The sequence below is a fragment of the Danio aesculapii genome, chromosome 10, assembly GCF_903798145.1.
Source record: "Danio aesculapii chromosome 10, fDanAes4.1, whole genome shotgun sequence".
NCBI classification, from domain to species: domain Eukaryota; kingdom Metazoa; phylum Chordata; class Actinopteri; order Cypriniformes; family Danionidae; genus Danio; species Danio aesculapii.
In genome coordinates, this window is record NC_079444.1 from 37,945,303 (window position 1) to 38,089,481 (window position 144,179).

General features: G+C 36.6%; 3 protein-coding genes across 4 annotated transcripts in view; all 3 read right to left on the bottom strand.

The window, feature by feature from the left end:
• The window catches only part of usp25 (ubiquitin specific peptidase 25), a 67,378-nt gene extending 40,306 nt beyond the window's left edge, over window positions 1–27,072 (bottom strand). For both annotated transcript variants that reach the window (XM_056466344.1, XM_056466343.1), the window contains exons 1-9: window positions 26,844–27,072; window positions 20,444–20,521; window positions 20,156–20,300; window positions 15,869–15,992; window positions 15,140–15,302; window positions 10,343–10,429; window positions 7,321–7,458; window positions 1,069–1,145; window positions 724–797 (exon numbers count right to left, since the gene is read on the bottom strand). In XM_056466344.1, coding sequence (XP_056322319.1) covers window positions 724–797; window positions 1,069–1,145; window positions 7,321–7,458; window positions 10,343–10,429; window positions 15,140–15,302; window positions 15,869–15,992; window positions 20,156–20,300; window positions 20,444–20,521; window positions 26,844–26,885 — 928 coding nt within the window. In that variant the 5' untranslated portion in view covers window positions 26,886–27,072. The remainder of the gene's footprint in view (window positions 1–723; window positions 798–1,068; window positions 1,146–7,320; window positions 7,459–10,342; window positions 10,430–15,139; window positions 15,303–15,868; window positions 15,993–20,155; window positions 20,301–20,443; window positions 20,522–26,843) is intronic.
• Window positions 27,073–47,554: 20,482 nt separating this feature from the next.
• nrip1b (nuclear receptor interacting protein 1b) lies at window positions 47,555–112,291 on the bottom strand. Its single transcript, XM_056466348.1, has 2 exons — window positions 112,101–112,291; window positions 47,555–52,631 (listed from the first exon to the last, which is right to left on the bottom strand). The coding sequence occupies exon 2, from the start codon at window positions 52,291–52,293 to the stop codon at window positions 49,132–49,134; it is 3,162 nt and encodes a 1,053-aa protein (XP_056322323.1). The 5' UTR covers window positions 52,294–52,631; window positions 112,101–112,291; the 3' UTR covers window positions 47,555–49,131.
• A 28,688-nt stretch (window positions 112,292–140,979) lies between these two features.
• Window positions 140,980–144,179, bottom strand: part of gdpd5a (glycerophosphodiester phosphodiesterase domain containing 5a) — a 77,714-nt gene continuing 74,514 nt past the window's right edge. Inside the window, exon 12 of the mRNA XM_056466469.1 lies at window positions 140,980–141,069. Within this exon, the coding sequence (XP_056322444.1) occupies window positions 140,980–141,069 (90 nt within the window). The remainder of the gene's footprint in view (window positions 141,070–144,179) is intronic.

Consider the following 144,179-nt stretch of genomic DNA (forward strand, 5'->3'; position numbering starts at 1 on the left):
CAAGTTGCAGTATACATGAACTAGATCTTGCAGCTAAACCTTTCTACATTATACTTGTGTATAGTATATGTGTATGTATGTATGTATGTATGTATGTATGTATGTATGTGTATATATATATATATATATATATATATATATATATATATATATATATATATATATATATATATATATATATATATATATATATATATATATAATTATTATTGATTGATGATGAACATTTTTTTTGTCAAATAATTTTGTGGCTAAAAAGTACTGGTTCAGGCAGAGTTTTGGCACGGTACTGTTATGGTAACGATTTAGCACCGGTATCGAAATAACCCCAAACAATAACCAACCCTAGTGAAGACAATGTTACGTTTCCATAAACGAGCAGCCCTATTTCTAACTACAGTCCACTTTTTCATGCAACTATGACTCCTTAATAAAATCAATGACTTTTTTTTGTAAGTTTTACTAAATATACAAGATTATTTCGATACATCTGGCACTCAAAAATAACCAAAACAAGTGTGCAAACATAAATCTTAACCTACCGACAAGGTAAAAAGGTCACCTGCCGAACATTCTGCATGTAACCAGCTGTGATCAGTGCTGTCATGTTTAATAAACTCACATTAATGACTGCTGGATTGATTTAATACTACAGTACTCCACATCACATTAACACAAGGTCGCTTCACCTTAACCAGATTCCCAGAGCTGATGGATACTCACCCTCCAGGACGCCCACAGCCAGGAAACGTCCATAAAACAGCTCAACCATCGGGTTCTTGGGTTTCTCTCCCTCCCTGTGTGGAACAAGAGCAAATATGGAGTCACGCGGGGATGGAAACGTTGTAAACTAGATTCGATGTCCTTTGGCTGTAGGAGTCACACTGGGACTGTCTTCTGCGGGTATTTAACGGCACTAATTGAAGTCGTACAGGTTAATGTACCACATTAATCATCATTAAAGTCTGTTCCAACTGTGATGCGATCATACATCATTCTGAACGATATGAGAGAGAGGAAAACGGATGAAAGCATGTCAGATTTTCAGGTAGATGTATAAAGTCTCACCTGTCCTCTTCTGCTTTAATCTGAAACGCGTCCTCCAGCCAGTCCAAGAGTTTATGGGTGAACTCGCTCACATCCTGCTGCGCAAACAAACACAGCAACTCAAAATTCAGAACAACTGCATTCCTGTTTTAAATCATCTCAAGTGGTCCTAAAAAGCTAAATCTTTGCCCTTGTTTGTGCTCTTAATGAATGGAAATGAGCCAAAAGCTGGTCTGAAATAGGAAAAGCTCACATGTATCATATTAATCAAAAGGTCAGGCTTGTTTATTATTATCTATAAAACACTGGCGCAAATATTGAAAGCTGCATAAAAGAAGCTGTTTTGCACCATTTATTCATGATGTTAATCTGGTTTCCTTGCACCAAAAACAATAGGTTTGTTTGTCATGAGCCTTATTTGCTCATCCTAACAATGAAACAGGCTATTTTGGCAACTGATTAGCTAAGACTTTGATGTACTGTATATATTGTTCCTTAAACAAATGATTCCAGATATGAATGCTATATGCATATACGCAGGCTTATGCAAATAATACATTTGAAATGTTTTAAAGTAAAAGCTATGACAACTTAAAGTCCACATAAACCAGAAGCTGTGACCGTTCCTAGACCGTACTCGTTTCTAGAGTATATTAAATGAGAAAACAATGGGCGTGGCTTGTTTTTTCTACTGCGAGCTGATTGGATGTAATAAAGTAGGCATTTAATTCAGATTGATTGGGAAATAGGTTTTGGGAGAGTTATTACAACTGACTCCTCCTGCTCACCATTTCTGTTTGTTGTTAAAACTGACAGTTGGAGGGGCGTGGTTATGTACGTTAGCCCCGCCAAGACCCAAAAAAGACGTAATCTGACAGTTTAACTGAAAACAAGCAGTTCAATTAAAGATTAGAGAGCAAACCATTTGTTTTTCTTAAAGACATGCACAGATGAATTATTCACCACAAAACAAGCAATGCGAGCTAACAAAACCATATGATTTGTTTTGATTTTATTTGTACTTTCAAATTTTTCCATCTTTCAAAATCTTCATTTACATTACTGCTTATATGAGGTTTTAAATAATTAGTTTTATTAGTGCTTAAATTAATCTGAAGTAACAGCAAAGACACTTATAATGTCGCACAAAGATTTCAAATAAGTGTTCTGAACTCCATATTATGGTAACCAATAACCTGAACTTTTCCGAATTTTATTGTAATGCAATAACGGTCACCTTCTGTAAAGCTGCTTTGAAACAATAATTATTGTGAAAAGCTTTATACAGATAAACCTCAATTGAATTGAATATTCAAAGAACAAGAAAAATATATATATGGTTACACCTATAGGACTGCACGATTAATTGATAAAAAGATCGCGATCTCGATTCGACCCCTAGATGATCTTAATCCAGCATTTCTACAATTCTGCCAATCATATTTTCAAGTTCAGGAGAGAAGGCGGCCGCATAAGTCCTAACATTGTTTAACATATATTGTTCAGCAACATGTACACCTCCAAATGGTGTCAAAAGTATCACATACTGTATTTATAAGGTATAGTTCACCCAAAAATGTCATTTCTGTCTTCATGTAATGATGTACTCGTGGCCGCGAAATCACATGTGACGTGAGCTGTTACCACAGAGAGGGCGGGCGTGCGCCTGTGAATGAAGTCTACTTTAGTGAACAGAACCTGCATAGGCTGTGAATAACAGGTAACAAAATTGTAAATAACGTTCAGTTTGTGGCACGGAGCGATCATTTGGGAGCTGCGAAAGAAAGTATGAACCGCACTTAACAGTGAAAATGAAGAAGAAAGCTAGCACATCATTTAAATAATCATATCGCATTTTAGAGTAATGATTGCGACAAGCATTTAATATCTTTTTCTTTCATAGCGAACAGAGTGTTGTGCATAAAAATAAATGTTTAACAGTGTCAGTATTAATACTCTAGCCCAGGGATGGGCAAACTCGATCCTGGAGGGCCAGTGTCCCTGCATAGTTTTGCTCCAACCCTAATCAAACACACCTGCTTGTAGCTTTCTAGTGATCTTAAAGACACTAATTAGGGTGTTCAGGTGTGTTTGATTAGTGTTGGAGCAAAACTCTGCAGGGAGAGCGGCCCTCAAGGATCAAGTTTGCCCATGCCTGCTCTAGCCTATATAATGTTGAATATAATGCAGGAGGGAATCTGATAAATGACATGTCTGATTTAGAAAAAAATGGTCTAATAATGTTGTCAATGACAGATTGTCTTGAACATAATAATTCTACTTTAGAATTATGAATAGTTATATTCTCATGTCATCACTTTAGGCAAGGCAAGGCAAGTTTATTTATAAAGCACATTTCATACACAGTGGCAATTCAAAGTGCTTTACATAAACAGGAATAAAAGAAACAAGTATAAGAGAAATAAAAACAAATAATAAAAATGGTAAGAATAAAAATAAAATAAAATAAATAAAAATAAAAGCTGATAAAATGTGTTATAAAAGAATTAAAAAGAAGAGAAAAACATAGTAGTTCGATCTGTCGGACGTAGCACAGTGCTCATTCAGTAAAGGCACAGCTAAACAGATGTGTTTTCAGTCTTGATTTGAATGTGCCTAATGTTGGAGCACATCTGATCATTTCTGGAAGCTGATTCCAGCAGGGAGGGGCGTAGTAGCTGAAAGCCGATTCACCCTGCTTTGACTGAACTCTTGGGATTTCTAATCTATTTGATCCTAAAGATCTGAGTGATCTGTTAGGTTTGTATTCAGTGAGCATATCTATAATGTATTGAGGTCCTAGGCTGTTTAGTGATTTATAGACCAGTAACAATACTTTAAAATCTATTCTGAATGTAACTGGGAGCCAGTGTAAAGACCTGAGGACAGGTGTGATGTGCTCTGATTTCCTGGTTCTGGTCAGAATTCTGGCCGCAGCGTTCTGGATGAGCTGCAACTGTCTGACTGTCTTTTGGGAAGGCCAGTGAGGAGGCCATTACAGTAATCCACCCTGCTGCTGATAAAAGCATGAACAAGTTTCTCTAAGTCTTCACTGGAAACAAAGCATCTAATTCTTGCAATGTTTTTGAGATGATAGTATGCTGATTTACTAACTGCTTTGACATGACTATTAAAACTCAGATCTGACTCCAGAGTCACACCAAGATTCTTGACCTTATTTTTTGTTGTTTGACCCTTAGAGCCAAGGTACACATTCACCTTGAGAACCACTTTACTGTGCATGGACAGGACAGGACAAATTTAAAGTCTTTTCAAGTGCACTATTCAAAGTCTATTCAAAATTTAGTATTTTAACCAACAGTAGACCTACACATAATATTATTATTGCTGTTTTACCATATGTTTAAGAAATAACAATAATAAAAGCCTACTCTATTAACCTTTATTTTACTTTTATAGAATCGTGAGATCGTAATCTTTATTTTAAGCAAAAAAAAATTATTAATAATAAAACATAAAATAAATAATAGTAAATAAATAAAAATAAATAAATAAAATAAATAAAAAATTAAATAAATCGAGATTCTCATTTTAGCCAGAATCGTGCAGCTCTAGCTAAACCCCCAAAAAATCAAGCATAATACTTATATAAAAATAATATGTAATGTAAATGTTTCTTGATGCTTATATTAGAAAGTTTCTGAAAAATCACTGAAGGACCGATTAAGAAAATTCAGCTTTTAATCACAGATATAAATAACATTTTAAAACATTACAATATAAAACCGTGTTTTAGATTATTATAGGGATAGTTCACTCAAAATGTAAAATTTACTCTCCCTTAAGTGGTTTCAAACCTTCGCGAGTTTCTTCACACAAAAATCTATATTTTAAAGAAAGCTGAAAACCTGCAACCATTGGCTTTCACTGTAGGTAAAACAAATACTATGGAAGCCAATTGTTACAGGTTTCCAGTTTTCTTCCAAATATCTTCTTTTGTGTTCAACAGAAGAACAAAAGCCAAACAGGTGGAGCGGGTAAATGATGGCACATTTTTTTGACAGAAGAAGCATATGTAATGCCTCTTGCCAGCAGAAAGGGTAATTTTTTAAAAACAGTTCGGTGAGTCAAGTCATTCAAGTCAAGTCCTTTTTGGGTGAACTATCCCTTTAAATGCCTGACCTGTCAATTGAAATCAGGGGCACAAAAAAAGAGAGGTTTTGAAAAATGTTTTTTTTATATGAAGAGATTAATAGGATACATTTTAAATAAGTAACCCACAAGTAATATAACTGTATTTGTAATTATTGTTAAAAATGCATATTGTATGTATACAGCGTATCCAGCTTGGACATGTGCATTGAATTATTTAGTACTACTTAGTATGTCCACAAGAGGCATTCTTTTTTTTGTTATGTTTAATGTTTTTTTTGTCTATTTTTTATCACCCTCCTCTCTGCTTGCTTATTCCTTAGGTTTCTTATTGGTTTACTATTCTGTCCATCCTCAGTATGACGGTGTCGGTTCCACCAATCCCAGGACAAGCCGCAAGGATTTAAAGCCTCGACAGACCAGTGTGTGGTGTGCGCTCTGCCTCGGCGTACCATTTGTGCTCCACGCAATTTGATTGTGCTATGCTTCGGCTGTTTAGTGATTGATTATCTTAGTTTACTGTGGTAATTCGAGTTTGCTTGTTGAACTTCATTGGCTTTAAGTAACATAATGTGATGGTTGTTGTGTGGTTCTAAACTAAGCTTTGACCGTTTTATCCGGTTTGTTTTAGTTTAGATTGATGTTTTGTTAGATTAGTTTGAGTGTTTTGCCAGTTGTGTATTTTGAGTTTTGTAGCTTTAATTAGTTTAGTTTTTCCTACCACTGCTATGCTGATGACACCCAGCTATACCTCTCTTTTCACCCTGATGATCCCTCGGTTCCAGCTCGCATTTCAGCCTGCCTGTCAGACATTTCACACTGGATGAAAGATCATCATCTCCAGCTTAACCTCACGAAAACGGAAATGCTTGAAGTTTCTGCCAACCCGACTCTTCACCATAACTTTTCAATCCAGATGGATGGAGCAACCATCACTGCATCCAAAATGGTAAAAAGCCTTGGAGTAACGTTTGATGACCAACTGAACTTCTCTGACCACATTTCTAGAACTGCTCGATCTTGCAGATTCGCACTCTATAACATCAGAAAGGTCCGACCCTTCCTATCTGAACATGCAGCTCAACTCATTGTTCAAGCTCTTGTTCTCTCCAAACTGGACTATTGCAACTCTCTGCTAGCCGGGCTACCAGCTAGTTCTATCAAACCTCTTCAGCTGCTTCAGAACGCAGCAGCACGAGTGGTCTTTGATGAACCCAAAAGAGCACATGTCACTCCGCTACTCACCCGTTTGCACTGGCTGCCAGTTGCTGCCCGCATCAAATTCAAAGCTCTAATGTTTGCTTAAAAAGTGACCTCTAGCTTTGCTCCTTCGTATCTGCTCTCACTTCTGCAGATATATGTGCCCTCCAAGAAACGACTAAAAACGCAACTGTTTAGTCTCCACTTTCCTTCCTAATCTGTAACTGCCTCTCTGGCTATACCACTAACTGTGCCCTCTCTCTCTCTCAAAAAAAAAAAAAAATTTTTACTAATGCTTTGCTTCTTAGACTTTACACACCTGAAACTTGTCTATAGCACCTGTTCACTGCTGCTCTTATAGTTGTGTAAATTGCTTCCTTGTCCTCATTTGTAAGTCGCTTTGGATAAAAGCGTCTGCTAAATGACTAAATGTAAATGTAATGTAAATGTAGTTCGGGTGTCCTATACACTGAAGATCTCGGTTTTTATTTGCATTTATTTTTGACGCCTAGTTTAGACTTTAGTTTTAAGGATTGTTTTGTTTTGTTAATTTCTTTGATTTGGCTTACACTCGTTGTTTTTGTTTAAAGATAATTGTAAATGTTTATTTCTTTTTTTTCCCCCCCATTTATTACTGTTACATAATTGTTTCAATTCTCTCTTTAAGCTTTTTACTCAGTAGTTGATTCTTGCCTCATCCTTGATCTGTCGCACACATTACACGTGGCTCACTTAAATGTTACAGCATTGTTGTAAAACCAAACTCACAATATAATGGATTTTGCAATGTTTATGATCAAATAAACAGTCTTTGTGATATTAAACAGGTTCATAAAAACAAACCATTTCCAATCCTAAACTCTGTACTTATTAGCATGTTTGTGTAAATGTTTTTTTTAATAGCAAGGCAAATCTGGTTTCCCTAAGATACTCTTTTAGTGTCCAACTCAAGAAACTTACCTGCTGAGACTCACTGGACTTGAAGGCATCTTTGAGGATCTCCACGGCCCTGGATGGGTCCACGTACTTCCGCTTGGAGCCCACCAACAAGGAGAAGAGATGCCTGAGCTCCTGCATGAAGGGCAGGTTCCTGTGCTCCTATGGGGACACATCAAGAGACCAAATTAAAATCCTAATGGCATACAGGAAAACAACATATCCTCCCAGAAACAGCTCAAACAGTAGGACACTAAGGTTTATTTCCAAGGAAAATACACAAGTTATAAGTGGCCAAGTTAAAGAGAAAGTCTGTGTCAGCGAAAAGAGTTCAAATAAATAAATAAAAATATATTTTGCAGGACTTACTAAAGACACACAGTAGATATAGTGTAAGAGAGATATTTTTCTGGTGACAGCAGAGAACAAAATGTAGCCCACTTTAAATTAAAGTGCACTTGTGAAAGTGTAACTATTTATTTAACTACTGTGTAGTATTAATTAATTACATATACTTACAATATGCTTAGGGTTAAAATGAGGGTTGCTTGCATTAAATTATGCATAATTCATTGTAATTACTACAGTAAGCACACGGAACAAAGACACCTTAAAATAAAGTGTTACCAAAAATATAAAAGACCACTTCAAAAATCTGTTTCTCTGTATATCCTGGATTTATTAGGTAAGTGTTTGAGAAAAAAATAAGGTTTTATTCTAAAGGTCTGATTACATTAACATATACACTCACCGGCCACTTTATTAGGTACACACTCCTTCTACCGGGTTGGACCCTCTTTTGCCTTCAGATCTGCCCTAATCCTTTATAGCATAGATTCAACAAGGTACTGGAAATATTTCTCAGAGATTTTGGTCCATATTGACATGATAGCATCACGCAACTGCAGATTTGTCAGCTGCACATCCATGATGCGAATCTCCCATTCCACCACATCCCAAAGGTGCTTTATTAGATTGAGATCTGGTGACTGTGGAGGCCATTTGAGTAAAGTGAACTCATTGTTATGTTCAAGAAACCAAGAGATGATTCGTGCTTTATAACATGGCGTGTTATCCTGCTGGAAGAAGCCATCAGAAGATGGGTACGCTGTGGTCATAAAGGAATTGACATGGTCAGCAACAATACTCAGGTAGACTGTGGCGCTTACACGACGCTCAATTGGTACTAATACTAGTGTGCCAAGAAAATATTCCCCACACCATAACACCACCGCCACCAGCCTGAACCGCTGATACAAGGCAGGATGGATCCATGCTTTAATGTTGTTGACGCCAAATTCTGATCCTACCATCCGAATGTCGCAGCAGAAATATAGACTCATCAGACCAGGTGACCTTTTCCCAATCTTCTAATTTTGGTGAGCCTGTGTGAATTGTAGCCTCAGTTTCCTGTTCTTAGTTGACAGGAGTGCCTCCCAGTGTGGTCTTCTGCTGCGGTAGACCATCCACCTTAAGGTTGGACGTGTTGTTCATTCAGAGATGCTCTTCTGCATACCTCAGTTGTAATGAGTGGTTATTTGAGTTACTGTTGCTTTTCTATCAGCTCGAACCAGTCTGGCCATTCTCCTCTGACCTCTGGCATCAACAAGGCATCTGCGCCCACAGAACTGCCGCTCACTGAATATTTTCTCTTTTTCTGACCATTTTCTGTAAATCCTAGAGATGGTTGTGCATGAAAATACAAGTAAATCAGCTGTTTCTGAAATACTCAGAATAGCCCGTCTGGCACCAACAACCATACCACGTTCAAAGTCACTTAAATCACCTTTCTTCCCCATTTCTGATACTCTGTTTGAACTGTAGCAGATTGTCTTGACCATGTCTATATGCATTGAGTTGCTGCCATTTGATTGGCTGATTAGAAATTTGCATTAATAAGCAGTAGGACAGGTGTACCTAATAAAGTGGCCGGTGAGTGTAAATGTAAACAGGTCAAATAAAAACTTTAGTGCTTTTTCTTTCCCATAAAATAACAAATGATCAGAATGACAAATGCTTTCATTTGTTGTGATCGAAAATCTTAGTGTTTTTTCCCTCTTAAAATGCTGATTTCTTAACTTCTTTTGGCAACGAAAGTGGTTCTCAAGCCAATACTGCACTGTTTCATTCCTGAATGAATTTGTTTTTGAATGCAATTAAGTAAGTAAATGATTCAAATATCCACTTATAAAAACAGTTGCTCGTTTCATTTCTTACCGAGTCAGCCACTTTGAACGAAACACTTGAATCTGGCGTAAACCAGTTAAGGTCTGCATGGACAAAGAACTCATAAAAAAACAGCACACTAGTCAAAATAATAACGATCATTATTAAAATCACCCAAAACAATTTGAGATATAAATATTTTATCAATTTTGCACACGACTAACCTGATGGCAAACATTTTTTAAATTCATTTTAAGAAGTTGATCCGTTGGGTCTATCTGATTTCAAGTAAGAGATTTACACACATCTCAATGCCACATAGGGGTCAAAACCAATCACATCATTTGGATTTTCTTCATCTGGAGGACTGTTTTTAATTGATAACAGATTAAAATCCAGCGTGAGCTTCTCTACTGACCCAGTAGATGAAAAGAACAAGCAATAAAGGCGGAGAAAAGGATGAATCCAGGACTCCGTGGTCTTCTATCAGCGGATGAGGTTAAGCTCAGATTAGCGGTCATATCTGCTGACCCCGTTCACAAGCTTAGGGCCCCCAGAGAAAGAAGCCGGAGAAAGAAATCAGCTGGCCTGCTGAGCCGGACATCGAACACTTCTTCCTCTCTTAAACATATAGTGTGGAAGAGCCGATGTGACAGCAACAATACAGGGACCTTGAAAAAGCCCCAGCTTTAGATGAGGGGGAAATCACTGCTTGCAAGAGCGCGATAATGTCACACCATGCAACTGAGGCTTTCAAACTAGGTCAGGCAAGGTCACACTCTGCTGAAAGTATGTCTCTGTGAGAAATGGAACCTCTTATAGCATGTGAGCTGTGTTTAACCATGGTGGACATGGGTATCGGGGGGGGGAGCAATCTCACCTTTTGATTGCGGGGCAGGTCCTGCATCCGTGCAGGAGGGGAATAATGCAACACCAGCCTCTGAAACTCCAGCAGGTTAAAAAGAGACTGAAATATAGTGATAAAAACAAAACAGATAAATATCAGTATTTGAGAACACTGCATAAGATTTCAATGTCAACACAACCTTTGCTAACAGCTGTTTTGAAAGAAAATTTAGGTTTATTTTTTAATCTTAAGCCTCGTTTCCACTGGGTGGCACACTCCTATTGGTCCTCAATCTGGCAACCTGCACGTGTGTGTTTTGATCCAGGAATGCAATACCTAGTTCCACCACTGGGTGTCATACTTACATTCTGCACCTTTAAAATCAGTTTTCCTTTAAAGGTGCCCTATTATGAAAATCTGGGTATACCCAGGTATAGTAGAATAATTAAAGATCAGTATATGGAAATGGGCATACTGTGAGCCTCAGATATCACAGTTTCCTCGTTCCCATGTAAAATCCATGAGTGTAAAACCCCGGTGGACAACGGGCCAATCAGAAGACAAAACAAACAGTGACGAGAATCATGGGTAGGCCCAAACGGAATCTGCGCACACAGAATTCTGCAGATTTTCCGCAGATTTTTAGCCCATCATTAATTCTGTTTATTTACTTAAGTAAATGTGTGCAAATCCATTTTCAGTTTTTAAATTACAGTAATATTAATGAATAATATGAAAATGTTCATCTGATTTATGTACAATGCAGTTTGTACAGTAATATTTTCTGTCTTTTAGTAGATATATTACTTGAGAGACTTGCCTTGTTTACCAAATAAAGTGAATCTAATTGGATTTGCATTTTAAACATTAAATAAAAGTTAAAAAGGTATTACTTTTTATTTCATATATTCAGGTTGGCTATAATACTCCCCAAAAAATTCCACAGAAATCCGCAGATTACCAAAATTCTCAGCAGAAATAGCAAAAAACTTCCACAGATTCCGTCTGGCCCTACTCATGGGCCATGCCCTCCGCATTTGCATGTTTGCCTAATTTGTGTCGTTCATCCGGTCCTGTCGAGCAGCCATGTCATCAAGCTCTGAGATCATAAAAAAGCTCTGAGATCATTAATATGCACGCCTCATGCTGCGTTTGATGAGCAACAACGTTTTTCTAGTGAGCCAATAACGATCATTTTCCTCCCTTAGTTATTTTTAATCTCACATTTCATTAACTATGTATGCGGGACTTTTATTTTTTAGATGGCCGGCCAGCTCTAGGAAGAGTCCAGGTGGTTCCAAACATCTTTCACTTATGGATGATGGAGGCCACTGTGCTCATTGGAACTTTCAGAGCAGCAGACATGTTTTTGTAGTCTTCCCCAGCCTTGTGCCTTGAGATAATCCTGTCTCCTTTGTCTTAATGCTTGGTTTGTGCTTTGACATGCACTATCAACCCTGGGACCTTATATAGACAGGTGTATGCCTTTTCAAATCATGTCCAATCAACTGAATTGACCACAGGTGAACTCTAATTAAGCTGCTGAAACATCTCCAGAATGATCAGTGGAAACAGAATGTACTTGAGCTCAATTTAGAGCTTCACGGCAAAGGCTGTCGATACTTCTGTACATGTGATTTTTCAGCTTTTTTATTTTTAATAAATTTGCAACAATTTCAAAAAAATCTGTTTTCACATTGTCATTATGGGCTATTGTGTGTAGAATTTTGAGGAAATAGATGAATTTAATCCATTTTGGAATAAGAAAAAAAATGGGGAAAAGTGAAGCGCTATGAATACTTTCCAGATGCACTGTGTTTACTGAACTGTCCCTGTAAATAAAATAAATAAGCATAAATTATAAAAAAGTGATCATTCAAAGCATAAACAAGATTATTTTGCTTGTTTTAAGGAAAAACTCACTTAAGACAATGTTTGTTTATTTGTCTAGAATATGCTTGTTGATTTAAGATTTGTTTAGATATTTGGACTAAAATCTAAACAAAAACTCTAGTAGTGCGAGTTTTAATTAGCAAGTAACCTAGCTACATTTAGCTCTCCTTTTTTAGTTATCATCTCGTTTACAACAGTGAACAAAATACCAATGACGAAAAATCTGATAGAAATTATTCACTAAGAAAACTAACACAGCATGTGTCGATATGTTAGACAAAACAAGAATGCTGCATAATTTTTTCACAATGGCATTTGGCATTTTTCTGCCGCTTAGTTGACGTGTCATGGCAGAATGGCTGTGTGCAACACTGACTGACGGCTTGTGTTCAGTGACAGATTCACACATGTGCCGTTTCCTTATTCAGATCTATAAACCGTGAACGCTGTGAGAGTCAGAGCGGCTGCAGCTTCTACAGGAGTCGGGTTACACACAGGAGGTAAACAGCATGTGACAGTACTCAGAGATCATTACTCAGCTTCATGTTCTGACATCGTGTAACAGATACAAACAATCAGCTGAAGTCACATTCAAAGCTGTTGCTAATTATACACACACATACATACATAAGTGCTAAGTTGCATGGTTATACTAAATAGTCTACATTTAGATTAATAAGCAACATTAAATGTAAAACTAAGTGAGTATTATGCAATAAATCAACTTTTTTTTCAACATTGTGTATTTTATTTTATTGCAACTCAAAGAGATAAAAATTCACTGTTTTGTCAATTTTTATACACGAATAAATCTAGCTGTATCAAGAATCTCAATCACACAGCACTTTATTTATTTGTTTTTCTTTTACAATTAATATCCCTATTTAAAAAGTTTGAGGAACTTAGGAGGACTTTTTTAATAAAAGAAAGATCTTATGAAAATGATTTAAAGGGCACTATGGTGAAAATCCTCTTTGGTATACGTATAGTGTGTCCACAGTCATATTATAGTGATATAAACCCAACAAGTCTCTTTTTTTTTTTTATTTCTTGAAGGTAAAATAGGACCCAAATCCCAGTAATTTTGAGGCCAACCGTGCGTGGTTTTCCCCGCCCACCGAATTGATTGACAGGCACCATGTTTCTATAATAACAACATGTAAACACGTCCACAGAACATTTTTTTGCAAATAAATTGGGATTAAAATATATGTTGTTGCAGCTCTCTCTGTGGTTTTTATAAGTTTAATAATAAAACAGAGCATGTTTGTAATAAAGACGGTGAAATCGCTATGTAATTCTTAAATGCTATAATCACCACGGCCGCATGATGTCAATAAACGCTAATATGTGTGTGTGTGTACTGCAAACAGCATTTGTGTGTGACTCATCATTTCAGAAAGGCTTGAATAAACTCCACCATAAATACAACAAATTAACTTATTTGGTATTTTTTACCAATGAGCTGTATTTCAGCTTTGTCCGAGTCTGTCTCTGTCACTGACTGCTGTTTATCTGACGTAACACATGATGAGAAGCAGACACGCACGTGGGAATGGTGGGCGGGGAGAAGTAGCTCATTTACATTTAAAGCCAGAAGCTACAAAAACAGCTACACTACTCAGACACCAAAATGGGCAAATTCTGGGGGCTATAATAATTGATCTGATGGGTATTTTGAGCTAAAACTTTACAGACACGTTCTGGAGAATACAGGTCATCTAGAGTTAAACTGTTAAGTTTTACCATGTTTGAATCTATTCAGTAGATCTCTGGGTCTGATGGGAGCACTTTTAGCGTAGCTTAGCATAAATCATTGAATCGGATTAGACCATTAGCATTTCGGCAATGATATACTTTGCTGTCGTACCAGGAGAAGCAATTATATTATGCAGTGCTGTTCCTTAGTGACACAGCTGGGGACTATTTTCCCCATGATAGCTGCTTCAGCTATGGCATGGCAGCAAAGCAGACCATTAGCAAGTAGACCAAGATGCTAATGGTCTAATCCGATTCAGTTATTTGTGCTAAGCTAAGCTAAGAGTGCTCCTGCCAGACCCTTAGATTGGCAGAATGGATTCAAAAGCGGTAAACTGTTTAATTCTAGGGCGTCATCGTGGCTCAGTGGGTAGCACAATAGCCTCACAGCAAGAAGGTCGCAGGTTCGAGCCCCAGCTGGGTGAGTTGGCATTTCTGTGTTGAGTTTACATGTTCTCCCCGTGTCCGCGAGGTTTTCTCCGGGTGTTCCGGTTTCCCCCACAGTCCAAAGATATGCGCTATAGTTGAATTGGGTGAGCTAAATTGACAGTAGCTTATGAGTGTGTGTGTGTGTGTGTGTGTGTGTATGATTGCAGGAGTGTATGGGTGTTTCCCAGTGAAACATATGCTAGATAAGTTGGTGGTTCATTCCGCTGTGGGACTAAGCTGAAGGGACTAAGCCAAAAAGAATATGAATATTTAACTTTAGCTGTAAAATGAGCCTATTTCCAAAAAAAGTGGAGTATTCCTTAAAAACATGTTTGTCGATTTTGAACAATTTAACTCATATTTGCAGAATAAATGTATTAAATCCTCAAACCTCAAACAATACAACTCATATTTATAGAATAAAAGCATTAATTTCCCCAAAGCGCAAATATTTCTTTGCTGTAGTGTTTACCATACATTTTTATTGTCCTCTATTTGATCATTTCTAGCTCTCTAAACATGAATGAACACCTTATAGATACAAGTATAATTGTATTTTTCTACAAAATAAATATAGAGAGTCAAACACAGATAAAGAAAAATATTCGCACTTTAATCTTGTAGCATGACCATAATCAGCCAGTCTAAAGAAATAATTACAAAAATCTAATAAAACACTATTAAAATGTATGAATGAAATTGTCATTTGTTCATCGGCTAAGCAAATGCATTCCTTCGGCTGACACTGACCTGTATAACAGCACTGAACCAGCAAGTGTTTCCCACATTCTTCAGGCCTACAGGACAGTTCTCCAGCCTCTTGCGCTCGTGAGGGTTTGGTGAATCGCTCCACACTTCTGTGTGTGTTCGCTTCAGGCTGGCCTTGTTCTCCGCGATACTCGCCTCCAGGACTCTAGGAAACAAAAACACAAAATTTCACCTCTTGATCTGATCGCTTATTACTAAATCAGTTACCATTACGCATGTCAAAATTACAGATGATACAGATGATTTGGTATCAGATTAGTAATAGATCATAACTGGTTAGTACGTCATTTATCATGTAGCGGTAGCTTACTAAGGTGAAGGAGGAGAGCGCGAGTAATTAAAACTACTAAAAAAAAAGCACAATTCACTGCTTTTGGGTTTGCTGGGCAGTCTTTCACTGACACTGAAGTTACAGCAGAACCCAGGAGCACCTATTTCACTGCTAGGGAGAAAATGAAAGCTGTAAACTCCATCTCTCCATCTCCCTCTCAGTTGTAGATCCAGACATGACCGTGTCTGCATCAGCTGCGATAGCCGCGGCTGTTTTTTTAGTGTCCGTGTCACTGCTCAGTGAAAAGTGCTGACCTTTAAGGCCAATCACAATCATTTTTGTTGAGGGTGTGAACACAATGGCCAATCATGGGCTTTCTAATATATTGAAATTTGCAACAATACCAATAACATTGACAAGGATAAAAGTGAAAAGTGCACCTGCTGATAGCCTGCTCTTCATCGGTGATGCCCGTCTCCCTGAAGGCTCTGTTTGACTCCTCCAGACTGAGAGCGATGGCCCGCTGGAGGTCATCTTTATCATCTCCAGTCAGATCAATTACATCTAAAATAATACAAATATTCAAAATTAACAGAGGAATAGCAGCAAACAATGAGGGTCTGTCATTTATATTCATTCATTCACACAGCGGATGCCCTTCCAGCCACAACCCAGTGCTGGGAAACATCCATACACACTCATTCACACACATACCGTCAATTAAGCTTACCCAATTCATCTATAGCGCATGTCTTTGGACTTGTGGGGGAAACCGGAGCACCCGGAGAAAACCCATGCCAACATGGGGAGAACATGCAAACTCCACACAGAAATGCCAACTGACTCAACCGAGGCTCAAACCAGTGATCTTCTTGCTGTGAGGCGACAGCACTACCAACTGCACCACCCTATTTATATTCTATTCTATTCAATTATATTACACTCAAAAAAGCATTTTGCTGCTTGTTCAAACTATTCATTTAAAATGAGTTGAAACCAGACTTTTTTTTGGGGGGGTGACTTAATTGTTTTATGTTCAAACCACATAAATTTGAACTTGATAAACATGAATGAATTGTGTGGAACCCTGTTTTTTTTTTTTTACAGTTTATATTATATTTACACACAGAGATCAAATGAAATTAAACTTACATAATTTGATATATAAAAAATACAAGTTTTATATTTTATTCTGTTTATATGATTTAATTGAATGTACATTTTATACATTATAATTTATAGCATATTTATATATACTTTATGTTAAAATAATAATACTAGTGTATTTTTTTGATCGTTCTAATAATGTCCTTGAATAATTAAATAGAACTACCATATATATTTATTTATGGAATTTTTTTGTATTTTATCATTTCATTTATTACTACAAGTTCTGGATCTGATGTTTTGTTATTTTGTGTACCAATTGTGGAAAACCCTATATACCATACATCTCTATGCAAATTTAGAAACTGCAATTAAAAAGTAAATGGAGAAGATTTTTTTAAATTAATAATAATATTTCTTATTACAATAATATATTAACAAATGCACAACTATTCTATTCACTAAAAATTTAACTTAAAAAATGTTGAAAATTTCAATTTTTGTTATAGTTTAAAATTATATATAAGCTGAATGCATTTAAATAAACAGTTTATGTTATTAAATTTCATTTGTATACACCCTAATACATGGCATATTCAAATAATACTATCTAATATTATTAATATACGCGTGACACGGTGGCTCAGTGGTTAGCACTGTCGTCTCACAGCAAAAAGGTCGCTGGTTCGAGTCCCAGCTGGTATTTCTGTGTGGAGTTTGCAGGTTTTCCCCGTGTTAGTGTAGGTTTCCTTTAGGTGCTCCGGTTTCCACCACAGTCCAAACACATGCGTTATAGGTGAACTGAATAAGCTAAAATGGCCGTAGTGTATGGATGTTTCCAAGTACTGGGTTGCAGCTGGAAGGGCATCTGCTGTGTAAAACAAATGCTGGATATTATTAATATATCATCAAATGCACAACTGTTATATTTACAAAATAAATTTAATTAATGGTTCTGTTTCAGTGTTTGCTTCTTGAATTTAATATAATTTTGAAAAAAATTTACATCTTTAAAAAAGTTAAAGAGAATATTTGATTTGTTTAATTATAGCTTTTATAGCTTAAAGTAGTGCCATGATTTAACTAACGGCTGACATATTAAAAACTTTAAATGTTTGCATATTAAACACATTAAATGCATCAAATTTAAAGAAAACTTTTGTTAGTATACAAATGCTAAAGTATATTGTATAAGTAACAAAATATTTCCTGAATTAGTACAAAATGAACAAGCTATCGTTAAGATTCTGAACAATCTTATTAAAAGGTTATGATCAATAACATCAAAATGTAAATAAGGCAGCTCAAGAGGTTATAACACACCATCACTGTGATACGAAAAATCCTGAATATCTCTTAAGGACATGTGGAGAGCTGAAATAAAAACATGAGGCAGCACGCCAAACTAACATTCCCTCTGTCAGCATTCCCTCAGCAGTTTCATCATCATTTAAAACAAGCTGGGAGGATGTTTCAAGCTCTGGCTCTCTGAGATGATGTGCATGTGTTTATAAAGGAGCTGCCAGAACTCCCACTGCTGTGAGTTACATGATGTCTCACTTCACCAGAAGAGGAATTTCAGCAGGACGTGTGGCATAAATATTCATTCTCTGCTTTGACGCAGCGGTGCTAATTTACTCCTGCAGTTTAGAAGTTGCAGGTGAATACCATTAAAGAACCAACTGATATTTATCATCATAGTTCCCCAGTAGACTGATTACATTAACAATTACTAACATTTTGATTGCTTTTTTTTAACATTATGCTTTAATATGATGACATGATTTCATTAAATATGCATACATTTGTAACAACAACAACAAAGAAAAGAATGAAGTCAGGTTAAACATTTTGCTTTGTTTTTCAAAAGTCAAAGTTTTTTTTACTGATGGGGTTTAGCGAAACTTTTTTCCACTCTAAAAAAATTGCAAATTTCATTTTTTTTACTAAATAAAGTTGCATATAATCAGACAAACACATCTCTCTCTCTGCAAACACCTTCAGAATAGAGATATGAATAAAACTGTGCAGTTTGGTGTGTGTAAGCACTGCTGAAGTGGAGATTTACAGATCAGTGCAAGAAAAAAAAACTCATTTTGAGAAAACAGCCTTTGGAAAACATGTATTGTAATTAAAATCTACAGACACAAACTGAAAAAAATGTAACAAAAGAAACAGTTAAAGTGTACTTACAAAAAGAAATACAACGGAATGTTGTTTTACATCAGACAAGTGTTGGTAATTTGCTAAAAATTATACATTTTATCTGAAAAGTTATTTAAATCGCTTAATAAATTAAATTTAATTACTACAAAATAGTCAATACTGATTACTGATCCCGAAGAGGGAAGAAATCACTTTCCCGAACTCTCACATTCAATCTGCCCAGTTGGTGGAATGAACTCCCTAACTACATCAGAACAGCAGAGTCACTTGCTGTCTTCAAGAAACGACTAAAAACTCAACTGTTTAGTCTCCACTTTCCTTCCTAATCTTAACTGCCTCTCTGGCTATACCACTAACTGTACACTCTCTCTCTCTCTCTCTCTCTCTCTCAAAAAAAAAAAAAAAAAAATTTTTTTACTAATGCTTTGCTTCTTAGACTTTACACATCTGAAACTTGTCTATAGCACTTGTTCACTGCTGCTCTTATAGTTGTGTAAATTGCTTCCTTGTCCTCATTTGTAAGTCGCTTTGGATAAAAGCGTCTGCTAAATGACTAAATGTAAATGATTAATAATAATAATCCTGATTAATTGAGAGAGAGAGAGAAAGAGAGAGAGAGAGAGAGAGAGGAAACATATTTAAAACAAAAATAACTACTCTGCTTCTTTGAATTTATTTGAACTTAATTTAATAAAACTTAATTTAACTATTTAACATATGTGCGCAGTGGGTAGCACAATTGCCTCACAGCAAGAAGGTCGCTGGTTTGAGCCTCGGCTGGGTCAGTTGGCGTTTCTGTGTGGAGTTTGCATGTTCTCCCCATGTTTGCATGGGTTTCCTCCGGGTGCTCCGGTTTCCCCCACAGTCCAAAGACTTCTGGTATAGGTGAATTGGGTAGGCTAAATTGTCAATATACAGTGTATGTCTGTGAATGATTTTGTATGAATGTTTCCCAGTACTGGGTTGCAGCTGGAAGGGCATCCGCTGCGTAAAAACATGTGCTGGATAAGTTGGCGGTTCATTCCACTGTGGCGACCGCAGATTAATAAAGGGACTAAGCTGAAAAGAAAATGAGTGAATGAATGAAAATATGCACAGTATTGAGGGTAAGTAAAAGTAACTGTAATTAGATTACCAAAAAATGCAAAGTAATCCGTTACTTATATTACCAACTATATTACACCCAACACTGCGTCAGACTAAAATAAAACACTTCATGAAAAATCAAAAGACTCAAAATAGAAAAGCTTCTTGCCTGTAATATCTCACATTTATAAATCAATCCTGAATTCCCACTTATCAAAATACAAACCAAACTCTTTTAGAGCAGCTTAGAAGTTGCTGGAAACTTTTCCAGCGGCTTCTTTGCGTCACAACATTTGATTGTCCTACATCGCAGTGTAACCTTCCCTCTGGATTCTGTTCAATCATTGTTCAGAGATTGAAATACGCACTTGTGTCAGCCTGGCTGCCCACGCTGATGTATCTGTCGTTGGTGATTTGGGCCGTCTGGTAATAGGTGGCTTCATCTTGCTGCGGGACCTTGGCGTTTTTCTCAGTGAGAAAGGCAACCGCCTCCACTAGGTCACCATTACTGACCTGCAGATAAACAGAGATGCGTAAACACCTTTCATTACATGCACTAACACACTAACTTATTAATCTATCTGTCAAATCAGCTGCAAACAAAGCACACAAGACAGATTGTATTAGTTATGGAGTTCCTGAAACTGATAGCTGACCTGCAGTGCCTGCTGTAACAGCTGAACATCTGTAGTTCCAGTAACTTCCCTCAGCTGGTTCAGTAATGTCTGCTGGTGCTGGGGAAAATAGAAAACAACAGAAATTAATCAGCACAGTTTCATAAAGACCCATACAATAAGATTTCAGTTAGGGATACACTAATATGGAACCGATAACCGATATATTAGACAACAGATATCATTTTTACACGGTTTTCTGCAGGATTGCAAAAGCAAAAGGCAAATACATAGTGAACAACTGATTTCTATAGGCAACTTGCCTTTACATAAATCAAAATTTATGCCAAACAAAAACACATATTATATATATAAAAAATCCATTGTCTGATAAAAAAGGAATAATTAAAGCAACCTAGTCACTGAAAAACCTAGTCACTGAAAAAAAGTCACTGAAAACTAACCAAAGTGAAAATACCAGCTAAATAATTTAAAAGTGGCGGGCTGCAAGCATGTAAAATCATTCAAAAAGCTGAAAAAAATACTTAAAATGCTTAAAAATATCAGCCAAATTTTCCCATCAGACCAATAATAAACATTTGGGGTCAGCATCATTTTTTTAACTTGTGTGTGATAATTTGTCTGCAGGAACGGATAAACTGTAGTCAAAGTTTGAAGTGGATCAAAGCCTTTTAAAAGTTATCCTAAAACTATTTAATAACACCTATTCTTGTTTTAGGATCATTTTTTTAAAACTTTTTTTGATCCACTTCAAATGTTGATTACTGTATGTCAAAAGCAGTTCTCAAACAATTAATCACTAAAAATGTTGACTGAAATATTTACAATAATAAACACACTTTGGGTGTGCTATCCCTTTATTGTTGACTTATTGTTTCTGAAATCAAAACAATATTTTTGGTTGTCTAGAAAATGCTTCTTGATTTAAAAATGTGTAGATATTTGGACTATAAACAAAGCAAAAACTTAAAATAAGAGAATCATTTTTGTTGCAGTATGTTGAAGTTTTACATTTTTGGGCGTTATATCCTTTTAACAGTGACTTATGGTTTCTGATACCAAAACAATAGTTTGTGCTTGTCCAGAAAATGCATCTTATTTAAAAATGTGTAGATATTTGAACCTGAAACAAAGTAAAAACTCAAAAAAAAGAAATTTGTTGCAATGTGTTGAGGATTTTTTGGGGGGGGTGCTATCCCTTTAATGTTGACTTACTGTTTCTGAAATCTAGACAAGCAAAAATATTGTTTTGAAAATGCTTATGTGTAAATCTTTGGACTAGAAACAAAATAAAAACTCAAATTAAGATAATTTTTGTTGCAGTGGGTTGAGGAATATTTTAATGTTTGGGTGTGCTATCCCTTTAATGTTCACTCATTGTTTCTGAAATCAAGAAAATATTTTTTCTTGATTAGAAAATGCTTCTTGTTTTAAAATGTGTAGATATTTGGACAAAAAAAAAACCCCTTAAAGTTAGAAAAGCATTTTTTGCAGCTTGGTGAGGAAATTAAAATTTTTGGGTAAACTATGCCTTTAAATGTCTGTCTCTACTAAACCAGGAACTGGTTTCTGTCCCCAGCAAAACTCAAGAACATCAAGACACACCACATATCACATATCAAAATCTCACACCTCTGGATAGGAAACACAGAGTACTGGCCCTTTATCTCAGTCCTGGGAGCAAACAGGAACGGCATGAGTCAAACACAACTTGTGCCAGGCTGAAGAGGGAGGAACCGCACTCCTCCCAAGCCCAAAATGCTGTACGACTGATCCGTTTCTACTCGTCTAACCAATTTAGTCTGAGCCCTAACAATTCTTATAAGTTTGAGTTAAGTGGCATAATCATTACATAAACTAACAGCCAGCAGCTATAATGATGTACTTGCTGAATTTCAAACGCATGTCTATCTGTTCAAGATATAACATGAAACATCATGGGGTATGTGCGGCGCGTGCACGTCCCAACACTGAAAGAGGCACACCCCTCCCAGCCTGTGGTATGGATGCGCTGGGCTGAGTAACACAGATTTCCCAACAGTAACATGATAAAGCAACACAAGCTCAGTGCAGGATCGAGACTGCTGAAATTCATACAGCCTGTCCACTTTTGGTTTATGCGAAATACTTTCGTTTTATATTCACCACCACCTGCTGCAAGTGCGGTTTGAAAGCCGATCTGGTGTAATTAAGATCACAGAATTGCTGCTGCATAATAACCTGATGAACAACCTGCCTATTTACGTAACTAATGTGATCATTATACTATTATTAAAGCCAAAACAACTCAAAGTACACTTAAGATGTTAAATGTTTTCATTTACTCACTCTTTACACTCTTTCAACCCTTTGTAAGTTATTTTTCTTCTGCTGAAGACAAAAGAAGATATTTTGAAGAATGCTGAAAACCTCTAATCATTGACTTCCATAGTAGGAAAAACAAATTCTGTGAAAGTTAATTGTTACTGCTGACATTTTTAAAAGATCTTATTATGTGTTTAACAGAGGAAAGAAACTCAAGAAGGTTTAAAATGAGTAAAGAGTGAGTAAATTATGATTTTTTTGGGTGATCTATCCCTTTGACAAAAACAAACAAGGAAATTTGTTTACAAGATGATAGTGCTGCACAGTATATTTTCAGCATTGATATTACAATAAGCACATCCGCAATACGCCACGTTGCAGGATCTGCAATGGTGAGTTAGGATTGTATAGTTTAGTATTATATATATTTTTACATATACAACCCAAAAAATTAAGGTAACTCAAACCATTTGAGAAAACCGATTGCAACAAATCATTTAAATTCTAAAACTAATCCTAATGAGTACTGTGAACTTAATCCATTTGAGTAAACAAAGAAATTAGAGCACAGTAAAACCCAATAAACGAAGAGAACTCAAACCAACTGAGTCCTGTAAAACCCAATAAGTTAAGGCAACTCAAACCATTTGAGGAAACCGATTGCTGGAAACCATTTGAGTTGAAAAACTAATCTATACGAGTACTGTGAACCTACTCCATTTAAGTTGAAGTAATGAGGTATTTCATTAACTCAATACCTTCAACACGGAGTTCAAAACTCTTTTCAAATGAGTAGAATGAACTTTCAGTCAATTTTGAGTTAACTACACTCATTTCATTTGATAAAGTTGACTGTTGGGTTTTACAGTGTAGTTACTTCAGAGTTTAACCTTATTGGATTAAAAGTTTGCACATGTTTAAGTGCTAAGAGCTAGGGCTGCACAATATATCGTTTCAGAATCGATATCGCAATGTGATCATTCGAAATAGTCACATCGCGAGTATACACAACGTTGAGTCTAGATTATAATTTATCACTTTGCAAGTGTTTTTTTTTTTTGAGGCATGCAACTGTGTGAGGGCTTTAAAAGCATTCAGGCATAAGAAAATGTACCAGTTGTAACAAATTTTATTGAATTTTTATAAAACGAAGACTATGCAATATTATTTGCATTTGATTATTCAATCACTGTATACCTAGATACATTTCAACTCTTCGGAAAACAATAAAACGCTTTTTATTTAATTAGCATATTTTTCTTTACTGAATTTATCTACGCTTGTAGATTGTTTATTATATTTGATGCACTCCCCTATAAAATTGACCCGATCAATCTAAAATTATAGACAAACATTTATTAAACTCATCTAGTAAAATTGTATTCAAATTGCAGAATAAAAAAATAAATAATAATTCGCAATGTGTAATTTTTCCAATATTGTGCAGCCCTACTAAGAGCACTCAGACACAATATTTAATAGAATATTATTTTATTGAACTGTTTAAACAGTAAAGTCTTTGCAGTGTTATTTTAAGTTTTTTATTTGTTTTGTTTTTCTGTACCCAAAATATGATTTCACTACACCCTGAAAACTATAGAGCACGGCTTATATCACTCTTATATTTGCATATTACATTTCATGCATGATTTGTTCCCCTATAAATTCATCCCAATCGATTGAAAATTAATATATTGTTTCCAAATAGGGCTATTCAATCCATCTTAAATTGTATTTATATTGCAGAAATACAAAATAGCGCAATGTGCAATTTTTCTAATATCATAGAGCTTTATTATAGAAGCACTAGGGCTGCATGATATTGGAAAAATCTAACACGGCGTCATTTAGTTTTTCTGCAATATTCAGTGCGATATGAATATAATTATGTCACCAGATGACTTGAATAGCGATGTTGAATTGTGATTGTTTCATAGGCTTTTTTGTGAGTATAACTATACGTTAATTAATCAAATGTAAGCAAATAAAACTGCATACTCTTCATTGTATGAAAGTTAAATTATTATTAACACAAATTATTTAAATGCACTTGAAATCTTACGGTCATGGGCCTTAAAAACAAATAAAACAAGCACTGTTTCACTCTATTAAGGTTAAACTTCACAATCACTCAACAATATGGTTCTTGGTCAGCTATAATTCCACTCAAATTTCCTGAGGGATGAATAAACTGAAGCTGAACTTGATATTGCAGATCCTACGATGTGACTATTGCGAATGATCACATTCTGATATCGATGCTGAAACGATATATTGTGCAGCCCTTTTAAACACATTAACAAACATATGCTGCGCCATCATTAACATAATTCCTCAAACACAAAAAACTAATAATGAATTTAAATCACTCATGAAAGAACTAATGTTTACAACTTAAATAATCATACAAGATGGGTGTTAATGAATAGATAAAAATAAAGATATGACATCCCTGTTTACAAAAAGATGAAACTGAAAGTGACAAACACAAAGCAACAAATTATGCTAAAATATTTACACTAAGACAAACTTACTGTATACATGGCGCAAAAACACAAATCCTCAATTTTATAAACAAAACAGTGTATATAGAGGGATCAGAGAGTGAAATTCAATACCTTTTAAGACTATTTCTATATATTTTAAGATCTTATAAACACTTTTCAACCAGAAACACTGGCGAGATTTCAACATACAGTACATTTACTAAATATTAATGTAAGAAATTAATCCAAAACTAAAACATTATTCATATACTGATTAAAAATCAATTAAATCTAGCTAATTCAGCAGGTTGGCACCTACAGAACTGCAGAAATAAGTGTTGCCTCGATTACTGTAGTAAACAAAACAGCAAGATGTCAAATCTAGTAGGATTTCATTGATTTCATAAACTACACAACATCCTAATATTCGCAGATTTAATTCAGGCAAGCTTTAGCATACAATCACTGCGTAATCAAAAATGATATAAAAATGTAATACCTTGCAAAATAGCATTTAAGACCTTTTAATACTTTTTAAAGGGCCTTAAATTTCTTTAATAGTTTAAGACCCCACGAACACCCTGCAAATCTATAAAAAGTGCTTATGTTAAAGTAGCAATGTGACTGTCAGAACATAAACAAATCAATTGTTGTGTTAGGCCAATCAAAAACTCAATCCGAGGTATGATAACTCTTTCGAACACAAATACATAACCATCGCTAATTTCAAAACACAATAAATTGTATTAATATCGCAGAAATACAAAATACCGCAATGTCCGATTTTTCTAATATCGTGCAGCCCTATTATATAAACACGTTAACAAACATATGCTGCAACATCATAAACATATAAAACAAAAGACTAATATTGAATTTAATTCCCTCATGAAAGAACTAATATTTACACTCTAAATAATCATACAAGACTGGTGTTAATAAACAGATCAAAATAAATATGACATCCCAATAAGAGTTTGTTTACAAAGAGATGAAACTGAAAGCGACATAAACAAACCACCAAAATATGCTAAAATACTTACACCAACACAATAAACTTATACATGACGCAAATTAACAATAAATCCTTAATTTTATAAACTAAATTATTAAAAAGTGCTTATATTAAAGCAGCAATGTGCCTGTCAGAAGATAAACAAACGTGTTAAGCCAATCCAAAACTCAATCTGAGCTATGATAACTCTATTAAACCCAAATATATAACTACTGCTAATATTAAAACACATTAAAAGTGAGTTTCACAGCTTGTTTTGGTGGGGAAGTCTAGCAGCTTTAGCTCTGCTAGCACAAACGCGGCTGTTTCTTTGCATTTATTTCACAATTATGACCATGTGGTGATTTATTCACAATAGTTTACGTAAAAAAACGTTTAAAATAGCTAAAATTCAGAATTACGTAAGCGCAACAGTCCAACAAATGAGAACAAACACAGGAACGTGAGGCGCGGCTAACGTGATGCTAGCACTAGGCCGCAGCAATCAAACCGAACCATAGGAACTTAGTCGCGCCCACAAACCTCCGTTATAACAATGAAGTGGCAAAACCGGGGAAAACCGAGTTGGACTTAACGTTAACCGGGTCCGTGTTTTCTCCCAGTATTAGCTCCTTACCTTCTGAGAGTGCTGCTGCAGGACATTCTGCTCCACGGTCATGGCCGCTTCCGATCCAGGCGAAAAGGACTCAAATTCGACGGTAAAAACGAAACATACAGGAGTTATGTGAGCTTAACGGGGGAGTTTAAAAGAGAAAAAGTCCGTACTCATCCGCGCTGCAACGGCGCCATGACGAACACGAGCAGTACAGTCACATCTGACATCTCTGACATCCATTAGCTGGGTCTGGATCACACACGCGTGCGCGCGCCCTTACGTCATAGTGGTGGAGTAAACACACACCCTACACGCACACGTTCATACATGGATAAACAAAACAATGCGCATCCAAGCAATGCAGTAAATCATATGAACAATAAATACTTGATAAAAGATCTACTGTTGTTTTATAACAATAAACTATAGCGGTCTCTGTATGTAGACTAACATATACTGTAAAATGTCACAATGTAAACCATGAAATTGCAGGAAAAAAATAGCAATACCAAAAGGATGGATGAAAACAATATACAATAAAATTATGAAATAAATAATATAATATATATTATAGTATATAATAAAAGAAAATTATATAAAAGGAATATACACTCACTGGCCACTTTATTAGGTACACCTTACTAGTACCGTGTTGGACCCTCTTTTGCCTTCAGAACTGCCTTAATCCTTTGTGGCATAGATTCAACAAGTTACTGGAAATATTCCTTAGAGATTTTGTTCCATATTGACATGATAGCATCATGCAGTTGCTGCAGATTTGTTGGCTGCACATCCATGATGCAAATCTCCCATTTTATCACAACCTAAAGATGCTCTATTGGATTGAGCTCTGGTGACTGTGGAGGCCATTTGAGTACAGTGAACATATTGTTATGTTCAAGAAACCAGTCTGAGATGATTCGCGCTTTATGACATGGTGCGTTATCCTGCTGGAAGTAGTCATCAGAAGATGGGTACACTGTGGTCATAAAGGGATGGACATGGTCAGTAATAATACTCAGGTGGGCGTTGGCATGATGTTCAATTGCTACTAATGAGCCCAAAGTGTGCCAAGAAAATATCCCCTCACCATTACACAACCAACAGCCTGAACTGTTGATACAAGGCAGGATGGATCCATGTCTTCATTTTGTTGATGCTGTAGCCCATCCACCTCAAGGTTGGATGTGTTGTGTGTTCAGAGATGCTCTTCTGCAGACCTCGGTTGTAACGAGTGGTTATTTGAGTTACTGTTGCCTTTCTATCAGCTGGAACCAGTCTGGCCATTCTCCTCTGACATCAACAATGCATTTGCGCCCACAGAACTGCTCACTGAATATTTTCTCTTTTTCAGACCATTCTCTGTAAACCCTAGAGATGGTTGTGCGTGAAAATCCCAGTAGATCAGCAGTTTCTGAAATACACAGACCAGCCCGTCTGGCACCAACAACCATGCCATGTTCAAAGTCACTTAAATCCCCTTTCTTCCCCATTCTGATGCTCGCTTTGAACTGCAGCAGATCGTCTTGACCATGTCTACATACCTAAATGCACTGAGTTGCTGCCATATTGGCTGATTAGGAATTTGCGCCAAAGAGCAGTTGGACAGGTGTACCTAATAAAATGGCCATTGAGTGTTTAATAAAAAATCATAAGAACATATAAATGTATAATTATCAGATTATATGTATTGTATAGAACCTACATATCGACAATACAAACATACAAAATGACAACAAAGCATAAATATTAATCCAAAAACATTTACATGCTAAATATAGGTATTTATTCTTTTATATGAAAAAGTGATCAACAGTATGAATACTGCAGTACTTTTTCAACAGGAGAAAACAGAGTGACTTTTTCTTTGGGCTTTAGCCAATTAGATATGCTTGATTTTGCTTTGCCAGTTACTATCTTTTGTCTGTTGGTGCCTTTATGTGCGTATATTCAAATGTACCTAATTCAATCCTTAAAATAAATGTAACGTGAAAAGCTGCAGCCCCTTTCCAGATCAAAACTGACCCAAATGAAAAAAGCTATAATAAGCTTTTATAAATTGTTTTATTAGTGTGCTTCGCTCGTTCTGAAAAGTGAAGCCAAAATATTACAATCGCCCCCTTGTGGTTGGCTGCAGTATAGTCACAAACTCTGCCATCTCCATGTAAAAGAAGGCACCTGAGCCAAACTAAAATATCAAAATATACTTCAAATTATAACTATTTTCATAAAATTTCTATTTATTTTCATCTATTTTAGCGTTTACACTGACAAAAACAAATATATATGTTCTAGAATATATTTTATATGTCTTAGAAAAGTAAACTAATAAATAAATATAACCTGAAGAAAATATGTCCACAGATCCTCATGCAATTTTTGGATTTCCTGTTTGTCCAACTGAACTATTCATTCATTCATTTTCTTTATGGCTTAGTCACTTTATTAATCCGGGGTCACCACAGCTGAATGAACCGCCAACTTATCCAGCACATGTTTTACGCAGCGGATACCTTTCCAGCTGCAACCCATCTCTGGGAAACATCCATACACACTCATTCACACTCATACACTACAGACAATTTAGCCTACCCAATTCACCTGTACCACATGTCTTTGGACTGTGGGAGAAACCGGAGCACCCGAAGGAAACCCACGCGAACGCTGGGAGAACACGCAAACTCCACACAGAAACGCACACTGACCCAGCCGAGGCTCGAACCAGCGACCTTCTTGGTGTGAGGCTTTGCACTACCTACTGCGCCACCGCATCGCAAGTTTGGATAAAAGCGTCTGCTAAATGACTAAATGTAAATGTCTGCTAAATGACTAAATGTTATATTAAGATATACATGTATTATATGTACAAAACTGACCCAATGTTACAGGATGGTTACCATTAAGAATATATGATGGTGTATTAAAGATACTGTGAGTGGTATTTCTTTTTAAGATAATATTTGAACAATAATATATTATACAAAAGGAAAACTTTCAGTCTTTTCCTCAATAACATTAAATAAACGAATAAACAAAAACACAATATGCCTTTTGGACTTTCAATGTAATGCTTTTGGTCAATTTTAAATAAAGGAAACTTGGTTTTATCATTGGACCATTGGTGTTTGTGTATATGGTACTTCCCATATATAACCAAATTATTCATTCATTCATTCATTCATTTTCCTTTGGCTTATTCCCTTTATTCATCAGGGGTCACCACCGCGGAATGAACCGCCAACCATTCCAGCATATGTTTTACACAGCGGATGCCCTTCCAGCCACAACCCAGTACTGGGAAACACCCATACACACTCATACACTATGGCCAATTTAGTTTATTCAATTGTAGCTCATGTCTTTGGACTGTTGGAGAAATCGGAGCACATGGAGAAAAGCCACGCAAACTGGTCCAGCCGGGACTTGAACCAGTGACCTTCTTGCTGTGAGGCAACAGTGCTAAACACAATCGCCTGGCTCCAAAGTCTGCAAAAAACATCTTTACAAGAATTTTGTAAGTTTAAATAGATGTCCAATATCAAACCAAACATTGAGGTAAATACGCATAAAATAGTATATTTTAAGTATATTTTAAAGAAATGGTTTCTTGATAATCAACATAGTGAGAACTAGTTATTATTATTATTTATTGATTTTCTGATGTTGTTGTTGGGGTAGTTTGAATTTGTATTTCTATTTGTGTAGGCCTTTAACATCTGGCAAAGGGACCACCAATGGGGTCTTTTGGCGAATTTGAGTACATTCACGTTCTTGGGGAATGTTGATTACGGTTTTTCTCAATGGATTTGGTGGATTTATCACAACACTATTTACATTTGCACAACAGTTAATGTATTTCTCAAAACAGTAATTTGTGCACATCATAGTAGCAGTTTCTCATTCCTTCCAACACATTGCGAATGCTTTTGGACATGCATCAATTGATTTCAAACAACTCTCTGCTGTTTATAACATTATTATTTGCTTATGTCATGTCAGTCAAAATTAACTTGTGAATGCTGAATAGTCATTCCATATAAAACTAATAGCCCTCATTTCATGACATGAGTCAATACATACAAAAATGTGGAACTAGTTGTCAAAATCTGTCAAGCTAATTTCATAAATTAAAAAAAATTCCTGAAAATGTCTTCTAAATTGAACAGTTTCATAAATGATTTACAGACCTGTATGTTGTAGGTTTAGCTCCAATATGTACTGCAATATTGTTTACAGTTGTGCACAGCTCTACCCAAAGGAAGTGTATGTTTGTTGTAAATAAGGGTGTAATTATTCTTTTTTTTATCTTGTTCCTAAACAACGGTGTCAGGACTTTTCTTTTTGATGACACTTTCATTGACATCAATACTTGCTTTTGAGGAATGAGCTCTCCATTTTGAGCAAGTGACACGCTTTTGCAGGTTATCAACTAGATTTGGCAGTTTGTTCTAACTGTTTTGAGAAACACATTAACTGTTGTGCAAATGTAAATAGTGTTGTGAGAAATGCACCAAAGCCACTGAGAAAAACGGTAATGTACACTGTCCCTTGTTGTGAAAAATAAATAAATGAAATGAAATTCTCCATCTAATTCACAAATTGTGCTCGCTGAAATAAACAAACAGCATAAACTCACGTGTCAGTTTGTTCTGATGTCATTATATGACAGAAAGACGTCACGAACGCGAACCTGAGGGTGAGAAAATATTCTTATATGGACGATTAGACAGACAGACAGACAGACAGACAGACAGACAGACAGACAGACAGACAGATAGATAGATAGATAGATAGATAGATAGATAGATAGATAGATAGATAGATAGATAGATAGATAGATAGATAGATAGATAGATAGATAGATAGATAGATAGATAGATATTCGCTTGTCTTCCAGCAGGTGGCGCAGTCGTACATGTTTTTGGTCAGTATAGAGTTGCATAAGCTGTGACCCAGCAGCAGCGGAAAGGCCAAGAGGACACAGAAAAGTCAGTCAGAGGACGGGATGTATTTACCGCTTTTTTAGAGCTCGGCTAACTTATGTTTCCCCACACTTTTTATCTATTGTAGATATTTAAACATGGTTCTGGTTGAAGAAGAGGCTCAAAGCACTGAATGAGTGCGTCATACGGATTTGACTCCAGGTGTCATTTTACCAGCGCCATTGCACTAAATGTGTTGTTTTTTCGCCCTGTTCCAGATTTTTCCTGGAAGTCTTTGCAAATATATCCTCTCATGATCTTTAAGGTATGACATTCACTTCATATGTGTATCTAGGAACATCTAAACTGTACAGTAATTAAGCACATGCCCCTCTGACTTACATAAGACACATTTAGAGGTCAGAGTTCTGTGAGATGTAATCATAATGCGATTTGGCCTCTGCGTGACCTCTGGGTTCACATTACAGCTGTAATCTGTGAGGATAAATTAAAAATAACACTCGTAGTACATCAGCATGTTATTCGTAAAGAACTCCTCATCGTGTTTTTAATTAAACTTAATATATTCGACCAAATCAACTCCCAGATCTCTGAAGATTGATATGAAGATTTCAGGGGTCAGCGAAGACCTTTGACCTCAAAGGGAGCGCTTTAATCTCAAACTGGCCTCAGTGTGATTGCTTGACTCTAAAGTGCCCTTTCACATGTAAAAGTGATTTGTGGAAATGTTTGTCCTAAAAGTTCATGAGGCATGAAGGCGGTTTTGTGTGGAACATTTAAAGAAAAACATACATTTTGTTGAAAATCGATCTAAATTAAAATTGACTGCAAATTTACCTTAATTTCAAAGTGGGATCCAAAACCATGAGATCATTTATAATATTTAATAAAATGATATTCTAAAATGAAAATTAAAAAACTGATATTTTTTATTCAATTTTTTTCTTCAGATTTAAATAAAAATAATAATATTAATAAAAAAGTTATTTACTTATTTAAATGGTCTAAAATCCTGAGATAATATGTGGTGAAATTCAGATTTTTTTTTCAGATACAAATAATAGACAAATAAAATAAAAGTATGAAATACTTTAAAATGTAATATATGGTATTAAAACTTTTATTTAGATATTTAACTGCAGGTACAAAATCCTGTGATCAATAATATGTTTTCTAAAATATTTTTTCCAGATATAAACGGAAAATGTTAAATACTATTTATTATATAAGTTTTAAAATACACTACCTGACAAGTTTTGTTGCCTATCCAAGTTTTAGGAACAACAAATAATAACTTGATTTCGTTTAATATCAGAAGTGGCTTATAGGAAAGGCAAAGGCCTCTAGATTACACTTATTTTTACCAAATTAAAATATGATCATGCCTTGATTTTTAATGATTTAATTAGAACAGTAAGGTCTGTCTTTGCTTAGACAAAAGTCTTGTCTTTTAACAGAAAGTAAAGTCATGGTGCAGTGGAAAAAGAATGAATATTGTGTCTGACTCCCATGTGCTTGGAGGACTGCATCCATACATCTCTGCAATGACTCAAATCACTTATTAATAAAGTCATCTGGAATGACAAAGAAAGCATTCTTGCAGAGTTCATCAAGATTCTTTGGATTTATCTTCAGTGCCTCCTCCATCTAACCCCAGACATGTTCAATAATGTTCATGTCTGGTGACTGGGCTGGCCAATCTTGGAGCACCTTGACCTTCTTTGCTTTCAGGAACTTTGATGTGGAGGCTGAAGTATGAGGAGCTCTATCCTGCTGAAGAATTTGCCCTCTCCTGTGGTTAGTAATGTAATGGGCAGCACAAATGTCTTGATACCTCAGGCTGTTGATGTTGCCATCCACTCTGCAGATCTCCCTCATGGCCCCATACTGAATGTAACCCCCAACCATGATTTTTCCTTCACCAAACTTGACTGATTCCTGTGAGAATCTTGGGTCCATGTGGGTTCCAGTAGGTCTTCTGCAGTATTTGTGATGATTGGGATGCAGTTCAACAGATGATTCATAGGAGAAAAAAAATAATAAAAATTCGAGCTTCTGCCACTTTTCCAAATGATCAACTAGAAGTCAAGTTATTATTTGTTGCTCTTACAACTGGGATTGAAGACAAGACTTCTGTCAGGTAGTGTAGGTATAATATTTAATAATATATTAATATAAAAACTGGGGTCGAAATGTATATAATAATATGCAACAAAATAATACTTTCCATAATTCCAAATATTTTCATTTTTAAATGAGAATATAATGTACAAAAACATAAAAACATGTAAATAAATATACAAGTTGTAGTTGTAAAATTATTCATGTTTTTATTTTATGTTTTTCGTATATGGGTGATTACTAATAGTCGTATTTATTGAAGTTAATTGAAATGAAAAGAGAACAATCTGTTTCAGTCTGAATGTGTGAAACCGAGAACTAGTTTCGCTGACCTTGCATGTTCAAGATTTTCTCATGTTCATGAACAAAAACTTGGTATCATCAAAGGTCAGAGAATCACATCTGTTCCAGCACCGAACTTGAAATACCCGTCCGTTTATCCTGCCATTACCCGTGAAATGTTAACTCCGACATAAGTTAAGTGTGAATCAATTTTAAGCTCTTCTCTGCTCTGTGGCGCGAGGTCAACGACACAGCACAGTTGCCTGACTTGATCAACAACGGCTCTTAATGAAACCAGAGCTTCTTTTGCCAGCTGTCACACTTCTGCTGGCCTTTGAAGAACTAGAGGCTGCTGGGAAACCAATGGGATGGAGGGGACGGAGGGTCACAGCTGCGGGGCAACTGAACTGAAAGAGCTGAAGATGTCAGAGAGAGAGAGACAAAGGTCAAACCCTGAGGCTCTGGATCAGACTTCAGGAAGCTCACCTTCACCATAAGCAGCAGACAACAGAGATCTGCAGCACAGCGCACTGATTAAAGCTGCAGGACACGTCAAGACACATGTATTATACTGTTGCTGACATTGTTCACGGGTGCAGAGAAATGCTAAATAATGTCTTAGATGTGGAATAACGACTGTAATGCACTGCCTTGAATTACTTTAAGGCATAGTTCACCGAAAAATGGACATCGTTTCATACCTTCATGTGTTTCCTTTTTCTGTTGAACACAAAAGAAGATATTTTGAAGAATGTTCTGTGACCACTGACTTCCATAGTAGGACAAACAAATGCTATAGAGTCAATTGTTACAGGTTTCCAATTGTTCAAAATATGGATGGATGGACGGACAGACAGACATACTGATAGATAGATAGATAGATAGATAGATAGATAGATAGATAGATAGATAGATAGATAGATAGATAGATAGATAGATAGATAGATAGATAGATAGATAGATAGATAGATAGATAGATAGATAGATAGATAGGAGGATGGATGGACAGACCTAAGAATGGATAAATAGGAAGGACAGATAGAGGAATGAATGGATGGATGGATAGTCAAAAGGACAGATGAATGAACAAACCAACAGACAGATAGAAGGAAAGAGAAAAAAGGATGGATGGATGAACAGATCGGAAGACAGACAGACAATGATAAATAGATGGATGGTGGATAGATGGATGGATGGATGGATGGACAAACCAACAGACAGAGATAGATAGATGAATGTAAAGGTAGAAGGACAGAAAAAAGGATAGATGGATAAACAGATCAGATGGACAGACAGACGAATGGGTGGATGGATGGATGGATGGATGGGCAGAAAAACAGATAGATAGATGGATGGATAAATAGACAGAGAAAATGGATGGAAAGATAAACAGATCGGGAAGACCAGACAGAAAGATAGATGGACAGAGAAAAAAGGATGAATGGATAAACAGATTGGACAGACAGACGATGGATGGATGGATGGATGGATGGATGGATGGATGGAAGGAAAGAAAGAAAGACAGACAGACATCTAGATAGACAGATAAAATAGACAGTTAGATCAGACACAGACAGACAAACATATAGAACAGACAGATGGATGGATGGATGGATCAGACAGACAGACATAACAGAAGGACAGACAGACAGCTAGCTAGCTAGCTAGCTAGCTAGCTAGCTAGCTAGATAGATAGATAGATAGATAGATAGATAGATAGATAGATAGATAGATAGATAGATAGATAGATAGATAGATAGATAGATAGATAGATAGATAGATAGATAGATAGATAGATAGATAGATAAAACAAACAGACAGCTAGATCAGACAGATAAAACAGACAGATAGATAGATCAGACAGACAGACAGATAGAATGAACAGACAGATCAGACAGACATCTAGATGCACAGAAAGAACAGACAGACAGACAGTTAGATCAGACACAGGCAGATAGAACAGAAGGACCGACAGACAGACAGACAGACAGATAGACAGATAGATAGAAAGAACAGAAGAATAGACAGATTGACCGACAGCTAGATAGATAGATAGATAGATAGATAGATAGACAGATAGTTAGATCAGACACAGACAGACTGACAGATAAAACCAACAGATAGATCAGACAGATAAAACAGAAGGATAGACAGATCAGACAGACATAAATCGGACAAACAGACAGACTGCTAGATAGACAGACAGTTAGATCAGACAGAAAGATAGATAGATATCTAGATCAGACAGACAGATAGATAGGACATACAGTCAGTTGTGTGGTGAAGCCAGCAGTGGATCTCTCCAGTGAGGTGTAATTGAGTGTTCAGTAAATCAGCAGCAGTGTTGGTGATGGTGTTAAATCAGGTTAAACATTCACTCAGGAGGCCGTGCTTCAACATGGGAAATACACACACATTGCCTCCAAATCTCCATCTCAACCTGCTGACCCCTGCTGACCCCAGCGCTTTGTCTTCCTGGAAGACCGAACTATTTCCTTTGTGCGGTGGCCTGTAGTTAAACTGTAAGTAGTTTTCTGGGCCTCCTCCAGACCGAGCCCCGTCCAGCAGCACAGGCCAGGATTCAGAGGATGTGAGACAGACAAACGGCCGCTTGTGCGCTGCAAACGCTGACCTGGGATCAGACGTGTGACTTGTGCGTTTGCCCTCTCCTGTGTTTTGTAGCCAAAAGGAAAGCGGGGGTTACTGGCAGTTCAAGCATGATAAGCATCTCTGGATGAGAAGTTCACACGGACGAAAGGTTATGTGAAGTTGAAGAAAAGAAACCTCATTAGAGGATTAAGGAAGGGGAAGACGGCGGACAAAAGACTCTCTTTCAGCAAGAGTCTGGAAGTGGAAACATGCGGCTAAATGCAAAAAATCTTCGTTTTTATTCACATCACAGCCGACACTTTCAACACACTTTAAAATATCCCAATGTCATTAACATATTAAAGAATGTGGTGCTTTTTTGTTTATGCACTGCAAAAATATGTGAATTAACAAGTTTCCACCTTAGACTGTCAACGATATGGACGTAGTATCTGAGACGTCACCCATAGGTTTCTGAAGAACCCAAAAGAAGCTACCAGTAGGCATGGCCAACGGTCACCATTTTGTACATGCGTCATCGCACCGACCGGGGGATACCAAACAAGGGCAAAGAGGCGGAGCATGAGCGAAGCCACAGACGCATTCTTGCATTTTGCTTAGACGGGCTTTTCTTCGGGAGAAATGCTTAATACTTCATTACCTGCGACTCGTTGGTGTTCTGACCACATGTGCTGGGTTGTACTCTATATCAATAAAGTGTTTAGACTTTTAAAACACTGTTGTAATACATTGAGCCACTAAGCATTGTTCTTATGTCGTTTTTCTACTGGAGGAAAACCCGAATTACACCCAAATACTTCAGATATATTCTGTGTTAGTAAATGCATGACTATTGATGAAATCCAGGCATAACACTGTATGACCATGCTTCACATGACTGTTCTAGAGCCTACAGCTAATCAATCTGTCAGATTCTGGAGTGCAGCTCTAAAAAAAATATAAATGATAAATGATCTTAAATAAAACAAATAAATTAATAGAGATGGTGTATAAGTATATAATTTCACTCACCTGGGAAAAGGTGAAGGCCACATGAATGGTTTGTGAGCACAATAAGTGCACACAGCATGCCATATCATCTGATAATTGTAAGAAATAATTCCAAAAGGCAGCTGACTGTATAAAGTTACATAGGACAACACAAAAATACGAGGTATATGTAGATGTAGTTCAGCGGCTAATCAGCTGGAATCAGCTGAGGCGACGAAGCGGCGACTAGCAAGACCTAGCTGTCACTCAAGTGGTCACGCCCTTAATTATGCAGACTTAATAAAACCTAATATAGAGGAAACAGATGAGTTATAAAAAAATTCACCCCCCTCACAGTTGTCACGAAGAGTAATATTAGCTATATGAACCGAAATCGTTATTTGTACCAGGCTGTAAACACCTTTTTTTCTGCTGTAATTTGGCCATTTTAACAGTGGGGTCAATAGAAATTTGCTCTATATGGACTAGCGGAATTTCGACTAGCAGAATTTTGATGAATTGCAGTTTGTTACCTACGTATTGGCTTCCTGAGGGAGAGCGGGAGGTTGCCGCTTGGTTTCCACAGGTTTTTCTATTTATTTGTGGTTATAAATTACTCTGTCGACTTGTGATGAACTGTTCGGTTTAACAAAATTACTTCTATTGACGTTTAGTAGTTTGAAACAAGAGCAGTGGTTCTCAAACATGTTTCACCAAGTACCACCTTATTGACCAGCAGTGTTGGAGGTAATGCATTACAAATAATGTGTCACGTAATATTATTACTTTTCTAAGTAACGGGTAAAGTAACGCATTACTTTTTAAAATAAAGTAATAATATTTGAGGTACTTTCTTTAAAATTGAACACGAGTTACTTTTTAGTTTAGTTAATTCACTTTTATAAAATAAATTGCTGAATTAAAATGAACATGGTCACGTAAAATCCCGGAACAGACAGAAAAGGAGACGGCAGAGCCTTACATTTCTGCAATGGAAATATTCTCAATATTTTGAACACGTGAAAGAAAAGGAAAAGAGGATTAGAAAAGTATAAAAGTAGCAAACATATTGCTTTAAACATTTATTAATCTGTACATATGACATGTATACTGTAGCTCTGGGGGGTGGGGAAGTTCTCTTAAGATAATATTATCCTACATAATTTATGTGATTTTATTGAAGGTAAATGTAGGTTATAGAGTGTGTTGTTAATTGCAGAGCTCCACTATTGAAAAAAGAAGAAAGAAAAAAACCCCTGAAAGTTCTGAAAGAGATCAAGGCTCAGCCAGGTCAGATAACACAAAATTAACCCAAAAGTATAACGCATTACCATAAAAAGTATCGAAGTAACACAACTAGTTACTTTTCTGGGGAGTGACTCAATATTACTTTCTAGGCAGATTAATTTCTAATGAGAATATTTATTATTGTCAGCCACTTTAAACATTATAAATAGTTTGAAAAGTAACAGTGCTTACTTTACCAGTAGTTTTACTGGTAAAAAAAAAAAAAACTTAAATGTTTCAATTAAAATGTGCTTTTAAACGTTCATTAAACGTTTAGGTCCTGTTCCTAAAAAGTAAAAAGAAAACTTAAATACTTGTACTTAAATGTAAAGTATTCAACTATAGTGGCAGAATAAATAATATAGAGGCTCATTCGTTCATTTTCTTTTCGGCTTAGTCCCTTTATTAATCAGGGGTCGCCACAGCGGAATGAACCACCAATATAGACTTTTTTTGATAGCACCAATCCAGACAATATATCGCTAAAATATCACTTTTTTAAAGTCACCTTTTCAAACTTTTTAACATCACAGTTTGATGATCAATGATCAAGCTCCCATGATGTAGGTCAAGAGCAGAAATAAATGGGAAAACAAAATCCAAAATACGAAAAACTGTTATTTGTGGATTTTTTTTGCAGTCTACACTCAAAAAAAAAAGAAAGATGTTTGCTGTTTGTTCAAAGGGCGGTGGCTCAGTGGTTAGCACAGTCACCTCACAGCAAGAAGGACATTTCTGTGTGGAGTTTGCATGTTCTCCCCGTGTTGGCGTGGATTTCCTCCGGGTGCTTCGGTTTCCCCCACAGTCCAAAGACATGTGGTATAGGTGAATAAACTGGCTGTAATGTATGAGTGTGAATGTGAGTATATGGGTGTTGGCGTGGCTGGAAGGGCATCCTCTGTGTAAAACATAGGCTGGAATATTTGGCAGTTCATTCGGCTGTGACGACCTCTGAAATAGTGACCAAAAGCCGAAAGTAAACAAATGAATGTTTGGTCAAACTACTTATTTAAAATGAGCTGAAACAGTACAATTCTTTTGAGTTTCTTTGTGACAACTCGATTTTTTTATGTTCAATTTATTTAAATATGTAGAAGTTTAGTCAAGTAACTTAATTCCTTTATGAAATCCCAACACACGATTGTGTGGAACCCAACATTTTTTTGCCTGTTCCTTTAAATTCCATAATAATAAACCAAATTTATCATCATCATCATTATTATATATATATATATATATATATATATATATATATATATATATATATATATATATATACATATATATATATATATATATATATATATATATATATATATATATATATATATATATCTGCAAATAATCTGTTTCTGCATTCAACTTTTGGATTGAAATCTTTATTCTGACATTTGTTTTAAGTGGCCGAACGGAAGTGCGAAATTGAGATCAATGCGTTTCTCTCACAATGGCTGGACCAGGCACTTTTTCAAAATGAAAGCCAACTACCTGTTTTCCCATAATGAGGAAACCGTGTTTTCCAAATCCTCCTTACCATCTCTTTCCTGCTATTGTTCCGAAATGGCAGTCATGTAAATACCAGTTTGCTAAATCTTTTAATACGCTGCACTGATACATGAATGACGCTAGTTCAGATGTTAATCGGATAGTTCAGCCAAAAATGAAAATGATTTCATCCTAGGTGTGCCTTTCTGCTTTCTGGCAGAGTAACGTTGAATTAAATAAATAATACCCTGACTCATTTGAGCTTCGTAGTGGCAGTGAAAGATAGATTATTATTATTATATGTTGTGGCAAGTATTTTAATAGGCGCAGTATGCAAAACTCACCACTAGAGGGGACGTTATCACTATAAACAAAGGCAGCACAGACTCATTGTGGATATGTACCAGTCTACATTTCTGGAGAACGCAAATTATGTAGCCATAGATACGCATGGCTGCATTTCAATCTTAAAATGAACGCTATGGGGCTGTATGATGCTGTCGACAGCTTGTTCCTTTTCACACTACCAACTGACCGCTCACCTCCATACGAACGGCTTTTCTGCTGTTATCAGTTTGCCCAGTAGCTCGCCGTGTATGTTGATGAACTTGGGACGTGGAGCGGAGAGGGCCATGACTACTGGGTTCAAATCTGGTGAAGAACGGTTTCAGAAACCAGGTCAAACAAAAGCAAATTTAAAAATAAATAAACTGTGGCGCTGTTGGTTGCACAATTGCCTCACAGCAAGAAGGTCGCTGGTTCGAGCCCCGGCTGGGTCACTTGGTATTTGTGTGTGGAGTTTGCATGTTCTCCTTGTGTTTGCGTCTTTAACGTAACAACCTTTCAATCATTAACGTATGTTTTTCAATCTTTAACGTAACAATCTTTCATTCTTTAACGTATGTTTTTCAATCTTTAACGTAACAATCTTTCATTCTTTAACGTCTGTTTTTCAATCTTTAACGTAACAATCTTTCATTCATTAACGTCTAGTTTTCAATCTTTAACGTAACAATCTTTCATTCATTAACGTCTGGTTTTCAATCTTTAACGTAACAATCTTTCATTCATTAACGTCTGGTTTTCAATCTTTAACGTAACAATCTTTCATTCATTAACGTCTGGTTTTCAATCTTTAACGTAACAATCTTTCATTCATTAACGTCTGGTTTTCAATCTTTAACGTAACAATCTTTCATTCATTAACGTTTGGTTTTCAATCTTTAACGTAACAATCTTTCATTCATTAACGTCTGGTTTTCAATCTTTAACGTAACAATCTTTCATTCATTAACGTCTGGTTTTCAATCTTTAACGTAACAATCTTTCATTCATTAACGTCTGGTTTTCAATCTTTAACGTAACAATCTTTCATTCATTAACGTCTGGTTTTCAATCTTTAACGTAACAATCTTTCATTCATTAACGTCTGTTTTTCAATCTTTAACGTAACAATCTTTCATTCTTTAACGTATGTTTTTCAATCTTTAACGTAACAATCTTTCATTCATTAACGTCTGGTTTTCAATCTTTAACGTAACAATCTTTCATTCATTAACGTCTAGTTTTCAATCTTTAACGTAACAATCTTTCATTCATTAACGTCTGGTTTTCAATCTTTAACGTAACAATCTTTCATTCATTAATGTATGTTTTTCAATCTTTAACGTAACAATCTTTCATTCATTAACGTCTGGTTTTCAATCTTTAACGTAACAATCTTTCATTCATTAACGTCTTGTTTTCAATCTTTAACGTAACAATCTTTCATTCATTAACGTCTGGTTTTCAATCTTTAACGTAACAATCTTTCATTCATTAACGTCTGGTTTTCAATCTTTAACGTAACAATCTTTCATTCATTAACGTCTGGTTTTCAATCTTTAACGTAACAATCTTTCATTCATTAACGTTTGGTTTTCAATCTTTAACGTAACAATCTTTCATTCATTAACGTCTGGTTTTCAATCTTTAACGTAACAATCTTTCATTCATTAACGTCTGGTTTTCAATCTTTAACGTAACAATCTTTCATTCATTAACGTCTAGTTTTCAATCTTTAACGTAACAATCTTTCATTCATTAACGTCTGGTTTTCAATCTTTAACGTAACAATCTTTCATTCATTAACGTCTGGTTTTCAATCTTTAACGTAACAATCTTTCATTCATTAACGTCTAGTTTTCAATCTTTAACGTAACAATCTTTCATTCATTAATGTATGTTTTTCAATCTTTAACGTAACAATCTTTCATTCATTAACGTCTGGTTTTCAATCTTTAACGTTACAATCTTTCATTCATTAACGTCTTGTTTTCAATCTTTAACGTAACAATCTTTCATTCATTAACGTCTGGTTTTCAATCTTTAACGTAACAATCTTTCATTCATTAACGTCTGGTTTTCAATCTTTAACGTAACAATCTTTCATTCATTAACGTTTGGTTTTCAATCTTTAACGTAACAATCTTTCATTCATTAACGTCTGGTTTTCAATCTTTAACGTAACAATCTTTCATTCATTAACGTCTGGTTTTCAATCTTTAACGTAACAATCTTTCATTCATTAACGTCTGGTTTTCAATCTTTAACGTAACAATCTTTCATTCATTAACGTCTGGTTTTCAATCTTTAACGTAACAATCTTTCATTCATTAACGTCTGGTTTTCAATCTTTAACGTAACAATCTTTCATTAACGTCTGGTTTTCAATCTTTAACGTAACAATCTTTCATTCATTAACGTCTGGTTTTCAATCTTTAACGTAACAATCTTTCATTCATTAACGTCTAGTTTTCAATCTTTAACGTAACAATCTTTCATTCATTAACGTCTGGTTTTCAATCTTTAACGTAACAATCTTTCATTCATTAACGTATGTTTTTCAATCTTTAACGTAACAATCTTTCATTCATTAACGTCTGGTTTTCAATCTTTAACGTAACAATCTTTCATTCATTAACGTCTGGTTTTCAATCTTTAACGTAACAATCTTTCATTCATTAACGTCTGGTTTTCAATCTTTAACGTAACAATCTTTCATTCATTAACGTATGGTTTTCAATCTTTAACGTAACAATCTTTCATTCATTAACGTCTGGTTTTCAATCTTTAACGTAACAATCTTTCATTCATTAACGTCTGGTTTTCAATCTTTAACGTAACAATCTTTCATTCATTAACGTATGGTTTTCAATCTTTAACGTAACAATCTTTCATTCATTAACGTAAGGTTTTCAATCTTTAACGTAACAATCTTTCATTCATTAACGTCTGGTTTTCAATCTTTAACGTAACAATCTTTCATTAACGTATGTTTTTCAATCTTTAACGTAACAATCTTTCATTCATTAACGTCTGGTTTTCAATCTTTAACGTAACAATCTTTCATTCATTAACGTCTGGTTTTCAATCTTTAACGTAACAATCTTTCATTCATTAACGTCTGGTTTTCAATCTTTAACGTAACAATCTTTCATTCATTAACGTCTGGTTTTCAATCTTTAACGTAACAATCTTTCATTCATTAACGTCTGGTTTTCAATCTTTAACGTAACAATCTTTCATTAACGTATGTTTTTCAATCTTTAACGTAACAATCTTTCATTCATTAACGTCTGGTTTTCAATCTTTAACGTAACAATCTTTCATTCATTAACGTCTGGTTTTCAATCTTTAACGTAACAATCTTTCATTCATTAACGTCTGGTTTTCAATCTATAATGTAACAATCTTTCATTCATTAACGTCTGGTTTTCAATCTTTAACGTAACAATCTTTTATTCTTTACTCAGGACGCCCTGACATGCTACTGCACCATATGTCAGCACGCTAACCACTAGGCTATTGCGCCGACTGGTTTTCAGTCTTTAACGTAACAATCTTTTATTCTTTACTCAGGACGCCCTGACGTGCTACTGCACCATATGTTAGCGCACTAACCACTAGGCTAACGCAGTGGTTTTCAAACCTTTAAGCCAGCGATCCCCAATGTAAGATCGTCAAGAACTCACGACCCCCCACTACCAAAGCATATATAAACAATAAAAATAACTTCTTTTAAGCTGTTCACAATATTTTAACTATATTTACTATAGATTACAAGGGTCGAAATTAATATTTTTGCTTGGTAGGACTGGTGCTCCTAACTTTAAAAATGTAGGCGCACCAGGCAAAATTTTGTCGCACCAACCAATTATGAGCACCGTTACAATAAGTTTTATAAACAGATTTATTGCATTTGAAACCAACACTAATAAAAACTAACAGACAAAAAATATATATGTATGAGTGAGGAAAATATATGTCTCAACGAAATCCCGTTATCACAAGAAAATACATTTTTATAACATGATTGGGTGACCAAAAGCTACACGGACTGCCTACCGGCCCTGCACGCACTGCTTGACATGAAGGAATCTGTTACTGATAACTGTGTTCTCACGCCTGGTGTCTGATATTGCACAGATGCTTTTGACATATACCTTATTGTTTGCATACATCATTTTAATAGCAATACCGGTCTTTTCATGAGCTGCAAAATTTGTTTAATCTTAGTCAGTGCAAGCCCTTTTGCGATGGTGTACGTGGTGTTAACTTTACATATAGCTGCCACTTGCACGGCTGACAGCATCTGGCGATTAAATAAAGGTTTAAACAGAACCTCTCGGGCTTAAAATGTGTAGATGTGGCAAACAGTTACCTGAAAATTCCGTCCCACAGACTTTACAGTGAATGCTTTAGTTATTTTCATAGCGGAATTGAAGCCAATAGAAGTCTTTTATCCACTCTTGGAAAAGTGTAGATGGTGGATTAACATTCACCACATGATCAGTAATCAGATGTGCCATTATTTGTAGCTTTAGGTGTTTCTAAAACAAAATCTCTCAGTGTTGTTTTCATTATCTTCAGCGTTTTACATTTTCGCGGTTGTCACTCTTGTCATCTAAAGGCAGAAGGACTCATTGACTGAGTGATTGACAGCTGATTTTAACCAATCCATTCGCGTTCAGTTCTAGAGCAGTGGGCCAATAAGAAGAGCGCGAAGGCGAGGCAAGTGTTGCGGGCTGTATTTACTGCAGCAAATTGACATGTCAACTATTTTAAACTGTTCCTGAGCGCTGCATTTCAAGTGCAAAGATGCATTCTGCCTGAATGTGTCCTAAATACTTTATGAATTCATCCTGATATTTCTGACGTTTCACTTTTGTCTTGCTCTTATGCTTCGTCAAAGTAAACGGTTCCGGTCTTCACATCCAGATACGTGCTGTATTGATGACTAGCAAGTTATTCGCTGCACAGTTATGATGTTCCATTCACTTAAAAAAAAAAAAAAATACTAAAAAGTTATAACTTAAAAAAAAATCTGAAAATATTAGCTTTCCCTTGTAATACTGAAAATATATACTATGATCACTGAAAATTACACAATTTTTAAATCACTCGCGCGACCCCTTGAAATTGTTCTGCGACCCCCGCAGGGGTCACGACCGCCAGTTTGAAAACCACTGATTTAACGCATGGTTTTCTATCTTTAACTTAACAATTCGTTTTTAGGCTACAGAAAAAAACATCCATCATAACGGTAATTCACATTACTGTAGTGGATTAATGCATGCTTCTATAATGGTGAGTTCAGACTGCATGATTTTTAAAGTAGTGGCGTCACAGATGTTTTCACACTGCATGACTATTTGAGGCAGCGTTCTCTCTGTGTTGTGTTAACACAGCATGATGCATCGGCGACAGGGGGTTTCACACTGCATGCCTTTACAATAGGATGAATCGGCGACAACGTTTTCTTGGTCCACAGACTACGTCTCACAGCCAAACACAAGTGAGAAGTGACATGGAAACATCGCCAGGTCACGTAGTGTTATGTTTTGTTATTAAGTAATGAAAAAGCATTGAATTATCAATTTCTCCTCATCTATTTTCTTTTTCCACTCGGTTGTGGTATTGCTCAGATGACATGCCAAATTTACACTAGTTTTTCCTCCATTTCTTGGGTCCAAATAGACCGAAAATTTCACACTGAGTGATTTTGAATCGCCGTCAGCTACTGATATTTAGCATGCCAAATATCTGATGGGTGTTGGCGACTTATTTGCGATTCTCTAAGCTGGCGTCTCAGATCATTCGCACTGTGTGATTGTTGCCCATGTGAACGAGCACTGATTTGCTTGTGATTTCAGGCATTTGTCAGTGAATTTTCAAAACCTGTCGGTGAGTCAAAATCAGTCAAAAAAATTATAATAAAAAAAATAAATAATAAATAAATAAATAAAATAAAAATAAATAAATAAAATAAAAACATCTCACTGTATAATCAGGAGCCAGGGGTATTATTTTTCCATTTCACGAGTTCACACTTGCAACAGTTTCAGAATAAAGCGTATTTGGCGTGCTGTCCGGGGAGAGGGCTCTGAGCTCGGGGAAGACACCTAAACTCGAGTCATTCCTCTTATCAGGAAACAAAGAGGAATAGGGATTCGAGCGAAGTATCTAGCCCGGCCCCAGAACGCTCCCCCCGGGATTGTAATGCTTAAGAGGTGAGGTGACGGGGTGGTGGAGGGATGCTAAAGTCGTAAGATGCTGCAGGTAAGACAGCTTTGGTATATATAGGGGTTTGGTCAAGAACTGATTGGATAATAGAATAATTGTCAATGACGTATTTGATACTGAAACTTCTGCGCGTGCTCCTCCCGAAATTTGTTTATCAAACATCACTTAAATCTCAAAGTGCCGCTGACTTGTATTTTAATAATCACCAAGCAGTTTCAACTGAACAGTATATAATGTTTTGTGTTGTCCTTTTAAGCGCTGGTTATCATTCTTCTCACAGCTAGCTGCTTGGATTAAGTGTACATCTGTCGTTTTCAGCTTATTTACTCATGTTCATCTGCAAAAGTGACCATTAAGGGTTAAAGTTTTACCTCTAGCCTCATGTGCGGTTATTTATTAAAAAGCTTTTCCAACACATCGTAATCTTGGATAAGTAAACACAGGTAAATGATGACAAACCTTAACGTTCAGTCCTGTGCATTTCCATTTTTTATTATGCTATCAGTGCAAATAAACACCAAAGACAGAACATAAGAAAACCAAAAGGCTCCAGTTTGTCACAGGAGAATATGAAAACGCTTGTTTTTTTTGTAGTTATTCACAATTTTTGCAGAACGATTCAACCGAAAGTGTATTCTAGTTAGTTTAAACCGAACAAAAGCATTCAGAAATCAAAACAATATGCACATTTTTTCCTCATGTTTGAGCGCTGGCTCAACAGTCTAGGACTGCGTTTGAAGACAGATTACGGTTTAAGTACCCATCTCTGCCTGATAAAAACATCTATTTTAAGACTTGACATTTCCCCATAACACAGGGACTCCCCATGCGTGTGCATGCTACAGGCAGCAAAGAGCCTCGAACAGAGCAGTAGATGAACGGATTATCATTAGCACAACATAGACATGCAGAAAAGTCTCGTCCTCCAGTACCCTATGTACATTATTACAGTCTTATGTACAACGCAAGACATTAAAAACTACTTTGTGTGTGTCTTGAACAATACAAAATAGTCATCTCGAAAGCAATATTTACATAAATCGTTCTAATTTGGTGTAAAACATAGAGAATATGGAATAAAATCTTTGTAGGATAATGTTTAAGACTTGAGTGATGGGCTTTCATCTGAAAAATAAAATAAAATGGTGAACATATTAACGAACCAGACTGAATTGAATCCCTTCTCACAGTAGAGCGTCTGATTCACACAGTATCATGACACATTTAGCGTCCATAAATATTATAATGAATCCTCACGGCTTTGGTGGAGAACCTGTATCCTCTTTCAGTATTCTTGTCGACAACATTAACATGTGAATGCTACATACAGAATATCTAGGTAAGATACAAAACAACTAAATCATACAAAATTGTAAAAAGATACATTTCATTGGCTAAAAATATGACACTCAGGTTTGTTTTTTTCGTTTAACATCATGCCATTATCACCACATAACAGCTATAGTTTCATTCCGGATGAAAAATAAAGCACTGTAAATCTGACTAAGCTACGACTATAGAACATTCCAGTAAATGTTGTTGCTCTTCTATCACACGTGAAAACCTTCTTGATACCTGATAGATTACACGGTCTTTCTTTTAACGTTTGCTGTAAGAAAATATACTTTATAGCTTGACATTTCAATGCCACGAATCCGATATTGTGCTTCGATTGTACGGTTGTCTTTGCTTCGATAAACTGGAAGGGGTCCTGATTTGGCTGGAGATAAATGTAGTGTGAAATTTGCGGTAACGTTACTGGATTCCTCAGGATAATGCATGTAATTGGATGTTCTTTATAAATGTTTTAAGTTGAGGAAGGAAGAAAAGCTCTTTTGTGGTCGATATTTTACATTGTGCTGGGCCATCATACATACAAACGCAAAATAATTATAACATGTGAACGTCTCATTATTAAATGACATTTAAAGTGGTGGTAAACAGCCAAACTATGTTTTAAACTGCGCGACCGTGCTCTATGGTCAAATAATAATAGTAAAAGATAATCACAGACAATTGACCATACAAATTGTTTTCCCAGTTCACATCTACCATTTTTCCGCAGAGCCATTTAGGCTATCTTCTCTCTGACTGTAAAACTGACTGTGAACTGGAGAGTTTATCCTGTGCTCATAGTCACCCATGACACAGTGGGGCGACTGCATCTGATCCCGCATCTCAGGTCTGAGCTGACCATTTCCCCGCTGAAGCATGTAGTAAAGAATCGGATTAGACCTGGTTAAAGGTGGCGAGTCTGGACTAGATCTCTCCTCCCTGCTAAAAGTTTCTTCAGGAGACCCCTCAGGTTCTCTTTTAACTGGTTTAGGACTGGCTTTGGGGGAGACATTAGCCCAAACTGGGGTGTCAACGGGTGTGGGCGCAGTTTTGGGACCAGAACTGAAAGAATAGGGGTACCATGGTAAGTTTGACAAATCGTGACGGAAACCAGACTGGGTCAAGTTCCCGTTGGCTGCACAGTTTGCCGGAGGGATGAAGGGACTTGGGGTGCCTCTGGGTTGGGATAGCTCTTTCAGACAGTTTTCTGACAGAAGGAGTTGCTTGAGAACATTAAAACCTTGGCTTTCTCTGGAGAGAGGAGGTTTGTTCCCTGGACTCCCTAGTAATTCATCCTCCTTTGGTTTTTCCAGCCCTCTAACTTTAAATTCAGGTGTTCCAGACGTTGGATCGTCACTAGTGGCATCTCCAGGCGGTTGACAGAGTTCACTACTTAGACGCTCAGCTAACTCAATGCACAGTTTTCTTTTCTTAGGAATTGGACTGTGAAAATCCATTGGTTCCTTTTTTACAGAGTTCCTGACAAGCCTTGTGTGTGGGCTTGAATGGTATATAGAATTCTGCTGTTTCAAAAGCTGGCTCAGAAGTCCAAATTTAGAAGCTGTTTCTGTGGGACATAGCTCAGATTTGATTGTGTCCTGTGCATCAGCAATGGGGGAGTGTTGTGATGATCTTGTCAGGTGGTGCACCCCATCATCAAAGCTGTCTGATTGAAGATTCTCCTCTACTGGCTCCTTTTTGATGTTCAGGTCCAGAGAAGGTTCATTTGAGCCATCACACTTAGCAGAGCCCACCCTTGTCCTCTCCATCCCCCTTGAGGTTACTTCTAAGACTCTGTGTCCACTGTTTTTTTCCTTCTGGGAGGCTGTTCCTAGCAAAAGCTGCAGTACTGTGCGCTTCTCAAGAAGGTTTTCTATCTGCATTGATGAAGAGGGTGATTGCTCACATTTGGGGGAACCTCCATCCAATACAGGGGGACTGCTCTGTTTGGCTGGAGCGACAAGTCTATTCAAGAACGTCTGGGGCTTTCCAAGCTCAAGTTCTGGACTTTGCCTTTTGCTTGTCAACTTGTGAGAGTGTAAAGGAGGGGGAGAAGGTGACAAGTTCTTTATACCACTCTGGGCCAAATTCTGCAGTAGCTTGCTGGCACTGAACGGCGGCTCCATCTTTTCACTTGAGATAGCTTTAGACTTGCAGAGATCTAAAGGACTGGACTGGGCAATGGGTGAGGGGAAGGAGTATGAAGGGGAGACTGAGCTGAAGGTAGCTGCTTGCCGGTCCAGAGGGCTCTGTGTCCTGGAGTCCTCTGGTGTGCCAATGCGTTTAAGTGAGCCTGCAGTCAAGCAGCTGATTACTGAATCAGACCGCAAACTAGGATGATCTGAACTTTTGTTTACCTTCTCGTTATTTCTGCGGTCCAGCAGTAACTGCATTAGAGTGACCTTATCTTGGGATTTTATGTCTGGGCTGGTATCCAGATCTACGGCCTCGTGGACCTTTGGCACAGAAGTTTCCGGCTTCCATTTGTTTACGAGAGACTCTGTGAGCTTATCCATCAAGGGGGGCAAGGAGAAGCAGGGCTCAAATTTTTGGCAAGACGTTCTGCTTTTCATTGAGAGGTCGATGGGGGAACAGCTGGACAAGCTCTCAGTATCACTGCTGTCTTTGGTCAGGCTGTTATCCGGGTTGGAGTACTCACTGTCAGACTGCAAGGAAGAGGCACAGCTCGGAAGGATGCCACAGTCTTCCTCTAGGTGTCCGTTCCTGGTGAGCTGCTGTTGGGAGTTGTGATTGTTGAGCAGCAGAAGCAACAGACTACTGCAGTTCTGTGGTGGTCGACTGTGCCTGTCAAAAGACCGTCTCTCTTTGGGGGGTCTCGTGGAGGGTGAGGAAAGGGAAGGGCTGCTTTTGCTGGAGTTAACCACTAATGGGGGGATTGTTCCGTTTTGAGCATTTAAGGAGCTTAGCATGTCTGTGGTGGTTGTTGGCTGTCCCATGCTGGGAGGTCTCTTATCTTGTGTTTGTTGAGTAGCCATAGCCGCTAGCCTCTCACTTGCTGATCGACTGGTTAATTGTGCTTTTAAAGCCTGCTCTCTGGAGTACTGCTGTAGATGAGCCTCGCTGGACAGCAACAATGCCAGTTGACTGCAGGCGACACTGGGTTTAGGTGAAGGTGCCGGACTGGATCTTGTCCGAACCATACTGGCAACAGCCTTGAGTCGTTCTGTGCAAGTCATTGATTCAGAGCTAGTGGGCTGGGCAGAGCTTTGAGAGGGCCGAGGAGAATCAGAGCCTCGGTTCTGGTTGCTCTGTCGACAATAAGGCACGGTGTTATGGTTCTGATGCTTGCTTTTCCTCATGAGGCTTTTCAGGCGGCCTGATGCTGTGCCGTAACTCTGGTAGGTTTCCTTAGGATCAACAGGAGCACTTTCACTGCTCTCTCTGTCAAGCTGTTTGTGGCTTTGAGAAATGTGCTGTGACAAGGCGACACTCTGCAGCCGAGAGCTGAAGGACTGCAGCAGCGAAGCCAGCAAGGTGCTCTCTCCCTGCCCAGAGCTATCCAGGCCTCCTTTGTAGTGCTCCCTTCTCTGTCCATTTACCTCCACTACAGTGCTTGATTGTTTCTGGCTGTCTTCACTCCATGCTCCTGAACGAAGCAGCCTGGCTTTTTTAAGGTGCTGCGAGGTTGCACTAGGCGGGCTACCCTTTTCTGGCGAAAGGGCGCCATGGTTGTGCAGCTGAAATGCCCTGGTTACGCTGTTGGCATTCTCTTCATTGTTGTGGACAGGTTCTGATCTCTGTGTAGCAGTGGCAGCAGGCCCAGTGGTGACCGGATGCATTAGCAAACCTTCCAGATATGTTAAAGCAGCAGAATCCTGGTGAGTTTCAGGGCCAGACTCCACCCCATGAGTCATGTTCAACAGTAGGATGCCCTGATGTGGTGTTTTACAACTACTGAAAATGCCTTAGTAAGATCTGTGCCATAAATGATCAGAGCAGAGAACTCCAGCAGCTTTGATTCTTTTCAGTCAAAAATTTTGCATACAGGTAATGTGAAACACGGCATCGCTATGCATTCAATGAGTAAATCCACAATGCTTTAAAATGATGTTGTGAGCGCATTCAGAGGAACAAGGAGGTTTCTCTGTCCTGATGAAGCATATGCTCTATGTTTGGCAGTTCTTCTGGGACTAACCAAGAGCTCAGTGTTGCCTGTTTGCTCCTCTGATCTCGAATGTGGCCACACGGGAACCTACAACACAAGAAGAGGAAACGTTATATGAGTGACAGGCGTCAACATCCCAGCATCATCAAAACAACCACCGTAACTGTCTTTGAAGTTTCTGTCAAAACCAATCATCACAAAAAAACTAATTAAATGCAAGAAAAAAAGAACTTCAGAGTAACACAGAACTTTTTTTACAGAGACTCCAGCAATTGTCAATCAAAGTGGCTCCTTATTTTAACGTTTGTTCTCATGCACAGTGGTTTTATTCATTATTCCCAAAGCCAAGAATTTATGAGAATTGTCAATATCAACATCAAATTAAACATACCTCTTTAGGTTTTGGCACAAACTGCACATTCAAAGATTTATATTTGTTACATACTCAAAATTTTGAGTGGATGTCCCTTGGGCGACGTCTAAGGACAATAAGATGTTCCACAAATCCTTCTAAATTTACCTTTGTGCCTGAAGCAATTCGGTTACGTAATGTAGTTAATTAATGGATTATTATTTAGTATTATTAGTTATTTTTATAGATTTTTTTTTCAGTTTTTTTTGTGTACTTGATGTTGAGTGTTGGTGTTTATTGTGTTGCGTGTCATTCTTGTTATATGTGAAGCACCACCATGTCAGATGAAATTGCCCCCAAAGGATTAATAAAGTTTTAAACTAAACTGAATTAAATACATCATGCTTATGTTAAAAACTGACCACTAAAATGCCATTCACTAAACATGATACCTAAAAGATTCACACATCTGCTCTTTATGATAATACACACTGCCTTTCATATGAGAGAAAATGCAAAGTCATAAATGAATGAAAAAACAATAAAAACCATCCTAACATCCAGCAAAATCATTTAACGTCCAGGTGAAATCAAAATGTACAATGTTTATTTTGCTAGTGCACATTGTTATTCTTTAAGTGAACAAATAATCTGTGCAAACAGTGCTGGCCTGTAGGGTTGAGGGGCCCTAGGCAAGATAAAAAAAATAACTAGGCCCACTGGTGTAAAAAAACGTGAGAAGAAAGCACAAAAAATAAATTATTTTAATATTTAAGTGTATATATTTTTATTAACTGCAACATATTTAACCTATAATACTTATGTAAAAATATTTACTCAGATTTAAACAAATAAGTTTGCAAGTATTGCATAGTATTGTAAAGTATTGCAAATGAAAGTCCAAGTGTGTTGTAGAAACAACTTTACATTAAACAAACTAAATAAAATACAAATAAATAAAATAAATAAATAAATGAACAAGGTCACATATTGGACACTTGTGACATATTACTTAAGACTAGGGTTGGGCGATAAGGCAAAAATGTCGATGAATTATTTTCCATATTGAATGATAACGATACATTTCGATATCAGTTGCTTCCAGATTTAAAACTGAAGCCACAAATTAGAGGGTCCATTAAATAACATAACCCATTTTCGGTGGCCGATAATTTTTCAGTGGCCGAAAATTCAGTACATTTTTAATCAACACACTTTTAGAATCCCCGTTGTTGCACATTTCTACTGTGTGATTGGCTCTTATCAATATAGATTAAAAAAAGTCCAGAGCTATCATTGTTATCGGCATAAATGTGATAAATTCAGCGATTCAATACAATATCGGTTATTGGGCCAGGCCTACTTAAAAATTTAGGACACTTTTTCGGGTTTATGTCGAACGTGAGCATGTGGAATCTGTGTAGGAATACGTTACGTAATTCTAGTTCACCCAATAGCTAATCGCAGGCGGTGTTATGCAAAATAGATTGTTGTGCTGCTTTTTATTCATACTGTTGTTGTGTATTTATTATCGTTTTCAGCTATTCGTCATGTAAATTCCAAAGTGTTTTATTAACCTATCCCAAACAATTTTATTAAACCATTAGAATTACTGTTATTGTATCAATAACATACTCAAGACAAAAATAGTAGTTCATAGTTTCGGCTTTTCGATTTTTTTTTTCCGATTGGATTACAACCCTTGGGGTGATTACATTATATTAAAAACAGCAATAGCGTTAGATGCAGCAGATTGATTTTATGGCACCAGGTTAAACTTTCTGACATATTTTCAGCACTCACATACATTTGAAAAAATTCAACAAATAATAGACTTGGGCCTTTTGGTGTGTGTGTGTGTCGTTGCATGCAAGGTTTCTATATTTATAACCACCTCAGAGGATATTGGGGGTCGCAAGTCACTGGCTTTGATATTTTGGGGGTCACAGGCAGAAATGTTTGGGAAGCCCTGGCGTAGGCGACCGCCTATATTGCCTGTTGGACAGGCCGACAATGTGTGTAAGTCAATCCACTGAAACAAAATGTTTGTTTTGGAAATCCTCAGTCAAAGTCTGACCATGTGCTCCAGCGTTTGGAGTGGCGATCCTTCTCAGTTGACGTCAGTTTGATAATATTCTTAAGCATGCCCCTTTTACTGTTTGCAATGAGGGAATGATATGCAAAAAGCAAGCCCCGCCCCCTACTGAATATTTCGTTTCATTTAGAAGTACATTAACATACTGAAATAAAAGTCTTAGCATATTCCGGTTCACCCAGACTTTTTAAACAACAGCTTAATCCATTTTCCCTTCCAGGCAGTGTACCTGACATAACGTGAATCCTAATTCAAAAAAGGTCTGTCAGCAACCCCTCACGCTCAGGCCAGTAGTGGCTCAGTGGAGCTGGCAGGTGTAGAGGGGCACACATGGCACACCTGTCAGACGCTCCTCCACAGAGCCACCGCATCAGATAACATGACAGCACCGCTGGCCGCTCGCTCCACGGGCTTGAACCCTGTCAGAACTGCTTCCATAAACACTCCCGACTTCCCACTGTCAGGGCCACCACCACAAAGGTTAATTAATACAAGATTCCAGCTCCCCTAAAGCAGTGCTCAGCTGCCAGAGAACATCTTACCCTCCATGTCCTGGCCCTTCAGCAGCGGGTAACGTGTTAAAGTGGTTTGCCGAGGAGTTAAGCTCGACCTTGAGCTGCGGATGCTGTTACAGCAATTCGACAGCAAGCACACGCCTGGAATATCCTGAATGTGCCGTAGTAACTTTAGATCCTCCAGATGACGTGACAGGAAAATCCAGCGAGATTCAGCACAAGGTCACACGCATTTAAATTTGATGCAAACTGCATTAAGTTGCAAAGGTCGAACGCGACACGTTACAAGTGCGAGGAGGAAACTAATGCATTAACTGATTAAGTCTCGGTTACATGATCAGCCCAAGCCACTGACCTAAATTTAACAACAAAGAGGACGACCTGCTAGAACGGGGCCATCTGACGTCTCGCGCTAATCTTAATGGGTTAGATTAAGATTAATTTCCCACCAACGGAGGTGCTGCTGCTACCGTACGAATAAAAGTTCAAACTTGGGGCAGACGGAGTAAGAAGATAAACAGACAGACTGGAGCAGAAGAGCAACGTGGTAAACACATCACTCAAGAAAAATCAATATGAGATCAAGCTAGATTCGAGCTTGTCCATGAAAACAAAAGGAAAAGAGTTGAGTGAAAAATGAAAATTCCTCCATCATTTACTCGCCCTCATGTCACTCCAAACCTCAATGGCTTTCCTTCTTCCAGTAAATGGAAGTCAACGGAGTACAAAACACCAACAGCAAAAGTCATACAGGCTTCAAATGACATGATGGTGGGAAGAAATTGAGAATTATTATTTTGGGCTGAATTAATCTTTTTAACAAGCAAGACTTAAGAAATACAGAGACTACAGAATCTACAGAGACTATTGTTTAGCCCAGGGATGCCCAAACTCTGTCCTGGAGGGCCGGTGTCCTGCATAGTTTAGTTCAAACCCCAATCAGACACACCTGAACCAGCTAATCAGACTCTTTATAGGTATACTAGAAAGTTCCAGGCAGGTGTATTAACAAAAGTCGGAGCTAAATTATGCCGGACACCGGCCCACCAGGACAGAGTTTGGAAACCCCTGGTTTAACCCATGTGCATATTATTTAAAAGGGGTTCCAAAGCGGTCCATTAATGACAAAAAAAGTCAGTGTCAAAAAAAAACTATTTCCAATTTTTTCCAATTTCACTGACATATTTCTTTACCAGCATCAGCCCTGAGGTTAACTAGCAACATTTATTTATTTTAAAGACTTTAACATTTAAATCGGCACGTTTATCAGCATAATGAGATCATAAAAATGGATTATTTTCAAGGCTAAAGCATTTTTTTTGGCATTGTATGATCAGAAGCGATAAATACTTTAATGCATTTAACAAAAACTGACACATGCACACATATAGCCTATAGGGATGTAACGATTCACTGTGAGCCTGTTGAAAATCGATTCAAATATGTGAAGATTCAAACAGGTAGAAATGTTGAACGAATCGCAATACATTTTTTAAAAAGAGAGGGCGCTGCGTTTACAGGCTCAAACTCAATTTACCTGCACATCAGCGGCGAGCAAGAGGTGGGACGGCAGAGTAAAATGACAGCAGTGAAGTGCGGCAGACAAACACAAACTGTGTGAAAATACTGCGAAAAGATGTTTATTTACACTAATAGAACAACAAATGAGATGCATATAAACCGTCAACACAGTGAAAAACTACCGTCACAGATGTCACACACTGCTCTCTGGTTTAGGAAAGGCATTCCTCTTCATACTAGCCATCTCAGTCCCCAGTGAAAGAGTTTGTAAATGTGCAAAGACCTCAGCTTATGCCAGAAAACAGAGAGATTTATTTTTGAAAATTTCAAATCCCGTTGGTGCCTATGGCATAGTGGAAAGTGCACTGACACATGCACTCCGGTGTTTGTGGCGACCCAGGTTCGATTCCTGCCTTGAGGTCCTATGCGATCCTTCCCCTCTCTCTGCTCCCCACACTTTCCTGTCAATTCTCTCTACTGTCCTGTCAAAATAAAGGTGAAAACCCCTAAAAAATAATTATAAAAATCCCACAATCACAGTCACTGTTTTAGTTTGTTTATATTATTGAGTCTTCTTTAGTTTCTTTTTTTTTGGAACTTGTTCTTAAAATAGCAATATGATTATAGCAGAAATTATATTATTTTCAAAATGTGCAGCATTTAAAAAAAAAAAAAAATAAATAAAAAAAAAAAAATCGAAAAGGCTCCTCACCTTCAATTTGTTTAAAATAATTTTGTTTAAAAAATCATGACTGAATCGTATCGTGAGATTAGTTTCACGAACCGTATAGAATAGCGAGTGAGGTATTATATAATATATAATAATATATATATTATATATATAATATAATAATTCAGGGGGGCTAATAATTCTAAATTCAACTGAATATACACAGAGGATGGCTTGTGGGTGAGTAAATTATAGGGTAATTTTCCTTTTTGGGTGACTACTCATTTTAAGGGGATTTATTATCCCCCTTTTATAAGATATAAAATAAGTAAATAAATAAGTCAATAAATAATAAAATAAATAAGTCTCTAGAGTGTGTATGTAAAGTTTCAGCTCAAAATAGTGCACAAATAATGTTTTATAACTCTTAGAATCTGCCCTTTTTAGGTTTTGATGCTGGTTTTGTTGACTGTCGCTTTAAATTCAAATGAGATGGTGCTCTTTTTAAAAGAGGGCGGAGCTACAAATGCTTATGTGTCAGTGTGGCGTGTGTGTGTTGTTGCACTAGATTATTGGCTCCCTTTTTATTATCGGAAGGGTATTTTATTTTGAAGGGCAATTTAAAGGAAATGGACAAGACGAACAAATAATTACTTTCCTTTTCCTTCAATATTTTTCGTTATTCATGTTTCAATGTTCAAAGTTTTGATAGTGTTTTCTTTACATCCATATGAAAAATAATATAGGTATTTATAAGTGAGTATGATCGCGTAGGCGCGAGATGACAACTGACGTAGTTACCGGTGCGCGCTCACTTTGTGAGATGGCGTCCGACAGACAGGTGCGTTTTTCAGCTCCTCTCATAAATACCGATATTATTACATTAATATGGATGTTTAGATTTTTCAGCGTTTTCAATAAGGTTAATTAATGTATCATTATTGTGAGGGAAACATAATTTGATGATAATTGAGTGTGGAACGCGTCATATAAGTCAAGTTTAATGAGCATAATGGCTAATTCAAATTAAAGTCTTTATTTGTCTAGTTTATTATTTTGTTTATTTTTTTTCATTACATATAAATTGTATGTTATATGTAAAATGTGATTTAGAGATTCGATTAAATGGGGTTAACTTTTTATAGTTATTTTTGAGAAAGTTTATGTAGCATTTCTGCATTTTCCTGTGATAACGAGAGCAAATGAGTTTAAAAATTGTGTACTGATCAACAGACATTGCTGTGCTGTGAAGGTTTATTGGACTGATGTCTGTTGCATATACTTTTTGATGCAGGTATGTTACAAATGACAATTTAATGTACTTTATGTATTATTTTTATTTATTTTTTTTTACATGGTTATTGTGCTCATGATGGCGCACTTTGTGAGATGGCGTCCGACAGACAGACATTGCTGTGCTGTGAAGGTTTATTGGACTGATGTCTGTTGCATATACTTTTTGATGCAGGAATGATGCAATAATAAATTCCAGTTGGAGTACATTGCTGTATGGATCCTTTAATAAACACAAACAAACACAACGCAGAAGGACATCCATTACAGATTGGTGCCGTGACTCGTCGTTTGGTTTGCTGATTGCTGACCACCGGAGATGCTGCAAGGGTGAGGACTGTCGCAGGAGCTGGGTGATGCTGCCTTCATTGATCTGCATGACCGGAGCGATTCTTCAGTGACTGGTTTGAACACTAAAAAAAAAAAAAATAAGCGGGACATTTTTTTTTCTGCACTTTGCTTTGCTAAAGTTACATGGACATTTGATTCAAAGGACATTTTAAATTTTAATCCGTTTATATTGCGAAGTGTAACCGTATATACAAAGGGTTTCATTATGCTAGATGATCAGGAGGATAAGTTAACATGTGAAATCAGCAAAATTGTTGCTGGTAGAGGGAGGGGTGCTCTACTTAACACACCTGACAGAGGTTTTCAGTTTATGGGACCAGAATATACAAGCACTGGGAGGGGTAGAGTGCTAAGACCGTCATTTGATACCAGACCTGATGTGAGTTGTAGTCCAATAATTCGATCAGAGAATCAAGAGTGTATCAAAAATGAATCAAAAATTTCCAGTGACATGAGTGACCTGATAAGACAAATTGGCTCTGAAATTGGCGAGGCCATCAGGGACAGTCTGTTACAGACTAGAGATTCAGGTTTGTCACCTAGCAATAGTTCTGGAGAAATGCCTGATTCTTCCAAAACTGACATGTCGAACGCTACGTTTATCGATGCCACCAAACTAAATTTGGTACTGAAGTCTGAAATATCTGCCCCACCCTATTATCGTGGTGATGGTACAGATAAGTGCTCTATAATAGAGTGGGAAGAACTGATGAGGGTTTACATTAACAAAAGAGAAGTAGTGGACACTGAAAAGGTAGAAGAAGTGACGAACAGACTAATGGGGAGGGCTAGGGACATCATAAAGGTCTGGCTGAGTAACAAAACGGTTACTCCAACTGTAGATTCAGTTTTCACAATATTAAGACACCATTTCAGTGATTGCAGTAGCTCAGGGATGCCTTTAGCCGATTTTTACTCTGTGAAACCTTACTCCAATGAAAGCCCATTGGATTATTGGATAAGGTTAAACAAAGCGGCTGAGGTGGCTGAACATTGCCTTAGAGAGGAGGGCAGAACTTTAGGTAATCGTAGTAGAGAATTGGCTGTGATGTTTATTCGACACTGCCCAGACAAAGAGCTGTCCCTAGTGTTCAAAAGCAAATCTGCACAGTCATGGACTGCTTCTGAGATTCAAGAGAGACTAGATGAGATGCTGAGGGAACAGAAGGTAACAGGGCGAGTTACATGTCAACATACCGCCAAAATTCTTGAACCTGCTGATAATTTGACACCGCTGTCTTTCCATGGAGCAGAATCGGCTACACCGCCAGCAGATAATGGTGCTCTTGACAAAGTGTTGTCCATGTTGGAAAAGGCTCTTGTTTGCAATGCACAGTCAGTACGTGGTGGTTGGTCTAAAAATTCTAATAGACAAAGCCGTGTATGCAGAGTTTGTGCCAGTAAAGACCACAGTACTACTGCCCATTGCAAAATGTACAATCTTTGCTTCAAGTGTTTTTCTTCTGGACACATGAGCTTCAATTGTGAGAAAACTGTGCCCAGGGAAGGCGCTGGTGGGCGAGTGGATGACGAACTTCAGGGAAACTAGAGAGCCTCCGTTGTGGGGAGGGCGATGTGAGGCTGAATGAAAATTCCTCCGTGAACTCTGATATTGAATCAGTATATTCGTTTTGTTGTGAGAATGTAGGCAGAGATAAAACTGTGATTTTTCAAAATACCGTTCAATTGCTGCAGAATGACAGTCTGTTTTACACAAGTGTTTTAGTACAGGACAAAGTTCATCTGAGGGGAATGCTGGATAGTGGTTCCATGGCAACGACCTTGAGTGCCGATGTGGTACCTCAGCTAGTAGAAGCCGGGATATTGAACCAGGAGTTGTTCCCCACATCAGACATTGTTCTGGTAGGATGTGGAGGAAAACAGACTAGTCCTGAAGGTATGTGTGATCTGAAACTTGAGGTGTATGGAATTAGTTTTAGTGTCCCTGTTCTTGTTGTAAGAGGACAGGCAGACCAATTGATCATTGGTACTAACGTACTGAAACCATTGATCAGAGAAATGAAATCAAATGAGGGATTCTGGAGAGTTTTGGATAAACCAGATCAGTTAAGTCAGAATGAAAACCGGCAATTTTTACAGATGCTGTCAAGTGTTGAGCGATGGAGAGGGAGCTCAATCCCTGACAAGGTGGGCACTCTGAAGACCAAGTCTACGATAGTTTTACAACCCATGAGTGAACACCTTGTCTGGAGTCGGTTACCTCCGAATCTGAAGTTGTCTGTGGGTAGTACAGTAGTAATTGAACCGAGTATGTCTCGTTGTGTCCACAGGAACATTCTCATCGGTAGAGTAATCTCACCTTTATGGGGCGACGGTTGGCTACCGGTGAAAATGATAAATCCAACAAATTCTGAAATTGTTTTGCGCAAAAATGCCAAAGTGGCCGATGTTTACCCATGCATTGCTATGGAAGATTTCGACCAGGGGCAAACAGTTTTCCAGAATGTGGCCGCATGCAGTGACCGTTCATGTGGTAGCCTGTCTGCGAAAAGCACAATACCTGAAACTAAGGTAGTCAGTGAGTCAGGCTTGAATGCTCTGAGTCCCAATGAATTAAGTGTTGCTGATTGTGAGGTGTCCTCATTCTGGAAAAACAAGCTCATTGAGTTAATCAAGAAATATGATGATGTTTTCTCTAGACATTCGTTGGATTGCGGCGAGGCGAGGGGGTTCTGCCATCGAATTCGGCTGGTCGATGACAGACCCTTTCGCTTACCTTATCGTAGACTCTCACCGGCGCATTATCACAAACTGAGGGAGACACTAGATGAGATGGAACAGAAAGAGATAATCAGGAAGTCATCAAGTGAGTTTGCGTCACCAGTAGTATTAGTCTGGAAGAAAAATGGAGACTTGCGGCTGTGCACTGACTTTCGGTGGTTGAATGCTCGCACGGTGAAGGATGCCCATCCTCTTCCTCACCAAGCGGATGTTCTTGCAGCACTGGGGGGGAATGCACTGTTTAGTACCATGGATTTAACATCCGGGTACTATAACATTCCTTTACATGAGGATGATAAAAAGTTTACAGCTTTTTGCTCTCCCCTTGGGCTGCATGAATATAATCGATTACCGCAAGGCCTTTGCAACAGCCCGGTAACCTTCATGAGAATGATGCTAACTATTTTCGGTGACCAAAATTTCATGAGTCTACTATGCTATCTAGATGACCTGTTGGTTTTCGGTAAGACTGAGGAAGAAAGTTTGCAGAGACTGGAAATGGTGTTTCAGCGTCTCAGGGACCATAACCTAAAGCTTTCACCGTCCAAGTGTAGTTTCCTGCGTAGATCAGTTAAATTTTTGGGCCACATTGTTTCACAGGCTGGAGTAGCAAGTGATCCAATGAAGGTAGAGGCTATTGTGAATGTGGCAGAGAAGGACTTAATGGAGGTTGATGGTATTACGCCTTCTGTGAGTAAAATTAGGTCATTCTTGGGAATGGTTATATATTATCAACACTTCATTGAGAACTGCTCTGTGATCGCAAAGCCTCTTTTCCAGTTGTTGACGGGTCAGAAGAAACCTAGGAGGGGTAAAGGAACAGGTAGAAAGTTAGTAACAGTTCGAAAACTCACCCCTGATGACTGGACAGATGAATGTAGAGAAGCGGTTGAAGAGCTAAAGGATTCCTTGGTTAAACAGGTTTTGCTGGCTCATCCTGACTTCTCAAGACCGTTTATACTTTCTGTTGATGCATCGACGAGGGGACTTGGAGCAGTACTCTCCCAAGTTGAGGAGGGGCATACTGTTGCAAGGCCAATCGTTTTTGCTTCGAAGGCACTCAATCATGCGCAATCCAAGTACCCTGCTCATAGGTTAGAGTTTTTGGCAATGAAATGGGCCATTTGCGATAAATTCAGTCATTGGCTCCGTGGACACAAATTTACAGTATGGACGGACAATAATCCGCTTAAGTATATTTTGACCAAACCAAAGCTTGATGCCTGTGAGCAGAGATGGATTGCGAAGTTGGCTCCTTTCGAATTTGACATACAATACATACCTGGACCGAAAAATGTGGTGGCGGATGCCTTGAGTCGAGAACCTTTTGCTGTACCTAGGATTCTGCACAGACTTACCAGAACACCGTATGATGTTTTGAAGCATGAAGCAGAGACACTTGGAGTGGGGCAAGTGCAGGATACGTTTCATTTGTCCTGTGAGATAACAAAAGGAAAAATTTGTGAGCAATTGTCTGAGTCACAGCAACATCATGAAGTGACTAACCTGGTTCAAAAGGTTGTAGGAGGGAGAATGTCCTGTGGGGAGGTGTCAGCTGTTTTGGGTTTGCATCGTCACTGGAAGGAAGGTGCAGCTGTTAGGGCTGTCACTTATGTACAGCAGTTAAGGTGCTTAGAAAATGCTACACAGAGCCCTCTGGCTAAACTTACTCACGCTGATCTGCTTGATAAACAATGTCAAGATCCAGTGATAAGTAGAGTAAGGTTTTTCGTTGAACGTGGCAAACAGCCTTCTAGGAAAGAACGGGGTAGTGAGTCAAGGGAAACTTTGCAAACACTCAGACAGTGGACCAAATTTACGACTAAGCTAGGCATACTGTATCGTGTGTGTAAGAATCCAACAACCAGAACAAGGACATACCAATATGTTGTACCAGCAGTCTTAAGAGGACTGGTGTTGAATGGGGTCCACGATGACGCCGGGCACCAGGGTCAACACCGTACTCTTTGGCTAGCGAGGCAGCGATTTTACTGGAACTCGATGGAGAAAGATGTGAAGATGTATGTTGCACAATGTAAAAGATGCGTACTGAGTAAAACACCTGAGCCGGAGGCCAGAGCGCCGCTTGTTTCGATAACAACGACAGCACCACTTGAACTGGTTTGTATTGATTTCTGGTCAGCCGAGGATGTCAATAACAAATCAGTCAATGTGTTGGTAGTGACTGACCACTTTACGAAGCTTTCTTCTGCGTACGTCTGTCCAAATCAGACTGCCAAAACAGTTGCTCGTGTACTGTGGAATAATTTTTTTTGTGTATATGGTTTCCCAGAGAGGATCCACTCTGATAGGGGTGCAAATTTTGAGAGTTCCTTGATTTCAGAAATGCTGAAACTATCAGGCGTAGAGAAATCTCATACGACACCATATCATCCCATGGGTAACGGTCAGGCTGAAAGGTTTAACCGTACTCTTGGGATGATGATAAGATCTCTACCTCCTAGGTCGAAAGCAAAATGGCCGCAATTGCTGAACTCCCTGACCTTCTCATACAATTGCACTAGGCATGAGACAACTGGCTACCCGCCTTTCTTTTTGATGTTTGGGCGCACGCCAAGGTTGCCAGTGGACGTTTTGTTTGAGAGTGTACTTTTGGATGGGGGTGCTGTTGATGTGAGTAAATATGTCCAGTCTCTAGGACGAGATCTGAGGGAAGCAATGTCACTTGCACAGCAAAATGCGCGTCAACAGCAAGGCAAACAGGCTGAGCATTATAATCTGAAATGCAAGGGTCATTCTTTACAGCCTGGCGATAGGGTTCTCCTGGCAAACAAGGGAGAGAGAGGGAAACGGAAATTAGCGGACCACTGGGAAAGTACAGTGTACATTGTAGCAAGCAAAAACTGTTCTTTGAACACTTATGGGATCCGTCATCCAGATACTGGCCGTGTCAAAATTGTACATAGGAACCTATTGATGCCTGTAAATTTTTTGCCTTTGCCTGCTTGGGATGATTCGGCATCTCCAGAAGGTAATTTGAGTTCACATTCTGTTTCATCACATTCTGATGGTCAAGAATGTGAAATTGCGGACAGAACGTCTCAATGGATTGCTAACTTGGATGAGGTTGGAATGTCGAGTGATGATGAGTTGACAAATGAGGTGATTGACAATCGAGACTTTGGCATCAGTGATCATGAAACAGGGACACAAGCTGAACAGGTTGAGGGGTTGGAATGTCGGAGCTTTTCTGAAGTAGTGTCTGACTGTTCTATCAGACCTCCGCACAATATAAGTGAACACTCCTGTGTAGCTGAGCCTCAAAATGTTGTTCCGATTTCTCTTAGTGCCATGCCTGCTGCTAATGATAATTGTGAAGCTGCAACAGTAGGGGTAGAGGTTCAAGTGGGCTCATCTCACCATTCTGCAGATTTGTGTTCTTTAGCAGGACAGTCCAGTGTGCAACAAGGTACACGCACCAGGTTTGGTAGGCTTATTAAACCTGTGAGCAGACTTTTACATACAATGTCCACTCAAAGAGTTTGTCCAGTTATTGATGTGTGAATTTCTATTTCAAAAGTTTTCTTTGTTGATTTTTTTTTATATGATAGATTGTATACCCGTCAATTTGTAGAAATGGACATGTTTCGAGTGGTCTAAGACAAAGTTGGTTATTCGGGGAATTTTTAAAGCGACCATTTATTAGTGTGTCATGATTAAAATCGTGTATATGGCATGATTTTTCGGACGATAGACTGAGGATTAGCTACCCTTGGGTTATCTGAATCTCTAACGAGATAGCTTTATAGCTGAATTACCTTTATTTGGTTGTGTGACATGTTAACACTATTCTTGAACAATAAGTGTCTATATACTGTGCAATAATCTAGTGCAGAACAGTGGGGGTGGATGTGGCGTGTGTGTGTTGTTGCACTAGATTATTGGCTCCCTTTTTATTATCGGAAGGGTATTTTATTTTGAAGGGCAATTTAAAGGAAATGGACAAGACGAACAAATAATTACTTTCCTTTTCCTTCAATATTTTTCGTTATTCATGTTTCAATGTTCAAAGTTTTGATAGTGTTTTCTTTACATCCATATGAAAAATAATATAGGTATTTATAAGTGAGTATGATCGCGTAGGCGCGAGATGACAACTGACGTAGTTACCGGTGCGCGCTCACTTTGTGAGATGGCGTCCGACAGACAGGTGCGTTTTTCAGCTCCTCTCATAAATACCGATATTATTACATTAATATGGATGTTTAGATTTTTCAGCGTTTTCAATAAGGTTAATTAATGTATCATTATTGTGAGGGAAACATAATTTGATGATAATTGAGTGTGGAACGCGTCATATAAGTCAAGTTTAATGAGCATAATGGCTAATTCAAATTAAAGTCTTTATTTGTCTAGTTTATTATTTTGTTTATTTTTTTTCATTACATATAAATTGTATGTTATATGTAAAATGTGATTTAGAGATTCGATTAAATGGGGTTAACTTTTTATAGTTATTTTTGAGAAAGTTTATGTAGCATTTCTGCATTTTCCTGTGATAACGAGAGCAAATGAGTTTAAAAATTGTGTACTGATCAACAGACATTGCTGTGCTGTGAAGGTTTATTGGACTGATGTCTGTTGCATATACTTTTTGATGCAGGTATGTTACAAATGACAATTTAATGTACTTTATGTATTATTTTTATTTATTTTTTTTTACATGGTTATTGTGCTCATGATGGCGCACTTTGTGAGATGGCGTCCGACAGACAGACATTGCTGTGCTGTGAAGGTTTATTGGACTGATGTCTGTTGCATATACTTTTTGATGCAGGAATGATGCAATAATAAATTCCAGTTGGAGTAAATTGCTGTATGGATCCTTTAATAAACACAAACAAACACAACGCAGAAGGACATCCATTACATCAGCATAGTGGCAGATTAAAAAAAAAAAAAGACTAACGTCCTATGCTAATGAGGGAGGCTTTCCTCCTCTGATGACACGTACAAAAGGAGAATGTCAATCAAAGTGTTTGTTTATAAAGTGTGATCATAAAAAATTTAATTAATAAATGTTTACCATTGGACGCTGGTTATATTCACAGACTGTCACCACACAACCCTTTGTTTAAACTCTTTATAAAAGTGATTTCTGCATAACAGGTCCCCTTTAAGTAAATGTAATAACCGATTCCCATGGATATTACAGTCCATTACAACAGGAAGCAGTCATACAATAATAGGTGCATGAAATATGAGATCCCACAGCCTACACTCCATTCGCCACTGAACAAAAAAAACATGTACAAAATATGTTTCCTCTCTCCCCCCTCCATCTCTCTCCCTCCAGCGGTCCGCAAGTGATTATCCATTATCTCTGACAATGTCAAACATTCACACCCAACAGCATTTTAAGTGATTTCACTAGCCAGTGGTGAAGGGAACAGTGGCAGACGGGAAGCTTTATCATGGCAGGGCGTCCTTCTTTGCTCACCCAGACGCCACGAGCAGGAAGGTCAAACCATCATCAGTGGCTGAGAGGCAATTTCCCCTGAGGAGCCGGACGGAGAAGGGGGAAAAAAAACGGTCTTAACTGCGAACGCCGGACTTCTTGACGCAAATGTCATGGATTTGATATCCAAAGCCAATCTGGCTGTGTTCACATACGGGGTATGAAATTTAATTGGAATCCAAGCCATCCCACAAATTACTAGGGAGAAGAAAAATAAAATCTTACTGTGATTTTTCTGATAAAATTGCGATTTATAGTGCATTTTACTAATATTTATAAAAGAGCTACGGAGGAATTCCATACAAATGTCCACCTTGCCAAGAAAAAAATTAAGTTTTCACCAAAAGAGCAAAACTGTTTCTACGTTTTTAGGGTGAGCAAGAATTTTACAGTTCTTTAAAAGTACTCTCAGATGTTTGTCAATGTCTTCCAACAATTATATTTGATTTACCAAAGTCACACATGTGCCAATTTCACATCTGTAACATCCATAACGGAGAGAGGTCACATCCATAACCAAGCTTTTCCCTCATAAATGCAAAAAAATCAAATAAAATAATATCAATCACGTTTGTTCAATAGTGAGCCAACTCTTAGCATTTTGATTAGCATCGTTTTTTTTTTGGGGGGGGGGGGGGGGGGGGGTTGTGCAGTTTAATTCACAGAATATCTAGTAATTATGTTGTGTACTGTAAACTATATTTTTTGGTCACATCCATAACGCATGTTTATTTTCCTCATTTAAAATATTTAAAATGTGTACAGATTGATATATTTTAGATCTTATTCCTCTGTGGTTAGTTGATTTGGGAAATATAAACGATGTTTTTAATATAAATGTTAACATATACTTTCTCTGGGAACTTATGTTGTGAGATTTTACTGTAAATGTCACATCCATAACGCGAAACCGCTCTACAGGTTTGATGTGGTGGTTTTAACAGATCAAGCATAAAGACTGAGTATGCTACTGTATATTTAAAACCTCTTAAACATTGTTGCCATCTTAATGAAGTTGCCAGTCATCAGGGCAAATTAAGAAAACAGCTACAGCATCTTAAATTAAATAAATTAATTCTATATGAAATCTTAAACTTGGGGGCGGCACAGTGGTTAGTGCTGTCTTATGACAGCAAGAAGGTCGCTGGTTCGAGTCCCGGCTGGATCAGTTGGCATTTCTGTGTGGAGTTTGCATGTTCTCCCCGTGTTGGTGTGGGTTTCCTCTGGGTGCTCCAGTTTCCCCCACAGTCATGTGCTATAGGTGAATTAAATGGCCTTAATTTGCCGGAGTCTATGAGTGTGTGTGTGAATGAGTGTGTATGGGTGTTTCCCAGTAATGAGTTGCAGCTGGAAAGGCATCCGCTGCATAAAACATATGCTGGAATAGTTGACGGATCATTCTGTTGTGGCGACCCCTGATAAATAAAGGAAGTCGAAGGAAAATGAATGAACGAATCTTAAACTTGTAACCATCCTAACACACTGTAAACTATTTTAAAACAGTAAATCACTCGTGACAACCTACATTAAGGTTCAAACAACAATAGCAAATGTTTTCACCATTTACAGTGCAGAGAACAGGCATAATTCTAATACCAAAAAGGTCAACAAGAAAACCTTCACTTTTAGATTGTTACATTTTTGTACAGGATAATATGCTTACCAACTATCAGAACTGTCAAAAACTACATGCTTGTTACTAGGCCTGGACTATTTTGGGAAAAATTACATATTTTATATATATATATATATATATATATATATATATATATATATATATATATATATATATATATATATATATATATATGTTTTTTTGCTATATATATTGCGATATGAATGTAATTTCAGAACATGAACCTATGAAAAGAATTCATCATTTTAAATGGATGATATTTTATAGAGGAGTGCATCTGCATCAAAATGTACAAAGTTATGAAATTTATATACAAAATAAAATGAATTACAGATAGATGAGAATGAAATAAACAGCGCTTTATGGTTTCCACTGGAGTCTTACAGTAGTGACGTTCAGAAATTCAATAATCGAAAGTAAATAATAATGTAGTCTTCATTGTAGGGCTGTCCGATACTGGAAAAATCTGACATTGCCATATTTCTTTCTACTGCAATATATATTGCAATATGAATACAATTTCAGCTCTATTTATGAAAATTTTAATTAATTTAGATTGATTTGTAGGGGTATGAATCATGTATAAAAAATACAATTTCAAGAATAATTACAACTGACCAAGGAAGAACGTAAATAAACAGCTCTTTCTAGTTTTCCGGAGAGTCAAACAGTATTCAGATACAGATATGCATTTATGTAATGTAAAATAACACTGCATAGTCTTTATTGTAATAATAATTCAGTACATTTTTTCTTCATTAAAGCTACAAATGTTTGATGATATTGTGCCTGAATGCTTTACACTTTCTTGAAATGCCTTTAAAACACATACAAATGATAAAAGTTTCACTTTGTTATGGCTATACATTGTAATGACTCCACAAATCTCATGTATTCTCAATTGTTGATTGACTATAATCCCAACTCAAGACTGCATATCCTGTGATGTGACTATTGCGGACACACACATTGCGATATCCATGCTGAAACAATATATATTGTCCAGCCCTACTTTACTATATAAATAATTAAACACAGTTAATCTCTGTTGAAGTTAGAATCTTTATAATTTCTTGTGTCTAAATGGTTTAAAATCAGTTGAGATCCTACGATTTGACTACTTCAAATGCTCACATTGCGATATCGATGCTGAAACGATATATTGTGCACTCCTACCTGTTACCGTATTTGATAGTGCATATAAGATAATCGCATTACAATATTGCACCCTTTCAAATCACCATTTTGGTTTAGAAATGATTGATCATGCAAAACCCCTAACAAAAAAAGGTTAATGAATGATCCCCATTATAAGGAGGAGTAATCCATTTGGGCCATTTAAAATGCATGATTAAAAATAGGGTTGAGCCGCAGGAAGTGTGCTGCGAGTCAAGGTCAAGTATGTCTGAGTCTCAGCGCACGCAACAGCTGGAGTCCATGCAAAGCGCTCAGTGTTAATAAAAAGTGACAACCCGGCCCTCGCTGTGCGTATCGCTAATATCTGACACCAGACTGGCAGACGCTTCCCCGGCGTTAAAGGTAAGCCAAGGTTAAAGAAATTTTGAAAAGAAAGGGTGCCGCGAGAGGCGCTTTCCATCATGTTATCGCAGGCAGCTGGTGTTCAGTCGGGCTCGCTCAGATACGCGGGACAGAATTTGTAAATCCAATATGGCTCGAGAAAATTAAATAAGGGGAGCGACGTGCTAGCTAAACAAACATGACTGTATCGTCCACACCACTGAACTTTTGCTCTTTTGGAAGGAAAGTGTAGGAGCAAATAAACAGCTGCCGCAATGCCATGGAGCTCTGCAAACTTGTTAAGGAATGAACCCAAAATGCCCTTGATAGTGAACTTATACTGGGGGAAAAAGGGCATGAGCAATAAGGAAATATTATAGAACAAACTTGTTGTATACTGCCCTACAAAGGCAAAAGACCTTAACTTACTGGAGTGTTGAATTAAGAAAAGTGGCTTTAAAGATTTCTTTGTTGCCCGGACATATTATTATTATTGATAAAACATTGGAAAATTGGCAATTAGATGTTTTAGTGATGACATTTATTTACATTAAAAAAACCTCGAGCTCAAACTTGACCTTTGACTCCCTTTTTTGAAGTAACAGTCCTCTGCCTTTGTATTGTAAGCAAAAAGTGAGCAACTTTCACATGATCAATATTGCTGATCAACATTCACAAAAAACGGCAACACCTGTATTGTAGTAATCATGCTGTGTATTTTGATTGGCAGTTACTTACAGCCATTTACCTAATGCTATCCTGTGCTTTGGTTGCATTTGCAAACTACTTCCAAAATGTTCTCCATAATATATAATTAGTTTCTTTAATTTGAAAGTAATTGTTTACAGCAGGGCTATTCAATTAGTTTGTCATGGGGGCCAGTTCATTAAGAGCATCCTAAATGAGGGGCCGGAGAGATACGACTTGCAATACAACAGCATATAAGAGCCCATATGTTGTATTTTTGCTCCTTAAGACACCCACGTTGTAATTTTCTACATGAAAATGTTGATATATTTTATTTTGAAACTACATAATATAACTGCATTGTACAATAGACTTTTTTTACAAACATATTCAAATATTTCCAAGCAAAACAAAAGCAGTGCATTGCTTAAGTAGGCGTCTTTTACATTCAGACACATTCATATGTTACGTTTTAAACTGCGTAACAATTAGGGATGCAACAATTATAGATTATGGTTGTACGATTATATAGTCTGAAGAATAATCATGGTTTCACGGTTATTAAGTCTAATGTAAATTTAAGCTTTATATTAGGTAAGTATTTAAATGAACTGTTTTTATCATCTGTGTTCATACATACATAATCATTTTAATAATTATTTGTAATAATTCGTCTAACATATCTTTTGTTTACATTGCACTGAAAGCCATGCACAATTCTCACCACTACAGTGCGAGATGTTTTCTACTGGTTGCGCCTAGAATTGCCATATATTCTTACATTGGAAATAACGAACGTGCAGGAAAAGACACCATATGTGAATGGCCCGCTGCTATAGATAATCTAGTGTGCGTGCGTATTAGATCAGAACTTTAAACTATCGCACAGGTGGCAGCAGTTTCGCTCTAATGCTAATTTTGCATTAATTTTGAGTTAATTTCCGATATCATAGGTATGACCTAGTTATCTAGACTGTATATCAGCAGTTCTTTAACTTTCTTAGAGTGGCATACTCCTTAACATCTTTTTGCATTCTCTTTTCCACTTAGACTGCAGTCAATTTTCCCATAAGGGACAATATTTTCTATATTTAAATAAAATTTTCCATTTAAAAAAAACTGAGATTATTAAAGATATTTTTTGCTCACAATTTTTGCAATCTTTGCTTGTATGCAGTGCTTTATATTTAGCAGATTGTTGGCCTATTTATTATAGTAAGTATGATAGTAAAACAAAGGCAGAATATCGTAACTCCAGGCTGCTCACAGTATTGACGAGCAGTTGAACCACAGACTGAGCAAAGGCAGAGAATGGTAACCTAATTGGAGCATACCTAAACCAAGTCAAAGAGCGGTAACTGGTGTTACGGTGTTCTGCCTTAGTTTCGCCTAAGCTTTTGGAAGTTACTGTTAAGACAAGACATTAATAACAACAATATTGACTCAAGATAATTATGAAGAAGGTCTTCATTGTTCCTAAAAATATCAATAAATCATTTTCATCACCAAATGAAGTTTCAATCTTGAGCCTTTGCATGGCAGTACAGATGCATTTTATCTTGTCTTTTTTAAAAAAAAAAGAAACAAAGAAAATTGGTCACAATTAAAATTTCTTTTTTATTAGTTTATGTATTTACTAGCATGACCTAGTTATGAACAATACTTGTACAGCATTTATTAATCATAGTTCAGCATTTATTTACCAATGCATTATTAACATTCAAATTCATGCTAGTTAACATTAGTTAATCGTGAGATAACATGAACAACTATTTATTAACTAATGTTAACTAACATGAAAAATACTGTAATAAATGTATTGTTCATGTTAGTAAATGCATTAACTAACAATAATACAACCTTATTGTAAAGTGTTACTCAATAAATAAATATAATTACTATCATAAGCTGAAAAATTAACAATACTTGTAGGGGATTTACTAATGCGTCACTAAAATCCAAAGTTCTGCTTGTTAACATTAGTATTAGTTAATAAAAACAAACATGGAATGAACTAACATTAAGAAAGATAAATAAATAAATAAATACTGTATTAAAATGCATGGTTCATTTTTTGATTAACTAAAATTAACTATAGGACCTTATTGTAACAAACGTCTGATTTCAAAGCTTATTTGTGCAGCTTGAAAAATTAGATTGTAAATGTGTTAAAACAAATATGGCGCATTATTATAATCAAATTAAAAGTGTTTTTTTGACACTCAAAGTGTTGACTTGCTTTTAATAAAACACAAAAAAACGTCAGTTTATAGCTAAATTACTTTGTTTTTAGCACAAGAAAATAAACGATAACATTAACTAGAACAGAAAGGCCACTTTACAATCCGCAGAATGTCAGGCACAACATTAGGCCAGTCACGATATCTATTGTTTGTTGTACGATACACAGTATTTCACCAAAATATATTGCGATAAATGATATTATTGTCATTTTAAGACCATTTCACGCCACTCATTATTTAATGCCAGAATGACAATCTAATATCATCACAATGCAAGTACACTCTTCCAAAGAACACATACTATTTTATTCTTAAGAATATTTACTTTAATTACAGTCATTTTAACAATTTAATAATTAGTCATTGAAATCAGAATATGAAAACGCATAACCTAAATAAATAATAATAATAAATGTTAAACTAGAGGGTGCGATATCTGATAACAGTTGTCAGATGCCCCCCTTGAAAATATACTGTAGTAATTAATAGTAAATACTACAGTGTTTTATAAGCCATACTGACACTGACACCTCCAATAGAGATAGAGATGTTGAGCAATCAGCTAAAACCTTGCTAGAATTGTTTTTTTATGTATGGACGATATATATTGCATCACCAAAAATGATTAAGGTCATGTCCATGTGTTGTGTGACAAGTCGATATATTGATAATTGTGACAGGCCTACACAACAGTAGTACAATATCTTCATAAGAAAAAAATTTATTAAATAAAATAAGTGATATAGAAGTGTGTAGGCTCCCTAAATAACTTTAATGTTCTACTGAAGAAAAGCTAAATAAATCACCTAAATGTGAGTACATTAACAGCCAGTATTCATTTTTGGGTGAACTATACCTTTTAAGTGTACACTAAGATTTAAGCTGCAAGTCTGAAACTTTGTGTGTGTCAATTTTATAATCACGTAAGGTCACTCTCGCCTTCAGCTCATTATAATTCTCCAGAGCTTTCACATTTACAAACTTCAGCATGGGGCTGGAAATCAAATGCAAAATGGAGCTTCTATTCATTTTCTTAATCGATTAAGTGCACTTAACCAATGAAATGACAAAGCACCTGGGTTCCTCCTCTCTGCGCATCGTTCCAGCTGGCATCAACACCGGCAGAACATGCCAATGAAATGCCACCCGACTACGATTACAGATTCTCATTGACTCTGGGGCTCTTATCACTGGAGCGGTAGAGCTTGCTCTAGCTCCTTCTCCTCCCAGAAACACTGGCCAACTCCGCCATATCCATTCACCCGCTGTCTCCTTAATCACAACACGGCCAGCTCCAAATCCATCTCACCCTGATCCTCATTGCAGCTCCAGTTTCTACGCCACCTTTCAGGCGCACGCTTCTAAGTTTGACACTCTGACAAGATGCTGAACTAGAATTTAAATCGCAATAATACTCACTGAGTTTCTCTGAACTGCAGCTGGTAATGAGAATGCAGAAAACGAAGCACTGTTCTGATCCTGTACTATGTTCAAAGTTGAAGACTTGTAAGGATGAAATTAAGGTAGTGATTTGCACTCTTCACCGCACCATGATGTGTAGCTCTCAAAAAACGCAATTATACATTGTGATGATGGGGGGGGGGGGGTGCAAGATCTGTGATTGGCGGGTTTGGAATAGCTATAACGAATGTGGGTGGGGCTGAGTGCTAGACATTCTGGTCCCTTTAATCATTAGTAATGTGAGAGATACTGATTTAATCATTTTAATTATTTGCTTCACAACATAATCTGCTATTTATCTGCACTTATGAGCACCTTTTAAGAAAAAAAAGTTGTTTTGATTTAAAATTTAAAATGTTTTAATTTGAACGGGAATCAGTCCAAACTTGGCATACCTAAAGAAAAGAGGTAAATAGGAAAAAATATCAATTTATCAATGTGTGAGAAAAATAACCAATCCTGCACACTAACAATACTTATTACATTTATTAAGTAACGTTCGTTCTCGTGCCTTTCATCATACATATGATATACAGTGCTCAAGATAATAAAGTACACCCCATTTTGAAAATGAACATTTTTTATCCATTTCTCAGTGAATATAGGCAATGTATTTTGGTGCATTTGAACAAAACAGACTTATTAAACAGATATGGCAAGGCAAGTTTATTTATATAGCACATTACAAACACAGTGGCAATTCAAAGTGTTTTACATAACCAGAAATAAAAGAAACAAGTATAAGAGAAATAAAAACAAATAATAAAAATGGTAAAAAAATAAAAACAAAAAATTAAAAAGAGATATATATATAAATATATCTATAATATATAATATATAATTTAATATAAGATATATTTAATAAAGTAATATTTTAGTCACCAAACATTTTTAGAAATTGAAAGATAATACAATTAAATTCAAGCAAAATATTACAAAAAAAAAAAAAACGAAACCCTACAAAATTAACTAAATTTTTCAATTATCTTGATTTTTCCTCTGTTTTTAAATTTTTTATTTAATATATTTCGATAACATATACATTTGGGTGTAGTTTTTTTTTACTGCTATCGTAAGTTATTTTGTTAGATAAGCTCCAGATTTGGCTTCAGTACTGACTAATCTAATGTATATGCACAAAAATAATATTGTATAGCTTCCTATTAAAAATATGAATTTAAAAGAGAGATTAGGGAGGGGTGTACTTGCATTAGCTGAGCACTGTATGTACGATGAAGGTGACAAAAATGAGGCAAAAATGTTGCTGAGACTTTTATTTCAGTATGTTGATGTACTTTCAACTGAAACAAAATATTAAGTAGGGGGCAAGCCTTTCTTTTTGCACATCATTTCCTCATACCTAATTAACAGTAAAGGCTGATTTAAACTTCTGCGTCAAGTGTGTGGTCACATATCAATCGCTGATGCCCACCTCTCAAAAAAATGTCACGTAGCAAAAAAAAAAAAAAAAATTTAATGACGCAACAACGCGTAACACAAGCTCTGTGATTGCTCAGCTTGGTATCGGTGACAAGCGTGGGCGGTGCTGAGAACCACGAGTCTGATGGAGCGAGTGTTTACAAGTGTCGAGTCCTGTGGAGGAGCTCCAGATGAAAACGTTTGTTTTGTGTTTTCCTTATGATTAAAGTTATTGCACATCCGAAAGTTCCTGCCTCTGAATGAGCGAGTTTGAGCTACTTCTATATTAAGGTAGCGTTCAGAAAATACAAAAGCAAAGAAACTCAATACAGAGGAACATTAAAATCTCACTGGGAGCTAGTGTTTCGGAAGTGTTATTGCAGAGCAACACAAACAGCATGCAGATGTATAAATGCATGTTTACACGCAAGGCAGGCGCCATGGGTCATGCCGATCAATCGATAGTATAAATCAGCCTTAAGAATATTGTAGCTCGACACATGCACTCCGGGGTGCTCACGGCGACCTGAGTTCGATTTTCACCTTGCGGTCCTATGCCGATCCTTCCCCTCTCTCTGCTCCCCATGCTTTCCTGTCAATAATCTCTACTGTCCTATACATTAAAGGTTAGTGCGCAGTATTGATATTGATACAAGTATTGATAGTGTGGGATCGTTTGTTTTTCTCATACACTGTAAAATGCGATTAGTTACATAACGCGAGTAAGCCTGTTGCCTTAAAAGCAACAAGTTGACTTTACTTAAAAAAAAAAAAAGTTAGTAAACCTGTTATAGCTTGAATCTTTTGAGTTGACTTAATTCATATAAGTATGAGCATACTTTGTTTACTAAATAAATTAAAGGCAATGAGTTTACTCAGTTTTTAAAGTAAAGTCAAATAATCGTTTTTTACAGTAGAACTTGGGGCGGCACGGTGCAATGGGTAGCAAAGAAGGTCGCTGGTTTGAGTCTCAGCTGGGTCAGTTGGCGTTTGTGTGTGGAGTTCGCATGTTCTCCATGTGTTCACGTTGGTTTCGTCCGGGTGCTCCGGTTTCCCCCACAAGCCCAAAAACATGGTATAGGTGAATTGGGTAAATTAAATTGTCTGTAGCATATGTGTGTAAATGAGAGTGTATGGGTGTTTCCCAGTGATGGGTTGCAGCTGGAAGGGCATCCGCTGTGTAAAACATATGCTAGATAAGCTCATTCCTTTGTGGCGACCCCTGATTAATAAAGGGACTAAGCCGAAAAGAAAATGAATGAACAGTATAATGTAAACAAAATTAAATAATGTAAACTCTTTCAAAAAATAATTGGTTAAACCCTCAAAGTAATCTTACTGCAGTTCTCAACTTTTTTGATTTAGTGGCTACTTTGTATGAATTAATATGATCTGATTCCTACATTTTAATTTTATTTGTTCATTCCCCAATTACGGTCGAGTTTGGGGGCACACCTTTTAAAAATCGTACGTTTTAGTACAAATTAAATCATATAAATTTGTACGTATTAGCTGCTTTCCTAACAATATGTACAATAGTTTCCTCATGAGAATGGAATGAAATTAACAAAATTGCTGTGCAACTGAATAGGATTCAATATGCACTGTAAAAAATACAGTATTGTTGATTCAGCTCATTTTAAATTAGTTTAAACCAATAATTTTTAGTTTTTTTGAGTGTAACCAATTAATTTAATATCATTTTATTACTAAAATAATATAACTATTGTATAATATAAATAATATAACAATATAATATTTAACTATTTAAATGAAAAACTTTAAACACTAAAAAAAAGAAATTGTGGGGGGAAAAAATAAATAAATTAAACCAAAATTCACAAAACCTTACATTCTGAGAACTACACAACCCAGGTTTATTCCTCCACAATTTGACAAGTGTTCAGCACAGATGTGAATTCCCATGCTACTGCAGTCTTACTCCGAAAGGTCACCTGGACGGATGAGTCAATTTAAAGCGCACAAATACACACAAGCGATCCATTCCCTCTCCAACAAAACGCCTTTAACGACTGCTGGAAATCCTCTGGGACGCCAAGCAGCAGTCCTCACACTCGCTGGAAGTACACGAGAAAATATAAGCTTTGTTTAATGACGGCTAATGAGCGGCCCTGCGTTACGAAGCCGACGGGAGCGCAGACAGAACAGCGTCTTCACTGCAGATCTCAGGAGGCTCAGACAGGTGAAGTGTGGTAATCAATTTGCTCTACCGGCACGACTCCTCAGCAGAATACTAATGAATCTCTCTCTCTCTCTCTCTCTGCACACACACACACAGAGAGAGAATGAGAAATAATCCCAATCATGCACACACATTTCTACTCACTTTTTTTTTTCTTTGGCTGTAGGGAATGAGAAAACAGCTAGGCTGATCAGTGCTGGCCTCGAGGCTGTGTACAAGATTACACCAATACTCCACACTTCACAACAGCTACAGGGGAAACCAGGTGAAATCAAACCTGAAGTGCAAGCCCAGCTGTACGGTGCAGTCTGAACACACACACGCACACACAATTAGAGCCTGAAACATATACAGAACATACACCTGCGCCACACAGATACAAACGTGTCTGAGGTAAACATTCAGTCAACCATATGAAGACTTCGATATACATTTTAAAACACAGCAATATTTAAAAAATACTTCAAAATGTCTTAGATTGACATTGTTAGGAGGGCCGGACCAAATGTGGGGGTGAGCCACAGTTTAGAAAATAGGTCCCCAAACTATGGCCTACTCCACTATTTGTACCGGCCCTCTTTTAAAGACATTTAAAAAATGTTTTACTTGGGTGATGCAGCGGCGCAGTAGGTAGAGCGGTTGCCTCACAGCAAGAAGGTCGCTGGTTCGTGCCTCAGCTGGGTCAGTTGGCATTTCTGTGTGGAGTTTGCATGTTCTCCCCGCATTCGCGTGGGTTACCTCCGGGTGCTCCGGTTTCCCTCACAGTCCAAAGACTTGCGCTATAGGTGAATTGGGTACGCTGAAATTGTCCATAGTGTATGAGTGTAAATGAGTGTGTATGAGTTTCCCAGTGATGGGTTGCAGCTGGAAGGGCATCTGCTGCGTAAAACATGTGCTGGATGAGCTGGCGGTTCATTCCGCTGTGGCGACCCCTGATTAATAAAGGGACTAAGCTGAAAAGAAATTGAATGAATGTTTTACTTGTATCACATCTCTATGTGATGATAATGTTGGCTTTCAAAAAATATAGCTTATTGTAATTATATTTACAGTGTTTATATGCAAAAAGGACTTGTGTTAAATAGAAGTAGTAATGAATAAATTATGATAGCAATGATCATTTAATAGGCAACATTTCCTGAAAAAAGGCTTTTCCCCACAAATTTTTATAAGTCAATTTTATTTATGTATTTTCACGTATATAAAAGGATCTAACAACAGCACTCATAAAAATATTTTTTAAAATCATTCATAAAAATCTTCACAATAATACAGATACTCCCAGCTAGAGCTGGACCAATAAACGATTTTTTATTGATTCGTGATAATATGTCAATAACAATAGCTATTTTTCAATAAAAAAAGCTATTTTCAATAAAAATGACTATTTTATGCGCATATTCCAGTTTTGCGCATTAATTTAATTCACGGATTTGGATGGAAATATAGCTACGGTACTTATAAGCTCATTACTGACTTTTTGTTGATCTAACAGCCAATCACACAGCAGAAATGTGCAACAATGTGAATCTAAGTGTGTTGATAATGGAAATGTACTGAATTGTCGGCCACCGAAAATTTGTCGCCCGAAAATGTCATGCCATTTAATGGACCCTGTAATTGTTTTGGCTTCAGTCATTATTGTAGTACTCATTTAAATCTGGAAACATTAACAACTTATTTCAATATATATATTGTTATCGTTCAATATGGAAAATTATCAAGATTGCATTTTTGCCACATCGCCCATGCAGCCCTACTGCCAGCCACGTATTTTTATGTTACAGACCAACTTAGGCCCCCATTAAAAAACAAATAAATAAATAAATGTAGTGGCAGAAAAAAAATATGTATTATCACCACAAACACATTTAAAACATTATGTAAAAGAATTTGTATCATTTGTAACAGTTAATTTGATCAACCTACTTGAATAAAGAATATAGTGTCGTTTAACATTTTAATAAGTGTGTTAGACTCCCCAGAAAACCATTAAGCACTTTTTATTTCACTTTTAGCTTTGATATGTTGTATTTATCCCTGTTTGTTTGTTTATTGTATATGCTTGATTCACTACTCTAAAGAAACCATCTGAATCAATCTAAAAATGTGAATTCTTCCCAAATAGAGCTATTCAGGTCATCTGGTGAAAATGTATTCATAATATCGGAATATACATCAGAAAAACAAAGTATCGCAATGTGATTATTCCAATATCATGCAGTCCGAACGGAACGATAGATCTTTTAAAATAGCATTGGGATGGAGGTGAATCTTCCGGATACACTCAAAGGGGTAGTTTTCTAGGGTAGATTTCTTTCTTCTGTTAAACATAATAAAATATTCATTCATTTTCTTTTTGGCTCATTCCCTTTATTAATCTGAGGTCGCCACAGCGGAATGAACCGCCAACTTATCCAGCATATGTTTTACGCAGCAGATGCCCTTCCATATAATAGAATATATTTTATAAAATGTTAAACCTATTAGCCAATTGATTCCATTATATTTTTTACCGACTATGGTTGTCAATTGTTCCCAGTTTCCAACATTCCTTAAAATATCTTCTTTTGTTTTAAACAGAAACTCGTAAAGGTTCACAATTCCCTTTGAGGGTGATTAAATAGTGTGTAAATTAAAATTTTTGGATCAACTATCTCTTTAATAGTACAACGACACATAGTCCACTTACTTTAAATCCACATCTCTAAACAACAATGTCAATTTAATTAAAATGACAGCAAAAAAATGACGATAATGGCAGAATGAAGAACAGGTTTTGAAAATATTGAACTGGATGCTTTTATCATCATATATTAAGCCACAAGCCTCAATACAGAAAAGCATAAGGCCACAGCAATTGCTAAGCTGTTCAGCGGTCAACAGTAAAGCCAACAGCACATTTTACATCAGGAAGAATAATTCACTTTTTACACAGAGTGTCATTAATTGCCTCTAACAAGAGGACACGGCCTCACCTTGACAGTTTCACACACAGCTGGAGAGCAGAAAAAAAAATGCTGTGCATCGGAAGCTGACATCCTGACATGTGAAGACAGCCAGCAGCTAGAAAACTAGACTGAAAGCCTCAAACTGAATACACAGAAAAAAAGTAGTATGAAATAGGTCGCTGCTGATGTTTGCGCCCTTGACACACTGACACCATCATGTGACACTCTGTCATCCGCCACCTGGTAGAGCCCCGCCCTCTCACTTCCTCCTCCCAGTGACCCGACGCCATTGAACTACATCACACCCCGCTACGCCAGCGAGAGCTAGAGAGGGTCACCGTGCCCTCATCTGTAATCCTCTGCCATTCTTCAGGAGGAGGCGGCACCTGCCACAAGGGGAGAATGCCCAATTAGGCAGCTGTCACGCAAGGCAGAGGCTCCAAACTCATCCCTGTCGAACTGGAGAGCAGCTGCGGGTGCCAATTACAGAGAAACATTAACCGTTTCGCTTCCAGGAAAAAGGAAAGAGCCTGGGCAACACATGATGTGTAATGCTTCCAGGTTTCTAGCCTGCAGGCACCGGAACCTGATTACCAGCATGCCCCGCTCATCCTACCACACACACTGAGATCGGTATCTTCTGTGAAAACTACCCAACATGTTGAACAGGGTCAGGCCAATTAAATCATAAATCAATATTAAACCCAACTACACACGAGACAACACCCTAAAAGCTTTATTTCCATGTTAAAAGGAGATTTTGACCTAACATCCCTGACAGCGATGTGCAAAATTTCCATGTTAGAAATGCTTTTGATTTCTGCAATGTCGCAGCAAAACAACCGCATAAACTACAATAACAATGATCACCTCAGGTACTGATTATGGGCTTTATTTAGTGTTAAAGCCACAGCAAAACAACAGCATAAACTACAATGACAATGATCACCTCAGGTACTGATTATGGGCTTTATTCATTTTTAAAGCCACAGCAAAACAACCGCATAAACTACAATGACAATGATCACCTCAGGTACTGATTATGGGCTTTATTCATTGTTAAAGCCACAGCAAAACAACCGCATAAACTACAATGACAATGATCACCTCAGGTACTGATTATGGGCTTTATTCATTGTTAAAGCCACAGCAAAACAACTGCATAAACTACAATGACAATGATCACCTCAGTTACTAATTATATGGGCTTTATTCATTGTTAAAGCCACAGCAAAACAACCGCATAAACTACAATGACAATGATCACCTCAGGTACTGATTATGGGCTTTATTCATTGTTAAAGCCACAGAAAAAAACAGCATAAACTACAATGAGAATGATCACCTAAGGTACTGATTATGGGCTTTATTCAGTGTTTAAATTGTGGCAAAACGACAGCATAAACTGCATGAAAGGCTTCTCAACACTGCGTTTTTGCATGGAACAAACAAAATTTATGCCAACTGTGCACTAGTTTAAAGTTCTGGGCTTGTACACTGAGGCCAATACGCACGCACAAGGATTAACTATGGATGACGCTATTAACTAAGGGCCGTTCACATATCGCTTTGGTGGATGAGGGGATTCCCCCAAAGTAATTTGAGTGTCAAGAAAAGCGCTATATAAAAAGGAATTATTATTATTATTATTATTATTATTATTATTATTATTATTATTATTGCATCTTTTGCACGCTAAAGTTTATTATTTCCCATGTATATGCAAGGCTTGTGTGCGCATATTGTAACAACTTGCGCGAGCATCCCGATGCACTCGTGCTTTCCAGGCGCACCTAGTTGAAAAAAATCTAAACTATGCCTATGCCAATCTATGCCATGAGTGCACTGCGAGTTACGTGACAAGAACTACCGATCAGCTTCATACTTTGTATGGAATATACACATTTCTACTCTGATCCAAAAACGAAAAAAATACAAAAGGAAAATACCAAACATTTTGTAATATAGTTGATCAAAATTGCCTTTCAGATAGAGGTCCAGCAGCCTTTGCCTACATTTCTTCTCTTTAAAAAGGCAAGTACTTACATTTACATGATTAAATACATACAATAGATTTACATTAGACAAATACTATTTATTTATTTATTTATTCATTGTTCGGTCATTTATTTTCAGTGCAAATTTAATCGCTTACGTTTAAAATGTTAAAAACTTTTGTATTTTTAAGTTAAAAGAGAAATGAACTACACTGAAAAAATTATTCAAAGATTATTCCTTGGATTTACTAAATTTTTTTACGTTAAGTGGTTGTAAACAATTAATTTGTGCTGAATTTAAACAAACAAATTAAGTTGAATATTGCTCAATTTAATTTGTTTGTTTAAATTCAACACAAATAAATTGTTTGCAACAGTTTTGCATGCAACACTTTTTTCAGTGTATTGTTTGTTTTTATTATTATTTTGTGCTGTATTATTTGGTTACTGAGCGGCAATAAGTAACACTTCAAAATACAATCACGTTTTCATGTTATTTTCTAAACTAGTAGTGTTTTGAAATTAAAGAATGCATAATAATCGTAATAACTGTGAAACCTAAAATCATACAATTAAAATCTTTAAACGTTGCATCTCTATTCATAACATTGGTTTTTCTATTACCAGGTGTGTAATTACAACAAAATTTGCATATTTGTGCTACAGGGGAAAAAAGTGACACTAAATGTTACCCAGAACCACAGTTTGACTTCCTCGAACATGCTGCAGTTTCAATTGTGATCTCATTATGATATTGTAGAGCACTGTGATAGTGCCTTTTCCATCACAATGCATATATCGTGAGGAAGTTTGAGATACCCAAGACTAATGTAAAGAACTTTCCCATCTTTTCACTTCCTCCTCAACCATTTTCTGCCAAAGGAGAGACAGTAATGTAACATTTCCATGTTTAAATCAGATCTTCACAGGCCCGAGGCCTCCATAATCTCCCTACTGTTAATTAAATGACGAGGGAGCGTAGGCGAGCCAAGAGGAGAGAGGGACAAAGCTGCTGGGTCTCCTGCCACAGCAAGACTCGTTAATATTAAAGATTTATGCTCTTCCCCCACCATCGCCACAGCACACAGTGTGTGTGTTTTTAGGACACTGCACTGCAATGCAAACTAGAAAATCGCTTCGGCCTCAGCAGTGTGTCAGAGAGCGCGGAAATTGTTGACAAATTTGTTGTGATTGTATAATTTATCATCTCAAAACACTTCTGTTTTGAGTAAGACGGAAACTAATCTGCAACAGCGAAACGAAATGAGCCGGCCGGAAGATTTACGACTGAGAGAATCTGGAATCATGACAGTGGTTATTGATCATTTAGTCTCCATGGTTTCTCCGTTTTAATCGAAAAAGTCGCAAAACGGTGATAGCGGACGCCTGAGGGACAGATTAGATTAGCACAGATACCTCAAGCACACCACTACTGTTTTTTTGAAGCAAGACAAACATCGGGTCAACTAAGTTCAGGCTAAAATAAAGCTTTAAGTGGCTAGCATGCTAAGAACAACAAGTACAAGAAGTTTTGTTAGGATGACTCAGAAATAATTCACACAAAATGTCACGTTGCCATAAATCACTGACTGAAGACTAAAGGAGAAATTTTAAATAAAATACTCATCTTTTATATGCAATTTCAATCCAATGCAGGACACAAAACTTTCAAAGTAGTTCATTCAACTCAAATGATTAAAGCTCTGAAGCTATGAGAGACAAACAATCAGTCCAAAATGGGAGTAGTTTTTTTCAACAAGTCAACAAGTTGAACTGGAGAACCGAACCAGTCTAAATCATTCACAACCAATTATGCAAACTTGATGAAATGATTCTTCTCGAAAATGTTCAAAAGAATTATTTGTTTAGGTCAAGAAGTTTTAAACCAACCATTTGAGCAAAATCCTTGAGTCAATGGAATCAAATGATCCATTAAAAAGATCCAGCTCAAAGAAACCATTTGTTCAGTCCAATCTGTGAGGTAATCACTCATAACCAATTACATGAACTTGAAAGGATTCTTTTTAAAAATGTTCAAAAGAAAGATTTGTTTAGGTCATGGAGTTTTGAACAAAACATTTAAGCGAATTATTCATACCAGTTGTGCAAACTAGATCAATTAATTCACTGATTCAATTGGTAAATTCAAAGGAATCAAGCGATCCCTTAAAATTATCCAGCTCAAAGGAACCATTTGTTCAGTCCAATCTGTGAGGTAATCATTCATAACCAACTACATAAACTTGATGATATGATTCTTTTTAAAAATGTTCAAAAGTATGATTTGTTTAGGTCATGGAGTTTTGAATGAAACATTTGGAGCGAATCATTCATACCAGTTTTGTAAATTGGATAAAATGATTCACTAATTCAATTGGTAAGCAAATCCTTCAGACTAGTGGGATCAAATAATCCATTGAAAAGATCCAGCTCAAAGAAACTATTTGTTTAGTCCATGAACTTGATGAAATGATTTTTTAAAAACATTTGCAAAAGAATGATTTGTTTAGGTCATGAACCAACCATTTGAGTGAATCATTCATACCCGTTTTGCAATCTGGATCAAATGATTCACTGATTCAATTGGTAAGCAAATCCTTCAGACTAGTTTGTTCAATGGAATCAAATGATGGATCATGAAAAGATCCTGCTCAAAGGAAACATTTGTTGGATCAAATCTGTGAGGGAATCATTCAGCCCAATTCTTTAAATGGAATGAAATTATTATCTGAAAAGAGCCAGTCCAAAATAATTTATTAATTATTTTTTTTTCCTTTGGCTTAGTCCCTTTATTCATCAGAGATCGCCACAGCAAAATGAACCGCCAACTTATCCAGCAAATGTTTTACTCAGCCGATGCCCTTCCAGCTGCAACCCAGTACTGGAAAACATCCATACACTCTTATTCACACATACACTACAGCCAATTTAGTTTATTCAATTCACTTATAGCGCATGTGTTTGGACTGTGGGGGAAACCAGAGCACCTTGACGAAACCGACGCTAACACGGGGAGAACATGCAAACTCCACACAGAAATGCCGACTGCACAAGTAATACAAAGCTCATGTGAAATGAATCACTTTTGTGATGTGTCATTGGAGCCAACTGGTAAGAAAATCGTTCAGACCAGTTGTGTAAACTGAATCAAATTATTCATTAAAAGTCGACTCCATCTTTAATGCTACTTTCATTATAATCCCAAGGAAATCTTAGGTGGGTTTTTAAGATTTTCCGCCTAAATTCTTCCTATAAAGATGATTTTAGAACACTTGTAACACAAGACAAATGAATAATGCATTTCAGAACCAGACAGCCCTAATTCACATTCACTTCTATTATAGTGAAAGAAAATGGCCTGGATATAAAAAATGCATACATAAGCAACACAAGACAGTTCTTGTCAAAACTACTCAAACGGGCTTGTGACGTAAAGCGGGTGAGCTTATGTGTGACCGCAGGGCACTAGAGCAGCGATACTGCAGACTTAACAGAGGTTTAACCGTTAATCGCAGCAGATAAAAACAGATGCATGAGCTAAAAGTGCAAGAGGAAGCCCAAGTTTCATTAAACCCCCTCTCACACCATTCTAAAAACAACACGGGCTGCAACCGGAATATGTGGCACTACAGAGTCATTTGAGGATAATGAAAGACAGCCCTGAACTGGCGCGTACATGCAGCCGCAATTTACAGTACTGTGCAAAAGGCTAGTATTTTTACCATTAAAAAGGTTTAAAGTCAGATATATGCAAACACTTTATTTTAATGTAGAATTCAAGCTATTAACAAACCATTAGCCAAAACTATTTCCATGTGTATTAAATCATCTTTGCTTTGCTTTAAAACGAATTACCACTTGTGCAAGGCATTTGAACTGGAGCATGTACGAGTGTGGGACAGTAAATTTGATGTTGTTCTCTCTTCTGGCTGCCATTATCAGTCTCACTATTATTTTCTTTTTTCTGAAACACTTCATGGAGTTTTCCTTTTATTATTTCGGCAAATAGGATAGTAAAAATGATTTGTTGTACTCTCCTATTCACTGCACTTTAAGTTCACTCAACTATGGTGACTTCCGCTATTGAAAAACCCAGAAATGTAAAAAGGACCCATATTCCATTTCAACTGGAGGTACATCAACATACTGAAATTAAAGTCTCAGCAACTTCAAGTTCATGCGGACCAGCCGTGGATTCTGACAGTCAAGTCAAGTCAAAGTTTATTTATAAAGCGCTTTTTAAAAACAACAAGTGCTTACCAAAGTGCTGTACACACATACACTATTTAAAACAAAGGACAAATTCAACAGACACATGACTCTAATATGGTATTAAAAGCCAAAAAATGGGTTTTAATACAGTATGATAACACTGGATAAAAATGATCATAGTTTCACGGTATTATGATTACTGCAAAATATATGAACAGTTTGGACGTGAAAACCTCTAAAATTATATATTTTCTTCAAAAAATAGCATTTTTCTCCAACTCCTGTGTGTAGGCTCAGTTATTTTACTTATATAGTGACATATAAGCTCTTTTCATTGCCTTTAAAGTGCAATAACTTAAGGAACACCTATTTTACCCCATTTCCAAGAGAAGTCTTTTGTCTCTCTATAATGAATCTGTGAAGTTTCATCTTAAAACACACATCAGATTATTTTTATAGCTTGGATTTTCTGCTCTGAACACAACGTAGCTGTTTTTGTTGCCTGTGGCTTTTAATGCTGGTTCTCACAGCCCATCGTTCCAAAGTGCCTGTCAGAGTGTCTCCGCCTCGGCTGTTACAGGTAAACAGCACAGTGCCAGACATGAAGGAAGCAGATGTTACGTAACGTTTGAGAGAAATACTAAGAACTTTCCCAATGATTATTTGATGTATTTGTTGTGGAGTTAATTCAAGCCTTTCTGCTACGATGAGTCACACACAATGTCATTACAACACACACACACACACACACACACACAACTTTGCATGGATTTTGCACAGCACATGTGACAGGATACACGTTAATATCCACTGCTGTAGGGATTTCCGTTATGTTAATATACAAAATAAACCTGAATTAATATCCACAAACCGGGATTGAGTCGTCTTTTTTTATATTTGTACTGACATGCGGCTGTGGTAATGAATTACAGTGATTTTACTGTCTTTATTACAAACATGCACTCTTTTAGAAACGTTGTAAACTTGTAAAACTCATTCTTGATCACATTTGATGATGACTGATGATCACAGAGAGCTGAACAGATCTTTTAATCCCAGTTGCTTTGCGCATACCCTGTGGATCACAAGTTACGCACACACTTGTGGATTTGATTATCCACGTTACTACAGAGACATGTTAATTCGCAACTGTCAATCAATTCTGTGGGCGGGGAAACCGCACTCCTACATCAAGTTGCAGACGACCTCAAAATGGGAGGGATTTGGATCCTATTTTAATGTCAGGAAATAAAAAAAATAAAATAAAAAAAAATAAAAAAGAAATCACCCCAATATGACTGTGGACACAATATCCCCACACACATTTTAAGAGAACATTTCAGACGGCATTTAGGAGGTTTTTGCATGTGAACTCTTCATATGTTCTTACTAAATGTCTGGGTATAAACATTATAATAGACAAATAACAATATATTTAATAATAAAAAAAAAACATTTAATATATTTTGCAACAGTAAACATGTCAAGCTAAATAATAATAAAAAAAAGACTTCTGCTGTTCTGCTGTTTCAAAAACAGATTTCTTCACAACTTGAAAAGGCACCGTTGGGTTTCTTTCTTTTCACTGGATATAACGTAAGCCACTGCATTGTTCAGATCTATAGTATGCTTGTATGTTGGTGCATAAGCTATTTATTTTTCAAATGTTTCCTGAATCTTGGGCTGAGCAGTAGCATTTGATGTGGAGGGTCTTTTTATGTGGGGGGTCCTTAAAAAAATTACATATATCTTGAAATGGTATAACAGAACATTATCCTGTTTTTTAAACCTTGACTTTTTCTAAACCACGGTAAACCTTAAAACTGGTTATCGTCCCATGCCTAATGTGGACTTTAGGACTTTTGCATGGCACACGTTCAGTGGGGGAAATAAGTGTTGAACACGTCATGTTTTTTCCTGGGAATAATATTTCTAAAACAGCTGTTAACATGGAATGAAACCAGATTTTGGTTAAAAAAAATAAAATAAATTAAAAAAATACAACCATGACAATGAAACCAAACCAAACAAACAAAAAAAAACAGCTGAAACGTATTTAAAACTTTAGATCAAAGGCTTTTTTGGTGACGGCAGCTTAAAGACGCCTCTCATATGGAGAATGAAGTCACCTGCATTGCTCAGGTGTGAGTTTTCCAAGACTTCAACAAAATCTTGATGGTTCTGTGAGTCTCGTCTATCAAATCCGAGTTTATTTTGTATTTTCTATTGGATTTGGATCAGGTGATTGGCTGGGCCATTCTACAGCTTGATTTTCTTTCTCTGAAAGCATTAAAGAGTTTCCTTGGCTGTGTTTTGGATCATTGTCTTGCTGAAATCTCCACCCTGGTTTCATCTTCATCATCCTGCTAATGTAGATGTTGGACTGAAGCAGCTGATATTCATTTACAATGACAAAGGGCAGAGGGTTGCTGAAGAACTACTGAGAGATTTCAGCTGCTGTCTGGGCTTTCACCGCCTTTCTTCATGTGTTCAATACTTTTTCCTGTGCCATTTCATTTTATTACACAGAACTTCATTTGTAAATGAATTAGATTTGTTTTCTTTGCATATATGGAGTTCTTTGGTTGTTATCAACATCTGGCGAAAAAATACAAGTCAGCAGCACCTTTAGAAATATGTTTTCTGAGAAATATGGTGACGTTCAACACTTATTTCCCCCGCTGTATGTGATGGCGCACAGAAATGGAGGGGTTTTCAGTGGAGGTAAATGAAAGATTCTTCCTCTTTTTCCTGCTGTTGCTGAGAGTGGCAGGGCGAGTGCATGTGACCTTCAGATGCATCGCTGGCACAGTCAGGGCTGTCTTGCCTGCAGGCGTCCTTGAACTGGATCTGCAAGACAAAAACCTTCACACTGCCAGATAGACATCTCAAATCTCCCCTCCACCCCAAACCCCGCTCTCTCTCTCTCTCAGCCTCTTTTCAATCTGCGCGCCTGTTATCTGGTCCCCAGTGGGTGAGTCTTATCTCAGCACTGGATCTTTAACCTTAGCACTGAACTCAGACAGAGGCGGAATTTCAAAATGTCTCACTGGTGTATTTTTAACCTTCTTCTACAGATTGTTTGTCTCCGTTTCAGGGGATTAGATGACTCTCCACGGCATCTGAGACTCGCAATACAAGGGTTTTTTTTTTATCACCAGAACTACTTAATGTTCGCTTTAGACATGTGGGAAATTCTGAGATATCAGCGAATGTCTTGAGGAACTGGTTTTGGGTTTTACTACACTGTAAAAAATGCTGGGTTCCACACAATCGATTTGTGTTGGAGCAACATAAAGGAATTAAATTAATTTATTAGCTTCAGCTAGTTTAAGCTGGTTAAACATAAAACAATTAAGTTGTTTCCAAAAACTGCTCAGGAATTGTGTTGTTTCAGCTGGTTTTAAATGAGTAGTTTGAACAAACAGCAAATGCCATATTTTGAGTGCAGCTTGAGCATGTTGGCATCCTTGAAAGACTTCTTACGGTTCATCACAAAATGAAAATTCTGTCATCATTTACTCAGCCCTGAATCATTTATCTTCTGATGAACATATGGAGAATGTTGAGTAATGAGGGTAACTTTATTTTATTTTTTGACCATAATCAAAAAGACAGATTGACAACACATGAACTACAATCAGTATCATTATACACAAGAAAAACGCAATGAGAAAACATCATATACAGTCTGATATAAGCCTGAACTTATAAATCCTTTTATATGGAATGCTTTTGTGCCCAAGACTTTGCGCCTAGACCGTTAAAATAGAGCCCTATAAATCTATAAATACGCTAAATAAATGCATGCAACTCCAATGCCAACACTGTGTAAGAGAAATAGTAGAACAAACACTGCATCACTCACTATAAATCAATAAAAGTGCTAAAAAAATAAATAAAATAATTTGCAACTCCATTAGTAATGTCTGTGCAAGACAAATAGCACACAAAAAACACTGCATCGCTCATTATAAATCAATAAAAGTGCTAAATAAATGCATAAAAATACATGCAACTCCAATACCAATGTCTGTGCAACAAAAGTGGCACAAAAAAACACTGCATCACAAACTATAAATCAATAAAATGCTAAATAAATACATGCAACTCCAATGCCAATGTCTATGCAAGAAAAAAAAAGGTTCCACCCAGCAAGTGTCACAGCAGCACACAAAGCGCTTTTATCATCATGCAAATGCAGTGCCCTTGGTTGCACAAGGTTCATCACTTTAAACAAATATTTGGACTGTCCTCTGTACGTTGACACCGTGCCGGGGGAGAGAAATGTCATGTTTAAACACTAACCCTGCCCGGGTGAACGTGTGGATCATGTCCTTCACAGCAGACCGTCCACTGACCTTTCCTGACTGTAACGTTATCATGTGTCATATGGGATCCTGCTGGAGGCAGAGATGTCACCGTTTCTCCTCAGCGTTACTGGAATTCAACAGATTAGCACAGGAACACCCGTTCAGGACACCATACACCCCACTAGAGCAAAGGCCATCATGTCTGAGTGTTATTAGTAATAGACTCCAATAGGGTCTAAGTCATAAGAGACAGAGAGAGAGGTTACAGCGATTATAGCAAGGCACACTATAGCGGACGATGAAAGCAAACTTTATGAATAAAAAAAATACATACATTGTTATATACTTTTAATAAATATATTTTTAGATTTTATTAATAATTTAAGCACTTAAACAGTAAAGAATGAAAGACACTATAGAGGTGGATGATGAAAGCCAACTTTGAAAAAATATATAAAAAGTTTGGCTGCCAGCAATGTGCATTATAAAACCCAAAAAATTAGTTTAGTTTTTAAATAAATATGTAAATAAAATATGCATGATATAAACAAACAAACAAATTTACATTATTAATAAACATACATCATTATATTTTTAATAATGTAATTAATATTTATAATTAAATGCTTTAATTACAGCTTTTTGTTGTTGCTGTTTTACCATTACAGACATCTAAAACTTCTTAAATCAAGATGCATTTACTCAAGGAGGAAAAAAACTTTACATATTAATTTACATTTTCCATTTCAATGATTCAAAATAATCTTAATTATTTAAAAATCCTAAAAAGAAAGAAGAAATCCGATCAGAAAAGTTATACTTAACCAACATCTAGGTGACCTTTATGAGTAATTAAAAAATAATTATATATAAAATAAACATTACATTTTGTTTTATCAGCCAATATTTATTAGAGATCCTCAAAAACTAACATTTAAAAATACATATACTTTAACAAAAAACAAGCATTTTTCACAATAAATAAATAATAACCCTATTTCTTATTTTTATTGCTTTTAAACCTGTTTTAAGAGATTTTTGTTTTTTGAACTATTTATTGTTTTTATTTCTTACATTTTTTTGTGTGATTAATTTATGATTTTTTAAACATTCTAGTTTATGTAAAGCACCTTGAATTTTTATTAAATATATAAACAAAATAAATATAAACAAATAAACAAAACACATAAACAAACAAAAATAAATAAACTTGCATAAATAAATAAATTAAAACAAATAAGCAAAATATATATTAATAAATAAACTTGCATTAAAAAAGAAATTAAAATAAACATCCTTCTTATTTTATTCCTTTTAAACCCGTTTTAAGACATTTGTAATTTGTTTTTAATTATTTGAACTGCTTATTGTTCTTATTTCTTACACTTGTTGTTTGATTATTGTATGATTTTTATTTTCTTGTTTTTGTTTATATAAATAAGCTTGCATAAATATTAAATAATTAAACACATTTGCATAAATAAACAAATAAATTTCATAAATAAATTTGCATTCATAAATAAACATAAATAAACTTGCATAAATATATTAATTAAATACATTTGCATAAATAAATAAACAAATAAATAAATAAATGAACTTGCATAAATAAATGTTAAAAAATTTAATGAACAAAGTGATACAAGTGATGTGTGTTTATTCAGGGTGTTTGAGACTAATTTTGAGGTCGCCACATTTGCCACGTCTAACAATAACAATGGTCCACTACACGTTTAACCTGCTCTCCATTACTCACAGCACTGATAAGAGCACAAAACTCAACATCTCAAATGCTGAAACTCCCGGTCAGGTCAAAGTCTGCCTGGCTCTGTCATTACATGCAGAACAGCTCGCTTTAACCAAATAGAAACGCTCATTATTCAGAAAGAAAGGCTTTTTGTGGTCCAGAGTGCTTTCTCAGAGCTCTTGACCTTCCACATACTACAAAAACAACAGTCTTTCTAAAGGCCTTGCGCACCGGGATCAGTGTCCAGCAGAGTTCCCATAATGCACTGCGACTCCCATGATTCCTCTGGCTACACTCTTGTCATCTCAATCACCAAAAAGAAAAAAAAAAGTGATTCACCTCATGAATTCAGAAAACACTTGAGAAGAGCAATGAAAATTTTGAATGAGATTTTGAACCCATATAATAGTAAAGGCACTGATATTCACTGACTGTGTATCTGGACTGAAGGTTTCCTTACAAGTCCTGAAGGATTCCTACTGATGATGTTAAAAAAACAAAAGTTTGCAAAATATCTGTACAATACTGGTATTAATTTGTGTAAATAAAACAATTAAAAATACAATGTCTTTACAAACACTTTATATGACAACCAAAAAATAAAATAATAATCCTACCACTACTACTACTTATAATAATACACACAATAAATTAAACAGAATAAATACATGTCTATATTTTTGTATTTTACCAGCTAATATTTAAATTACTTAAAATATATTCGAATTTAAATATATTTATGTTGTAATAAATATTTTTTATAATTATAATAATATATATTTGTAATAATATGCATTATTATAATATGAATTATTATTACTACTACAAAATGTGTAGATAAATTGTGTAAATAAGCTATATTTATTTTAAAAACAGTCTACACAAATACACCCATATATATACAATATAACAATTAGACTATTTATTAGTTTTTAAAAATAATTATAGATTTTTTTAAACAAAAAAATATGAAAACCAATATTGTATAAGGTATACTGTAGTAGTACTAGTAATAATAATAATACACACAATTAAATCCATGGAAATGATTTTGTATTTTACCAGCGAATATTTAAATTACTTATAATAGTTTAAAATTTAAAGTTAATAAATATTTTTAATAATTATAATATTTTTAATTATCTATACATCATTATAATATACTCATTAATATTATTACTACTACAACAACAACAACAACAATCATAGGCATGTATTATACATTTTATCGTATCTATTTACATTAGATAGATAGATAGATAGATAGATAGATAGATAGATAGATAGATAGATAGATAGATAGATAGATAGATAGATAGATAGATAGACAGGCATGCATGCATGTACTGTATGCAAGTATACAGGGGCGGACTGTCTCAAAGCACCCAACCAATATACAGTTGAAGTCAGAATTATTCGCCCCCTTTGAATTTTTTTTTTCTTTTTGAATTATTTCCCAAATTATGTTTAACTGAGCAAGGAAATTTTCACAGTATGTCTGATAATATTTTTTCTTCTGGGTAAAGTCTTATTTGTTTTATTACGGCTAGAATAAAAGCAGTTTTTAAATTTTCATTAACAATTTTAAGGTCAAAATTATTAGCCCCTTTAAGCTATATATTACTGTCATCATGGCAAAGATTAAATAAATCAGCTATTAGAAATGAGTTATTTCTAAACATAATAGTTTTAATGTGTTGAAAAAAAATCTTCGCTCTGTTAAACAGAAATTGGGGGAAAAAATAAACAGGGGGGCTAATAATTATGACTTCAACTGTATACAAAAACAAGTAATTTAAATAAATACAATAAAACTTATAATACATGCCTATGATTTTGTATTTTATCAGGTAATATTTAAATTACTTAAAATATCTCAATTCATAATATACATTTATACCGTATAAAATATTTCTATATAATAATAATAATAATAATAATAATAATAATAATAATAATCTAAAAACGTATTTGTTATGTATTGCTAAATAAATATGCAGATGCATAATAAAAAACCCGATTATAATGTTTAAAGATCCATGCAGATTGATACATACTACAGAACAGGAGTGACGACTCCATTATTTAGTCGTGTTTTAAGCGCAGCCATGGTTTGTGAGCTGTAACCGTGTAACTGAGCCGATCTGGTGTTTTCTCAGCTTTTGTCTCAGTGGATGTGAAGGGTGTGAGGGACCCGAGAGACCGCAGACTTTCATGGTAGGGCTGCACAATATATCATTTTACTATCAATATCACAATTTCTGCATCCACAATAGTCACACCGCAAGATCTGCATTGTTGAGTTGGGATTATAGTTGATCAGGAGCCACAGTCACTGAAGATTTTTGCCATAATAAAGCAAAAGTTGATCGTTTACGTGTGTTTTAAGGCCTACAACTGTTTGAGCCTATCAAGAGAGTTTAAATAGCACAAGAAATAGAACCATTTGTAAATTTCATTCATTCATTCATTTTCTTTTCGACTTTCGTCCCTTTATTAATCAGGGGTCGCCACAGTGGAATAAACCGGCAACTTATCCAGCATATGTTTTACACAGCGGATGCCCTTCCAGCTGCAACCCAACACTGGGAAACACCCATACACTCTTGCATTCACACACATGCTTTTTAGCTTATTTAGACAATTTAGCTTATTTAATTCACCTATAGCGCATGTCTTTGGACTTGTGGGGGAAACCGGAGCACCCAGAGAAAACCCACACGAACACAGGGAGATAATGCAAACTCCACACAGAAATGCCAACTGACCCAGCCGGGCTCGAACCACCGACCTTCTTGCTGTGAGCCGATCGTGCTAACCCACTGCACCACAGTGTCGCCCCCCCCATTTGTAACTTTTTAGAGATAAAAAATATGTTAATTATTAAAATATTATTTATTGAATTATTTAAAAAGCGTCCCGAGTTCGAATCCCGGCTCGAGGACATTTCCCTACCCCTACTCCCCTCTCTCTCTCCAACTTCGCTTCCTGTCTCTATACTGTCCTATCTAATAAAGGCAAAAAGGCCAAAAATAAATCTTTAAAAAAGAAAAAAAGAAAAAAGATTGACATTAACAAAAGTTTAACTGTGCTTAATTATACAATGAAGATTACACTATGTTATTTCACATTTGATTGAAATTCTGTACATGAATACTTCACCATAAATCGCTGTTGTTGTTGTCTGTGCTATATTGTGTATTTATTTTTAATCATTATTTTATGCAGACACATTCCCCAAACAAAATCATCCCAATCAATGTAAAATGATCAATTCTTTCCAAATATAATTAGCTTCTGAAATATCGCAATATAAATAAATATGCATAAAAATGAAATATTGCAATGTCAGTTTTTTCCAATATCGTGCAATCCTAATTTATAGTCGAAGCAGTGCTATTTTACATTTGATTATTTATTTTCTGTACCTAAATTCTTACCAAATAGAGGTATACAAGTTTATTTAAGTGAAATTGTATTCATATCACAATATATATTATAGCATATATATAGCAGCCCTACTCTAATACACACCACATTTACAGCGTTCAGGACAGTCAGACGAGGCATTTTGAGGAGGCAGCGCTGCCGGTGACCCACTTCTGTGAGTGTGCTCTGCTGAACGGCCTCTGACTGCAGCGCCGCAACCCTCGGCCTCCCTGAACTGTGGAAAAATAGGTCAGCATGGCCCACTTTCCCTGCTTTTCCCCCCTCGCTAAGAGCCTGTATGAAGAGGCAGTGCTGCAGAGTTTGATGAGGCAGCAGATGAAGACAAAACACAAACACCGCAGACAATTTGAGCTACACTGTAAAAATTGTTGAGTTCCACACAATCGATTTGTGTTGGGACACAATGAAGGAAGTTAGCTTATGAGTTTTTACAAATTGAAGTGGATTGAACATAAAATTATTAAGTTGCCTTTGCATAAACTAGCCTTTATGTCTGTCAACGTGACTTGTAATCTTGACGGTATCTGTATTTATTTTATTGACCGAACGCCATTGTCAATAACAATATAAAAAAGAATTTGATATGAAGTTTTGTATAGAGTGCTATAGTTTTATTAAATTGTGGCTGCTGAGTGCATGCCTTGGAAGGAATGCCTATAAGATTAGGGTGCAAGTTCGTCATTTCCAATGGAAGTGCGCGACTTGCACAACGCGCATATGGGAACAACGTGCAAATATTGTGCAAGTGGCTCACACGTGACGCACATGCATTTTCCAGGTGTACCCTGTTAAAAACATCTCAACTTTTACGAATGCCGCAAGCGGGCTGTGAGTACTGCAAGTAGAACTAACCAATCTGCTTCATACTTTGTATGGGATATACACATTTCATTAATAACGACAGACTAATTACCTCAAACACAGCGCATCCAAACACTGCTGTGCTTTTACTTTTCTCCATAAACATGTATCGTAGCCGTAGCGGTTTGTCATTTGTCATCCTCTGAGAAAACAGTTGATGGTTGGCGCTTGTCACTTCAGGTCAGAATAACAACACACACCAAAATAAGTGCAGTGACTAGCAGCAGTGAAGGATGCAAGGATGTCACCAGAGTGGCTTTTTGGTTTCTTTTCTTGTGCATCCCAGTCACTAGCTCCCTATCTGAAAGAGTTTTTAGCATATGGGGTAATGTAGTCATCCAACTTAACAATTTGTAATGTTGCAGTATGTATTTGAATAATGATGGTAAGTTCTTTTACTTAAAACCTCAGATTTGATTATCATAATTTGTTTTGTTGACAGTTTGAGGTTTGCTGTATCGTTATTCACACCTTAAAGTTTGCTTTGCAATGGTAAAGTGCAAATGCTGAACAATCACACACTTTCTAACATTTTATTGCCTCAGAAATTGGTTGGTAAATTAAAATAAAATGGTTAAAATCCTAATATACCTAAATGGATTGTTAAAATATAAAAAAAATATTTAATAATGATATAAAACATGATATCGTGATTATTGTTTTTTATGTGATTTTGTTTTTGCAATATCGCCCAGGCCTACTCATCAGTCATCAACATTTGTCCTGACCAAATGAAACTGTACCCATAAGAAGTATTTCTCTCTACCATGCACTTTATACAATATGGATGGACTCAAACATCATTAGGCATAAATAAACATCATTTAAATGGGACACACATCCATGTAAACAAATGCGAAGAACAACAACAACAACAACAACAACAAGCAGCTGAATTAAACTGATAGATGACCTCACTAAACCCGGTTAAGTGTATTTAGGGCAAGCCATACCTTAATATAACCAGTGCTGGACGGACAGACAGACAGGCGGCTTACAGGACAGATCTGCTCTGTTTGAGTGTCTGGCCTGTAAACGCACTTACACAAGCAGATTGGCAGCACATGTAAACATGCAGGTGAACATACACATACACACAGGAATCATTTCACCTATAAGCCATTTCACCTATGGCGCAAGTGTTTGGACTGTAGGGGAAACTGGAGCATACGGAGGAAACACACACAAACACTGGGAGAACATGCAAACTCATAAATATAAACACATATACATATACATACATACACACACACATACATATAAATATATAAACTATATGAATATATATATATATATATATATATATATATATATATATATATATATATATATATATATATATATATATATATATATATATATATATATATATACACTATATGAATAGTTGGTGGTTCATTCTGCTGTGGTGCAAGGTTATTATAGTTTTGGATTTTTCATTAGTTTTAGTTTCCATTTGGTTTTGACGTTTTGTTGTCAAATTCAGTTCGTTTTAATTAAGTTTTTAGAGCCAGATTTACTAGTTTTTATTCATTTCTATATTTTGAAATTATTTAGTTTTAGTTTAGTTTTTATTAGTTTCAGTTTTTTTTCTAAATAAGGATATTTATTAGATACAATATTCAAAATCAACAGAATAAATATTGTATAATAAAAACTCAACCATACATTTTATGAAACCTACCACTACCATCTACCCATCCTCAAACTCAAATACAACAGCCCACAAGATAGCAGCCTTAAGTACAATATGTATGCAAGGCTGCTTCTGAGGTTAGATACACAGTAATGATGGGAAGTTTAGATATTTAACGCAGATGTTAAGACTCAACAAACCAAAATTATGCAGTCAGCAATAGCAATTTCAGTCTGTTAAAACATCACCATGATCTGAAAAATGTCTTTCAGTAAGGTTTTGCAACCCATCTGAAGCATGATTGACTTATTTAAATTCTATTACGATTTTCTGTTATGAAATACACTTATGTTTTTTCACCAGATCCTTTCATTTAAGCACTCGGTTTACCCACGGTGCAGTTGTTCAAGTTTAGTTCAGTCACATCAGGCTGTCATGTACTATTTGTGTTTGGTTCACTGAATCACACATGCACGGTATTACCGGTTCATCACTTCTCAAATTTGATCTAAGTGTAATGTTACTGGTCTACTAACTGAATAAGAGTATATATACTGTAGGGTGAGGTGGGGTATTAGGCTTGTTAAAAAGTAAGTAGCTTGTGGATAAGTGCTTACTGGAGACGCGAATCGTTTCAAATGATTCAGTTCAATTTGGTGAACTAGTTCAATCAAGTCACTTAGAAGATCCGGTTAAAAAGATTAATTCGCCATCGCGATACAGAAATAAAACCCATTATTGAGCACAAACGTGTTAAAGTAACAGTTTTAAGCCTCTGTATTTTATGCTGTCACCATGCTGCTGTCATGTACACTTGTTGTTTTTGTCGCGGGAGCAACAGCGAGAACTGACTGGAGGAGAACCAGCTCGATCTGGCCAACGGCAGCAGGAGGACACCGACTCTGAGGTGCCGTACGGGTCAAACACCTGCAGCGCGAATTAGATTGTTCTTCTAAAATGCATAGAGCAAGATTATGTATTAAATACAATTACAGAGACGAAAACGAAGGAGGTTTTTGCTATAATTTTAGTTAGTTTCAGTTAGTTTTGTATGTACACAATACAGTTTCAGTTAGTTCTAGTTTTTGGAAAAACTCTCGTTTTTATTTTTATTTCAGTTAACGACAATTATTTAAAATTTTAGTTTTTGTTTATTTGTTAGTTTTGGTTAACTATAATAACCCTGCTGTGGTGACCGAGATGAAGCAAAAATAAATGAATGAATAAATTACATAGAAACAATATATCTGTTATGAAAGCAAACGCCTTCCTGTGCAAAAGCAATCACCAAATCAATCATCCTCATGCAAACCATCATTGCTATTAATTCATACCACAAATGAAAACCCTCTTTCACCCTGCACATTCAGTCAAGTGTGACCCATAAGCACATCACATGACCATCATCATCATCATCACATGAGCGAATCAGAGAGTTACTTAAAAGCTTTCAGGTCAGATCTGCTGGGTCAAGGTCAGAGCGCTGTGTTAATGCCAGTAAAGCATAAGCCCCGAGCGGCCCGTCAGGACACGAGGACGAGCGTCCAAGGGCATCTCAAACTGTGTCCGGCAACGCTAATCAACAGCCCGCGGCTCATTGAGATGCATGTAAACGCACAGGGACTGCGCCTCACATGGAGAAGGTCTTGGTTCAACATGAAAACCCAACACTTTTCCAGTCGTGTCTACTTCCTGTGGCAGGAGTGCATACAAACAGCAGTCCATAATAATATATCCCAGCATGCCTCGCCGCGTGAGTGCTTTGAGAGCAGGGTGTGCATCTTTCAGAGTGGCTGCTGAGGTGTCGCTTGTTGCCTGGCAACAGCACAGCTCGGTTTAACCCCTCCATTTTTCTGTCTTAAGAGAAACCCCTGGGTTGTGTTAAGACTTGTGTGGCTTAAAGGGATAGTTCACCCAAAAAACTAAGTTTACTCACTATTTACTCGCAGAGTTTCTTTCTTCTGTTGAACACAAAAGAAATATATTCTGAAGAAAACTGAAACTACTGTCCTCCATAGCAGGAAAAACAAATACTGTGGAGGTCAATGGTTACAGCTTTCTTTAAAATATCTTCCCTTTTGTGTTCAACAGAGGAAACAAACTCATAAAGGTCTGGAATAATCAATAAATAGGATTTGCACATTCTCATTCAGGATGAACTCGCATATTTTAAACACTCAAAGCTTTTCGTACACTCTTATAGATATGCAAATAGTGTTTTGCATTTGTGAAACGTATTTTATAAATATGTATTTTTATTTTGTGCACGAGAATGATTTTTGTAAATATAAATAAATATTTTACGCACGTGAATTTGGTTACGCATGTGTACGTCGCGTTTTTTGCGTGAATTTCTTTTCTGTCTCCATACCACCTGCTTCAAACGCAGGTCTGTGCAGATATATACAGCACGAATAGAACCGACCACTGAGAGAGCTGACATAGGATCAAGTGAGCTGTACTAGTGCTCCTATTGGCTGTTGCTCAAGAAAGTCGCTCTTCATTTGCATAAAGTTGATGGATTTTCAACTTTGTCGCGTTGCTCAACACGGCCACCTGGTCACCAACGGTCGCTGTCGCTCGTGTAGATGGAGGTTGCCGGAAGTCGCTTGCTCTCCGTTGAAATTAACGGTCGCTGCGTGTCGATTGTAGTGTGAATGAGGTGGCACGGGGGCAACACAGTGGCTCAGTGATTAAAACTGTCATCTCACATCAAGAAGTTCGCTGGTTTGAGTCCCGGCTGGGTCAGTTGGCATTTCTATGTGGAGTTTGCATGTTCTCCCCGTGTTGGCGTGAGTTTCCTCTGGGTGCTCCGGTTTCCCCCATAGTCCAAACACACGCAGTATAGGTGAATTGAATATACTAAATTGGTCGTATTGTATGTGTGTGAATGAGTGTGTATGAATACCAGTACTGGGTTGCAGCTAAAAGGGCATCCGCTGTGTAAAGAATATGCTGGATAAGTTGGCGATTCACTCCGCTGTGGCGACCCCTGATGAATAAAGGGACTAAGCCGAACGAAAATGAGTGAATGAATGAATGAATGAATATTTTATCCAATGCAAAGTGCTGGGAAACAATCATCTCAAATTACAATCAATCGAATTACAAACAAACCTAGGTTAACGTTAATGCAAGTGTTTCTAATGTGGTATCTAAAAAAAAAATTTTTTTTTTTAAATAAGACAGTCAATCTGATTGTTCCAATTCCCATTTTCAGTTTCTCTAATGGCTCTTTTCCACTAAGTGGTACAGTACAGTATGCTACACATTTAGTTCCATTTCGACTGTGAGAAAGAGGTGAATAGTACCATGGCATTTTTCTAGCAAGTTTTCCTAAGGATACCATAACACAACAGTATGATACAAAAAGGGTGGAGCTAGACTCATTGCTGAACGCTATTGTTTTACAGAGAACTGCCACTTGCATGTTCAGCATGACAAGAAAACAACACAGGAAGTGTCATTTTTAAATATAAATAATTTTTAAATAAATGTCAGCACAAAGCAATGAACCATGTTTGACTTAAGCTCAAACAAAACTTGTCATTTTCTTCTGGCAAAAGAGCCAAATGCCAAGAAATGATAACAGGATCTGCGGCATGCCCTTCATTGTTGTTTACGAGGCTGTTCATGTCACATCTTTTGCTGGTTTCAGAGTAAACGCGCAATAAAGTATTCAGATTAGCATATCATCTAACTAGATTGGTACATTTAGTGCATAAACATGTATTATATTGACATTTTATCCATGCGAGGTACTTTAAGACCGATGACATGGACTAATAACTAAACGGCATACACCTTAAAACAAGTAATGATGCTCATGAGTAAATGCTGGCCTTTTCTAGGTCTAATTCACTAAGACAAATTATAAATAGTTTATTTTATATTCTAACATTTTATTTTATGATTGAGACAAGAAATTGTGAATAAAGTTTCTTTATATTATATACATAGTGTTTAATTAATAATAACAAATAGAGAAAGTAAGTTTTGACTTGGTTGAGGTTGGAGGTTAGCTCCGCCCCCTTGCGTGTGTGAGAGAGCTGCCGGTAACGGAGTCACTTTGATTAAGCAGCGCGAGCAGATTGAACGACATTAGATACATTGAGACAGCAGTTTAGATCATTCAAACGATCTAAAATCATATTGTTTCGGTGATTGACTGAAAGGAAGCCCTAAAGTTTCATATTTTAAGGATGGGAAGCTGACAACAAGTCATAGAGTGAAACGAGTGAAGTGCGAGTGGAGTACATTGAATCGGCCAAGACAACAGAAAACCATTATATTTAAATCGAGACACGTTCTTCTTTATTCTCCCTGTTCATCTTTATCTCTCCTTGCGGAGTACGAAATTATTATTATTAGCCGTTTAATTGGTTTTGACATGTTTTTGTAGCTGTTTAGAATGGAAAGCAAGCATGATTTATTTGAAAGTGTTTATCTGGAGTTTATTTTTATTACTGAATTGTAAATTTTGTTTATGCATTCCTTCGGATGTTCATGAGTAAATGCTGGCCTTTTCACATTTTCCAGATTTTCCTTCACTTGCATAATATCATTTGCACAATTGGGAACAAAATGACACACAGTAACAACAATTTCCTCACATGGATGCACCAGTTTCCAATATGTAAACCTAAGACGGCATTATTGACATTTCTATTAGTCATCACACTTAAAAAAAAAAAATTGCTGGGTTGTAATGAAACGTTGGGTCAAATATGGACAAACCAAACCATTGGTTCAAAAAGTGCTATTGAAATTTAATTGGTAAAAAAAATTAACCCAATGTTGGGTTTGTCCATATTTGACCCAACATTGGTTTATGACAACACATCATTTAGATTGTATTTTTAATAAATTAAATTATTCTATTAAATTGTCAATCACTGATTCTTTTACAATCCTAAATAAATGTTAGTTACTGTAAAAATAAAAGAGTCATTGGCAGAGGAAGCTTGTGTTTTGAGTGTCAACCCCATGACAAAAATGTGTCACTGAAGTTAACATCCTGCATGATTAAGACGAACAATTAATCGATCAATAAATTACATTTGTGCAAATTGACATTCCTCCTCGGGATACAAAATATTGACATGATGCCAAATAGTGTGGCTTTTTCAGTCGAAGGGTAACAAGAGAAACAATGTTAGGCTTCATCTCTGTCAATTATTCCCCACAAGGAGTCTAAATGAGCCTGGATATTGAGTGAAATCCACTGCGCACTTATAATATAATAGGTTTTGTACCACATATATAATTAGTAGTAGACAATCATTTGCATAATATTAAGCCATACAAGACTTTTTCATTTAAGTGATTGAGCAGTCTCATGGGTGCGCCTCTCCCAAACTGACAGCACTTTATAACTTTACAGAGTTTCAGCTCTGTGCTCAGAAACACAAGGCAGTGTGAATCTGAGATCGACCTCTGACCTCTGCATGAAACAAATCTTTGCCGAGTCAGCCCTATGACAAAGACCTAACAGCTTCAACACAGGAGCCAGAAACCATAAGCTCAAAGCCGCTATAAATACAAAGACGCTGTTTACAACTGGTATTAATATGCCAGCATCCTATCACAAGTGGTCGCTGATTATATCTGATTATAACTGATAACTTAAAACTGATTTAATTTTTGTTTTTTTGTTTGTATTTGATGCTAGCTTATGACTATTTTTATCAATTACTCCACAGGGTCTATATTCATGGTCAGGCTACTAAATGGTTACTCATGCCAATGCAAAACGTCAGTAACTCTCCCACATCTAGGAGAGTTACAGTGTGGAGAAGCCCCAAAGAAGCGTACCACCCAGACAGTCGCAACCCCAGAGTGAAGCATGGGGGTATTTAGGAATCACGGCATTCCCTAGGCCCAATACTTGTGCTAGATGGGCGAGTCACTGCCAAGGACTACCGAACCATTCTGGAGTATCATAGTTTAAACATTGTCTCCTGAAAACGATGCCCTGTATAAGGATAATAATACACCAATACACACAGCAAGACTAGTGACAGAATGGTTTTGTGAACTTGAAAGTAAAGTTGAACATCTTAAATGGCCTGCACAGTCACCAGACCTAAATATTATTGAGTCACTTTGGGGTGTCTTGCATAAGCAAGTCAGGAAACGGGTTCCTCCACCAGCATCATGTAGTAACCTGGCCACTATTCTGCAAGAATGGCTCAATATCCCTCTGGCAACTGTGAAGGACTTTTATCTGTAGATTGATTGATGCTGTATTGGTCACAAAAAGGAGGCCCAACACCATACTAATAAATTATTGTGGTCTAAAACCAGGCGATTCAGTTTTATCGTCCAGCTACTGTATATACATGCATTATATTTATAACAATCCACAAAAATATTTTACATTACAGCATTGCATTCTTCAGACACAATAACAGCAATATTGATAAAACCCTTCAACACCTTACTAGACATCTCAAATCACTTTCTTATTAACAAAATAATGTTCATGTGAGCGAGAATAAAGCTGTTGAATCAAATACCGACAAGTATTATGCATTTCTGTGCGCTCCGATTTCAGCTTATATTGTAAAACTAAATCCTGGTTCAACCCCTCATCTGAAACTCTGACTTACGAAATAAAGCTCATCAAAATGGTACAACCTCAAGCTGCACTCTTCATAACCCACACATCCATCTTTCATTCACAAAAATCGGAAAACTGCTCTTTAGTTAATTGCTCGGGCCTGTGCGATCTGAAAGCTTTTAGATGAGAAAAATAATGAAGCTGGGATCATTCCTGTCGCCGGCTCTGTGAACGCCTGATGAGCTGATTGCAGATCATTCTGTGAGTGTTCATCTCCTCAGCATTACTGCGGGGTTTGTGTCCTTCTCACAGCTTTGAAGGTTTCTGAAAGGACAGGCCACTAATACGGTGTGAAGGACAGCTTGGCACACTGTGGCCTTGGACTGCGAAATCTGCATGTATTCATCTCTCGGCTCAAAGAGACAAACGACTAAGCCTTACAACTCCTGAATCACTGGAAAGAACAGGCGTTTCACTTAGCACAGCATATAGCCTGCATTAAAATAAGATACGATTAGTAATGTCCCCAAGGAACGGTAAAATCTCCCCGAACCCAATTGCCAGGATTCCTTGACCTCCAGGTCCATCTCGCCTCAGGACATAGTAGGCGAGACAGAAATACAGCTTGCAGTTAGAGGTCAGTCGGGTAATTATATTAAATTAACTTGTGTGTTAAACAAGTTGTTCAGATCATGTTTCTCAGGATCAGTGTTAGTTCCTTTCAGAAGCCAAAACATGCTTACAAATGGCCAACATGCTTTCAATCCAGGAAGTTCATAGCGTATGAGGTAAAACAAATATTTATCCATAGTCAGTTGCGTCAACTTTTCATTATTTTCTGGATACTTAAACATAGTAAAACAAGCTACAAAGTGTAGTGCTATCAAGTTGATTTATAAGCCAATTTACTTAAATATATATATTAATATTTGGGGTGTTCAATACTTATCGTCAACTATAACATCAGGATTATTATTTTAACAAAGTGTGAACACTGACATTACAGTATGTCACTCACTTTGCAAAAACCTTAAGCATGTTTATAGCCTGAAAGTACTAGGTTGTACAATGCTGTTATAAGTATTTAAAGACTTGAAAGCAAAGTTTTGCCAGAATGAGTGTTTTTTTTTTTATATTTATAATAAATAAATATTTGTGTAGCAAAGTACTGCCACACAAGCAAGAGTGTTGTTGTCCCAAATAAATCCCAAATTATCCCAAAAATCCCAAACAATGCCATTATGAGTTTATTATAAAAAAAATTGAAAGCAAATTTGGGCCAGATTGAGTAGTTTTCTAATATTCATAATACCTGATGTAGCGAAGTACTATCACACAAGCAAGAGTGCCATTGTCCCAAATAAATCCCGAAATTGATATTGTTCTTACAGAAAATTTTACGTTACTGTAGCTGTTTCCATCCAAAGATGCAGAATAAACTTGGGCGAAACTGTGATATTGCATGAAACATTTGAGAATAAAGCACTGTTAACATCAATGATAAAATGACCAAATGATAAACTGGTGCAAAAAAAAATACAAATAAAAATAATTTATATATTATTTACCCTCAGAAGATGAAATGCAATGAATGCGTGGTGACTTTTGGAGCCGTGAGATGCTTTTTTGGGAGCGCAGATGCACAAGACAGTTCTGGAGGTAATAATACTGACACTTTAATGACAGACTTCGGCTAAGGGATTTTAGAATGACCAAATTAACATTTCAGATGTTTTACAATGTGGTCGGTCCGCTGGATTGTCCATTAACGCTGACCCATCATGCTTATTTTTGTTATTACATGATCTGTTAAAATAAAAATCACGTTACATTTTCTGATGGAATTTATTCTGTAAAAGTGCCTCCATTGTAATTTATGCTAACTTTTTCCTTATAGGATAAAAGTTTGTCCTACTCAGTGGAGTGCATATGTTTTCAAAATATATGCACATCTTGTCATTTGCATTAAGCATTTTTGATGCAATATTCCAAATTGCGCATAAAAATAGGTGAATGATTGCCTACATAGTAAGCTTAATTTCAGATGTTATGTTAATTGTTTTTCAGATTTATTCAACAAAAATAGCTCCAAACAAACATTTGAAGCATTTGTGAATTAATCAATGATTCATTCAAAAGATTTGAACGAATCTGAAGAAATCTTTCTTATGAATATTTCAATGAATTACTTAAGACATGGGCTGTGTCCGAAATCACATACTTCAATACTATACAGTATGCTTAAAACAGTATTTGAGTCGAGTAGTGTGTCCGAATTCATAGTATTCGGAAAAACAGTATGTGAGAAGTACCGGGATGAAATACTATTTCCGGCGAGATTCTGAAGTGTGCATCCTATGAACGCTACACTATACCGTAATGCCATGCAAGAGAATTTATAATTGGGAGGGAAGTGACGCAACAGACACAGTGCGAGTTCCATTCATACTACTTATATTCATACTATATAGAACATACTTCTTTAATGGCCGCATAGTAAATTCACATTCAAATGTAATAGCTACTAAGTAGTAGGCAATTTCGGACAAAGCTCATTGCATACATCCATACTATATAGTATGCTAAAAATAGTATGCAACCAGAGCAGTATGTCTAATTTCATAGTATTGAAAAGCAGTATGTAAGAAGTACCCGGGTGACCTACTACTTCCGGCAAGATTCTGAAGTGCACATCTGATGGACGCTACACTCTTCTATGATGCTGCGCAAGAGAATTCATGAATAAGAGTGAAGCGATGCAACATGGGTAGGTCACATGATAATGACAAATGGCAGAAGTATTACGTCTGAGCTCCATTCATACTACTCACACTTTTCTAACAGTCATGAAGTAAACTCAAATTTAAATGTAGTAGCTACTGAGTAGTAGGTAATTTCAGACGCAGCTCATTGCATACATCCATATTATATAGTATGCAAGCCGAGTAGTATGTCCGAATTGATAGTATTTGAAAAACAGTATGCAAGAAGTACTTCCAGCGAGATTCTGAAGTGCGTATATTATGGACGCTACGCTACACCATAATGGCACACAAGGGAATTTATGAATGGGAGTGAAGTGCTGCAACTAAAGCGGATGGGTCACGTGATCATGACAAATGGCGGATGTAGTATTTATGAGTTCCATTCATTCTACTCACATTCATACTATATAGAACATACTTTTATAACAGTGGTTTAGTCAATTCAAATTCAAATGTAGTAGCTACTGAGTAGTAGGTGATTTTGGATGCAGCCCATCACATACTTCCAAACTATATAGTATGCTAAAACAGTATGCAAGCAGAGTAGTATGTGCGATTTCAAAGTATTCAAAAAAAGTATGTGATAAGTACCCGGATGACCTACTACTTCCGGCGAGATTTTGAAATGCGCATCCTATGGACTCTATGCTATACCATAATGCCACACAAAAGAATTTATGAATGGGAGTGAAGCGATGCAACTGACGCAGATGGGTCACATGATCATGACAAATGGCGGATGTAGTACTTATGAGCTCAACTCATACTACTCCCATTCATACTATATAGAAAGCACTTTTCTTATGGTCATAGAGTAAATTCAAATTCAAATGTAGCCAAATAGAAAAAGAGATCACACACGCCTAAAGCAAAGAGTGATAAAGTGTACCATTTGAACTAAAAACACCCCACTCGTCGATTGGTAGGTGTGTTAAGGTCACTGCTATTGTTTTAATGTGTGGCAAAGCTTAATCTAACCGAGTCGCATCTTCCAGCAAACCTTAAATTCAGCAAACTATAAATCGTTTACAGTAAATCAATCAGCAAAAAAAAAATAAAAAATCCATCACTATAAATGAAAGCCCTGCCTCTGTCCCAAGGCTGAGGCGAGAAGTATCTGTGCCCTGTATTTTATACCATCTCATCGTTTCAACTGCCTGTCTCACACCTAAAGAGCCAGACAACAGCCCTCATCCCTTCTTCCGGAGTACAAAACCTCTTGTATAATCAGCTACAGTCCTCGTTGATCTCCAGGCCACCTATTATTACTGCTATAGCCTGTATAAAACAAGATTCATTGCATAAAGAACAAACACGCAACCCCTGCGTCCCTGAGCTGTCAACTGACCTGTTAATGAGTGTAAAGCGCCTGTGGCTTCTATGGATTTACGACATGTTACACCATGCAATTTTATGTTTTGCACGAGCACAACCATGTGCTTCAATATTACTACTAAGTGCATGCTCTAAAAAAGCCACATTCTGATAATCATGCATGCATCATCGTGTGAATAGTATAAGGTAGCAAACAAACAACAAAATGTTGAGGTTGATGTTTAGGATACTATTTAAAGGTGGCGATGACCCAGCACTGTTTTAACTACCTCAGTTCATTCTATTGACATCCCCTCTGAGAAATCAGGTCACCATGTGTTCATTTTCATTTCTCTAGCAACGATAACATCATAACAAGTAAGTATAAATCTTACAGAAGCCAGAGAGCAGATCTTATAAAGCAGTCAGCATGATTCTCTGACAAATGCAACACATTTTGGACTAGGTTTGTAGATCGAACTGACAAAAAAAATGCCTTTTTGTAATGTTATGTGCATTTATAGATTCTTTTGGAGATGAGAGTTAATGTTTTCTATAAACTGCAAGAAAAAGGAACAAATATTGTCATTATTAAAGCTTGCTTTGATTAATAAAGAACAAAACAGGCAGCTTTTTTGCTCTTTACACAACATTTTCTGCAACTAGTCGACTAGTGTTTCTCTTAACCACTAAAAAAGCCACCTGAACCAACACTGAACCCAAACTATGATCTCTGGTGACCTTTAAACATCAACCTTTGACCTCCTTAGTCCCATTTTTATTGACCGAAGCCACAGGAAACCTTATGAAAACTATAAACAATGCAAAGTCCACAAATTGTCTGGGGTAGCCATTTAAAAATATTACAAACTCACTTAAGAGGTGAAATCTCGTATATTGAAATAAAACTAAGGATCAATATTAGAAATAATAATAGTAATAAAAGCTAAATACTCTTATGAACATTAATGCCAACTCTCAAGTAACAAGCATTACTTTGAGAGATGAAAATAAATTAGCAAATTACGTTATCACTCCTGTAAATCACATTTATGACTTCTTCTCACCTTACATTACACAATCTTACAGTTTAATGCATCACAAATACATGTGACACGGACAAATATACAAATATATGTATATAAACACCCAGTTCTTGACCTAGTATGTGTACGAACATACAAGCCAGATCAGATAAATGAAGCGGTAACATCGCACCGACTGTAACAGAGAAACAAGATGGAAACTAAATGACAGGAGGGACCATTGCGATTGCGTTATTGCGTCTTTTCTCTCTCTGTTACCTTTTTAAGACGCCGTATCAAGTTAAAAACAATTCAACTTTTAAGAAAAGAAAGGGCGTTTCGGCACCACGGCGTCCTGGTTATGAACGCGCGTTATTACAGTCCGTACGCGTCTTTACGGGTTTGCTTTCAGCACCTCAGTGCTCTCAGGATCACATTAAACACACAGCAAACACACACACACATACACATATTGTGGTCAAATGCAGCGGAGTGTTTTCAGCTGTAGGGCGGAATCGGGTCGACTCTCGACACGTACCTGAATCCGCTATCCGAGCGCTTTCTCTGGGCAAACGTGCGCCGTCAACCGCGCCAAATGGAAGTAGAGTCCAAAAACTCATCGAGCTCCAAAAACGACCGTCGGGTCCGAGTCTGATCTCTATATTGTCGGAATCCCCAAGAACTCCGCAATGTTCACACTCCTCCTCCTCCTGCTGCTGCTGCTGCTTTTTTCCCTCTCTCTCTCTCTCTGACTGAGTGAGCGCGGCTTAAAGCTACAGGACGCGCTTTGTGTGGACGTGCGTGCGCGCGCACAGTGAGACGTGCGTCAGCTCACCTCTAATAACCCTTAATAACCTGAGGAAAGAAGACACTTTATGGCTCCAGATGTACTGTATGTTATAAGCATATTAATCGATAAATGCACACCTAATACACTTCACTGAACATGTATTAAACACATAGACATCACCTTTTTAAAAGGACACCTCATAACTGGGAGAGTGGCTGGCCCCAGTGACAGCTCGCTGGGCCAGAGCCTTGAGGTGGAGGGCAAGGAGCGCTCAAGAGCCCAGACTGCAAGCCCAGGGAGAGTATTCATTCATTCATTCATTCATTCATTTTCCTTCAGCTTAGTCCCTTTATTCATCAGGGGTCGCCACAGCGGAATGAACTGCTAACTTATCCAGCATATGTTTTACACAGCGGATGCCCTTCTAGCTGCAACCCAGTACTGGGAAACACTCATACGCATTCATTGACACACACACACACACACACACACACACACACACACACACACACACACACACACACGCACACACACACACACACACACACACACACAACGGCCAATTTTGTTTACCCAATTCACCTATAGTGCATGTCTTTGGACTGTGGGGGAAACCGGAGCACCCAGAGGAAACCCACACCAACACGGGGAGAACATGCAAACTCCACACAGAAATGCCAACTGGACTCGAACCAGCAACCTTCTAGCTGTGAGGTGACAGTGCTAACCACTGAGCCACTGTGTCACCCTGTTTCTTATAAAGAACTCCTTAACTTTTCTAATTTTGGCTGTTATGTAGTAATAAATGTGCAGCTTTTGTAAAGCTGCTTTGGAAGAATGAGTATTATAAAAAGCGCTACACAAATAAACCTGACTTATAGAATAATTTAATTAAAGATAAACAAATATTAAAGTCATATTCCTGAAGTCTATTTATAAGCTAATTTCGAGAGGATCACATACTTATGATTGATCACAGCTGGTCCCGCATTAGCTAAAACATGATTCACCAATCAGACGAAGTCACTTTAAATAACCAAAGTTTCATACCTCAGTATTTTCGTCTTGAAGAATCCCCCCTTCCACCCCCACTCCTCCCCCTTTTTCTAGATAGGGCAGCACGCCGGCCCAGTGGTTAGCACTGACTCAAGTCCTTACCAGTCCAGTCGACATTTCTGTGTGGAGTTTACATGCTCTCCACATGCTCGCGTGGGTTTCCCCCAGGTTCCTCGGTTTCCTCCCACCGTCCAAAGACATGCGACATGCAGTAAGTGAATTGACTTAACCAAAATTGGCACCACAGATGAGCTCTTAGCCAAGCTGTATATCTCTCCATAGCAATCCCTAATTTCTCAGGTAGCAAAGAATTCTGGCCCAGATTTGGCATAAAACTGGCACAGCAGGCATTCATCCGGCTCTGGCATACAGCATGTGGGCCAAACATGGCCCAGGTTTGACAGAGGCGGCATCGTCTTTAAGGCGGCACGCAAGACATGGGTCACATGTCAAATGTAGTTTTTGGCTCATATGTTAAAAATTGATATGTGAGCCACGTACAATTAAAGTCAGAATTTTGTTATCCCCCCCGTTTATTTTTCCCCCCAGTTTCTGTTTAACGGAGAGCAGATTTTCTCAACGCATTTCTGAACATAATAGTTTTAATAACTCATTTCTAATAACTGATTTATTTTATATTTGTCATGATGACAGTAAATAATATTTGACTAGATATTTTTCAAGACACTTCTATACAGCTTAAAGTGACAATTAACTGGGCTTAACTGGGTTAATTAGGTTAACTAGGCAGGATAGGGTAATTAGGCAAGTTATTGAATAATGATGGTTTGTTCTGTAGTCTATTGAAAAAAATATAGCTTAAAGGGGCTAATAATTGGGCTAATAATTTTGACCTTAAAATGGTGTTTAAAAGATTAAAAACTGCTTTTATTCTAGCCGAAATAAAACAAATAAGACTTTCTCCAGAAGAAAAAATATTATCAGACATACTGTGAAAATCTCCTTGCTCTGTTAAACATCATTTGGGAAATATTTAAAAAAGAAAAAAAATCAAAGGGGGGCAAATAATTCTGACTTCAGCTGTATGTTTGGCCTATCTTGACCCACATTTAAAAACATTTAAATTATTTTTTGAGTAAATAAATACTTTGTCATTTCCATCTTCCTGTTTACATCTAATGCCTTCATTTTAATCCAGAAAACAATCAAGATTTATTAATCTAATGTTTGCTGTATGTTGCAAAATAACTGAATTTAACCTTCATTACATGTATTTTCTTAACCAAATTATTATTTTGCAAATTATATTATTATTAACCATTACTAACCATTACCATTATTAACGTGCCTAAAGTGCAATGCTTCATGGGTTTATCGATTTGCCTGCAGTCGTGACACACCAAATATGGCTTCCAGACAATGGCCAAACATGTTAGTTATAAATGAAATGAAAGCCAGACTTTGTCCAGTCATGTATCGTAATTCATTGCAGCATGTGGGCCAAGCAAAAGTTGATTGTGTGGGCTAGAGCTGGGTGGGCCAAAGAAATTTTGCTATGTGAGTTGTTTTTAGCCATAATTAACAGGGGAGTGCTCGAGATCTACATGAGCTCGAGCTCGAGCTCAAACTCCCCTCTTGCCCTGCAAATGGGTGAAACCTCGAGGATTGCAAATGGGAGGGCTCGACGATCAGGGCTCACTCCTGGGACAGCATGCCAAACACACTTTATAATCAATCATCAGCTAAGTGTGAACTCTTGAAGCAAAAAATGTTATAGGAAATACTGTGAAAATTTCCTCGGTCTGTTAAACATCACTTGGGAAATATTCATTCATTCATTTTCTTTTCAGCTTACTTCCTTTATTAATCTGGGATCGTCACAGCGGAATGAACCACCAACTTATCCAGCATATGTTTTACGCAGTGGATGCTCTTCCAGCTGAAACCCATCACTGGGAAACATCCATCCACTCCCATTCACAGACATACACAACGGACAATTTAGCTTACACAATTCACCTATAGCGCATGTGTTTGGACTGTGGGGGGAACTGGAGCCACTTGGGAAATATTTGAAAGTGAATTGGAAAAATTCACAGGAAGGCTAAATAATTTTGACTTTAACTGTAAATAATAAAACATATTCTATATTATGTTATTTGTGATATTATTAATTTTGTTTTGAAAGTTTCTGTCTCCCAGTAACTCATCGGCTCAGCAATTTAAGCGCTATCTTCCCCAAGCTGACCTCTGAACTCAGGAGACCTTTCATCTTTGAACTTTGACCTCAGATGCCACATGAATGGAGATACAATATCCGCCCTTCATTCCTTCAGCATCTCGGTGACCTGTGCTCCAAAGCTTTTCACAGAAGCACGGTTCACAGAACTTCAGCCTTTGACCTGGCAACAGACACACATGTGTGTTTAAGCATGGCTTTTGTTCAGTCATTATGTACATTGACCTCCATCCTCGACATATTCTTCATGGTCATTCTTCAGATCGGCTCACGATAAACATCACAGGTTCTGAGAACGTGCACTGGCAGGTTTTGTTGATGCATTAATGTTGATTATTATTATTGGTGGTGTTAAATGATTAATTGCGATTATCCAAAAATAAACATTTTCATTTACATAATGTGTGTGTGCTCACTGTGTATAAATATTGTGTATATACAGTTGAAGTCATAATTTTTAGCCCCCTGTTTATTTTTTCCCCCCAATTTCTGTTTAACGGAGAGATTTTTTTTCAACACATTTCTAATCATAATAGTTTTAATAACTCATTTCTAATAACTGATTTATTTTATCTTTGCCATGATGACAGTTAATAATATTTGACTAGATATTTTATTTATATATAATATAGGCACTTCATTTATATATAATTTGTAGTAAATATAAATATTTAATTTATAAAAATTTTCTCAAATATACACAGTTTCTTTTTTCCCATCACATGTTTCTCGTTTGTTTTTGAATTTCTTTGGATCTCGGCATGATGTCTAGCTTTTGAGGATCTTTTGGTCTTCTTTTGATCTACTTTGGTCAAGCAGGTCCTATTTAAGTGATTTCTTAATTGTGAAGTAATCAGGCCAGGGTGTGGCTAGAGAAGCTTGAGAAATTGATCTCAAGTATGATAAACCAGAGGTAGGTTAACAGGGAAGCAAACGATTTTTCACACAGGCCTATGTAGTTTTGGATTTAGTTTTCCCTTAATAATATAAACCTTCATTAAAACTGCATGATGTGATTATTTGTGTTTTCTTTGACTAATATTTAAATCTGTTTCATGATCTGAAACATTAAAGTTTGACAAACATGTCGATGTTGCGTATGTCTATGTTGCTTGCATATATATATATATATATATATATATATATATATATATATATATATATATATATATATATATATATATATATATATATATACTTTGAATTTTAATTCCTTTTTAAATATTTCCTAAATGTTTAACAGAGCAATGAAATTTTCACAGTATGTCTGATAATATTTTTTCTTCTGGAGAAAGTCTTATTTGTTTTATTTTGGCTTTAAGGTCAAAATTATTAGCCCCTTTAAGGTTTTTATTTTCGATAGTCTACAGAACAAACCATTGTTGTACAATAACTTGCCTAATTACCCTAACCTGCCTAGTTAACCTAATTAACCTATATATATATATATATATATATATATATATATATATATATATATATATTAATTCATATTTTTAATAAGAAGCTATATAATATTATATCTGTGCATATACATTAGATTAGTCAGTGAAGCCAAATCTGGAGCTTATCTAACAAAATAACTTACGCTCATGGTCCAAAAACTAGTACACCCAAATTTATATGTAATAGAAAAATATTAAATACAAATTTTAATTCACAGGGAAATTAAAAAATTTAGTTAAAATGTCAGTTGTAATTTTTAAACAATTTTTGCAATATTTTGCTTAGTTGTATTATTTTTACATTTCTAAATATGTTTGGTGACTAAAATATTATTTTAATAAACATATCTTTTTTAATCAATCTAAAAAACCTTGCCTGTATTCACTGAGAAATTGATAAAAATATTCATTTTCAAAATGGGGTGTACTCAATTATGCTGAGCACTGTATATTAATAAAAGCTTTTATTTTGGATGTAATTAATCTTTGACAGCACTAATTATAATATATTAGGATTTAAATCAATGTTTTTTTAATAATTCAAACCTTTATATTGGAGAACAATCTCAAATAACATGTTTTTATGTCAGCTGTTTCTCAGACAGTAATGAATGAAGGAATAGAAAGTGAGATTTTTGGTTAGAGAAAGGAAAACTGTCGTAATTTTTTTTTTTATGAGTCTATATTATGGGATAATTGATTTTAAATTGTAATATAATATAATATAACATAACATAACATAACATAACATAACATAACATAACATAATATAATATAATATAATATAATATAATATAATATAATATAATATAATATAATAAAATATAATATAATATAATATAATATAATATAATATAATAAAATATAATATAATATAATATAATATAACATAACATAACATAACATAACATAACATAACATAACATAACATAACATAACATAACATAAAATAATATAATATAATATAATATAATTTAATATAATATAATATAATATAATATAATATAATATAATATAATATAATATAATATAATATAATATAATATAATATAATTGATATAATATAACATAACATAACATAACATAATTAATATAATATAATATAATATAATATAATATAATATAATATAATATAATATAATATAATATAACATAACATAACATAACATAACATAACATAACATAATTCATATAATATAATATAATATAATATAATATAATATAATATAATATAATATAATATAATATAATATAATATAACATGACATAACATAATTAATATAATATAATATAATATAATATAACATAACATAACATAACATAACATAACATAACATAACATAACATAACATAATTCATATAATATAATATAATATAATATAATATAATATAATATAATATAATATAATATAATATAATATAATATAATATAATATAATATAATATAATATAATATAATATAATATAACATAATATAATATAATATAATACAATAGTCCCGTTATTAATCAGGGTCGCCACAGCGAAATGAACCACCAACTTATCCAGCGCATGTTTTACACAGCGGAATGCCCTTCCAGCCACAACCCAACACTGGGAAACACCCCTACACTCTTGCATTCACACACATACTGCTTTTACATATAGTGCTAATTATTAATTAATTAATTATTTATCACAACATTAATTATCACAACATCACTGTTTTTACATATAGTGCTAATTATTAATTGTCTAAGTGTTTTGCTTATTTTTTTTATATTATTACAAATAAAGGTGAATTAATTTGAATTTAAACATACACTATCAATTTAGTTCATTCAATTCCCCTATAGCGCATGTGTTTGGACTGTGGGGGAAACCGGAGCACTCAGAGGAAACGAACACGGGGAGAACATGAAAACTCCAAATAAAAATGCCAACTGACCCAGCCGGTGCTCAAACCAGCAAACTTCTTGCTGTGAGGCGATCGTGATACCCACTGCGTCACCAGGACACCTGTGCTGCTTGTATATTTGTAAAAGATTTTGTTCTTCTGTTCAAAAGTTTAGGGTATTAAAAAAAGAAAACAATTATTTAATTCAATAAGGATGAAGAATTGATCAAAAGTCACAGTTAAAACATTTTTACAAACATGCTTTTATTTTGAAATTTCAATACTTCAAATAATCATTAAGCACCGTTTTTAAATTTTAAAATATAAAGCCACTCTCTATTTGCAGTAATATATCACAACATCACTGTTTTTACATATAGTGCTTATTAATAATTGTCTAAGTGTCTTGCTTATTTTTTTGCTAATTATTACGACTAAGCAGAAGTTTATGCTTTATTTAAAAAAAGCTGACAAGGTAAAAAAAAAAAAGAGCAATAAAATTAACTTAAAAGTCCAGTTGCTATGACAAAATGTAGTTTGAATGTTTAACATTTTCAGATGAACAAAAACCTGATAAAGTTTCTTCATTACCACAAACAGGTGTCTCAGACTGAAATATCCCAAGAATAAGTATAAGGATATACTTTTAAAAATAGTTCTGAGGGTGTTTACAAGACACTGTTTTAATAAAACTAAATAAAAATAAAAAAAGTTCAATGTCTTTTGACTGTTCATTCAAACCTTTTGGAGGCCTGAAAATACAAACTTTTAAAAACATTTCAGAGTGCAAGTGTTTGAAAATGACACGATTAGTATCTCAACGTAAACTACAAAACTGCAATTTAGTGAGAACATTGACATCATGTATTAACCCAATGTTATCATGCTGCATGGTGTGGGGGCTCTTATAATTGCCTTACTTTCCCTATCTGGTTCCTCAGGTCCAGCATGAAGCCCAGGGCATCTGAACGCAGACGCCGGACTGTCTCAAGTGGAAGAGGCCACTGTGTCAGAGGACATTAACCTTCGACCTCTGACCCCATCCGTGAGTTAACCTCTGTGTGTCTGAAAGCCAAAGAAGAAGAGAAACCGGGCTGAGCAAAAGATGTGACATGAGTCGAGACAACAGAAAAATGAGGAAGACCATGTTCAACGTGCATGTTGTATTAAAGACACACATTATTATTATTGTTGTTTTAGTTCTTGCTTTTCCATGGGATTTGAACACACAACATTGGATTAGTTTAGAAATGCAATTTTGTTAATAAAGGGATAGTGCACTGAATAACTAAGTTCTGAATAAATTAATAAATCAGTGAATGTATCCACACCAGAGTAGCAAAGAATTCTGGCCCAGATTTGGCATAAATCTGGCACAGCAGGCATTCATCTGTCCCTGGCAAACAGCATGTGGGCCAAACATGGCCCTGGTTGGGAAGAGGTGACACCATCTTTAAGGTGGCACTCAATACTTGGGCCAGATGTAAAATGTAGTATTTGGCCCAGATGTTAATAGTTTGGTATGGGCCATGTAAGTTTAGCCTGTCTTGACCCACATTTAAACATTATTTTTTTTTTAATTCTACCAATCAGGTGGCTTTGAGAAAAAGCACGCCCATAGCAAGCCTAAAGCGCAATGATTCATTGGTTTATTAATTTCATTGCAGTCGTGACAAACCAACATATTTAACCCAGTTATGGGTTATTAACTTGACTGAGACTTGGCCCAGATAAGGTTTGTGTTTGGCCCTTCACTGGCACTTCCAGTCAAGTACCATAATTCACTGCGGCTTGTGGGCCAAGCAAAAGCTGATTGTGTGGGCGAGAGCTGGCCCAGAGATATTTTGCTATGTGGGCAGTTTGTGCATGGTTACTGTTTTTTTAATTAAGAATTGAGTCATTTAATCAATATTTTTGTGAGAAGGCTATTTAAACACTTTGATTTAGGGTGTTCTTACACTAGGCTATCCAAACCTTGCCCAGGCACGTTTGACCCCCATTTCCCGGTTTGTTAGACAAGTGTGAGTGCTCTGAATTGGGCACAGGCGTGGTTCAGTTGGCCAGTTGGAAGAGATGTGCCAGAACGCAGTTCGGTTAGGCTTTGGCGCAATACACTTGTAGTGTGAGTGCAAAGCGCGATTAAGGGAGAAACTGAAGACGCGACGCCATGTTTAAGGGACTGTTTCATATGGATTTATTAATCATTCATACTCTTCAATGAATGTGAACTGTCATAATTTATTAGAGATAATAAATTTATTTTGCAAAAGTGGTGGATCTGTTCGCCAAAATATTTGACTGTGTGTCACTGCACCCCAAACAACTTAAAATAATGCAAAACGATATAACTAAAGCAATGTCCATTGTACGGAGCGAGAGCGCCTCTCTTCTGTTAAACTGAACAGTCGCATTATTGATGACAAAAGCATGCTCTGGTTTGGAAAGCAAAAAAAGCAATGTGAGTGCAGTATGAGGGGGAGAGGGGAGACAACCGCACCTGGGCCAGGTTCAAGACAATCTGCCTAGTGTGAGTACACCCTTATTAGTCAAATCTGCTTTTCTATTACATTTGTAATTTATATATTTACAAAAAATTTTGAAACATTTATTATATATATATATATATATATATATATATATATATATATATATATATATATATATATATATATATATATATATTGTTTTCACATAATAACTATGTTATATATATTTACTATTTAGATGTGATACACACACATACACAGAAACGAAACTATACAAATATTTGTTACTAAGAGATTCACATTTTTAGATAATTTGTATTATATACATGTATTATTGATATGTATCTAAATATAAATAAACATTTTCTCAAATATATGCCTGCATCTGTGTATTTATACACAATAATATAATAATAAATATTTTTTGCTTGTTCAAACTACTTATTTGAAATAAGCTGAATCAACACAGTTCTTGAGATTAGATTGGGACAAATACATTTTTTTTATGTTCAATCCACAAATATTTGTTAAGTGTTGAGTTAACCTAATTAATTTGTGTTGGGACAACGAATGAATTGTGTGGAACCCTGCATTTTTGACAGTGTATACTGTACACAGTACAAACACTTAAATTGTCAAAACAAACATTTACAGTATTTTGAATGTGATTAACCATGATGATTTTTTGCAAAGCACTAATATTATACTATTATGTTAACAATACTGTATATATTAGTTGTTAAAAAAATAAATAACACTCACGTTAAAAATAATATGCTGTATCTGTGTATCAGTATTATTATATTTATCAAAAAGTATCTGTATTGTATCGTTTAAAAATGTGGTATAGCCAGCCTATGTTCTCTCAAAGAAATATATCTATAATAATATATTTATATTTTACATTTTGTTAGTTTAGTGGCTAATTTAGTCATACGAAAATATACGATTTTAAAAGGTGTGGCACCCAACCCTACACCTTAACCCTACCATGATTAGGTGATGAGCAAATCGTGCTAAATAGCAATTAAGCCACAACATCAAAAAGTTACGAATTGCCGTGAGATTGTGTTGGCATAGCGCATATCCGTGTACATCAGATACAAATAATTCACAAGAAAAAAAATGTGGAATTCCAAAAGGATTGCATAATTGCCATGGACCAATGGTAGCCCTATGGTGTTTTTGACAAATTTCCCAAAAAGCTTGCTCTGGTAAGCTGTTTCAGACAGCCAAAACTAAAACTACTACAACTAAAACTGACACAAAACGAAATTTGTTTCAGCTGGATTTGGTCAAAATGACATGATTTCAGTTCTTCAATTTTGTTTTAAGTTTCTCAGGCCTTTTAATTTGTAATAGAGTTAGCCAATCATAGCAGTGGGTGTTTGCTTCAATCTTCCAGACCATTGGAACTTCCGATTAGCAGGTCAAAACTGGTCAGAAAATAGTCAGTTACTCATAAATTGTGATGATTTTGATGTAAAAAAAAAACAAAAAAAAAACAGTACACAACATAGAACTGAGGTATAATTCATTATATAAAAAGTAGGCCTGTTTCATCCCGGCGCTACGCTTGTTATCAGATTAGTGAAAAAACTTTAACAGCAAACATCAGCAAATATCTGCTTTAACAGCAGATAGAAAGAGAGAAATTTGTTAAAAGTGCTTTGAATTTTTATTTGATGTTTGATGCAATCGCAACCCGAAACACAAAGAGAGAGTGGGACATAGTTTAGCTCCTCCCTTTATTATAAAACAGCCAATAGCATTTTTCTTTGTCATCGCTCTGCCAGTGAAAGTGCTTGAGCTCAAGCATATCTTTTATATCTTCTAAATGCACACTAAATGCACACTAGCTTATAGATCTCTTAAAATTAGCAATGCTGATGCTAACGTCTAAAAAGCTTAATTTTAATTTCATGAGACCGATAAAGACGTTTCTTAAAGAAAGTTCTGCAACACTGAATAATGGCACACTGCGTGACGTTTGCTGAAGAAACCTCCTGAACCTCGAATTATCTTTGTGTTTAGAAGCGTAAGAGGACATCCAGTCTTTGCAAGAGCAGTTCGGATGTCAGGAGATACAAATTTAGTCTCTTTGATTTGTACAAAACAGTTTGTGCCACACAAATGAGGCGGAGGAACGGCGGCCAGAAGTCAAGAAGCTGAGCGGTAAAATAAACAAGGGTCAAGTTTCCCTCTCAGGAGCTTTCTTCATACACATATTCACACACAACACTGACCAAAACGTCTACAATTAGACTGTTCAAACATGAAGCTGATGTTCAAGTGCTCTAAATGTACCCTGACCATAAGGATCTTTCACATCGAAATAAGCATTCTGGTACGATATGTACAGTTGAAGACAGGATTATTAGCGCTTCTTTAATTCTTTATAAAATATTTCCAAAATTATGTTTAACAAAACAATGGATGTTTTTTTTTTTTACAGTATTTACTATTATTTATTTTTTGGTCTTGAGAAAGAGGTTTACTTTGGCTGAAATAAAAGCAGATTTTTTTATATATTATATTTAATTTAATTTATTCAATATTGTATTAAGATTTTTAGGATTTTTTTGATTGTCTACAGAAGAAACCACTGTTCTCCAATGACTTGCCTAATTAACGTAATTAAACTAGTTAAGTCTTTATATTGCACTTTAAGTTTAATACTATTATCTTGCAAAACAACTAGTAAAAATATTATACTCTAATTAGGCAAAGACAAATTCAATTTGTTATTATATATCACAATAAACATAATAAAGCTAAAATAAAATAATAGATTTTACTTGCAAAATTACACAAAAATAAATGAAAATTAAACAAGAATTACACTCCCTGACAAAAGTCTTGTCATCGATCTCAGTTGTAAGAGCAACAATAATAACTTGACTTTAGTTGATCATTTGGAAAAGTGGCAGAAGGTGGATTTTTTTTGGTGAATCATCTGTTGAACTGCATCCCAATCACCACTGATACTGCAGAAAACCTATTGGAACCCGCATGGACCCAAGATTCTCACAGCATCAGTCAAGTCTGGTGAAGGAAAAATCATGGTTTGGGGTTACATTCAGTATGGGGGCGTGCGAGAGATCTGAAGAGTGGATGACAACATCAACAGCCTGAGGTATCAAGACATTTGTGCTGCCCATTACATTACAAACCCCAAGAAGAGGGCAAATTCTTCAGCAGGATAGCGCTCCTTCTCATACAACAGCCTCCACATCAAAGTTTCTGAAGGCAAAGATGGTCAATGGGCTCCATAATAGGCCAGCCCAATCACCAGACATGAATATTATTGAGCATGTCTGGGGTAAGATGAAGGACCAGGCATTGAGGATGAATTCAAAGAATCTTGATGAACTCTGGGAGTCCTGCAAGAACGCTTTCTTTACCATTCCAGATGACTTTATTAATAAGTGATTTGAGTCACAGATTTGATTGCAGAGATGTGTGGATGTATATTCATTCTTTATCCACTGCACCATGATTTTATATTCTATACTGGACTTTATTTCTGTTAAGTGTTAAGACTTTTGTCTAAGCAAAGTCAGACCTTACTGTCCTAATGAAATCATTAAAAATCAAGGCATGATCATGTTTTGTTTTGGTCAAATAAGCCTAATCTAGAGGCCTTTGCCTTTCATATAAGCCACTTCTGATACCAAATGATCAACTAGAAGACAAGTTATTATTTGTTGCTCCTAAAACTTGGATAGGCAACAAGACTTTTTTTCAGGTAGTGTACAGACAGACTAACAGACAGGCTAAATTACTATCCAATTATATTACATGGACAAATATTTTGGCAAAAAAGTGAACCAAGACATTATAATAAAATAATTTCCAATTATATTGTGTGCAAAAGTATTCTGTCATTGTAGAATTGTTTATGTATTCAGAAAAGTATAAACAACATAGACTCGCAACATACAAATAAACAAATGTATAATATACAAAAAACAGAGAGGTTTGGTACAAAACACAAATTTGTACCAAAATGGTCTATATTAATAGCTTAAGGGAACATTTTAGCACCTAAAAAGTACAAAAGTGTTCCTCTTAAAATTTTTAGGTACTAATATTTAAGTTTCAGGTAACATTATGGACCCTTTAAGTACAAATGTGTACCTTTTGGTACCAGCCCAGTGACAGCTCGCGTACCTTTATTTCTGCGAGTGTACATTCTAATTAAAATGTACACATAAAACATATAAAGTGAAACACAAATGAATTCATTCAACTGCATTACTTTCATTCATTAATTTTCCTTCAGCTTAGTAGTAGTAGTAGTTGTAAAACTTTATTGCCCTTGACAGGAAATTTGTTATAGGCTTCACCATATAGAGGAATTACCAACCTACGTCACACATAACATCACACGGGTTCCCGGTTCCAATAGCAAACATGTCGTGTTGTGGGGTAGGATGCCAAATTCGAAAGTCCAAAAATAGAAAACTTAAGTTTTACCATACACCACACTGCTTTTAATGCCAAACGCAGACGTCTTCGGCTAACAGCCATCAGAAGAGCTGAATGGAGTGAGAACATAATTAAAAATGCTGGACTCTGCAGTTCTCATGTTATTTCAGGTAGGTTCACGCTATGCTGAATCATACACATTACTCGTTTTTGATTGCAGCAATGATTTCAGCAAAAACAATTAAACACGGTGAATTAAACTGCGTACACTGAATGCTTAGAATGAAATGTAAACATGTAAGTTCACATACCCTGCCGTACAGGTCCAGTTCGCTGTCAGAATGCAGTTGTTTTGCTTGTTGATGATTACCCAGGCCTTGTACATTTCCGTCTTCTTTCCTTGTCTTTGGCTAGGCAGAACCTCGGTTTTTAGCACTACAAAGTTTTGAATCTGGCAATCATGGAACATTATTTCTTGCACATGAACACACACAACAAAATTGTAGTCATCCAAAGACTTGTAGGCCTTTAACTTCTCTCTTGTAAAATAACTTGGAGTTTCAATGAGACAATGCCTAATAACTGTGCTTATAACTGAGTGACAAGCTGTTATAATACGCTGAAAGCATTATGTAAATAAAATGTAATCAATACAACTTATTTCTAATATAGCAACAAACTCTGTACCACATTGGATGTCATTCCCTCGCTGTAAATGCTAGCGCACCTGTTATTTTCTGTAACCTCGCTGAGCGCATCCTGAATGTTTCCAAACATGGTTATTTGTCTATTGCTGCAGACATTTCATAAAAACAAACAATAAAACAAAACAAAATCCAGTAGTTACAATAATCATAATGCTATAATTAAGATAAACTCTTAACTAAGTAAACCCACTGAAACTAGTACAAAGTATCTCTTATATCGGTCCAACCTTCACTTGGGGACTCTATATTTCCTACCAGAGGGAGGCAGTTTATAATGTGAAAATAAAAAATTAGCTGGATCATTCAGAATCCTTTCCACCCAATTGAGGACACAATTCTCATATAAAACTTGAGGATTCAAATATTCATCATTTCCAACAATTTTCCATCCTGTCTTTAAGAGATGCATCAACTTAAAATAGTCCCTCATTTATCGGGGTCGCCACATCGGAATGAATCATCAACTATTCTGGCATATGTTTTCCACAGTGGATGCTCTTCCAGCCACAACCCTGAGAAACACCCAAACACTTTCACATTCACACACACTCAAACACTATGGACAATTTAATTAATTCAATTCACTTGTACTGTGAATGTCTTTGGACTGTGGGGGAAACCGGAGCACCTGGAGGAAACCCATGCCAACATGGGGAGAACATTAAACTCCACACAGAAATGCCAACTAGGCCAGCCGGGACTCGAACCAGCAACCTTCTTGTCATGAGGTGACAGTGCTAACCACTGAGCCACTGTGTTGCCCCATAAATAAAACAAAAATTAATAAACCCAACATAAATCCTGCGTTCCTTTCAAGTGCGAGCAAATGACACAGGTGATCAGCAGCATACAAAGTCATGACCTACATAAAGATGTATTCATAAATAATCAGACAGCCATGAAGGCATACGATTTAATATTCTGTTTTTGCACGTCTATAAATAGCCCTCGCAGGATTATATCTCCAACAGGAGGCTTTCAGAGGCTCTGCGACTGATCGTGGCAGGTATTAAAGCAGCCGTTCGCCTCTTCATATCTCCATCAGGCCATTTCATATGGAGCCAGATCAGTCTCAAAAATAATATATTCACAAGTTCATACATGCACAGCACAGTTCATATTTTCAACATCTACTTTGTAAATTTAAAACACAACACAATATGTGGATTTACAAGTAAAAATAAATGTATATAAATTCATAACATAAATATTTAACAAATATTTCCACCAAATTAATTGTATTTGTGTATTTTTGTATCGTGTTTTGAATTAACGAATTGGTTTTGTGTATTTTTGTATCGTGTTTTGAATTAACGAATAGGATTTGTGTATTTTTGTATCGTGTTTTGAATTAACGAATAGGATTTGTGTATTTTTGTGTCGTGTTTTGAATTAACGAATTGGATTTGTGTATTTTTGTATCGTGTTTTGAATTAACGAATTGGATTTGTGTATTTTTGTGTCGTGTTTTTAATTAGCGAATATGATTTGTGTATTTTTGAATCGTGTTTTGAATTAACGAATTGGATTTGTGTATTTTTGTATCGTGTTTTGAATTAACGAATAGGATTTGTGTATTTTTGTATCGTGTTTTGAATTAACGAATTGGATTTGTGTATTTTTGTATCGTGTTTTGAATTAACGAATTGGATTTGTGTATTTTTGTGTCGTGTTTTGAATTAACGAATAGGATTTGTGTATTTTTGTATCGTGTTTTGAATTAACGAATTGGATTTGTGTATTTTTGTATCGTGTTTTGAATTAACGAATAGGATTTGTGTATTTTTTAATCGTGTTTTGAATTAACGAATAGGATTTGTGTATTTTTTAATCGTGTTTTGAACTTACCAATTGGATGTGTATTTTTTAATCGTGTTGTAAATTAACGAATTGGATATATATATTAGTGCACTGTTAACAATTTTGTTAACTGTAATATGAACTGAATTTTACTGTAGCCCATTTATGTGGTATGTTACTGTATTTTATAGTTGCATTGTTAAAACTACTATATATTATACAGTAAAGATAAACAATACTGTAAATACATATACAGCAACATAAATTGCTGTAAATGTAAATACTGTATTTGTGCTGTAATTGATTTACAGTAAGTTACTGGGAAACTGCTGTTAGTAAACACTGGTGTATGACAAAATAATGATAAAAAAAGAATAGCACTAATAATAATAATAATAATAATGAAATATGGTAGTTTACTGTCCAACCATTCCAACCATAGCTGCCTTTTTTATTTTTACTGTAAATTTTACTGATGTAATGATTTTTTTGTGGCGTCTCTGGTGCATTGATGCCATAAAACTGGTTTCTGAAACACAGTTGGCTGCGTTAATCAAAAGTGATGAGTGATTTGTGCTTGTCGTTTCATGAATAAATAAGTGTAAAAACTCCCCGGTGACTGACGGAGAAGAGAGTATTCACTGGAGATGTCCCTCTTTACATCTTCAGCGTTTAACCCACATTCGCCAGCTCAAAAACACTTTGGCTGTCACTTCGGTGTCTTTGCGCACAGCTGAAATCTGGGTTGCTGCTTATGTGTGTGTTGGAGATGATGATGGAAATATAATCTACATTGGAAACACAAATAAACAATTAAATAAATACATTAAATTAGTATTAAATACATTAAAAAGTATGTTTTAAAAACAGCAATCCCATATTTTAGTAAAAATTGTATTTCTAAGTATAAAACATAATATAAAGGATGATTTGAAATGCATTCAAAATAAATTAAATGATTTTGCATAACATAAACAGCAAAAATACAACAAAATCTGGCATTTTAGTTCAAATTTGAGTGATTTAAAAAAAATCACTAACACTGGTTACAATAAGGTTGTATTAGTTAACGTTAGTTAATCCATTTACTAACATGAACAAACAATGACCAAACAATGAACAATACATTTATTAAAGTATATATTCATTTTAGTTAAAGTTTAAATAGTTCATTTGTTCATTTTCTTTAAACGAATAATAAAGAGGCTTAATCTCTTTGTTAATTAGGGGTCCCCACAGCGGAATGAATCACCAACTTACCCAGCATATGTTTTACGCAGCGGATGCCCTTCCAGCTGCAACCCATCTCTGGGAAACATTCATACACACTAATTCACAAGCATATACACTACGGACAATTTAGCTTACCCAATTTTCCTATAGCACATGTCTTTGGACGGTGGGGGGAAACCAGAGCACCCAGAGGAAACTCATGTAAATATGGGAAGAACATGCAAACTCCACACAGAAATGCCAACTGACCCAGCCAGGGATCGAACCAGCAACCTTCTTGCTGTAAAGTGATTGTGGTACCCACTGTGCTGCCCTTAAAGTGATATTTAAAGGCTTAATTAGGTTAATTAGGGTAATAGGCAAAACATTGTATGATGATGGTTTGTTCTGTAGACCAGTGTTTCCCAACCCTGTTCCTGGAGGCACACCAACAGTACATATTTTGGATGTCTCCCTTTTCTGACCCATTAACTTCAGGTGCTGGAGTCTCTTCTGATGTTATGATAAGTTGATTCAGGTGTGTTTGATTAGGGAGAGGTTGAAAATGTGTACTGTTGGTGTGCCTTCAGGAACAGGGTTGGGAAACACTGCTGTAGACTATCGAAAAAAAATGCTGCTTAAGGGGGCTAATAATATTGACCTTAAAATGGCTTTAAAACTGCTTTTATTCTAGCCAAAATAAAACAAATAAGACTTTCTCCAGAGGAAATAATATCATTGGAAATACTGTGAAAAATTCCTTGCTCTGTTAAACATCATTTGGGAAATATTTGAAAAATGACAGGAGGGCTGATAATTTTGACTTCAACTGTATGCGAAATCTAGGTTGTAGTGCCTGTGTGTGTGTGTTAAATCCAGCAGAAGGACGGACGGGTCTGGGCTCGTCACAGTGAGGTGTCTGTCGGTCTCTCTCATCGAGCGTGTCTTTTCTTGACCTAGTTTGCGGTCTTTGGTTAATCCGCAGGCAGAGCGACTGCTTTGCTTTTCTTCTGCCTCGTTTGACTATCAGATGGAAAGGACGGAGCCCCTTGTAAAAACATTTCCACGCAGCCGTGGGATTTGAATGTGCCGCTGTTGTTTCGTGAGATGTTTTTTCTCTCTCGGTGGAGGAATCAGAGCTGTTTCTGACACAGAGACACGCTTCTCTTCAGGTGACAAACGCGCTCTGACATCTCGCCTGTCATGTTGCGTCTGGCCTTGTTTCTAACTTAACGCACTATTCTCTGGAGATGACAGTCATGTGTGTGTGTGTGTGTGTGTGTGTGTGTGTGTGTGTGTGTGTGTGTGTGTGTGTGTGTGTGTGTGTGTTTGTAGGGCAGTCTTTTGTATGCTTTTCCTTGTGGGGCTTTCAGATTGAGAAAAACACGTGATAACAGTGGAGTATCGGCTTTCTGGTGTGGTTTTGTCTCTGAGTGTTGTCGTTCTCGGCCGTGTCAGATTGCAGATGGTGTGGTTGATTTGGGATTGTGTTTTTGTTCAGGACAGGTAAATTATCGAGGTCAGTTTTCATGTTCAAAATATACACTTTTAAAATGAAGCACAAGTTATAGGATCAAAATCCCTGCCAAAACTTACTGTGCGTTCACACTGAATGCCTCATTCACACTAGCAGCGACTTTGTAGCTGCCTGTTGCTCTGGGTGCAGTGGGAATGGAACGAGGTCAGTGCTTGAGTGAGAACGAGAAGCTCCTGTGGCGTAAACCGGCCTCGAGTCTCGAGGAGGAGCTCTGGATTAAAAGAGGAGGGATGACGACAGATGAGAACGAGAGAGGTCCAGACCTGGACACGTTTAAGTTTGTGTTTTTTTTCCTCAGTTCAACAGTAGTCTCTGTGAGGAGCTGCGGTCTGTTTGTTTTTTCTTTAATAAATTCTTTAAATTTTGTCGGTTCTCCGCTGTCTACTTCCCAACGCCCAGGAGGCAGTTTAAAATCATTACATTGGTGCCTAAAGCCGCATAGAAAGGAGGAACATGCTGCCAGGAAGCCCTCGCCACTGAGGGATGGCGCGGTGCCATCGAGTCGGATGAGCAGAATCTACCTCGAGAGATGCTTGAGTCCAGCATGGCACGGAGCTCGCCGCCATCCACCACAACCTGGATGGCTGCCATCAGTGAGGGGACGGAGGAGTCACTCTGTTTACCGGATGTAAAGACCTGCTATTGTCCACCAAGATGGAGAGGCCAGGAGACACGGGAGTTACTGCCATAGACAGAGTCCAGGGAAGTCACCACAATCTGCTGAAAAGAGCCCTAGCCTGCTGACCCCCGCCACAAAGGGGAGAAAGCAAAAGGGGCAGGGGCTTACAGCCGAGTACCCAAATTCCAGGCCAGCCATCGTCTGCCAGCCAGTGGCGGTGCAGAGTGGGAGGATGTCCACCGAGGGGCATCCAGTGCTGTGGCCATGCACCGTGAACGAGGATCTCTCAGCTGTTGGTAGACCGAAACACAGCGTGTGTGAAGAACCGAGCCCAAAATGTATTTTGCCTCTCTTCCCTCTCTCCGTCTCTTCCGTCTCTCTTTTTTCCTTTTTCCATGTCCTATTTGTTTGGCCTGTCTGTTATAGGTCTTGCGGGTGCTGTGACGCCTTCTTACTCTTTCTTCCTGAATTTCTTCCAGTTTAAAATCATTACACTGCTTTTTTAAGAAACAAGAAGAAACATTAATGCACATCAGTAATTCTCCAGTAACTTTTTTTATGTCCCTGTAAGAAAACATTATAAATAATTGGAAATTTAGTGACCGCAATAATCAAACCCTTGGGAACAACTGTGGTCAGAACCAAACTTCACAGGACTGTGTTCTCTGGACTCCTCTTGATTGCTTGCCACAGAACCACGTCATAGCTCATTACCATAAAGTTGACTTGATTTCAACCCTCCTTGACGCCCACACCAGTGAAGAAGCACCACACAGCTCATCACCGCTGGCACCCATTGAAAATAAGCGACTTACGGCTACTTTGATGCTCTCGCCGCTTTCGGTGTGAACACACAGTTATGGAAACAAACTGAACAAACTGAACGGTGGCTCAGTGGTTAGCACTGTCGCCTTAAAGCAAGAAGGTCACTGGTCCAAGTCCCAGTAGTCTCAGTTGGCATTTCTGTGTGTAGTTTCCATGTTCTCTTCGTGTTGGTCTGGGTTTCCTCCGGGTGCTCCGGTTTCCCCAGTCCAAAGACATGCGCTATAGGTAAATTAAATAAACTAAATTGTGTGTGTGTATATGTGTAAATGAGTGTGTATGGATGTTTCCCAGTACTGGGTTGTGTCTGGAAGGGCATACACTGTGTAAAACATATGCTTGATAAGTTGCCGGTTCATTCAACTGTGGTGACCCTTGATGAATAAAGGGACTAAGCCGAAGGAAAATGAATTGAAGAACGAAAATAAGCTGAAAGGAGAAAGGTTTTCTGTAACTACTGACTTCCATAGTAGGAAAAACAACTACCATAGAAGTCAATGGCTACCAGTTTCCAACATCCTTCAAAATATAGAAACTCATGTAGGTTTTAAAGGAGTGAAGAGTCACTCTTTTATTGTAACTGTAACTGATGACGGTAACTGATGACAGCATTTTCAGTTTTGAGAGAACCGTCCCTTTAACACTTCTATGTTTTATATCAAATTGAGAAACATCAACAAATATCTTATACAAAAAGTACACCCAAAGGTCACATCCTAACCAAGTTCTGGAAGGTCAAAATCAGCCCAGTCTGCATTGTTTGCATGAGGCCCACCTGTGGGGGAAATTCAGCTGTCAGCGAGACCCCTCACCCAGAGAGCCCATCAGAGGACAAAGAGACTCCGCAAGGTTACTCTGACTCTCTGTCTCTCTCTGAGTCTCTCTCTCTCAGGGGGAGGAGAGCGGCTGAGGCCCCCCGGGCACATTTCCTCCATCCCCATGAGGGCATTGACATTCAATTGCCCCTGTTTGCTCATTATCAGAGCAGCATGGAAGAGTCTGAAGCCATTTGTAGAGGAGATAAAACTCTCCGTTCTAGAGAGGGAGAGTCTGTAGACCACTGCAAACATCTCACTGGTTCATACACATACTCCTCTCTCTCTCTCTCTCTCTCTCTCTCTCTCTCACACTCCCCTCTCTCTCTCTCTCTTTCTCTCTCTCTCACACACACACACTTTTTTTTGTTTGCTTATTATACTTTCTTATATCATATTTTTGAATTTTGAAGTTTGTAACTAATGATTATGAGTTGTAAACTGAGGAAAATAAAGAATTGTGAGTTACAAATTCAAAATTACCAGGAAAAAAAACTCAGAACTGTAAGATGTTAAATCAGAAATGTGGGAAAAGGCCATGGTTGTGAGATACAACCTCAAAATTATGAGATGTAAACTCAGAATTCCGAAAAAAGTCACCATTTTAAGATATAAACTCAAACCTCTCAGCTGTAAACTCAAAAGTGTGAATAAAACAGTCATATTTGTGCGATATAAACTTAAAGTTATGACATGCAAACCAAAAAATGTGAGAAAAGGTCATAATTGTGAGATACAAACTCAAAATTGCAAGATGTAAACTCAGAAATGTTATTCAAGGGTTCACACTTAGCTCACGATTTATACATAGCTTGTTTGGCGTGCTGTTCCAGGAGAGAGCCCTGAGCTCAAGGGATCCTCGAGCCCAGGGCTCCCTCCTTTCACAGGGCGAGGCGAGATTGAACTCAGGTCGATCTGAAACCCCCCCGCTGCTGAGGCCAAGGTGAACTTCCTGAGAGTAAGACATTAGAAAAAAGATTTAGGCTTATTTTATCTATAATATAGAGCACATTTGGATGGTGGGAGGAAACCGGGGAACCCGGGGGAAACCCATGCGGACACGAGGAGAACATGCAAACTCTGCACAGAAATACCAGATGGCCAAGTGAAGACCCAACGCCATTGGTAATCTTTCTGTGAGGCAACAGTGCTAGTCACTGGGCCACCGTGCCGCCCATTTTGGATAAAGGTGGAAGAAGGGGAGGAGGGGGTTTCTTCCAGACGAAGATAGTTGTAGAGAGGAAATGAGGATATATATAGTGACTTGGGATCCTTTGATTGGAGGATCATGATTAGCTAATGTGGACCAGCTGGGTCAATCATGAGCACATGCGAGGAGCGAAATTAGTTTAAAAATAAACCTCATGAAAAAGCCATAACTGTGATATAAAGTCAAAATTACAACACTCAAAAATTTTTTTGCTGCTTGTTCAAACTCATTCATTCATTTCCCCCTCGGCTTAGTCCCTCCATTAATCTGGGGTCGCCACAGCGGAATGAATCGCCAACTTATCCAGCACATGTTTTACGCAGCGGATGCCCTTCCAGCTGCAACCAATCTCTGGGAAACATCCATACACACTCACACACTCATACATTACGGACAATTTAGCCTTCCCAATTCTCCTGTACGGCATGTCTTTGGACTGTGGGGGAAACCGGAGCACCCGGAGGAAACCCATGCAAATGCGGGGAGAACATGCAAACTCCACACAGAAACTGACCCAGCCTAGGGTCGAACCAGCAACCTTCTTGCTGTGAGGTGACAACACTACCTACTGCGCCACTGTGTTGCCCTGCTTGTTCAAACTACTTCTTTAAAATGAGCCGAAACAACACATTTTTAAAATTTGTTTTGGTGCAACTTAATTGCTTTATGTTTAATCCATTAACAATAGTAAAGTCAACTTAATCTATTTGTGTTCGGGGAAAAAAGAGAAAACTGAAGTCATTGCATTTGGGAACAGAGATGAGCTTTTCAAGGTGAATGCATATCTTCGCTCTAAGGGTCAAACAACAAAAAATAAGGTCAAGAATCTTGGTGTGATTCTGGAGTAAGATCTGAATTTCAGTAGTCATGTCAAAGCAGTTAGTAAATCAGCATACTATCAACTCAAAAACATTGCAAGAATCAGATGCTTTGTTTCCAGTGAGGACTTAGAGAAACTTGTTCATGCTTTTATCAGCAGCAGGGTGGATTACTGTAATGGCCTCCTCACTGGCCTTACTAAAAAGCAGTCATGGGAAGAAATGAAGTACAAATGCTTTGTTACTGTACTTAAGTAGATTTTTCTGGTATCAGTACTTTACTCCACTGTTTATTTTTTTGACAACTTTTTACTTTTACTCCTTACATTGTTACACAAATATCTGTACTTTCTTAAACCAGGCTCGTTACTTTCGTTTTCATGTTTGGTGACGCGATATATATCATTTCTTGTCATTGCGCAATTTGAGTGCCTCTTTGATGCAGTCAATCTGTTTTCGTCATTGTGTGCCTGCGTGCTGCAGTTTGTTAAAACCAAAAAGAGAGGCCAAGGCAAAAGTGGAGACCCTTGTGGTTTTAATACACGATTGCAGAATATGTTTTTCCACCATTCATAGGTTTTACACTAACGTATATATTACGATTTTGAATTTAAAACAATTTAATATTTACAAAACTAAAGCGATGTTACAAATTATTTCTTTGATAACTGAAAAAGAATATTTGAACCTATCGGTTTACAGTATACAGATGCCCTGTTTTTCTATTCTTTATTGGTAATAATGGGCATTAATATTGGACCATTATTGCCTCTATCAGTAGAGGACAAACTAGCCAGACAGTAATGTATGAATTGTGAAATGGGCTAAATATAATAAACGTCAGTATTTTTTTAGTAAGTGTACTTTTTTTGACTTTTATTCTTGCCATAATAAAAATATATTTGTAGAGCAACCCATGTTCTGTTGTCATTGATATTTAACTTTAATAGGAGAAACTGTCCGAGATATAAACAAAAGCAAGTGATGCATCAAAGTTTGATTTAAAAAATCTTAAATGGTTATGAAAATCTTTATACACACACACACACACACACACACACACACACACACACACACACACACACACACACACACGCACACACACACACACACACACACACACACGTCTTATTTGTTTTATTTCAGCTAGAATAAAAGCAGTTTTTAATTTTACAACCATTTTAAGGTCAAAGTTATTAGCCCCTTTAAGCATTTTTTTTTCTCTCGATAGTCTACAGAACAAACCATCGTTATGCAATAACTTGCCTAATTACCCTAACCTGCCTAGTTAACCTAATTAAGCTAGTTAAGCCTTTAAATGTCACTTTAAGCTGTATAGAAGTGTCTTGAAAAATATCTAGTCAAATATTATTTACTGTCATCATGGCAAAGATAAAATAAATCAGTTATTAGACATGAGTTATTAAAACTATTATGTTTAGAAATGTATTGAAAATAATCTTCTCTCCGTTAAACAGAAATTGGCGTAAAAAATAAATAGGGGGGCTAATAATTCTGACTTCAACTGTATATGGTCATATATAAGATTTCCGTATGCATTAATGCTCATTTACTGAACACTACTCTCAGTGAACCTGCTCTTCCACACAAAATATGACAGACATTTCACCAATGTGGCTGCACCTTATGCTTGAGACGACTATAAGAGGATCTTTGTTTTGATGACACACTGAAACCATAAATATGCCAAAAATGGTTGCACTAAATATATATTAAAAAGAATAGTAAGTGTTCATGTGATATGATGATACTACAATCTATTCTTTAATGTGTCACCTCACTTATTTGCAGTGTGGAGACGGCGATACTAGTGCACTTGGGCAGCACTGCAGTCCCAGACGTATTTCTCATCCCTCTGAGACACTGTCAGGCAGACTTGCTGATCCACTCAGGGGAAATCTCAGCATTCGCCACTGCAGATCAATGACTGCTGACTACACTGCTACACAAGTACCGTTTCATGACACTCTCATATCACTGACATATTGCCCTCTCTTCTGTAGGTGTGTGTGTGTGTATTTGAATGCCACTATAAATGCATTAATTAAAGTCCGCATGAACCGGAAGCTGTGATCGTTTTTTTTTTTTTTTTTTCGTATTGTGACACAGTTCCTGAAGAAATAGAATTTTAAATGAGTAAACAGTAGGCGTGGCTTGTTTTTTCTACTGCGAGCTGATTGGATGTAGTAAAGTAGGCATTTCATTTGGGAAAACTAGTTCAAGAGAGTTATTACAACCTAACAGACTGCTCACTGTTTCTGTTTGTTGTCAAAAGTGACAGCTGGAGGGGAGTGGTTAAGTATGTTAGCCACACCCATTACCTCAGACAGATGTAATCTAATAATTTAATTGAAAACAAACAGGAAGTGCATTTTCAGATTTCAATTAAAGATTACAAGAGCAAAACATTTTTTGGTTTCTTAATGACATGCACGGATGAATTGTTCACCTAAAAACTGGCAATGTGAGCTAACAAAAGCATATGGTTAATTTTGATTTCATTTGTACTTTAAACTCTCCCTATTATGCTATTCCTAGGTTTTTTTGTTTTGGAAACTAATTTAAGTTTGGAGTCTCCTGCAATAGGTTTACATCCACTCAAGGTCAAAAACACAGATTTTGTCAGAATAAACAATGCAGAAAGAACTCGAAAACTCATAATGAAGACCATAGGCTGGCCTGGAACTCTGCCAATTTGCTACAAATCTACGTAGAGTTGTTTAAGAAGTAAGACTAATTAAAGACAGCTTGTTCCAGTCATTTCAGAAACAATTCTTACTATTGGGAGGTACCCAGCAGGCACGTTGATGTCAAAATGACATAAAAAACACATTAAAAATACATACCAATCAATTTTAGGTCAATTGACTAACTTGATGTTAAAACGCCATCAGATTGCCATGTAACATTGGCTTCAAAAACACATTTACAGGACCTAATCTAAAGTGAGGACTATTTATGCTTCATAACTCCCCTATACATGACAATTAAAGGCTCGGTATCAAGTGAACAATATATATTTGCAATCGTACTGTATCTAAAAAGTAAAATTACTGTAAAGTTTAAACATTGTTTAAATATACAAATATCCAGAAAGTATTCATAGCGCTTCACTTTTCCCACATTTTTCTGTTACAGCCTTATTCCAAAATGGATTAAATTTATTTATTTCCTCAAAATGCTACACACAATAGCCCATAATGACAATGTGAAAAAAAATCTTTTTTGAAATTGTTGCAAATTTATTAAAAATAAAAAACGTGAAAAATCACATGTACATCAGTATTGATAGCCTTTGCTGTGAAGCTTTAAATTGAGCTCAGGTACATTCTGTTTCCACTGATCATTCTTGAGATGTTTCAGAAGTTTAACTGGAGTTCACCTGTGGTCAATTCAGTTGATTGGACATGATTTGAAAAGGCATACACCTGTCTATATAAGGTCCCAGGGTTGACAGTGCATGTCAAAGCACAAACCAAGCATGAAGACAAAAGAATTGTCTGTAGACCTCTGAGTCAGGATTGTCTCGAGGCACAAGGCTGGGAGAAGGTTACAGAAGAATTTCTGCTGCTCTGAAAGTTCCAATGAGCACAGTGGCCTCCATCACCCGTAAGTGGAAGATGTTTGGAACCACCAGGACTCTCCAGTGAGCTCCAGTGTTCTTCTGTGGAGAGAGGAGAACCTTACAGAAGGACAACCATCTGTGAACCAATCAGGCCTGTATGGTAGAGTGGCCAGACAGAAGCCACTCCCCATCTGGAATTTGCCAAAAGGCAACTGAAGAACTCTCAGACCATAAGAAACTAAATTCTCAGGTCTGATGAGACTAAAATTGAAGTCTTTGTACTGAATGCCAGGCCTTACGTTTGGAGAAAACCAGGCACCACTCATCACCAGGCTAATCCCATCCCTACAGCGAAGCATGGTGGTGGCAGCATAACGCTGTGGGGATGTTTTTCAGCAGCAGGAACTGGAAGACTAGGATAGAGGGAATGATGAATGCAGCAATGTATCATCGGAATGGCTTCATAACTGCTCTGTGAATGTCTCTGAGTGCCCAAGCCCGAACCCAAAACTAAATCCAATTGAACATCTCTGGAGAGATCTGAAAATGGCTGTACACCGTCGCTTCCCATCCAACCTGATAGAGCTTGAGAGGTACTGCAAAGAGGAATGGGCAAAAGACAGGTGTGCCAAGCTTGTGGCATCATATTCAAAAAGACTTGAGGCTGTAATTGCTGCCAAAGGTGCATCAACAAAGTATTGAGCAAAGGCTGTGAATACTGATGTACATGTGATTTTTCAGCTTTTTTATTTTTACTAAATTTGCAACAATTTCAAAAACTCTTTTTTCACATTGTCATTATGGGCTATTGTGTGTAGAATTTAGAGGAAATAAATTAATTTAATCCATTCTGGAATAAGTAACATAAAAAAAGTGGAAAAAGTGAAGCGCTATGAATTCTTTCTGGATGCACAGCATAAGGCAAGAATGGAGTATTTGTATCTGCAGTTATAAACTACTTACTAACATCTGCTAATGTAGTGTTAAAGCTTAACAGATAATGAACTAACTATTTGCTAATGCTTATTAAACTATTCATAGTGTTCAGTCATAAAGTGTTACCCCATTTTTGATGTGTCAATTTGATGTTGTTTTGGGTACTAACTCCATTTATGATAAAGAGCTGTTGAATGCTTGATTCTGATTGGCTGATTAACATTTAGAACAGAACGAAACTGTGGCTCAGTGGTTATAATTGTCGCCTCACAAAAAGAAGGCCGCTGGTTCGAGTCCTGGCTAGGTCAGTTGGCATTTCAGTGTGGAGTTTGCATGTTCTCCCCGTATTGGCATGGGTTTCCTCTGGTTTCCCCCACAGTCCAAAGCCATGCGCTATAGGTGAATTGGATGAACTAAATTGGTCATAGTGTATGTGTGTGAATGAGTGTGTATGGGTGTTTCCCAGAACTAGGTTGCAGCTGGAAGGGCATCCGCTGTGTAAAACATATGCTGGATAAGATAAAAATAAAAACAGAAGAACAACACATTACAGCTGAACATGACAAGTCTAGGTATGCATTATAGATTAAATAGCGGATATATGGTGGAATGTATTGCACAGACAGAGACAAATGGATTTTAAATGAGCCAGATCAACCTTGTGCTCCAGTCAATAGCAGCTGTGACCCTTCATAGTGTGAAAGCGATGCCCTATTTGACCCCTCGTTGCCCCACTGTTATCTGCGTCTGGCAAACTAATTTAGCCTCTACTGTGAAGTCCATGTGCAGTTTATAAAAAACACGTCAGGATACGAAATGTCAGCAGCATCTGCTCATACGCAAATATTGTGCTATTAAAAAAAGACGTTTGTAGCTCCACTATAATTTATGCTGCAAGCAGATCAAATGTTGATGTAAGGATGACCTCTACTCGGCCGTCTGTGATTAAACAGTTTCCAAGCGCTGAAAGCAAATTATGGAGAGCAGAGAGATAAAATATTCAGTCTGACCTTCAGATGGCCCTGAAACCCAATCTCCTCTGAATAATCTACGGGTCACTAACTTTGTCCTTCACACTGTGAAAATCTCACCCGCCCCTCGCGCACGCTCTCCTCTCTCACCGTCTCGCTCTGTCTCTCTGTATTTATCTTCCTCCTTGGCCTTTACAAAGAGAGAGTTCATCCAGAAATGAAGATTCTGTCATCATTTACTGACATGCATGATCTTCATTCTTCTGTGAAACACCAGGAGATATTTTGAAGAATGGTCATGCTGCTTGTTTGCATCCAAAAAAAAGAAATGTACTATTAAAACATCATTCATTCCTTAATTTCCCTTCGGCTTAGTCCGTTATTTATCAGGGGTCACCACAGCAGAATGAACCACCAACTTATCCAGTATATGTTTTACGCAGCAGATGCCCTTCCAGCAGCAACCAAGTACTGGAAAACACCCATACACTCTCCCATCCACACATGCTCATACACTACGACCAATTTAGTTTATTCAATACACCTATAGCGCATGTCTTTGGACTTTGGGGGAAACCAGTGCACTCAGAGGAAACCCACGTCAGCACGGGAGAATAAGCAAACTCCACACTGAAATGCCAACTGACCCAGGCGGGACTCGAACCAGTGACCTTCTTGCTGTGAGGCGACAGTGCTAACCACTGAGCCACCGTGCTGCCCTTAAAACATCGTAATAGTAGTTAGTATTACTCACATGCTTTATTACAATTCATTCATTCATTCATTCATTTTCTTTTCGGCTTAGTCCCTTTATTAATCAGGGGTCAACACAGCGGACTTATCCAGCCAGAGCCAGCCAGAAACCAGAGCACCCAGAGGAAACTCTCGCCAACACAGGGAGAACATGGAAACTCAAACCAGCGATCTTCTTGCTGCGAGGAGACAGTGTTAACCACCCACATTAGCTTCAATTAATATAAACATTTTGATTATTGTTTATTCTTTGAAATGAAAACCTAAGGGGACTAATAATATCGACTTCAAAAATCATCAAAAATAAATAGAAAAAGTACTATTAGGAGATCATAATAGTAGTTAGCATTACTTGCATGCTATATTACACATCTCTTGAAGAAATAAAGAGTTGTGCGAATATCAAATTGTCAAATGTCACTATTAATTGACTTTATCAGTCGGCAAAATAAAATATAGGAAATACTGTGAAAAAAAGTCTTGCTTTGTTTAGGCATCACTGGGGAATTATTTGAGAAGGAATTTCAATAAAAAAATTTGCCTTTAACTTTATTTCAAAATTAAAATCCAATAAAACAAAAGTGTAAACAAACACAAACACTTTGCTTAATACACAAATACACTTCATTGAACAAATATGCATAGACATCACCTATATACACTGCTAAAAATGCTTTTCTTACTTAGATTTTTTGTCTTCTTTCTAGTCCAAATATCTAGAATTAATATGCCAAAATTAAGAGATTTTTTCCTTAAAACAAGCAAAATAATCTGCCAATGGAGTCAGCAAAATAATCTTATGTCAAAAGGAAAAACAAAATTATTTTGCTTACCCCATTGGCAGATTATTTTTCTGGTTTTAAGGAAAAACTCAATTTGGGCATATTATTTCTTAAAACAAGAAAACTAGAAAATGCTTCTTAATTTAAGAATTTTTAGATATTTAGACTACAAAGAAGACAACATCTAAGTAAGAAAATCATTTTTTGCAATGTATACTATATAACTGCAGGTTAACTATGTTAATATATAATTACTTTAACTCGTAACTAATAGTCTTTAACAGTTAAAAGGTCACGAAACACCAACACACATTTTTTGAGATGTCATATATGTGTCCCACACTGCTATAAACACTATTAGGACACGTATATTACACAAAAAAGGTGAAGATTCGTTGTTTTTGCTTTATTTTGAGCAAATTTGTTCTTCCTGTTTGACACTAATATTTGAAGCTGCGTCACGACGATTAGAATCTTATGTGTTTTCCAGCGTGGAGACTGGATGTCTGTACTGGCTGGTACATCTTTCATGAGAAAGACTTGGTTCAAACCAATCAGCGCGCTCTGTTGTGAATGAGGTGCAACGTCTTTAATATGCATGATAGCTTTGAAGACTGTTTTTACGTGTACATTGTTCAGACGGCAGAGAGACGCCATGTTGTGTTGCCTAGACAAGTGGAAGAACGAGAATTTGGAGACATGGGTCGTCAGTGTTTTGTTTTTAAATGTGCTGTAACGAAGGTTTTGTTTTCATTTTTCCGCTATGAGAGCGGAGCTAGACTTACGTGTGGATTACAGTGCACATGACACACGACAAAAAATATGTTTGTAAGAAACATTTTTTTACCCGAGAGCTTTTCACATCTGGAAATGATGAAATCCGGGTTTCCCGCTCGTCTCCTTTTAAAAAAGACACAGCTCCAGTTGGTGTTGATTGTCCTGTCTCTACAGATTTGGCAAGTGCGTGTGATCGGTGTTCTTTGTTTGTGTATTTAGATGGCAAAGTTAGTTCGTATCATCAGGGGTACTCTTTCAGTTTTTAAAGATAGACCTTAGTCAAAATGATTTAGTTACAGTAGTTTACAGTACATTAATATCACTGCAATATTATAGTAAGATATTATAGACTGAAAGATCCGCTGTAAATGCTGCTCTCCGAATGTAAACATGTAAACACCTTAATCAAACTATTACCGTCGTTTAAGATTTTCGCCGCATTTTGTGACAGGATAGTCTATACACACATTTTCTGATGCTACCTACCGAGTGCATCTAAGTTACAGAGAAATGCTGAGGTTTTTATTCTCCCATTCGCCGTGCGGTATCAAACATTCCAATAAAACTACACTCTACAGCTGTTCCTCGCATCCAATATCTCATTCGTCACAGGGGGGTCATGCATGAAATGTTCCTGAATGAAAGTGAAGTTAAGAAACTGCAGTTAAAGTCAACAAATTAAGAATTTGGCAAATAATTTGATTACTGATGTCCATGTAAACACAAACACTGTCTTTCTCCTCTGCATCTGTGTGTTTGTTTTACCTCTGTGAAAATCAGCGCGTGCCCAAACGGAAACTCCCATTTTTATTCAAAATCTTCTCTCTTTCCCTCCCCCGACACTCCCACCTAAACAGAGCTGGACACACCCACTTTTCCTGACTTTTTTAAAAACTAGAGGTGTTAAAACACCCTGCTGAGACAGGGGGGTTTCATGGCCCTTCAAAGTTATTAGTAACTATTAAAGCTTCTGTAACTAATAACCTTA

Excerpts from the sequence above, each read along its gene's own strand:
- nrip1b (XM_056466348.1), bottom strand. The coding sequence starts at position 52,293 with ATGACTCATGGGGTGGAGTCTGGCCCTGAAACTCACCAGGATTCTGCT.